This window comes from Melospiza melodia, chromosome 22 (assembly GCF_035770615.1).
Source record: "Melospiza melodia melodia isolate bMelMel2 chromosome 22, bMelMel2.pri, whole genome shotgun sequence".
Classification (NCBI taxonomy): domain Eukaryota; kingdom Metazoa; phylum Chordata; class Aves; order Passeriformes; family Passerellidae; genus Melospiza; species Melospiza melodia.
The window spans coordinates 9,790,628-9,925,149 of record NC_086215.1 but is presented as its reverse complement, the minus strand read 5'-3'; the positions used below and the strand labels follow the sequence as shown (position 1 = coordinate 9,925,149).

General features: G+C 49.1%; 13 protein-coding genes and 4 non-coding genes across 24 annotated transcripts; 8 read left to right on the top strand and 9 right to left on the bottom strand.

The window, feature by feature from the left end:
* Positions 1 to 6,421: 6,421 nt before the first annotated feature.
* MYMK (myomaker, myoblast fusion factor) lies at positions 6,422 to 13,633 on the top strand. Its single transcript, XM_063174819.1, has 5 exons — positions 6,422 to 6,556; positions 8,877 to 8,991; positions 11,457 to 11,605; positions 12,388 to 12,504; positions 13,487 to 13,633. Exons 1-5 carry the CDS (start codon positions 6,422 to 6,424, stop codon positions 13,631 to 13,633), a joined length of 663 nt encoding a protein of 220 aa, XP_063030889.1.
* Positions 13,634 to 34,347: 20,714 nt separating this feature from the next.
* Positions 34,348 to 39,484, top strand: SLC2A6 (solute carrier family 2 member 6). Its single transcript, XM_063174505.1, has 10 exons — positions 34,348 to 34,625; positions 35,125 to 35,287; positions 35,607 to 35,813; positions 36,608 to 36,707; positions 37,228 to 37,439; positions 37,576 to 37,728; positions 38,009 to 38,117; positions 38,347 to 38,520; positions 38,759 to 38,904; positions 38,987 to 39,484. Exons 1-10 carry the CDS (start codon positions 34,525 to 34,527, stop codon positions 39,140 to 39,142), a joined length of 1,521 nt encoding a protein of 506 aa, XP_063030575.1. The 5' UTR covers positions 34,348 to 34,524; the 3' UTR covers positions 39,143 to 39,484.
* Positions 39,485 to 39,621: 137 nt separating this feature from the next.
* CACFD1 (calcium channel flower domain containing 1) lies at positions 39,622 to 50,358 on the bottom strand. Its single transcript, XM_063174423.1, has 5 exons — positions 50,003 to 50,358; positions 45,484 to 45,556; positions 44,730 to 44,855; positions 44,516 to 44,623; positions 39,622 to 44,063 (listed from the first exon to the last, which is right to left on the bottom strand). The coding sequence occupies exons 1-5, from the start codon at positions 50,136 to 50,138 to the stop codon at positions 43,970 to 43,972; spliced, it is 537 nt and encodes a 178-aa protein (XP_063030493.1). The 5' UTR covers positions 50,139 to 50,358; the 3' UTR covers positions 39,622 to 43,969.
* Positions 50,359 to 51,418: 1,060 nt separating this feature from the next.
* ADAMTS13 (ADAM metallopeptidase with thrombospondin type 1 motif 13) lies at positions 51,419 to 70,094 on the bottom strand. Of its 5 annotated transcripts, none has more exons than XM_063175054.1 (29): positions 69,765 to 70,094; positions 69,412 to 69,478; positions 68,343 to 68,626; positions 68,062 to 68,203; positions 67,584 to 67,723; positions 66,947 to 67,030; positions 66,745 to 66,869; positions 66,336 to 66,482; positions 65,861 to 65,995; positions 65,209 to 65,359; positions 64,495 to 64,599; positions 63,921 to 64,072; positions 63,754 to 63,817; positions 63,116 to 63,242; positions 62,653 to 62,801; positions 61,212 to 61,332; positions 60,566 to 60,646; positions 60,123 to 60,304; positions 59,607 to 59,742; positions 57,909 to 58,038; positions 57,034 to 57,223; positions 56,677 to 56,821; positions 56,243 to 56,372; positions 55,203 to 55,407; positions 54,443 to 54,740; positions 53,838 to 53,984; positions 53,196 to 53,372; positions 52,693 to 52,877; positions 51,419 to 52,434 (listed from the first exon to the last, which is right to left on the bottom strand). In XM_063175054.1, exons 1-29 carry the CDS (start codon positions 69,828 to 69,830, stop codon positions 52,276 to 52,278), a joined length of 4,224 nt encoding a protein of 1,407 aa, XP_063031124.1. In that variant the 5' UTR covers positions 69,831 to 70,094; the 3' UTR covers positions 51,419 to 52,275. The 5 variants fall into 5 exon arrangements, with proteins under 5 accessions (XP_063031124.1, XP_063031125.1, XP_063031127.1 ...); XM_063175055.1 differs by having other exon boundaries at positions 67,584 to 67,720; XM_063175057.1 differs by having other exon boundaries at positions 56,677 to 56,791; positions 69,765 to 70,093.
* A 169-nt stretch (positions 70,095 to 70,263) lies between these two features.
* REXO4 (REX4 homolog, 3'-5' exonuclease) lies at positions 70,264 to 75,350 on the top strand. Its single transcript, XM_063175059.1, has 8 exons — positions 70,264 to 70,543; positions 70,955 to 71,307; positions 71,589 to 71,741; positions 72,431 to 72,624; positions 73,074 to 73,162; positions 73,564 to 73,638; positions 73,897 to 73,971; positions 74,551 to 75,350. The coding sequence occupies exons 1-8, from the start codon at positions 70,349 to 70,351 to the stop codon at positions 74,650 to 74,652; spliced, it is 1,236 nt and encodes a 411-aa protein (XP_063031129.1). The 5' UTR covers positions 70,264 to 70,348; the 3' UTR covers positions 74,653 to 75,350.
* On the bottom strand, positions 75,196 to 87,373 carry STKLD1 (serine/threonine kinase like domain containing 1). Its single transcript, XM_063175006.1, has 19 exons — positions 87,359 to 87,373; positions 86,403 to 86,498; positions 85,933 to 85,977; positions 84,564 to 84,638; positions 83,845 to 83,949; positions 83,588 to 83,658; positions 82,907 to 83,022; positions 82,445 to 82,557; positions 82,198 to 82,358; positions 81,630 to 81,760; positions 80,932 to 81,015; positions 80,136 to 80,252; positions 79,456 to 79,590; positions 78,461 to 78,589; positions 77,514 to 77,642; positions 76,814 to 76,942; positions 76,441 to 76,578; positions 76,084 to 76,163; positions 75,196 to 75,258 (listed from the first exon to the last, which is right to left on the bottom strand). The coding sequence occupies exons 1-19, from the start codon at positions 87,371 to 87,373 to the stop codon at positions 75,196 to 75,198; spliced, it is 1,932 nt and encodes a 643-aa protein (XP_063031076.1).
* Positions 87,374 to 87,585: 212 nt separating this feature from the next.
* Positions 87,586 to 101,008, top strand: SURF4 (surfeit 4). 3 transcript variants are annotated; one of them, XM_063174835.1, is made up of 7 exons: positions 87,634 to 87,692; positions 88,711 to 88,787; positions 94,488 to 94,674; positions 95,598 to 95,674; positions 96,264 to 96,307; positions 97,229 to 97,415; positions 98,095 to 101,008. In XM_063174835.1, the coding sequence occupies exons 2-7, from the start codon at positions 88,761 to 88,763 to the stop codon at positions 98,359 to 98,361; spliced, it is 789 nt and encodes a 262-aa protein (XP_063030905.1). In that variant the 5' UTR covers positions 87,634 to 87,692; positions 88,711 to 88,760; the 3' UTR covers positions 98,362 to 101,008. The 3 variants fall into 3 exon arrangements, with proteins under 3 accessions (XP_063030904.1, XP_063030905.1, XP_063030906.1); XM_063174834.1 differs by lacking the exon at positions 88,711 to 88,787 and having other exon boundaries at positions 87,586 to 87,692; XM_063174836.1 differs by lacking the exons at positions 87,634 to 87,692; positions 88,711 to 88,787; positions 94,488 to 94,674 and adding an exon at positions 94,697 to 94,752.
* A 302-nt stretch (positions 101,009 to 101,310) lies between these two features.
* SURF2 (surfeit 2) lies at positions 101,311 to 104,310 on the bottom strand. The gene is made up of 6 exons (XM_063174837.1): positions 104,196 to 104,310; positions 103,641 to 103,795; positions 103,322 to 103,425; positions 102,736 to 102,927; positions 102,045 to 102,196; positions 101,311 to 101,415 (listed from the first exon to the last, which is right to left on the bottom strand). The coding sequence occupies exons 1-6, from the start codon at positions 104,301 to 104,303 to the stop codon at positions 101,332 to 101,334; spliced, it is 795 nt and encodes a 264-aa protein (XP_063030907.1). The 5' UTR covers positions 104,304 to 104,310; the 3' UTR covers positions 101,311 to 101,331.
* Positions 104,311 to 104,393: 83 nt separating this feature from the next.
* On the top strand, positions 104,394 to 109,864 carry LOC134428026 (surfeit locus protein 1). Its single transcript, XM_063174298.1, has 9 exons — positions 104,394 to 104,480; positions 105,271 to 105,352; positions 105,472 to 105,599; positions 105,941 to 106,023; positions 106,756 to 106,947; positions 107,848 to 107,920; positions 108,294 to 108,456; positions 108,980 to 109,061; positions 109,394 to 109,864. The coding sequence occupies exons 1-9, from the start codon at positions 104,394 to 104,396 to the stop codon at positions 109,458 to 109,460; spliced, it is 957 nt and encodes a 318-aa protein (XP_063030368.1). The 3' UTR covers positions 109,461 to 109,864.
* A 547-nt stretch (positions 109,865 to 110,411) lies between these two features.
* RPL7A (ribosomal protein L7a) lies at positions 110,412 to 114,052 on the bottom strand. Its single transcript, XM_063174299.1, has 8 exons — positions 114,004 to 114,052; positions 113,368 to 113,488; positions 112,957 to 113,106; positions 112,104 to 112,244; positions 111,692 to 111,771; positions 111,229 to 111,359; positions 110,798 to 110,867; positions 110,412 to 110,570 (listed from the first exon to the last, which is right to left on the bottom strand). Exons 1-8 carry the CDS (start codon positions 114,004 to 114,006, stop codon positions 110,466 to 110,468), a joined length of 801 nt encoding a protein of 266 aa, XP_063030369.1. The 5' UTR covers positions 114,007 to 114,052; the 3' UTR covers positions 110,412 to 110,465.
* On the bottom strand, positions 111,434 to 111,507 carry LOC134428379 (small nucleolar RNA SNORD36). The gene has a single exon (XR_010030381.1). It is a non-coding gene; the product is annotated as a small nucleolar RNA SNORD36 (small nucleolar RNA).
* On the bottom strand, positions 111,929 to 112,006 carry LOC134428380 (small nucleolar RNA SNORD36). Its single transcript, XR_010030382.1, has one exon. It is a non-coding gene; the product is annotated as a small nucleolar RNA SNORD36 (small nucleolar RNA).
* LOC134428382 (small nucleolar RNA SNORD24) lies at positions 112,316 to 112,381 on the bottom strand. Its single transcript, XR_010030384.1, has one exon. It is a non-coding gene; the product is annotated as a small nucleolar RNA SNORD24 (small nucleolar RNA).
* Positions 113,175 to 113,247, bottom strand: LOC134428381 (small nucleolar RNA SNORD24). The gene has a single exon (XR_010030383.1). It is a non-coding gene; the product is annotated as a small nucleolar RNA SNORD24 (small nucleolar RNA).
* A 50-nt stretch (positions 114,053 to 114,102) lies between the features above and the next one.
* MED22 (mediator complex subunit 22) lies at positions 114,103 to 120,025 on the top strand. Of its 2 annotated transcripts, none has more exons than XM_063174349.1 (4): positions 114,103 to 114,254; positions 114,715 to 114,795; positions 115,051 to 115,259; positions 118,638 to 120,025. In XM_063174349.1, exons 1-4 carry the CDS (start codon positions 114,132 to 114,134, stop codon positions 118,828 to 118,830), a joined length of 606 nt encoding a protein of 201 aa, XP_063030419.1. In that variant the 5' UTR covers positions 114,103 to 114,131; the 3' UTR covers positions 118,831 to 120,025. The 2 variants fall into 2 exon arrangements, with proteins under 2 accessions (XP_063030419.1, XP_063030418.1); XM_063174348.1 differs by having other exon boundaries at positions 118,632 to 120,025.
* Positions 120,026 to 120,500: 475 nt separating this feature from the next.
* On the top strand, positions 120,501 to 123,173 carry SURF6 (surfeit 6). The gene is made up of 4 exons (XM_063174717.1): positions 120,501 to 120,645; positions 121,030 to 121,242; positions 121,817 to 121,908; positions 122,375 to 123,173. The coding sequence occupies exons 1-4, from the start codon at positions 120,552 to 120,554 to the stop codon at positions 123,044 to 123,046; spliced, it is 1,071 nt and encodes a 356-aa protein (XP_063030787.1). The 5' UTR covers positions 120,501 to 120,551; the 3' UTR covers positions 123,047 to 123,173.
* Positions 123,174 to 131,257: 8,084 nt separating this feature from the next.
* Positions 131,258 to 132,703, top strand: GBGT1 (globoside alpha-1,3-N-acetylgalactosaminyltransferase 1 (FORS blood group)). The gene is made up of 3 exons (XM_063175005.1): positions 131,258 to 131,262; positions 131,689 to 131,850; positions 132,325 to 132,703. The coding sequence occupies exons 1-3, from the start codon at positions 131,258 to 131,260 to the stop codon at positions 132,701 to 132,703; spliced, it is 546 nt and encodes a 181-aa protein (XP_063031075.1).
* Positions 132,704 to 134,522: the final 1,819 nt, after the last annotated feature.

Genomic DNA, 134,522 nt, shown 5'->3' with positions numbered 1-134,522 from the left:
TTCCCACCCGGGACGGTCACTGAGGGCTCACAGTGTTGGACTTTCCCAGGGAAATTTGGGGTTTGGATGAGAGTCCCTTATCCAGCTCTGCTCTCTGCATCCGGCACTTGGGAGAGGCAGAGCAGCAATCCTGGGCATTCACTGCTGGGCATTCACTCCTGCCACTGCCCCAGGACACGGTGGGTGACAGCCACCCTGGGGGACACAGAGCAGGGACCTTGAGGGACACAGAGCAGGGACCCTGAGTGACACAGAGCAGCCACCTTGAGGGACACAGAGCAGCCACCCCAAGGGACACAGAGCAGGTACCCCAAGGGACACAGAGCAGGTACCCTGAGTGACACAGAGCAGGGACCCCAAGGGACACAGAGCAGCCACCTTGAGGGACACAGAGCAGCCACCCCTGGGGGACACAGAGCAGCCACCCCAAGGGACACAGAGCAGCCACCTTGAGGGACACAGAGCAGGTACCCCAAGGGACACAGAGCAGGTACCCTGAGTGAAACAGAGCAGGGACCTTGAGGGACACAGAGCAGGGACCTTGAGGGACACAGAGCAGCCACCCCAAGGGACACAGAGCAGCCACCTTGAGGGACACAGAGCAGGTACCCCAAGGGACACAGAGCAGGTACCCTGAGTGACACAGAGCAGGTACCCTGGGGGACACAGAGCAGGTACTCTAGGGGACACAGAGCAGCCACTCCAAGAGACACAGAGCAGCCACCCCAAGGGACACAGGACAGCCCTGTCCCAGGAGGCTGCCAGGCTTTTCCACCCCAGAATTCAGAGTGCAAAAAACCCGAAGCAGCAGCAGACGCTCCAATGGCTGCTGGTTTGACCAGAGAAGAGGCTGTGGAGGAAAGGAGATTCCCTGGCTGAAAGGAGTTCAGCAGATCCCTGGGCTGGGCACTGGGGCTGCTGGAGGAGCCAGGGATGCTCAGCTGAGAGGACAAACTCGGGGTTCTGCAGGATCAGGAGAGAGGGAGGGCTGGGGGATCCCTTTGCAGGGGCAGAGGGACCTCACTCAGCCTGGAGCAGAGAGTGACAGCCCGCTCTGATCCAGGCAGGACACACTGACCTCTTCCCTGTGCTTCCCATGGCAGGACACTTTTCCATCCTGACCCAAGCACCAGCCTTGGACCTGCTGGAGCTGACCCCCAGCACCCCTGAGCCCCAAGCACATCCTTGGAATGAGAACTCCATGAACTCTGTATCACAGGATCTCCTCTTGGTGAGCCAGAGCCATGGATATGGAGCTTCAGCACCACTTTCCCAGCCAGATCAGCCCTTTCCTGGCACAGCAGATGTGATGGCTCTGCTGTAGCAGGCTCCCCAAAATTCCTGCCCAGGTCCAGGAGTGTGAGCATGGTCAGGAATCTGTTTGCCCAAGGCCCCCCTGCAGCTCCATCTTCCCTCAGGTATGAGACAACTGGTTGATTTTCCTCCTTTTTCATCCTGACTGCAGAACCGATGCATTTGTTTGACACTTCTGCAGTTGTTTCCAGCCCAGACTGGTGTGGCATGGGCAGATGAAAGCTGTACCCTGAGCGTGTGAGGTCCCTGCACGACCAGAACTTCACCAAGGGGATCAAAGCCCCCCAAAAAGCCCCCGGCAGCCAAGGGCTGCAGCTGTGGCCCACCACTGGGTGAGTAAAACACGCAAGAGGAGACCAAAAGAAGCGTTCTTTAGAGGCAGAAGTGTTCTTTGGTCCCTTGCAGAGTGACCTGCGGCGCAGTGTTGGGCAAGGCAGCTCATCCCTGCGTGTCCCCACACACTGGGCATGGGGCTGATTTATGGCATCTTGGCGTGAGGCTTTGCAAAATGTTGAGTCAAACTGAACCAGCCAAAGCCACCGAGCTGCTCCCACCATCAGATTCCTGTGAAAAATGTCTCTGGGCAGTTTGAAAGCCACAAGTGACCGCAGTGACCCCAGGTATGGTTGCTGTGGAGTTTCAATGGTTTCAAGAGCCTCTTTTTTTCTGTGCAGACTTCAAGCTTACCTGTCCCCAAAGGTTGCACACTCCTGCAAGAACCTGGAGGAGTTTCCAGGCAAGTCAAGCTCGGTTCAAAATTTTAGCTATTCAAAGATTGGAGAAAAAAAAAAGTACAAAGGCTTTTCTTTGAATGGAATGAGTCTGCCATGGAAGTTGAGCAGTATTGTGCTGAGGGCCATCAGCTATGCAGCCCTGCCAACCACAGGCATTCAAAATCTGTGAGTCAGACTCCCCAAAACCCCTAAGACTGGTTTCATTCCCTTTTTGGATGTTGAGCCTTGAAGCATCACAGCTTCAAGCGTTTCTCTGCAGAAAATGACATTTTTGTGACCAACAGGGTGAGAGCTGAGACCCTCAACGTCGTTACTAGGCTCCAGGAGTTATGACTGTAAAAAAAACCCATTAAACACCATGAAATGAGCAATAAACCCCTGCACTGCCTCCATGAATTTGTCAGTGGGGGGCCACCCCAGGACATCCCAAAGGTAGGAGCAATGGAAAAGTGGTGACAAGAAATCAGATATCCTCATCATTAATGGTGACATGCTTGTCATGGGCCATGACAGGGCTGAGAGGAAAGGGAAGAGTGAAAAAACCCTAAGGAAAACAGCAGCAGGAATACCTGAGAGCAATATGCATAATAGGTTTATTGAACAAGGAGACAGGAAGGGGGATTTTTTTTTTTTTAAGGGTAAGTATTCAGCTAAAGCTGCCTCAAATGAGGCCAGGCCTTAGGGAGAATGGATATTTTAAGTGGCAATTTATTCCACTAATAAAACGAGGAGGATGCAGGTGCTTTGGCAGGGCTGGGGCTGGGTGATCAGAGCTGGGGCTGCAGCAGTGGCTGAGCAGGGCTCCAGCCCAGCTGGTGGCTCTGCCTTTGTGGGACTCCTTTCCCTGGTGCCAGGGCTGTGTCTGGGCTCCACCTGGCCAGAAATTGTTCCCCACATCAGGATCTCACCTCCAGCCCCAAGCAGTGGATGGGGAGAGGTGTTTTATCCAGGTGCTGCTGCCATCCCTTCTCCAGCTAGCCAGGAAAGGGCTCGTGCCCGTGGGCTGCTCCACTCCTGCACCAGGTGCTTCCACACCAGGAGGATTCTCGATCAAAAAAAGGCAGGAAATCATCACAAACTGGATGGTGCCATGGTTGTCACATTGTTCAGGACTCTGTCACATGAGGGAGGCCACCATCCAGCCTCTCACCATCAGCTGGGTTGTGGGGATAAAAAATTAAACTCTGAAGCAATGAAGTGGTAAAAAACACTTTGCAGCACCAAAGTGCCACCCCAGGTAGAACTGCAGCTTCACTCTTTGTTTTTGAGTCATTATCACCAGTATCTCCAGCCTGGCACTGACTGGTGACACTCTGCTGAGCAGGTTTCAATTCTGACCCAGTCTGCAGCACAGGCAGATGAAAGATCATCCCATACTCACCCCAAGGAGAAAATACTCTCAATCCTCTCAGCTGGCACAGCCCCCTCAGCCCCTGTTCCAACACACACTGCTTTCGAACCATCACCCTCGTATTAAAAATAAAACAAAACTCTCTGTGTCTCTTTCCTCCACTGCAACGTCTGAGTTGAAAGGGTAGAAGGGCTTGCAGCAAGCCATGGTTAATGTTACCCTGGAAGGATCCAGGACAGCATACCAGAACCTGGGTTTGGCATCTGGGAGCCACTTTTCAGCCATATATATCACCGTTCCTGCGTGCACGCCGATCCACACGAAATTAGCCCTGTGGAATGCAGGTTTTAAAATTCCCTTTCCAGCAGCACTTAAACTCCAGGAGCTAAAATTTGCTCTTTCTCCATTTCCTACCTGTTTAGGAAAGAAGGAACAAAGTCCTGGCCCTTTGTTTTTTGGGTTCCTTCCCGGGAAGGTTTGCCCAACCCACGTCTGCACCGCGGTGTTCGCAGTGAACAAAGACCTTTTAAAGCAGCAGCAGCAGCTCCTGCCAGGAGCTCACCACCTGCCTGCCCCTCTCCTCCCCATTTATTTTGGGGGCTCTTTTTCAATAATAGCTGAAACATGTGTGCAACCTGATGGGAGTTTGTTTTCCCCCCCATGCCTACAGCGCTGGCAGCAACCCAACCAGCAGCCCAGGGTGTGCAGCTGGGAGAGTAAAAAAATTAAAAAAAAAATAGAATAAAAACCCCAACAACCTGTGGAATGTTTTCTTGCTCCTGAGAGCTCCAACACTTCCCTGCTTGGGGAGTGCCTGCCATGGCTGGCACTTGCTGCATCCAGCAGCCAACGGGGTTTCCTTTCCAGTGGGAGCCAGCTGGATTTTGGGCAAAGGGTTGGGGTGAGGAGATGTATTTAACAACTGCCTGATGGCATTTTTCACCTGATGTGTTTGCCTTGTGCACAGCCACCACCCTGGTAGCACAGCTGCCGTGTTCTGTGGGGGCTGCTTTGCACCCAGACATGGAGGTTTGCCCTCAGCAGCAGGTTTGGAGCTGTGCTTTCACCTCTCTCACATCCATCTCATGGCCACAAAAGCAGGGCAGATGATGTTTTCATAGCCAGGGATGCAAAATATTTTGTGCAACCCCCTCTTAACCCCAAATCTGCTCAAAACCCCCATGAGGACAAGCCCTGCTGTGCCCCATGGCACCGTCCTTGGTCCAAGCAGATCCTGGACACAGAATAATGGATTCATCTGAGGATATGGCCCAAAAAAGGAGCTGGGCACTCTGGGCTGTGCTGGAGCTCTGCTTTCAGCTCAGGGCTGGACACCTGGGGAGCACCAGGGTATTTAATGTGCTGGCTTGGAGGGATTCATTTTCACAGTAAACAGGGACACCGGGGTTTTTCAATATTTATTGGTCAAGATTCAGTTCTGCAGAGTTTTGTGGTAAGTTTATAGCCTGCCCAGGCAGGAGGGCGGCTGGAGATGTGGTGTGGGCAGCATCCCGCCGAGGGACGATGCCTGCAGCCAGCCAGGGAATGTGGATGGGGAATGTGGATGGGGAATGTGGATGGGGAATGTGGATGGTTCCTGCAGTATCAGCTAAAAACGGGAGCCCTACCCAGCTCATCTGAGCCCCAGGGAAGGCTCTGGGCACAGAGTCAATGCTTTAATGCTCTGTGTCAATGCTCTGTGCCATTCTCTGCACACACACACACACACACACCCCTCACTCCCCCTCCAACGTCCTGCAGTGGTTTTAAAGAATATTTTTAAAGAATATTTTTTTTTTTATCCGTGCGTGCCTGTTTTTGCTCCAGACCCCCTCCCGGGGGAGAGGCCAGCCCGTCCTATCAGCCCCGGAGCTGGTGGCTGCTATCAGAGCTCCCAGCCTCCTCCCCAAAGCCGCAGCCACAAAGGCGCTTGCTCAAGCGGAGCATTCCTGCCGCCCGTGTCCCGGGAACAGCTGTGCCGAAAGGATGCCGAGAATCCCTGCGAGGCTCCAAGGAAAAGATATTAACGCAGGGGGGGAGCAGCAGCGATATAATAAAAAGTCATAATAAAAGAGAGAACCACTGAGTGGATTAGCAGCCCCGAACGCCGCTTGGATTTTGGTTTCCTTTCCTCCAGCTTTTCCTGCTCCGCACGACAATCCGCTCGAATTCCTCCAGCCCGGAGACGCTCGGCTCCTGAATTTCAGACAGAGCTCCTGGAGGTGGCCAGGCTGCAGAGGCTGAGGGCATGGCTGGGAAATGTGGCTGCACTGAGCCCCACGGAGGGCACGTAGGCACTGGCAGCAGGCCTTGGGTGCTGTGTCGCACCAGCTACCCCGTGTCTGTCCCCAGGTGGGGAAATAAAAGGCAGGTTTGGAGCTTGGTGTGCGTTTCTCAAGTGTATAAAGGTTGTAGGATACATCCCACTGTTTAAAAAAACCCTAGGGCCTGCCACATACCAGTTCTTCCTATGTGGAAATGTAGAGCAGAGAATAATGAAATAATGCAAGGGATCTACAGGGATCACGAAGTTCAGCTCCTGACCCCGCACAGGACAGTGCCAGGTCCTATCCCTGGCCACCAGAGGGGACAGATCAGTGCCTGCCCCTCCACTTTGTGAGGAAAGAAGATGGATTTCCCTGCAGGACTGCTCCAGCAGCACTGACGAGGCTCAGCACAGGGACAGCAGGGTGTAGGGTTGGGATGTCCCCATGAGGAGCGAGCAAACCCAGAGCCCGAGCTCACCCACCATGCGCCCAAATCCAACACCCAGCACAAGGCGTGCAAGGACAACACTCCCTTTTCCTCCTTTAGAAACACCCAGGCCAGTTTTGGGGGCACAGAGCATCTGCTGCCCGGAGCCACCGGCTGTGTCAGGAATTTGGGATGAGGCAGCAGCGAGGGCTGTGGCGGTGGCAGCTGTTCCCTGCCATGAGGGCATTTAAACTTTAAAGCACACTCCCCACTGCTCCCTCCACCATTCCTGCCCTGCTCCCAGGAGCTGCTGGCCCACGAGGCACCCATGGGCTCGCTGGTGGCCAAGCTCCTTCTGCCCACCCTCAGCTCCTTGGTCTTCCTCCCCACCATCAGCATCGCGGCCAAGCGGCGTTTCCACATGGAAGCCATGGTTTACTTCTTCACCATGTTCTTCGTGGCGGTAAGTGCTCAATTTCCCCTCTACCTGCATGTTTTATCCTCCCAGATGCCCCCTGTAGCACTGAGAAGCTGATTCACCCAAGAGCAGCCAGCACAACCCCTAAAATATCCTTTTCCAGTTATTTCCCACCATGTGTGGTGCTGAGCAGCTGATGCTCCAGTTTAGGACGTCCTACAGTGTGGTCTTACAGAGATTTAGTGGTGTTTTATGGCTGAGATTAGGGAGAAGGTCTGGGTGCAAAGAGCCTTGACTGATTTGCAATGCTTTGGAGCTGGCTTTTCTCTTTGTTTTACAGCTGCTAAGTGGCCATGCTGAATTTAGGCTTTAAATTGCCTCCAGAATCTCTTGCTCTGCCTCTGTCATTTTAGCCAAAAGCACATAGTAGTCAAATTATTGATTTTGCAATTGTCAGCTGGGGATGGGAGCAATGCTGGAGTCAGGGGAGTTTCTGCACTGGGAAAGGAGAGACTAAAACAGACTGAAATACAATAATTATTAACCCTTTGTGGGTTGAAATGGGTCTTTTACCAGGCTGTTTCCCTGGCCTTCCTTTGTGTGGAAATAACAAGTGAAGAAATGTCTGTACATATATAAAATATTCCTGTTCCTGCTCCCAGCCATGTGCTGCCCTGGGCTTTGTATCCCTGCTAAGTTACTCCATACAGACACCAGCTGAGCACCCAAAGCAGCATTCCCACTGGAAAAAAATCTCCTGTTTGACTACATTTCAATGATCTGCTGAAGAATATGAAGGAAACAGCTCAGCAACCCAGCTGATGTTGCATTTCCCAATAATCCCCATCCATCTCAAGGCATCTCATTAGGGCTGGCATGTTCCTTGTACAGAGAAACTGAGGCAGGGAGTAGAGAAAGGATCTTCCCAGTGAGAAAAGCTCTCCCACATGGCTCAAAATCAGCTTGGTCTCCTATTAAGGATCCACAGAACATCCTTGACCATTTGAGCTGATTAAACCGCAATGCAGGGGGAGAAATTCTGCCAGTTCTATAAAAACTACAGGAGCAGTTAATATGAAAATATCCCTGAGCCCCCCACCCCAGCTCCCCAGGGAAGCCAGACATCTACAATTTCATTTTGCACTGGGTCTGTGTCTGCTCCACCTCCTCAAGAAGCCAGTAGGAAAATTGGCACAGGTTTCGATGGGAGGTGGAACAGGTCCTCTCCGAAGAGATTGAAGAAGAAAAATCTCCCTGAGAGGGGAAGGGAAAGAAGGGAAAGGAGGAGAGGCAGCTGCCAGCATGGTGGGGAGGGGGTTGGAAGGGCAGCAGCTGCTGCTGTTGCTTTTGTAGCATCCCACTCCTCCTCCAGCAGGAGAGCTGAACAGAGCAGTGAAAGCACATGGCCGTGGCAGACGAGTGCCAGGAACACGCTCTGCCTTCCACCCTTTCTTCCCCCCGGGCTCCAGACTCCCCGAGCCCAATCTCAAGCAGGGAGAAGAGTTACAGCCGTGGTGCAATCTTTTCTAGAAGCTGCAGGCAGCCAGAGGGCTCGCAGCAATTCCCATTATAAATTATATCAGCATCCCCACCAGGCCGTGACAGCGAGCAGCGTTCCAAGGGCGCCCAGCCAAGCGGAGCAGGGACTTCTTCAGGAACAGCAGAGCTGCCTGGTGCTGCCACTGCAAAACCTGCAGGGCTGAGGGCTGGCAGGAAAGGGAGAGAGCCAGGCAAACACCGGGAGCATTCCTCTGATTGCACTGGAAAAGGTTTCTTGGAGTGGTCTTCGTTTACGTTGCATGACCATGGGGTTTTTTGCAAATAACTTAATCAATGAGTTAATGGGCAGGAACTGGCGATTTTTAAGGGAATGCACTAATGAGTGAATTCCCCAGCATTCAGAGTCTGGCCATATAAACCCTTTTAGCCTGGACAGTGACCTGGCATCCATGCACATTTCATCAGGATGCTCATTCTGAATTGTTTTACAAGAATCTTTCGCAATTAAAACCACAACCCCAGAGTCCTCCTTCTGCTGGAGAGGCCGTCCCCCAGCGCCCAGCTCAAAGCAGCTTGGTCATCAGATTGCAAATTCTGGCCAAGAGGCAAATTAAAGCCTGTCTTAGTTTGTACTAAAAGAGAAGAATGCTGATTCTTGGGCAATTTGCAACTGGGAACGATGACATTATCACTCAAATATATTCATTACTGCATATCAGTGATCCTGCTGTAGCTGACACTGTTCTGGCCTGGCTGGCCATCCTCTCAGCAGCTACACTATTTCAAACCAGTTGATAGAGCCTTTACCTTACTGGTAAGTGGGTAAGAAACTGGTTTTCTGATAATTTTTTTTCTTTTTGAATAGTTTTACCACCTTTGTGACGGCCCTGGTTTATCAGTGCTGTGCTTTATGCGCTACGACATCCTGGAGTACTTCAGCATCTACGGAACAGCCCTGTCCATCTGGGTGTCCCTGATGGGTAAGAACTGGTCTGTTGTGGCTCCTGAGAGCTGCACCAGTGGCAGGAAGGGCTGGATTTGTCAGGATGGCTGATGGGACAGTCAGTGGGGACAGTCCCCAGAAATGCCGCTCGTTCTGAGCGCCACCTGAGCTGCCACTGAAATTGTCCTTTGTGGAAGTCAGCCTGTGCCCAGGATTAATCCAGTTTTGTATCACTAACACCTTGGAAAGTCTTTGTAATTGGTGGGGTCCAGACCAATTGAGTGGTGGCTGGGGACATTTTATTCCTGGAGATAAAGAGGCACCTGCTGGTGCTGTTGGTCAGGTGTTCCTCTGCCTGCACCAGCTCTCACACATGTCCTCTGCTTCAAATGACAATAAAACACTGGCAACCTTGTGCTGTAGTTCAAGGCAGGACAAGACTATGAGATGACTGAATCTGAAACCTCATATACCAGGGAATTTCCCATTTCTGCTCATTTTCCCCATATCAGGCCCATCAGCCTGTCTTGCCTCACTCAGGGGCATTAAGAAATGCAGAATCTCCCACTTCCCTTGGTAGCATGAGAATCAAAGTGGTTTAGTCAAAACAAATATAACTTCCTGGTTTATCAAAAGCCTGGGCTGGGCTGATGGGAATATTAGATCTGCTTAGAAAAAGCAGAAATTTATTTCACTTCCTTTTTACTATAAATCCCACCCCTTGCCCTGTTATTCAGTTTTCCTTTTCCCCACATTCGCTTCACTCTCTTTTTCCTCATTTTGTTCCTTATTTACCACCAAAACAAAATATAATGGAAACAAAAAAAAAATGAGGAAGACAAAAAGTTCAAACCTATCATTTTCCCATTTTGTCACCATGAGTTTTGAAAAGATGCAATTATTGATGGCAGGAGAAGAGAGCTGGGTCAGGGGAGAGAGATGTTCCAACAAACAAAGGTCTTGCCCAAAAATTTGGACCATTTCTAACCAGTGCCCATTCCAGACAGAGTTTCCATTTCTCCCCATGAAAAGCTGAAGTCAGCCCCAAAATGGCCACAGGATTTTCCCTTCTGCCCCACCATGGCAGATGGTGCAGGACCTCCAGCAGGGATGGGGTTCCTGCAGCCTCAGAACCCAGCACAAGCAGGGGTAAGACCCCTCAGCTGGGCAAATTCATCCTGTGAGGATGCAGGAGCACCCCCCTTCCAGGGCATGCAATAGGATCAATTTACCATTCAGGGAAAAATATGTGGAGGAAATATTACCCTTAGGAATGGCTCTGTCCCATCAAAATGTGAGTCCCAAGGGGGGCTCCCCCACTGCCCAGGGCACCTCAGCGCTCTCTCTGCTCAGCTAGAAAAGGCAACGAGGCAAATCATTTCCAAAGGGCATTTTCAGTGGATAACAGCAGTGTCAGGGTAGGTCAGAGCTGATCCAGACACTTTGGCTCCTTGCAGCAAAATTCAACTTGATTGCTTCATTACTGCGTTCAGAAACCTCACAAAAAAATACAAATCCTGGACTAGGAGGTTTAAAATATTGACCCTCTGGGAAACAACAGAGATTAACATGCGGACATTATCCCTTAGCCAAACTCCCTATAAAAGCACGATCCAAGGACATGGAAGGTGTGGTGACTGAAGCCCAGGGAAGCCTCTCACTGTGGCTTGTAAAGCCCCAGTGCACATGTGCGGACGCAGACCCTCGGGCAAACTTCCCGGAATGCAAATCCAGGACAGCCATAACACAGCTGTGCAAGCTGGAAAAGCATGGAGCCCACTGGGATCCATAACTTTTATCAGTTATTACCCCATTCTGTGCTAAACAAAAGCCTCTAATAATTTACTCACACTGGCGACTTCCAGCTTGCAAAGCCCAGGCAGGTGCTGGTGTGGCTGGGCAGCTGGGACCCCATGGCATCAGTGGGGGAGCCCCACTGCTCTGGGGTGTTGGAGCCCGTGCCAGAGTGAGCTAGAAAGTTTGGGAAGGCTGGAGATGGAGGATGAACCCAAGAGCTGATTGTGGGCTCACAGGGCATGAGGGTTTTTGCAATCGCTTCTGAATTCTGGGGCAAGGAAAGGGGAAATCATAGAGTGGTTTAAAGTGGGAAGGGAATTTAAAGATCACCTTGTTCCAGCCCCTGCCATGGACAGTGACCCCTTCCACTATCCCAGGTTGCTCCAAGCCCCATCCAACCTGACCTGGAACACTTCCAGGGATGGGGCAGCCGCAGCTCCTCTGGGCAGGGAATCTCCTTTAACCTCTCCCATACAACACTGAAATAAAAACCCAACAATCATCTCCTGGACCCACCACTCAAATGCCTCAGGATGGTTTGCTTTGCCCCACGTGCCTCAGTTTCCCCAGCAGTGTGACATGAGAAGAGTAAACCACACATTAATACAACCCCAGGGCAGGGGGGGAGAGACCCCAGGAAGGCTTTAGGGAAGCAGCTGTAAAAGGGGGCCTGTGAGCTGGTTCTTCCTCTTCTCCGTCCCTCAGCCCTGGCAGAGTTTGACGAGCCCAAGAGATCGACCTTCATCATGTTTGGCGTCCTCACCATCGCCGTGAGGATCTACCACGACCGCTGGGGCTACGGCGTCTACTCGGGCCCCATCGGGACGGCCGTGCTGGTGATCACGGTCAGATGGGTACGTGGGGCAGGACGGGCCCTGTGGGGTGCTCCTGCTGGGGAAAGGGCTGAACCCGTGCCAGGGATTTCCTCCTCACGGTGCAGCTCTCAGTCTCACAGTGATTCCTCCTTCAACCTGAGCAGAAGGCAGACAGCAGCCTCGGTGATAAATGCCAGATTCGATCGGTCTGAGCAATCTACCACATCTGCTGTCCCTGCATTTCTAATCAGCAGGAACGTATTTATGGAGTTTTTACAGCTACTCAGAGGCAGAGGGATCTGGTAAACTGCCCCAGATCTGGGGAAGATGTGGATAAAACCACAGTGATAAAGTGGGGAGGAATCTGTCTGCAGTCTGCCTGAATCCAGCTGGGACAGTCGGGCACAGTGCTGCAGTCTGTGTCCCACTGTGCTGTGGACCCAGCTGGGAGTGAGGTGGGGAAGCCACTGCAGGAGTGATGGGATAAAAATTGCAGAAAGATGATGCCAAACATCGTGGAAATACAGTGGTGCAAGTCTCAGTTATGAACTGTCACTAAGCCAGCAGCTAAAAGCAAGTGGCCACCACAGGGAGAGGATGGGCAAGGAGGAGACCAAGGCATGGGAACACCCTGCATCCTCCAGCCTGCAGATGCTGTGCTGGGATCTGCTCTCCTACAGCTGGGTTTGTGAGGGCACACTCTACCTGAGCTGGCTTTGGGGCTGAATATTTAAAAAAAATGTGTTATTACAAGGAATGAGGGTGGAGCAGCCAGCTAAATCCAGGTGAATCCACTTGGTGTGCTCTCTCCTTCCTCCCAGCTGCAGAAGATGAAGGAGAAGAAAGGGCTCTATCCTGACAAGAGTGTCTACACCCAACAGATTGGTCCTGGCTTCTGTTTCGGGGCACTGGCGCTGATGCTGAGGTTCTTCTTTGAGGTACCTGTGTGACACTCACCCTCCCTGACTCTGCAAGGTGTTAGGGACATCACCAAGAGAGGGACAGCCCCTCTCACAGCACTGGGCTGCATCCTGCCCTGCACAAAACCCAGCTCAGGTGTGGGGCTCCAGGGGTGGCATGCTGGGGACAAGGGTCCCTCCATGCTTGTCCCCATCCCCTGATCCATTCAGAGCAGGTGTGACAGCAAGTAGCACACAGGGTGATGCTCTCTTTTCCCCATTCAGTGAGTGACAAGGACAGGGGATGTGCTTTCCTCAGGCACACGTGGTCCTCAGAATGGCTTTGTCAAGCGCGAGCAGGGTTATTTGGAAACTGGGCACGGGTGACTTAAGGACACCTCACAGCGACGCGGCAGGGACTGGATCCAACCCAGGCATGGCCGGATCCAGAGCTGGCTCACGCCAAAGAAAAGACTCTCAGTGACTCCCAGGGGCACTCGATGCTGTGTTTACATCCTTCTCCTCCTGCTGCTGGCCAGTCCCCCCATCCTGCTGGGAAGGGTCCCGCCGGGCAGGCGATAACCCCCCGACACAGCTGCCGGCCGTGCCTGCGCTCAGCCCCGCCGTTACGGCTGCTCTGTGCTTTGGGAGCTGCGAGATACAACCTCACAGGCATCCCCAAGGATTATTTTTCAAAGCATTTAGTAATTGCAAATTCTAGCAGAACATAAAAATGTCACTTAGCAGAAGCCGCCTCCCCGCGCGCCCCAGCCTCGCCGCCGCGTCCTTCGCGGGGTAATGAAACACTTCATTCAAGAATCGGGAAATGTGCAAATTAGAACGTGTTAAATCCCCTTTGCTTTAGGGTTCTTTTTTCACTGGAAATCCTTTCTTCTCTGACAGCAAAGGGAGGCAGAAGGTTCAGGAATCTTTTTTATCCCCTTCCTTTCGGCTACTTGTAGAAATTTAATGTCCCCGGCCCTGCTGCTCCCGCTTCTCACGGCGCTCTCCCTGCCCGCAGGAGTGGGATTACACCTACGTGCACAGCTTCTACCACTGTGCCCTGGCCATGGCCCTCGTGCTGCTGCTGCCCAAGGAGAACAAGAAGGCTGGGAGTGCCGGGACCCCCGCCAGGCTGGACTGCTCCACGCTCTGCTGCTGCGTCTGAGCCCGTGGGCACGCGTGTTCCTGCCCCTGGTGATGGAGGATGCAGCCAAAAGGAAAATGCCTGCCTGTGCTGGGTTTTCCTCTGGTATCTTTTCCCACCAGCTCCGTGCCTGCTCTGGGATTTTCTCCCCTGGGAAGCTCCCTGGGTAACCTGGCCTAGTGGAAGGTGTCCCTGCCCATGGGCATTGAAACAAGATGGGCTTTAACGTCCCTCCCAAACCATCCTGCGATTCACCTTTCCACCACCAGCCCTAGCAAAGCTTGCACTTCCAGTTTGGTACATATCCCTATTCTCCCCGGAGGAGCACTCAGCTGGGCTGTGACCTGTCCCCTGCCCCAGGAGACCCCTGCCCTCCCAGCCACGTCACCTTCTCCTGGGCTGGCAGGACCCAAGTTGTGCCCTCCGTGCAGGTTTGCTGTGCACACAAAGCTTGGTTTGCGACACCCAATTAACAGAACCTGTATTTTTTTGTGAGATATTAACTATTTTATTTATGCATTCTCTTGATGTAAATAATATATACTAACAAAGACCTTGCCAGTGTGCAATGCCAGCATTTCTTCAGCGGGGTGGGAAACTATCCAGCTCCACTCAGCTCAGTCAGGGGCAGATGCCAATTCCACAGCAGAGCTCTGGGCACGGCCACCACAGCCCCTCAAACCTGGAGGGACCTGCAACACTGGGCACTTTGTCCTTGCAGACCTGCAGGCCCAGGCAGCAGGTGCCTCATTGGTATGGAAAGTACATGGAAAATGAGAGGCAGAGAAAAGAAGCTCCTGGAGGGAGGGGGGAGGGCTGTAAGCCTATAACATCTCCTCTAACAGACTATTTACTATAGCAGAAGTGTATGATTTATTTAGACTGTCTGGGAAAAAGGCCAAGACTATATGTCATGGACAATTAGAGCAGTATTGATATACAGAGATGTCCACAGAAAGCCCACATTAAGCCTGGGTTCCTCTGGAAGAGAAATCCACCCCAGTCATTCATCAGAGCAACTTCCTGCGACGGGGCAACAACCAAAACCGAATGAGCTTCCAACAAAAATAGAAATGAATTATGAACCCCCAAGCATCCAAGAGTCACTGGCAAGCGGTGGCACAGCTGATGCAGCTGCATGCAGAGGCTGAGCTGGCAGAGAGCTTGCAAAGGGTTCCCCAGCACCTAAACCACACAGCTCCATTCCCTCCCAGCATCCAGCCCCCAGAATGTTTACAAGATGCTCTCAGGGTTTACATGCAAGGCTTTCCTCATTGCTTGCACGCTACTGGAGCTCTCTGCCATGTGACGGCTGCTCACGGTGGCCCCAAAAATCAGGTTCAAGTGCTCTGATTTGGAGTGAAAGAAGTAGCTCAGCACTGCCTGCAAGAGATGCCTCTGAGGGTGCACAGAAGCCTCCTGAGGGGTCACCCCCATGGGCATGCCACAGCCACGCTGGCTCTTCCTGGGTATTTGTCATCAAAATGCAAATACTCAACACTGACCCTCCCCAGGATCCTGCCCAGCAGTGCCAGCAGCCTCCCTTGCTTGCTGCAGCCACTGGACAGAGCCTCCTTCACCCCAGCAGCTCATTTTGGGACTGCTTGGTCCCCCCTGGGATGCAGCGACAGGCACAGCCCTGCCAGCCTTGGGGACATGGGCACTGAGGGCATGGTGAGAGCCTTGTGAAGGTCCAGTGATGGGAGGAGGGCACAGGGTGACCAAGACGCCCAGCTGGGGCTGAGCATGAGGGACCAAACCACATGCAAACATGGAGGGCACGTTACCTGAGGAGCAGCTGAGTGGACAAAACCTCCTGCTCCCACCTGCCACAAATTCAGCTGCAAAAACCCGAATTTTCTTGCACACAGCAGGAGGTTTGCTTTGTCCCCTCCTCTCCCTGATGATGCCCCAGGGTGATGCTCCAGCTCTGCCAACCATCCATCCCTTCACACCTCAGTGCAGGACCAGCACCCGCCTGGTACTGACACACACCTGGGCACACCCACAGGGTCCCTGCCCTGGCACCAGCCCTGAGCTGATGGCAGCACCTGGCACCCCAACACCAGAGGAAGGTGCAGGGCTGGATCCACTACCCTGGGCAGGATATCCCCTGCAGCACCAATGCAGGGAAATATTATAAACATCTACAGCAACGTAGACAAAACAGTCTCTTGTAACCTTTTAGCGCTGCCGAGAGCTTTGCCTGTAAGGGCTCTTGAGCCCCTGCCAAAAATTCTGGCTGTTTTCATAAGAGTAGGTGTTTTCGTCTAAGGTGCAGTCTGAGTGCTGTGACCTTTGTCATGTCTGCTACTGAAATTTCCTGCTTCTCTGTTATTCTCTTCTTTGGTAAGACGATATGAAACCCAAAACTTTTATTGCCCCTTTTAAAGTGTCTTTATAGCTCCCCGTCTACTTCATATACTGTCTTACTCTTCAATGCTGGGATATTACTTATGGGATCCGGGCTTGATGCTGCAAAAGGCATTTGGGTTTCACAAAGCCCAAACCGCCAGGGCTTTTTTAAGATCAGCCAGAGGGGGGGAACTAGAAAAAAGGCAGAAAAAAGGAAAAAAAGGAATGAGAGGGGAGGGACTGGGCTTTCCGCTCCGGAGGCATCGGCATCTGCTACCAGCGCTGTCTCCTCTGCCTGTGCCAGGCCTCCCCGGGCACAGAACCCAAAATTTGCTTTGTGTCTGGGTCAGCATGGGGTGCCCAGGGATCCTGTGGGGATGGCATTGCACAGCATCTCTTCCCCTGCCAGCTGTGCCCCCGAGCTGGCAGCTCAGATGTGGCTGGGCAGCACAGCTGGTGCCAAACCCGGTGTGCAGCAGCAGCTGGGGCACATCTGCCCTGGAGCTGGCACTGGGGAAGCCCAGCCCTGCTGGAGGGGCTCCCATGCACCCCATTTCCCAGCCCAGTTCTGGTATCAGAGCAGGCACATGAAGGATGTTTCCCCAGGGAATGGTCATGGATGCCAAGGCTCCGTGCTCCCTCAGGCTGTGGATTGTCACCTCCCTGTCATCCTGGTGACAGAAATCCCTTGGGATCTCATCTGCACGCTCCCCAGCATCCCCAGTGCAGTGGGAGCAGGGATCTGGTGCCAGAGAAGAGAGGGCTGGTGGAATTGTTCCCTCCAGGGGACATTCCCACACTTGCCTAGGGCAGGGCTGGCACAGAGGGAATCAGAACCTACTCCTGCTGGAGGGGAGGCTTCCAGAGATGTCTAGTCAGGCTCAGTGCCAGCTAATCTTCCAGGCAAACTTTATCCAGATCCCTTTGGCTGCAGAAAGTGAAAAACCAGCCAGACCCAAACATAAAAGCCTGGTTTCTGCTGCCAGCTGCATGGGGCACTCCAGAAAAGGCCTTATCACCATGTGATTTTGAGAGACAGATTTGGGTTTTCTTCTTCACGCTGCTCCTCCCTCCTCACCCTCCCATTATCATTCCCCCATGCATGTTCAAGTATTGAAACCAGCCAGGTTAATGCAGATGGTGGGGCCAAGGTTTTCCTTGTGCCCACAGTGACACCACCCCACTTCAGAGTGGTGCTGCTCCATCCTGAGGAGCTCATTGGGAGCAGGCTTCTCCCTGGAATTGCCAAAGGAACCAAAGGAAATCCAAGAGTGGTGGTAGGGGCAGGAGCTCTGTGGGGAGTCCCAGGGATAACTCTTGCCCTGGGGTCCTGCATCACCCTCCAGCTCTGATGTGCCTGTGCCCTGTGAGAGGAAGAAATCAGGTCTGCAGGGGCAAAAGGAAGTCACCAGCCATGTCCTACACAGCCTCAGGACATGGTGCAGATGCCCTGTGAGAACCCAGCCTTGTCCATCAACCTGGAATAAAAGGGAGACAGAGGAACTGAAGCACCTATTTGGGACCACTTGGTATCTCTCAGCTTTGCTCCAGCTATCCCAGCCTCAATGAACATCCTTTTTGGGTGTAAAAAGAAGGTGTCCTGCTCTGCTAGGCAGTCAGAAGGCACACAGGAACAGCAGCATGGAGTTAGGGCAGAGGCAACCACAAGAGTTAATGAAGTGGTACCTCCTGTGAGGGTGCAAACCTGTCTAACCCAGCATTAATGGGAGAAAAAACACATGAATGCATCAGAATTCTGCCTAAAATGCCACACAATGGTCCAGCACATTTCTCTTCCCTCGACTTTCCTCTCAGCAAGATTCCCAACAAAACCTCCCATCCCAGTTGGTGCAGACAGGGCAGCCCCTCCTGGCAGCACTGGGATATTTTTGGGGCACTGCAGACAGACTGAGCCCCTCAGCTCTGGGATGCTTTGGGGCACAGAGGAGCTGAGCTGCATCACCACAGCCAGCCTGGAGTGCTGCAGGGAGCCCCTCACACCATCCCAGGTGCCTTTTTCCCTGGCAGCACCAAACATGGATGTGGCTGTGGGCTCAACCCAAGGCACCAAACCCTGGGGCAGGGCAGATGTGGCACAGCCAGACCCTCTGGGCTCTTCCCCAGCTGCAAAACCCCTCTCCAAGCCCAGCTTTGGTGTCTCCAGCCTCCCCACTCCTTCAGCAGAGCAGTGCCAGCTCCAAGGTTTTCGGTTTAGGCCAATCTCCCAGAAATTCTGTCATCATGCAGTGCATCACGCACACTGCCGGATCCGCATTACACAGAGCGTGGCTCTGCTCCAGCCCCTCTTAAAGGAGTGGAAAAACCCTCCCTCCTACAATGGGAGCTGGCTCGGGCCCTGATCTGACAGATAGGAGTTGTTCTAAGCTGGGAATATCTCGTGGCCCCTAAGTTTCTCCTGGAAAGGGACAGGGCAGGGGGTCTGCAGAGCAAGTGCTCCCGACCCTGCAGCCGCCTTCCTATGAGCGTTTAATGAGGCATCGTTATCTGATCCACGTGCTCCAAATGCAAGGAAAACTCTCAGGTTTCCAACTGCACACATCACCTGATGCTCATAAAACTGAGCTGATGTGTCTGGGAAGCCCCAGACCCAAAGAAACATTATTTAAATGGAGGGGAAAAAAAGTCAATTATGCTTTAAAAACACCCGTGTGGGCAGACAGGGATGGTGGCTGCTCTCCCCTGCTTTGCTCGGGTTTTCCAGCGAAGCAAATGTTCACTGATAAAACTCACAATCTCCTTATAAAGGCAGGATCGTTTTGCCTGTAAAAGGGAAGGTTTGGGGGAAGTTTTACACACGTCTCTACTCTCTTTATGTCTTTATTTGCATTTTCATTTCCACAGTAGTGGAGCTAATCTGAATGGAGCAGGAGCGAGGGTCCAGGTTATAACCAAAGTATCAGGTAGCACCTTCACATCTGGAAGGGATTTTGACACAACTTCTCCCAGACTGTTACAGACAGTTTAAAAGCAAAATCTGATAAATAGCAAATGTTTAACAAGTCAATAGGAAGCTGCATTTGCAAGAACATGTGGCTGTAGCCGGCCTAGCACCGCCACACTGCCAAGGCCCTTCAAACGCATCCCTGCAGCACACAGTGAGGGGCTGCCGGGCTCTGCCCCGGCCAGGCTCAGTTACAGGGGGAAGGATTAAACACAGATGTGTCTTTGTATGGCCAGACATCTCCAGCTTCAAAGCCTGAGAGGGTCCCGAGCCTCCCAGCTCTGGTGGCAGGGACTGGGTTCTCCCTCCTGGCCTAAAGCGAGCCCTGCTCATTTCTGTGAGCCCCAGCCTGGTGTTTATGGTGGGAAGGGGACAAAGGGAGCTGAAGAGGCCAGGAAAGCAGCACAGAACCTGTTGTCACAAACCTCCTGTGTGCTGGGCACTGCTGCCCCTGTCACAGGAGGTTTAGGCCCCACTTAGGTCACTGCAGTGATGGTCACAAGCACACAAGGTCTCACCCCCGTTTTGCACAACTTGGCATCTATGAGGCCCCCAATCCACAAGGCAGAGGTGGATTGCACCCATTTATATCAATTTACACCTTTAAAACTCCTTTTCTAACCCTCGGGAACCGTCATCATCACTCCACAACCACCCCCAAACAAACACAGAATTAACCCCAGAACTAACCCCCCCCAAAAAAACCCAAACAAAAATACAAACCATGATCATAAATCATCAACCAATCACCCACCAAATTTTTAGTTCTTGTAGCTTATAAAAAGCATGACGTTGAAGATGCCAAGATGGCTGCCACGCACACCCAAGGACAAAAGACTTAGTCCTGACCTTACTGTTAGTTTTTGCTAGGTATATACAGGACAGAGGTCACTGACCACACAGGCAATGCTCTCCTGACAAAAAGTACCACAGGACGCAAAATATTTTTAGTGTTGCAAGCCTGCTTGGTTTGGGGAGAAATCATTCCCAAAATGTGGGAAGAGGCATTAAAAGGGAGAGAATTATGCAAGGAGGGGGGAGACAGAGGAATAAGAAGTGACCAGGAAAACCACCAGAAACCCTCCAGGATGCCTGCCTGTATTTAAAGATAATGTGTCCAGCCCTTTTGCCAAGTCCCCTCATTTGGAGCCGAGCTCATGTTTTGGATTAATTTTAAGGCAGTTCCTAAAGCATCTCGCTCGCACAAGGAAGAATTTTTGCCTCCTTGGCCAAGGTGACCTTTTAAAAAATCTCACTCGCTATTTTTCAACCTCTCACTCATTTAAAATTGTCATTGCCCGGGTGCTGTGGGGCACTCAGTGCAGACAGCGCTGAGGTTTTTTTGTGGATTTTTTTGTGGGTGTTTTTGTGGGGTTTTTGTGGTTTTTTTTGTGTTCTGGCATCCTCCAGCCCCACAGAGCATCCTGGGTGTGAGGATGGGGAGCCAGGGAAGGATTTCTCTGCAAATCAGAGCCCTTCCCTCATCTGTGAGCATCACTCAACCAAGCACTGAGTGCAGAAATAGCCTCTCCTGCACACCCACATCTCCCCAGGCTGCTTGAAAGTTTGCCCTTTAAACTCATCCATACATTGGGATTTTTGAACTAAAATATTGTGTGGACATGTGAATGTGCTTTTTATTTGAGGAATTAAATTGCAGATGTTGTCCCCAAATGGTGACTGTCCTGTTGCACAGGGGTTTTCTGCTCTGAGCCTCCCCAGAGGGGCCACCTCAAGCTGTGCCCTCAGTCTCTGCTGGGAGGATTCACCCCAGAGGTGCCATTCCCATCTCCCAGCCACAACACAGAGACAGTTTTGGAGCAGAAACATGAGAAGAGCCACTCCCCAAACCTCCATCCAGCCCACCTTCTCACCCTGGCATCTGCAGCATCCTAATCATCCCGGAATCCAAAGCAGGGGTTTCAGATGCTTCCCCTTCAGCTCCAACATTTGCAAAATGCTCAGCCACTGACTCACGGAGGGCCAGGACAGCCACAGCCCTCACGGCACCATGGCAGGACTCAGTGCACCACCCCAGAGGGGTTTTTGACCAAAGAAAAAGGGATTTTGGGGAACCAAGCATCCCTAGGTACCACACAGCTTTCCCAGCACACCCAGGGTGTGAGCTATGGAAGTTGCTCATTTTTGCTGGTGATCCCAGATGCCACACTGGGGTTTTGAGGGAGTGATTGGAGCAGTGAAGGGGAAAAGCATCACCTGTGAGGGATTGGGAAAGGGGAGCTGCATGGAGAGCTCAGTGTGGGGTGAAGAAGGTGCAGGAAGGGAATCCAGAGGCTGCAGGATGTCACCCAGCTGCTGCTTGGGCTTTTGGGAGCAAAACAGGTAAGGGCAGACACTTTACCTCACACCTCGAGCCCTAAAGATGAAGTGACGACAGCCGTGATCAGAAATTGCCCCTTTGGCTGGAAAAAAACCATAAATCACAAGATCTCACTGTTCCCTGAGTCCAAAGGCACCAAAAGCAGCATGAGGACATCCTTCCCACAGCAGCTCTGCTGCATGAGCATCCCTTAGGCCCTGGGGGAGCCCAGACACACAGAGGCAGCCACAAAAATGAGACAGATATTTGGGGTTTCAGCTGAGCACGACCAGCGAGAAAAGCTGAGCTTGGGTTTAACTGGATTTGGGAGATGAAGTTTTAGGGCAGCTTCATGGTTTTATTTAAAACAGTTCAAGCATAACCTCATTCCACGAGGGAAATGCAGAAATTCAAGGTGCTTCTTGTGCAATAGATGCTGCTCCCTGCTCAGGCAGGTCTGGGATAGTGCTCAGAGTTTTGCTACATCCCTGTCCAGGCTAAAGGAGAGACCACACACAAAACGTTTTCAGGATGCCAGCAGCTGTGCACAAAGCATTTGGTTTACATTAATTATGTCTGGACAAAAAAAATAAAAGGGGGAGAGAAGGAGAGCGAGCGAGTGGAGGACAGGAGGGATGCAGGGAGCCTTCTGCATGGTGCTGATAAGATCTGCTCTGATCCCACCTGCAGGTCACAGCACATGCTGGGTGTCTCAACACCTCCTGCCCCCCAGAGCAGCCCTGTGAACACCTCAGGGAATGCCAAGCACAAACAGAGCCCTTGATACTCTCAGAGACTTCACGGAACACTGTCCCCTGAGCTTTGCTCCCCTTCTGCTTCTTTCTTCTTCCCTGAGCAGAAATGTTCCCAAGAAAGCCCAAGGAAGGCAAAGCAAATTCTGCTGCTGGCAGCTACCAGGGTGGGAAGCAGCACATGAGAGGGGAAGAGGTGGATGGGAAGAGGAGTCGTTAAAACTAGGAAAATCCCCTTTGTTCCACAGCTGTGCAGGAACCCCAGCAGAGGCTGAACAGAGCCCTACCCCATCTTTCTCCAGGCAGCAGTGGGGACTCTGCAGGGTCAGGAACTGCCACCCCCCTGTACCAGACCAGACCTGTGGCCCCCAAGGGCAAAGGAGCCTGGTGAGGGGCAGGCTGAGCCTGCCTTGCCCTGGGCAAAAAGACTGGATTGATCAGATGCCCACAAAGTAAAAGATGCCCACCATGAAAGGTCCATGGTGCTGCTCACTGGGGGAAAGTGCTGTTCTCACCCCAAGCTGCACCAGCATCACCCCACTGGCTCAGCAGCACACAGAGGGACATCCAGACCCAACTCCCAGCAGGGACTGGGCTGAGGGGCCACAAGAAGCTGCCTGTGACCTCCAGCAGCTGCACCCCTGCCCCACATCCCCATCCCACACAGCCTCCCTGGGCTCTGTGTGCCCAGAGCAGTCCCTGAGCTGGCAGCTTGCTGTGGCAGGAGCTGCACAAACCCTAAATCCATCCCCATCCCCCAGCAGCCACCCAGCCAGCTCCTGCTCCAAAACAAGTGATGTCAGGTGGCAGCACTGCCAGGCACAGGCAGCTGGAAGAGCTGTGCTGCCACGCCAGAGGGCTGCAGTGGTCAAACCCCCTCCCAAAACCCGCTGCTCTCGCTGCTTGATGAATTTTGGCCTTGCAGCAGCAGCAGCAGCGTCTCAGGGGGCCCAGGCTGCGCACGCCAGAGCTGGACTGACCCATGTCAGAGGTGATTAATTTATCAGGCTTTTGGCACCCACCGCTCCCCGCCAGACAAACAATATCCCGAATTCCAGGCCCTCCCGCCCAGCAGATGTGTCTGCGGCCAGGGCCAGCCCCGCTCGCGGAGCCGCTGCGGGGATGCAGCACCCAGGGCTCCCGTGGTGCTTCCTCTGAGAAACAGCCGCTCCCGTCGGAAATGTAAAGAGGTTTGTTAAACCTGAACAAAAATACAACAAAGGGCTATGGAAGGAAGAAGCTGCAGCGCTGGGAGCTGCCCCTCGTGCACACCGTGAGGCTGGTTTGTGTTCAAGATGGATGCTCAGTGTTTTATACCCCTGGGGGTTGCATCAGCCAGCCCTGGCCCCTCCCAAAGTCTGTCAGTCAGCTCTTCTTTGCCATTTATCGGTGGAAATTGCTTTTTTGTTACTGGATTGGAGGTCAGGTGTTGCCATGCTGCCCCCCTAAGCACCCCCAAGCTTTTCCATTCCCAACTGCCCCATGCAAGGGACACCTGTGCAGCTGCTTTGTACCTGTCCCAGACAACCCAGGCTGTCTGATGGCAACCATACAGGGGGGAAAGGGGAACTATGGGGAGAACAGAGGACATTAAACTACAACAACATAACTACACATCGCTAAAGCTTCTCTTAATACTCACACAATAGTTGTCTTTTAATTGCGAGAGCCAATCATCTCATTATCCACCTATAACACTTCCCATCCCTGCAGAGGGCAGAGCTTCCTCCAGGAGAAAAACCCAGGGCTTTGTGGTGGGCTGTCACCCCTGGGTACAGACTTTCCCCCTGAGGAGGAGGAGGATGATGGGGTGTTACCTCACTGAGCTCTCCAGCCCAGGATGAGCAGCAGCATCATTTCACAGCACTCAGCAGCCCTCGGAGCATGTCTGGGTTTGGAGCAAGCGAGCATTGGTTCAGGGCTAATTAAATTAGCATTAATCTGTTATCATCAGGAAAACATACCAGGCCTTGAAGGGACAGATTAACAAAACTGTTGTTGTTAGTGGAGAGGGTCAGAGGACGGGAATGGGGCACAGCATCACTGGGGGTGCTGCTTTCAGGATGTTCAGGATGGAACCCTGAACTCCCCATCCCTGCCTCTGCCAGGGTTTAAAGCAGGAAATAAAGAGGGCAGTGACATCACTCAGATGCGGCAGAGCACTTGGATGTCGGGCAATCAAGAAATGGGAGATTTTTCATCCTCGCCCCCCACTCTGCTGCCTCCCCCTGGGATTCCAAGGAGGGATGGGAGCCCCTTTGGAGCACAGGAGCAGTCAGTCCCTCCACCTCCCAGCACTGGCCATGGGGAGACCAGACCTGCTCCTGGCCCAGCTCTGAGCTCTCCCTGACGTCAGGGCGAGGGGTAGAGAGCGAGGACACGAGGAAACAACCCATCATTTATCCCCAAAAGGTCACTGAGCACCTTGGAAGGGGCTGGAGCTGGATCCCCACGGCCCAGAGGGGGCCAGCGTCTCCTCGAAGGAGAGGTTTCACAATTCATCTCATTTGCTCGCTGTGGCATTTTCATCACGGTAGTCCGACTTATGCAATTACATAAAAAACATCTAATGAAATCTCGGTGACACAAAACATGAACGTTTATATTGGCCTCCCCGTGCCGCGGAGTTGATTTTGGCCGGGCCGTCCAGACAGACATTCTGCATTCTTCAGAGATTAAGCACTGAAACGCTCCGGAGAAACCCAGCTGCCCGCTCCCCCTGCAGCCGCGCCGCTAATTCCAACCACATGCTCGGGAAAAGGGAATGAATCCCTTCCAAACACGCGGGCACCAACGGGACCCGGCACACCGGGCACCCCCGAGGGCATCCCGGCCGTGAGCACCCGAGGATGCTCCTAAAAAACACAGCACAGAGAGGCTGAGAGCTTGGAGGGAGCGGGATAAAGAAGGTTCTGCAATGGGGTTGTTGTGGAAATAAGAGGAGGAATGGGTAATGCTCATGCTACACCTCGCTGGGTTATCAACCACTCTCGGGTTTTGGTTGTTCGTCGCTGCCCCGAGATGTGCAGGATGTCTCTGTTTCTGAAGAACGAGTCTGGACTCTTCACTTTTCGGTCTTGAGGTTGTTTATTAATTCTTATCTATAAAATTTTCTTTCTGCCCAGCGGAGGTCTGCTCAGCAGAGCAGCCACAGGCACTCTGTGTTGTCCTTTTATACTACAAACTACCTATATCATATTTACACTTAATTCCCAATACCTATCACCTGTGTTAGACAGTGCACTTCTACTCTAAATCAATCCCAAAGTGCCACCATCACTGCAGAAAATGGAGAAGAAGAAGAAGAACAAGAACAAAAACAAGAATAAGAACAAGAACAAGAACAACAAGAACAACAAGAACAACAAGAACAAGAAAGGCTGGACACACCCAAGTTCCTCCATCTTATCCCCATAACCCCCACACCAAAAATCCTAAAAGCTACATTTTCACCCTGTGATCATTTTGTTATTACACTATTCAAACCTGTGTGACTTTCAGGGCCTGATACAAAGTTGGCGACTTTGCATCCTGAGGAATGCTGCTCATCCATGGATGGGCTGTCCTGAGAGGCACCTGTCACACCAGGTGACACCAGCAGAGCAAAAGCCACTGCAGCAGAGTGTGCAGAGCTCCAAACCCTGCACAAGCCCTCACAAATCCCAGGACAAAGCAGGGCAGATCCCAGCTCTCCCCACCAGCAATTCCTCCAAGTATTGGTCAGCTCAAGGACAGGGACCAGCACTGCCTCACTCAGATGTGGCCACCAGGCTCCTGCCCCACTCCCCTGACCACATCTGGAGCTCTTGGAAAGCCCCAAACTGCCCCTTTTGTGACAAAGCACAAAACCCACCAGCCCCAGTCCCTCCAACAGTGAGTGCCTTTATCTTAAGGGCAGAAAATTTTGACACGGGCAAAACAAGATGTGAGGAATAAAACTGCTGCTGGCACTGACCCTGCAACAACAGGGGGGCTCAGTGAGCAGCAGCCCCCTCCCCTGGGCTGTAGCCCCCTCCCCTGTGGCCCCACGGGGCCTGCCCACATGGGATATCTGCAAAGGCTCTGGCTTTATCACCCTGCACGGGAAGAGGAGGAGGAAGGGCTGGAGAGGGGGAAGAGGGAGAGGAAAAATAGCCCCTTATTCCACTTTCATCAAGGAAGCATCCAGCCATCCAAAAAATTTAATGTCATATTTTAGCAAGAAAAACAGCTGTTGTGGTACTTTAAGGCCCAGCATATTTTGGCCAGAGCTGCATGTTGTGGATATTGGCTGAGTCAAGGTTAGCTGTTAAAAGGCAGAAATTCTAGACCCATACGAAGAAACATCGCGTTCCTCTATATTCAGATAATATTTACTTCCAAGCCTGTTTTGTTTTGTTTTCTTCTCCCTCCTGGAGTGAGGCCTGGCCCTGGGGCTGTGGCTGCCCTTGGCATTGCTGCTCCCTGGGCAGGACAGAGCAGTTTGGGGACAATGAGAGCAATGGGAAAAGCAAGGGAAGCTCAGCCTGGCACCTCAAACTTGAGCTTCACCCTCTGATTTTCATCCCTGCCAGGCTTTGTTTGAGCCATGCCCAGTGCAGAGGGACAGACAGAGGGACAGGAGCTGGGATGGAGGTGGTGGGTCCATCCCCACAGCACAGACACTGACAGGGGGTCAGTCACATCCCCACGGTGCCACAGCAAGGATGGGGACACAGGAGATGCCACTGGTCCTACAGCACAGCAGCCACAGGCCTTTCACCACTCCATTTAGTCAAATTTCATTCCTCCCAAAAGAGAAAGATGCCAACAAATCCATGGCAGGAAAAGAGGGAGCAAGGTCCCAGGCCATCAATCCCTCACTCCCCAGGAGGGGCAGCTCTACCCTGGGTAAGGTGCCAATATTAACCCTACAAAACTTGAGTGTAATTTTAACACAGTGTTTTGCAGTTTAGCTTTTTATAATTTTATTCTGTCAGAGCAAATCTATTTCCAAGTTGTCATGCATTTAAACACCAGTATCCAGTGCTATGCCCAGGCTGTCAGGGGACAGGCAGGGTACAAAAGTCTTTGTGAGGCAGCTCCTTCCAGCTCCCACCTGTGCTAGGTGTGAGAGCGAACAGAGCTGAATTTCTACTGGAATTTCTACTGGAAATGAAACCCCCAAACCCCAAAAAGAGGCCATGGAGTCCCCAGGTCCCCAGCCCCGTGCGAGCACTGTGCCACCCAGGCTGGAAGTGACTCATCTTCTCGTAAAGCTGGTTTGCTAAGGAAGAAAGAAAAGCTTTTGCCACGGAACAATTCCTCAGTGCCTGCCAAGCTCAGCAGGAGCCATCCACGCTGTCTCTGCTTCCCTGGAGCACCCCACTGTGGTGCCACCTTCAGAGCTGGACCCTCATCTCCCTGCAGCTCCAGGGTTTTCCCCTCTAATTCCCACCCCATCACCACAGAGCCACTGAACACAGCCCCACATGGATCACCAAACCCAGACCCAGGGAGAGGAAAGGCTGTGGGTGAAAAAAAAAAAGAAGGAAAAAAAGAAAAAAAAAAAAAGGATTAAAAAAAAAAAAAAGTCCAAGGTGGAACCGCAATGTTTATAAAATGGGTCACTGAATTATACATAAAAATATTTTCCTTGTGGATGCAATTACTTCCTGGACTTGTTATTCCACAGATGCTTAAGTTCGCCTCAAGCAGCTCCAATAAATGCTTTACAGTCTGCAAGATCAACAGTAGCAGCGCTGGAGCGGATTGAGCAGCGCTGGTTCAAATTTGTCAGAAAACCACACAGTGTTTTCATGCGCACGTTTCAGAAACCCAAACAAAACCATTCCCAACCGTCGTGCTCCCTTTCCTTACGCTCCTTAATGGCTTTCACATGAGCTCCTCCAGACGTGGGCACTGCCCCAGGGGCTGCAAACACCCAAAAGCTCCAGGAGCTCCCAGGAGGGGACAGGGACACAGGAGGGGTGACACCTGCCATCCCTGCTCATGGATTTTCCCATCCCATCCTCCTGCAAGGTCTGGCTCACCCCTTAGGGACCCGGGGGGCAGTGGGATGTGCAAGGGGCTTAGGAGGCTTTCCCAAGGGAAATGAGTTTTGGGGTCAGCCCTACCTGCTGGGTGACTGAGAGTTCAGGGGCTGCAGGGGACAGGAGGCTTGTGGGGTTTAAAAGTGCAGGGACAGCATCCCAAAGGAGCTGCAGCCAAGCAGGTGGGAAGGGAAAGGAGCTCCGTGGCATGGGCACATGGCTCTGAGTTCACACCCATGGCAAGGAGACGTTTTTGGGGTTTTTTCTCCTCTATTCAGTCACAAAGTTGAGAGAAACTCAAAGTCGTGAAGGCACCTGAGGATTTTTATATTGTTTATAGGGCTTGCCCTAAAGGCCCCTGAATAAAATCCTGGTGCACCATGAGCTTCCAAAACCTTCAATCCACTTTGGTTTAGTTGAAAATATTTAGTGTCACTTTCAGTGATACCAAATGGGAAAGCAATTGAGGTCTGGGCTGTTGGGGACAAGCCAGGATCACAGGACAGGACACTGTTATGCCATTAAAATAATGTAATATCTGCCCAGAAATCCTCAAGGGTCACTGCAGGACTAACAGGTGGCTGTAACAAGATTATCCTATTTACAGATCTGCAGCAGGGCAGAAATGTGCTTTCAAGTCTCTGCTTTCACTCCAAATTCCATCCATGAGATTTTCTGACAGCAGGATAAACAGGTTAAAAGGTGCCTATAAAAATGGGCTTATCAGAATCTCCTGATTCCTCTGCTTTGAGGATGCAGCTGCCTCAAACTGAGCATTGTACGGGAATCCCAGCTCATCTTGGCCTTTTTGTAGGATGCTACAGCAGAAGGAGCGAGTATCAGGTCTGCCCAAAATCCCAAATTAGCCACAAAATGAATAAAAATAAATTAACATTCCTTCCCTGGATCCCAGCCAGGGGATGGAGCAATACAGGAGATGGGGGTGCAGTCACCAGCAAAGGGGTGCAGGGTCTGTGTGTCCCAGTGCAAAACTCCATGGAAAAGGCTGTGGCCAAAGGTGGGAAAAACAGGGACCCTGCCCCTGGCTCCTGGGGATGGCCCTGACAGGCTTCTAAATGCCAAGAGCATTTTTGTTCCCAAGGAAAAGCAAAGCAGCTGGGGAACACCACACAAAATGTGCCCCACAGGGGCTGGGACCCACCCAGCTCCAGCTCCCTCAGCCAGCAGTGCCCAGGCTGGAGGGGTCACACCTGCCCCAAGGTGTGACTGAGGGCCATGGGCAGGACAGGGCAGGGACAGGAGAACCCTGAGGACAGCCCAGACAGCATCCCTGGGGACAGCACAGGGAGCATCCTTGGGGACAGCACACAGAGCATCCCTGGGACAGAACACAGAGCAACCCTGGGACAGCACAGAGAAAATCCCTGGGGAGAGCACAGAGAGCATCCTTGGTACCCTGGGCCAGCCCCTCAGCACCTCAGGTGTCCCCAGCTGTCACTGTCCCCTGGTCTCACACCCCACACAGCCCCTGTGGGCTGTCCCTGGCTGCTGGCACCCTCCAGTCCCTCTGTCCCACACCCTGGCACCCTCCAGCCTCCCAAGCCCTCCTGAATTTGCCATTTGGAGCGGCGGGCAGGCTCCAATGTGTTCCTCATTAGGAGGGGCAGACAGCCCAGCCAGTCTGAGCCCTAATCTCCTTTCCAGTTGGTGTCCCTCAGCAGATGTACAACAAGTGCTGGGATATTTTAGTGGGCATGTGTGCGACTGAGCCACTGGGTTTTTTTTTTTTTCCAGCCAGTGGGGATGGATAAAATGCTGTGGCTCCAGGATGTGATGGACAGCAGGTCCAGGGAAGGCAGCTCTGCTGTGGTTTATTTTACCAAGGGCTTTGCTGGAAGAAGTGGTGATGAAGTTAACAGCCTGCAAGCCATAATTGGCTCACATTAAAGTAAGGAAATGATATGTTTTGTTTTCCTCTTTTTTTTTTTTTTTTTAATCATATTAAACAGGCAAAACCCACACAGAGCCAAAGAAGGAGCAGGCAGCAGCTCTCAGGAATTTAGGGGGGAGATTTTTTGTCCCAAGTGTAAAGAAATCCAGCCCTTTCCATTAAAGAAAAAATAATTTCAGCTTCAAAATACCCAGCTGAAGTGGGCAAGGGAAGGGGGATCAAAAAAATTCAGGTTGTAGCATCACAACAGGCACTGCTCCAAAGCCTGGCCCAGCAGCTCCAAAGGGACACAGTAAAAAAAAGGTGTGCTTAAAATTCTTCTTCAAATAATTTTATTTATCCTGCCACCTGCCAGCAAACACAGAGTGTCGTAAACCTTGCTGGTGCCTCTGGATGTGCAGGATATTTCCTGCATTTGTTCTTAAAATTCAATTTTTAGCCCCTGTGGCTGCATGCTGATGTGGGCTGAGTCTGGCAGTGGCAGAATCCTCATCCCAAGGTCACCATCAGCCTCTCAGGCCTGCCCTGGAGACATCCCTGCAGGGATCCCCATGGATGTGCAGCCTGTGCTCACCAAGTTCTCACCCAGCACCCAAACCCTGTCCTGGCTCAGCACCAGGGCACTGAGAGCCACCAGAGCCTATCCCAGCTGGAAGCAGCCACATCCCAGCACTGGATTTTGGGGGAAATCCAACAGCTCAGCATCCCTGGGGACAGCCAGCCCTACGTTTGTCACTGCACAGGTGACCCCAACCCCATCCAGGCAAGGCAGGAGATATCCAAGGGGTGCAAGGACATCCAGGGGGCCACCACAGCCCTGGGGACATTCAGGATCCACAAGAGTGTCCTGCCCTGACGCTGCTCACACCCAAAGCTGCCACAGAAGTCACAGTGAGTGACAAAGTCATCACAACAAAGTCACCACATGGCCCAGGAAGGGCTGGAAACCCAGAACCTTTCCGCACGTCCCCTTTTCATGCACTGTCCCAGTTTCACTTGTACCCACGGGCCAGTGGAATTTGTGGGTTGTGGGATTTCATGTGATGTCAAAAAAAGTCCCCCAAGCAGGTTAAAATATCCCACTTTTGGTGCCTTCCCCACCCACTGAAGGGCACGCACACATCTTCCAGCTCATCCCAGCTCCTCAGGTGGCCAGGTTGGAAGTGGGACACTAAAACCCCTCACTCCAAGCATGGGGACATGAACAACTCTTCCATTTGCATGGCAACAAGGAAATCCCTCAAATTCAACCATTTTCCAGCTTATAAACAACAAAAAACCCCAGATAACCTCAATGGGAAATTCTAACTTTGTTTGGAAATGTCATTTCCAAATGGCACATGAGAAATCACACTCGGACCCGGCCCTGCTGACAGGCAAATATTTATCCCCACAAAATTTCCACATAAACCCATCACTTTTGTCAGTAGGTCTGGACACTGGGAGCAGAGTGGGAAGGCAGGGAAAGGGAAGCCAGGAGGCACAGGGAGCACCAGCCCTGCCCAGCAGGTCTGAACCGCAGCGAGTCCCTCTCAGATCACTGCAAGCTCCTCCAGCCTCATTCCGAGGCAAGATGCAGCTTTTTCCAATGCATTCACAGCAAAGATTTAATGGGATTTCCAAGTTATTTGCACCTTTTTTCCAACACATGCAGCCCATGCCAGCCTCCCTTCCCAAAACCTGCAGCACTCCATCACTCAGCCCCGTGTTGGAGCGGGGAGGATCCTGTCCCACACACATTTCTCAGTCTATCAGGCAGAATTATTCCTCTGCTCTGTGCTTGGATACTCACAAAGCCATTACCATCCCTCTCATGCACATCCATCATCAGGCCTTCAAACTCCAGAAAGCCCCAAAAAAACTTATTTTCCACTCACCATGCAGCCTGCCAGGCTCTGCTCTTCTACTCTGCGTTCCTTCATCCATCGAAAGACGTTTCAGCAAGTTCAGAGTCCGACCAAATAAACAGATGGCAGCCTGAAAGGTGGTGATTTTCTGCTCTGAGGGGGGAGTGGGGTGAGGGATTCAGCCAGGGAAGAGCTGAGCTCTGTCTGCCTGGTTGGAAAGGCTACCCTGGGTTCCAGGTGCTGGTGCCCACGGGGAGCTGGGGGTGCAGGAATTATTTTCCAAGGCTGTGGGGTTTTGGAAAGCTGAGGGAGGAGCAGCTGGAGCTGGGAGTCCCCCATTTGCACCTCCCAGGGGTGTATCCAACACCAGGCCAGACCCCAGCGAGCACCCACCTTCACCCCATGTGTCCCCAGCAGCCACCAGCCACCTCCTGCATGGCTCTGCCAACCCAGCACACGCTGATGTGCAAGGAAATAATTCATCATTTCACCTCTGCACCACCCTGATGGCTCCTCAACAGGAACCACACTCCCCAAAATCACCCACAAAGCAGCACCACGCTGCAAAACCCCAGCTCTGCTCCAGCCTCAGGATGGGGGGATGCAGAGAGAACCATCCTTACCCCAGCCCTGGGGCTGCCCCAACCCAGCACAGACACCAGGCATTCCTCCATCCCGATCCAGCACTCACCAGCTCAGACTCACAGCAAGATTTATGAAAGGATGTGGCCAGATGAGCGATAGAGATGGATAGCCCTGAGGAGTGACTGATTTCTCCCTTACAAGAGGGATAGAAATTAATTTATGAATTGGGTTCGTTGAGTTGCCAAGTGGCTTTGATGCTGGTTATTTTTTTGCATATGTTCGTGATCTATCTCCCAGCTGTTGGGGGGGAGGAAGGTCCTGGGGAGCTGGAGCAATGCATCACTGAGCCGAGGCAGCCAGCAGCTCTCAACAAAACCAGATTGCCCTTTAATCAGCCAGGGGCTGCTCTGCTTTCCCAAAGTGGGCACCTCAGCCCTCCCCTGTCCACCCTGGAGCTGGTATTGGCTGCAGACAGCAGGAGCCACTGCCATGTGAGGATGGCCAAGCACAGCCCACCAGGGGCAGCCCTGCTGCTGAGTCTGCTGTCACCTCACCTACCCCTTGTCTGGCTTGGAGGGACGCACAGCAGGTCAGGGAGATCTGGGGCAAGGTGGTGGATCCTTTATTCCATACCAAAAATGCACTTTTATTTAAAAAGAAAACCACTGAGCAGAGGGAGGATGTGGTGCGAGTTGTTCCACCCCACCCGAGGGATCCCTTCCCTCAGGGGACACTCAGGGACAGAGCAGCCCAGGGGCTGAGCCCTGAGCCAAGAGCAGCACAGACAGCAGCTCCCCTTCCCAGAGTTACAGGTGCTTGGAGGGTTTTCAAGACACAAAGTAATTTCCTGCTTGAAGCAGTTGACAAATCTGCACAGAAACTGGAGAACCCTCTGCGTTTCAGGGATGGATGCTGCAAAATCATGTAGTGGAAGCCAGCCCAAATTCATGGAGCAAAGTGCAAAAAGGGAGGAAACTGCTGGTGCCTGCTGATGGAAGGGCACAGGGACCAGCTCCAGGGCTGTTGTGACCTCCCTGCTCAGACCAACACAGAGCTGAAAATTTTTTGCATGAGCTGTCCTGCCCACCCCTCTGTCCCCCCTGTCCATGACCTTTCTTCCTTTGGGGAAATCAGAGCCCCGAGTGCCTGAGTCAGCTGTAAATCCCCTGCAGGAGCAGACAGCAAAGGCAGCTCTGGGTGGCTGCAGAAGCAGAACCAGCTTGCACAGAACAGACACAGCAGTTCCTGAGGTGTCACTGCAGCCCCCACAAGGGCTTGGGGTGCAGGAACTATCCATGTGTTCCAAAAAGCACCAGGGGCCAAGGGGAATGATGGAAACAAGAGCAGCACTGTAGTAGTTTGGGGAAATAGAGCTTTTGATAATTAAATCCAAGTGGCTTTGTGTTCAGAGCTAGCAAGACACAGACAAAGCCCTTTCCTACAGCGTGAGTTTGGACATGCAGATGTCCCAGCACAGAGAGAGAAAGGCTTGGGGGGAGCAGGGTGAGAGGGCAAATCCACCCATGGGCAGCCTGGGGCTCACCCATTGTGGCAGAGGTGCTGCTCTCTCCCCTTTTCCATCCTCATCACTGCCCTTCATCCCCATCCCCTGCTCCTGTGCCCATCCCTTGTTCACCTCCCTCTGCTTTCCTCTCCTGCCTCTTCCCCACCTCTGTTCCACACTGGAAACCCTTTCCTAGGGTGGCTCTGGGGGCTCCCCCAGATGGAATTTTCCCCTGTAAACAGAGGCAGCACCGGGCTGGTCTGACTGGTACCAGTTCCTCAATGGGAGGGACGTGGCCTTAGCAAGGGGAGATGTTTCTGCTGGTGAACCCAGCTCTGTGAGGACCATCCCTGCAGTGGGAGGGGTTGGTGTCTGTGGGGCTGGGCAGGGTGAAGACTGCAGGACACCTCTGTCACCATCACTGCCACCATCACTGTCACCATTGCTGTCACCCCCTGGCTCTCCTCCTGCTGGTTTTCCGGCCCCCCCAGTTTCCTGCTGTGGGGCAGCTGGGTGTAAGCCCACGAGGCAGAGATTTCTGTGATTAGGCAACGCCAGGCAACCTCTCCCCTTTCGTTTTCAGTGCCTCTTCTTCCTCTTCCCCTGGGCAGCCCCAGCATCCGCCCCAAGAGCAGCAGCAGCAGCAGCAGAGCCCTGCGTGGCCATGGAGAGCAGGGACCGAGAGCCCCTGGTGAGGAAAACGAGCTCCTCGTACCACACCTTCCCCCAGGGCACTGCCAGGAGGCTCGACAAGGAGTACCTGAGGTGAGGAGCAAGGTGGGCAGAGGTTGGGCTGTGCCCCCCATCCCCAGGGCTGTGGGCTGGGGGCAGCTGGGGGAGGAGCTGTTCCAAACTCCTGCAATTGCTGAGCTGCTTTGGGATGGAATCTCGCCTGCCCACGGTGGCTGCAGGAGCCCACTTGGCAGCCTGATGGGTTTGTGTGACTCTTATGGGGGCAAGAGGTCCTGCTGGGGGCACGGGGGCTTTGCAAGAACTTTTTCCTTGCTCTGCTGGGATGAACCAGCTGCAACTGGGTCCGTGGTGCCACCCAGCTCCAGCCTCTGCTTTTCTCGCTTTGCTGAACCCCCTGAAAACTGCCTGGCACAGAGAGAAGCACTAGCACAGAGAAACCCCAACAGCCTGGGGCTGTGCAGAGCCATTCCCCAGGAAAATCCCTCCATGGCTGTCACCAGAGGCTGGAGGGAGCAGGGTTTGAGTTTCTGCTGGCACCCAACACGTCCCTGTCCCTCTGTGCCTCCCCCAGGAGCCTCCACAACAAGCGGCTCTACCTGGCCGTGTTTGCCGCTGTCCTGGGCAACTTCAGCTTCGGCTTCGCCCTGGTTTATCCCTCCCCCGTCATCCCTGCCCTGGAGGCTCATCCCAGCCCTGCGCTGAGGCTGGACCAGCACACAGCGCCCTGGTTCGGGGTGAGGAGCGGGGTTATCCCGGCCAGGGTGCGGGCAGAGCCGGGGGGTGCCCGGGGGGGATGCCAGGCTCACATAGAGCCCTGGTTCGGGGTAAGGAGCTGGGGAGTGGGACGGGGCAAAGCCGGGGGTGCCAGGCTTATAAAGTGCCCTGGTTATAAGGAGCTGGGGAGCAGGATGGGGCAGAGCCGTGGGGTGCCCCGAGGGATGCCAGGCTCGCACAGAAGGGGTCATAAGGAGCTGGGGATCAGGATGGGGCAGTGCCAGGGATGCCGGGGGGGATGCCAGGCTCACCCAGCCCCTCTCTCCGCATGCCCCACAGTCGGTGTTCACGCTGGGAGCGGCGGCGGGCGGGCTCAGCACGATGCTGCTCAACGACTGCCTGGGCCGCAAGCTGAGCATCATGTTCTCGGCTCTGCCCTCGGCGCTGGGGTACGCGCTGTTGGCAGGAGCCCAGGGCCTCTGGATGCTGCTGCTGGGCCGGGTGCTGACGGGCTACGCCGGCGGAGTGACCTCTGCCTCCATCCCGGTAATGTGCCAGGGGAATGCGGGGCAGAAGGGGCTGTAGATGGGTAGGGGAATGCAGGGCAGGAGGGTTGGATGGGCAGGGGGATGCAGGGCAGGAGGTGCTGTGGATGGGCAGGGGGATGCAGGGCAGGAGGGTTGGATGGGCAGGGGGATGCAGGGCAGGAGGGTTGGATGGGCAGGGGGATGCAGGGCAGGAGGTGCTGTGGATGGGCAGGAGGTGCTGTGGGTGGCAGGGGGATGCAGCAGGTGCTGTGGTGCCCTGGATGACCCGGGGATGATGCCGGGGCACCCCGCTGCTTTTCGGAGGCATCATGGCTGTGTCTGGGCGAGCGGGGATGGGGAGGATGCAGCACCAGGGCTGGGGAGGGTGTACCCGCTGTTGGTGCTGGATTTCCTCGCCCGCAGGAAAGACAAGGCAGGTCCTCAGCCCCTGCTCCTCCCAGCAGTTATTTCCTCCCGAACAGCAGGCTCGTGTTTCACACATAGGGGAAGGCAGGGGTTGAGTAACACCAGGGCACCTCTTTCCAGTAATGGAGCCACTGGAGCACTTCTCCCACACCGGGGGGAGGAGGGAAGCGGTGCTGCCGGCCAGGCTGTCCCTTCCTCTGGCCAGAAGCAGCAGAACCCGTCAGGTCCCCACCCCAAGAGGGCAATTCCCCAGCAATGTGGGTTTCCTCTCGTCACAGGGTGTGACTGCGAGGTGACAGAGGGCAGGAGCAGTGGGTGACAAGGGGATGTTGCAGCTCTGTGAAGGGGATGTTGCAGCTCTGTGAAGTGTGTGCTGTCCCTGTGCAGGTTTACATCTCGGAGATCTCCCACCCGGGGGTCAGGGGGATGCTGGGTGCCTGTCCCCAGATCATGGCAGTGCTGGGCTCCCTCGTCCTGTACGCTCTGGGTAAGTATCTCTGTGGTGTCCCAGTGGCCAGGGCAACACTGTGGGGAGGGGGAGCTTAAAATAAACAACCTTCTGAGCAGGTGAGGGCTTGTTCCCCTCAGCAGTGCTGAGAGGGCTGGACAGGTCATTCATGCCCCTTACCCTGGTGTGTGTGCCCTGAGGAATGAATCCATAGCCCACATGGACCTGTGGCCATCACTGTGCCCACAGATCCAGGTCCTGATGAGGTTTTGCCCAGGCTCGAGGGCAGCACACAATGATATCCCTGTGCATCACCTGCCAGCACATGCCCTGGTTGCAGCGGGATCTTGCTGGATACTCTCAGATTTGCTGGAATTTCCCCATTATATACTGCTGGAAATGCTGCTGTAATAGGAGAGAATACATTCAAAATATATTTTTTGTTATTACTGTTTTTCCTGCTGTGTTTATTAAATGAAATCATTGGGGTGCTCAGGTGGAGGCAAGGCCAGGACACCCATTCCTGAGTGGTTTTCCCCTAACTGTGCTGCTCTGGCAGGGCTGGTCCTGGACTGGCGCTGGCTGGCCGTGGCCGGGGAGGTGCCGGTGCTTGCCATGGTCCTGCTGCTCTGCTTCATGCCCAACTCGCCCCGGTTCCTGCTCTCCCAGGGCAAGGAGGAGGAGGCCCTGGGCTCCCTGTGCTGGCTGAGGGGTCAGGACACAGATTATGCCCGGGAGTACGAGCAGATCAAGGACAGCGTGAGGAAGCAGGTGAGGAAGATCAACACAGGGAAATGTAACATGAAAACTGCAAAATCCATCCCCTGGGCAGCTCCTGAGCCACCCTCTGAATGCCAGATGGCTCCCAGAGGTTCTCACTGTGTGTTTCTGCCTTTGTGCCCCCCAGAGCCGTCGGGTTTCCTGTGCTGAGCTCAAGGACCCCTTCCTTTACAAGCCCATCCTGATTTCGGGGCTGATGAGGTTCCTGCAGCAGCTCTCGGGGGTCACCTGCATCCTCGTGTACCTGCAGCCAATATTCAAGAAAACATCTGTCATCCTGGTGAGCCCTGGGCTTCAGCTCCTGCTCGGGCTGCCTGGGCCTTCAGTGAGGGTTGTCCAATGCTCCCACTTCCCTACAGACATAAAACCCTTTTTTAAAGGATCTGCCCTTCAAAAGGCTGAGGGAGGATGGGGAGCAGGACTGGCCCCACTGTGCTCCTCCTCTGAGTTCAGGCTCATCATCTCCAGTCTCCTACTGGGGGAACAGCCTTGGCCAAGCCCTCAGCAGCTGTAGGCATCTGTCCCTTCCCCTAGCTCAGCTTCCCCCTGGTTTTTTGCAGAAAGCAGAGTACGATGCAGCTCTGGTGGGCCTGGTGCGTCTGTCCGCGGTGGTCATCGCTGCTGTGTCCATGGACAAAGCTGGCAGGAAGATTCTCCTGTTTGTGTCAGGTGTGGCTCTCTCCACTTCTCCCACTGTGTTCTCAAGGGAAGCTCCTATTGAAGGATTTTCAGGAGCTCTGCAAGTGTGCAGGAGTGGAAATTTCAGCCCTACAGGGCTCAGGAAGAGAGGCAGCGAGGTCTCTTTCCCTTGGTGGTGCTTCAGCTCCTCAGCAGAGGCATTCCCAGGAGAGGAATCACTCACCCCTCATTCTCACTGTGCTGCTGCCTCTCTCCACAGCTGGTGTCATGTTGGTCTCCAACCTGACCATGGGGCTCTACATCCACTTTGAGCCAGCTTCTCACAACGGCACCGTGGCCAACACCACCCTGGCGAGCTCTGCCAACCTCCCTGCTGAGCCAACAAACTACATCACCCTCATCCCCCTCCTGGCAACCATGTTCTTCATCATGGGTAGGTGCAGAGAGCCACAGGACTGGCCACCAGCCAGGGGAGGGTGTTTCTCATCCAAGGCAGGGTGATGTGGAGCAAGGAGATTGGGGTTGGAGGGGGAAGGAAGGCAGATGTCCCTGGAAGAGCAAAACAGGTGGCATGAGGAATGACATGAATGGGAGGCATAATGATTGCTCAGGGTTCTTCTGCACTCCTCAGTGATCTTCAAGGCCTGACCCCCTCCTCTTCTCCCCTGCAGGTTATGCCATGGGCTGGGGCCCCATCACTTGGCTGCTGATGTCAGAGATCCTCCCTCTCAAAGCCCGTGGGGTCGCCTCAGGCCTCTGTGTGCTCGTGAGCTGGCTGACAGCCTTCACCCTGACCCAGTTCTTCCTCCCAGTCGTGGTGGGTACTGCCTGGGGGTGTCCAGCAGTCCCTCCCAGCCCCTCTCTGTACCAGCTCACAGCTGCTTTCTGCTCCTTTCCAGAACTCCTTCGGCCTCGAGGTGCCCTTCCTGTTCTTCGCTGTCATCAGTGCTGGGAACATCTTATTCACTGGCTGCTGTGTCCCTGAAACCAAAGGCAGGTCTCTGGAGCAGATTGAGGCCTTTTTCAGGACTGGCAGGAGGTCCTTCCTGAGGTAGGAGCTGCCCTTGGCCAGGCTGAGGGCGAAGCAAACTTGTGCTGCTGGAAGTGGAGGCTGGAGGTCCCTGTGGGACAGGAAGGGGCAGCAGTGATCACCTTGCTCTGGCTGTAGAAGCTGCCAGCTGGAACTTTACCTTCTCCTCCTGTCAACCCTTGGGATGGGAGCAGGTCACCAGCAGGGCCAGGCTGGAGTTGAAGGTGTCCTGGAAGAATAACAGTGTGGGCAGGAGACTGTGGTTGCCCTTTGCTCAGCAGCCTGAGGGTCTGAGGGCTTGGCTGGAGCTGAGTTTACAGCAAAAGCTCATTGTGTAGCTGCAAGAATAAAACAGTTTTGCCTCCAACTGCATTGCCTTGATTTGCAGAGAAGGGAGGGATGGGAGAGGCAGAGCAGGACTGAGGCAAGGGGAACCACAGCAGCCTGCAGCTCCCCAGAGCAGAGTCAGGCACTCAAGGACTGTGAAAGAGGCAGAGCCAGATCTTTTGTATAAAAAGCTGCCACATTTTATTGCTCTAAAAACACACATTACACTAGAAGCCTAATGAACAAGACCAAATACAGTTCACAAAGAAAACCCAGGACAAAAGAGTGGGAACAGACAAACATCCAGCTGTAGTGCAAGTGATTCCCTGTGGGAAAGACACAGTGAGTACTGACAACACTTTGTGCTGGGGTGGGTCCTTCCCACCACACAAAGAGGGAGGTGGACGTGCCTCCACCTCCATCACTTTGAGATTTCAACTGCATAGTTAGTAGCAAATCAGTCTTACCCCTTTCCTGTGTGTCCTGCAAGATTAAGAACCTTTTATAATTATTTTCAGAGCTAACCCGAGGTAAAACACAGCTGCAGGAGGTGGTTATGGCTGTGAGGAACAAATGGCCTTGCTCAGTCCAGCCTGGCTCCTCCCAAAAGGGCAGAGGCACAAGGCTGAGCTGGGTCAGGATGTGCCCAAGCACTTGTCCAAGCTCCTGAGATGCACTTGGCACCCTGAGGGCTATTCCTGGGACATTCAGCCTGCTGTCCTGAGGAAGCAGGGGGTAAAACAGCATGTCTGAGTCAGCCCTCCAGATGTGCCAGCTGCCATTCTGATCTCCTGCAGCAGGAGATGAGAAATCACCTAGGAGAAGATGTGCTTTATCACAGCATTAATTTAAAACAGCCTAGGACAGAGGGAGAGTAGTGGGCCAAAATTAAAAACACAGAAAACATTCAGTATTAAACCTACCCTTTGCTGCTGAGACCCTTTTCCAGAAAGATGTTCAGCCCTGGCTGGAACACAACTTTTTCTAAGCATGGCCTGACTACAAGAGGTCTCAAGAGCCTCTGGTTTCCACTGACTTTCTGAAGATCAGGATTTCTGGCAGCCCTGTGCTCGAGCATTCTCTTTCTCACATGGCTAGGGACCAGCTCTTGATACCTTCACTTCAGTGAAACCCTTCCCTGAAGACAGTGGATGTTTTTTTCCTGAGGAAAAAAATGACAGAGATGAATTGAGCTTCCCAGGGCTCAGCCTAAGGAGGAAATGCCCCACTAGGAAACGAGGTTGGACTCCAGCTCCTGAGAGCATTTTCTGAGTGACCTCCTTCCTCCAGCACAGCGAGTCCCAGGGCTTTTGCTACAACATTTGGAGTGTGAGAAATCACAGTGGCTCTTTGCAGAGGTAGAATGGTGTTTTTATTCACTGCACACACAGAGAATCGATGGGTGTTACAGAGCAGCGAGCTCTGCCCTGCTCTTCACGCCCCATGGGCAGCCCCAGGGGACACAGAGCTGCCACACATGAGTGGCAGAGGCATGGAACAGTGGCACAGTGTACAAACCTGCCCTGGTGACTGGTGTGTGACAGGCCACTGCTCCCCAGGGGTCCTTCCAGCTCAGTCCTCAGTGTGTCACCCCCTGACCCTCACGTCATCTCCTTTCCAAGCCTGGAGAGCAGACCCTGCCCCACAGAGCCCCTCTGGATCAGCCATCCCACCTGCAAGCCCTCAGCAGGGGTTGGATTGAGCCTGTGAAACTTCCAGAGCAGGGTTTAAACCTCATTTGTCCTCACACAGCTCCAAGTACCCCGAGGGTGCCTCTAAACACAACTAACAAGCACCATGCACTGGCATTAACTACTGGGATGCTACTCTACTCTAAAGCTCTTCCTATCTCCACCAAACAGGCCCACATGGAGGTGAGACCATCCACTGATGTCACTACAGCTCTTACAAACCAGGGTGCTGTCACCAAGCCTGTCTGGCAGCGTCTGGCTTGGTTCCTGCTGCAGCAGACAGCCAAAATTCCCAAGGGCTCCCACTCCAGACAGGCCCCTGTAGGAGTCACCACCCTTGGAGCACGGATCTGAGACACCTCCATGGTGGCAGCACTTCAAGCACTGTGGCCAAAGGCTCCAGCTCAGGTCTGCCAGGGGAGTCCCTGAGACCATTTTCAGCTGAGCTTTGCCACCCGCTCATGGTGGCAGATTGATGCACATTTCTCCCTTGCCTCAGCCCCAGGGTCACACCCTGCTGCCACCAAACACTGTGACAGCACTGCTGGGTCTCCTGCCTCGGTGCCCAGGAGCAGAGTGGGCCCTGCAGGTGCCCTGGAGCAGCACCCACCTCCCCCAGCCACAGGGACCATGCAGGAGGAGAGGCAGATGAGGGTCCCACCAGCTCTGTGCTCCCTCAGAGCACCCTGGAAATCTCAGCCCTTGAGCTCTGCTTTGCCTTTGGCCTCCTGACACTAAAGCTACTGCAGAACTACTCACAGAGCAAAGCTGCCACTACCAGAGACACTGACATGCATCAGTCTGCAACATTCCTCTACTAAACTACAGAACTCCCCACACCCCCCTGAAATCAAAGCCTGTGCCCATTCCTGAGGCAGGGCTCTGCCCTTGCAGCACCGGAGGGTTTTCCCTCTGGAGTATTCCTCCTGCATGGCCCCTGCATTGCATCCAGCACCAGGGATCAGCCAAGGGCTGGGGGCTCCAAACCAGCACAGCTTTGAGGGAAAAAAAACCTTCCTTTATGGAAAAAACCCAGGCTGGTGGTTCCTGCTGTGCACCCCAGACAAGGGGTGTTGGAGCAATCCCAGTTCAAAGGTGGGGGAAAGGGGCTTTGCACAAAAAGGGTGCCCACATCCAGGAAATCCTGGAATCCTCACAGCTCCTGAGCTCCAGGGAAGAAGCAGCAGCTCACAGGAGCCAGCAGCTTGAGGAAGGGCAGGGTTGAGGAGAGTTTTCAGCACGGACAGACCCCTCTGACAGACAGACAGACAGCACTGAGCCTCCAGCAGCATTTCTCAGAGCACAGCACAAGCCCTCTGTACCCAAGGATTCAAACTGGGACACACAGTGCTGGTGGCTGTCCCAGTCCAGCAGTTACAGCCCAGTCTTCCTCCCTTCTCTCTCCCAGAAGAAGGGGAAAACACAGTTTGTCAAGTTTGTGGCCCAGAAAAAGACAAATGGGTCAAAGGACAACACACTTTTTTTGAAGAATCTGAGAAACGCTCTGAAGGCTGAAATTGGATTTTGCAGCAGCCAGGGCTGTCCCTGGGTTCAGAGACTCCTGGCGAAATGAGGCAGCCTGTGAAGGACAGGAAACAGAGCACTCCTTTCTCCTATATCCAGAGAAAATGAGTCCCATTAAAGAACTTAAATAACTAGAAATAAATTATTCCCCTTTTTCCTAATGAAAACAAAAAGCAACCATATAAAAATCCAATAAATTAAAATCCCCAGGACAAACTGGGATGAGAAGAGGGGGATCTGGACTTAGTGAGCAGTTTTGTACTGCATGGTACAAAGCAAACAGAAAATGCAGTGTGAAAACCACAGAAAGAGCCTGGAATAGCAAATTAAAACATCCCAGCTGTCCACACTGAAATGGTGCAGCCTCCTCTCTGTTTGCACAGGGAAGTTGTGCCACCTTCCCATACAAAACCAGCTCAGGATTGATGCAAAAACCACAATCCCAAAGACAAAGGCTGTACCAGAGCAGAGTAGGTCCCTTCACAGAGGGATGCAGAGTCCCAGGCTCACAAGGCAGGAATGCTCCTGCTCATCAGTGACCCTCACACCAGCAAAAAATCCCACTTGGCTCAAGAAACAACATCCTTTTCAGCTGAGGTACAGTAAATATTGTTTCCCTTCTGCCCCAATAAAAGAGTGAAGCTTACGAAAAGTGCCCTTATTAAGACAAAGTAATTAATTCTTACAATTTAAGTAAATGGCAGTCACTGCCTGTAGCTGTGTCCAGAGCAAGCAGGGACTGTGCTTTGGAGGCCCCAGGATCTGCCCAGCAGCTCTGGCAGCTCCCTTGAAGAGATGGATTTTATCTTTAGATGGGTTTTTCTGGAAATCCTTTCCTGTGCTTGGTCCCATAATTAAAACAGTGGAAGAAGACCAAGGTTAAGCACCAGGGGGTTTTAGGTGTTGTACCTGGGAAGGGCCATCCCAGGGAGTGTTGCTAAGACGTGGAACCTGCACTGGCAGGTCCTCTGTCCCTCCTCACCCATCCACAGGGCAGTCCAGAAAAAAAATAAAAGGTTGTGAAAGCAGCACTCAGAGAGCCAGCACCTCTGCAGCAAAAAGAAAAGAAAATATTAAAAAAATAGGGGCACTGTTTGGGTTGAGAGCTGAGGAGAGAAGGACAGACGTGCTGAGGTCTGGCTGCTGGTGTGAGGAGAGGACACAGCCTGCCCCAGCCCCTGAGATTCCCACTTGCCGCAGTGTCCAGGGACATCGTGGTGTAGCAGGGAGTGGAGAGGACAGAGGGAAGGGCAGAGCAGACTTCCACATCTTCACCATGTCCAGGAGATGCCACCCAGAGCTCGTGTCCTTCAGAGAGCCTGTCCCTCCAGGCTTCCCGTCAGCTTCTCTTCATCCATCTGCTTCTGCTGCTGGTGGATGCGGGCGTAGGAGATGGCATCTCCCCTGTGGGGACAAGGGACAGCGTGGGCATGGCAGGGACTGTCCCAGCTGGGGCTGCCTCTCTGTGCCAAGGGATTCCAGGGGTCAAACCACACTTGCTGGCCCTCCCCAACCCCCAAAGCTGGGCCCATCCACCCAACAGCTGCAGATAGAAGAGTGGGACCCCCAGAACCCCCAAAACTCAGAGCTTCAGCAGCCCCCAGAACCTCCCCACACAGGGCACAAGGGTGGGACCCCCAGAACCCCCAAAACTCAGAGCTTCAGCAGCCCCCAGGACCTCCCCTCACAGGGCCCTGTGGTGAGGGAGGTTTTCTCTGCGATGAGGGAGAACGTGGAATGATCCACGCTCACACCTCAGCACGGTTTGTGCACGAGCTGAGGGAGGCAGATGGGGCAGCTCTGGAGCTCCATCTCCCCCTTTCCCTGCCCTCCCCGAGCACCTGAACCTCTCTTACTTCTTTCCCAGGGCCGACATTCCGTAGAGCACGCCGGTGGCGAAGGCGATGGCATTGCCCAGGAGCGTGGTCAGCGTCAGGCTGAGTATGACGGGGAACACGGCCATGCTGCAAGACAGGGGCAGCCCTCAGAGCAGGGCCCTGCTCCCCAGGGGTTGCAGGGGTGTTTTTATCCTGGGGTGTGCCCACCATGAGCCCTCAGGAGCATCCTCACCCGCAGTAGAAAGCTGCTTTCTGCCAGGCCCGCAGCCGGTCGGCCCTGGCGGCCACGGCGTTGGCGAACTCGATGAACTGGCAGCAGAAAGGGGCCTCACACAGGAACAACACGAAGGCGTTGAACCTCCAGAGAGAGCAAACCAGAGTTAATCCTGCCATTAGGCACCAATTTGGGGGTCAGCAATGCCCCCCCAGACCCACAGAGAGCAGATATTCCATGCTCTGCGCAGGTGGAGTGAATGGTGAGGCCGGGCCCCGCTCTGCTCCCCCCCTCAGTTCTTGATGATTTCCACATTTCCAAGCCCTGTTGCCCCAGATTTATTTTGGAGTCTCGGTATTTGCTCTCCAGAGAGAGCAAACCAGAGTTAATCCTGCTTTTAGGCACCAGAGTGGGGGTCAGCAATGCCCTCCATGCCCACAGAGAGCAGATATTCCATGCTCCGTGCAGGTGGAGGGAATGGTGAAGCTGAGCCCCGCTCTGCTCCCCGCTCAGTTCTTGATAATTTCCAAATTTCCAAGCTCTGCTACCTCAAATTTATATTGGACAAGGGTATCTAGGTATTTGCCTAAAAATGCATTATGAAATAATATAAACAAAATAAACCTAACATCTCAACCTGCCTGGCAATTCCCAGAGCCTGATGGATGTTTCACTCCCATCCACTGCCCAAGCAGGGCAGCTTTGCCCCCTCAGTGGGATCTGGTTAACAACGCCTCCCTCCCAGCAGGAAAATGAAAATAAAACTGCTCACATCATCCACACGCCGGCTGCAATGTTCAGGGGGTTGATGGTGACACAGTTCCAGAGACCAGAAATGGCACAGGCTGGAAAGAAAGAGGTTTTCAGTGAGCACCATGACCAACCCTGGTCCTTGGCCCTTGGTCAGCACCTATGGGCACTGCAGGGCAGCACAGGATGGTGGGTGGAAAGGTCTGGTGGCCCAAAAGGAGACTGGAATGCAGGGAAGAGCCCTCCCCTGGTATCTTTTTGCTCTGAGTGCTGTCCCAACAATTATTTCCCTTGTGTAGAACAATATTTGCTTCCACGTGGAGTTCAGGATGTGCACCTGGATTTTATGTGTCAAGGTGGACAAGAAGTGCCAGCAGGTTCCACCTCTGAGCAGCACAGGGCAAGTTCAGCAGAAACATGGCTTGCACAGAGGAAAATAATAAATACAGCAGAGGTGAACACAGCTCTGCCACTCACTGCTGGTTCTGTGCAGCTTCACCAGAGGTGGGCAGAAAAAAGCCAAGTTGGGGTCTCTGGTAATACAAAAGGAAGTGAATAAAGCCCAAAATCACCCCAGTGCTCCTGGCTCTGTAACTCAGGGAGAGGAACCAGGCAGCAATGACTGAGCTGAGCTGCACCCACCTCCCTGCTGCCTCATTAAACTTGCAGAGTGTTCCTGGCACCTGATATGGGCCCTTCCCTCTGCCAGGGCCAGAGCTGGCACCAGGAACTCGAGCTCAGCTGGGAGAGCAGGAGACACACCTCAGCAAACATCATCACACTGTAAAACTCCACCTAAAATGGATTCTATAGCCTTTAAAGGCTGTCTTGGGGATGATGGAGAGCAGCAGAGCCTCTCTCTGAGGATGAGACCAGCCCTGGATTGAGGATTTTGGGTGTCTGCTGAGAGGATCCCTGAGCAGAGCTGCTGTGAGCAGCCTTGACCTTCAAAAGCCTGGCACATGCTTGCAAGGTTTCTTTTAAGCAGTTGATGCTGAATCCTCAAAGTTCCTTTAAAAATAGTTATCCTTGTTTACCAAGCTGGGAAGCAGAATTGCAGGCAGTGACAGGACACATTGAAGGTCATCCCATGAGCAAATGACCTCCTGGTCTTAGGAAATACCAAAAAACATTATTTTTTAACACTTCCTAGAACTAAGCCCACAGGACCCAAAATCTTTAGGAGAGTCCTGCAAGAACAAGATCAGCTAGCAGAGGGGATATTCCAGAGGTTGTGCTAATGTCTGTGCTCCAAGGACACTTCTCACCCTCCCATGCCACAGGTTTCACTGTCACTGTCCCCAGGGGAAACTGAGGCACAGGAGTGAGGTGATCTGTTCATGGTCACAGGTGCAAACAGCTGGAGAGGAGCAATGGCAAAGAAGGATTCCAGCAGAGCACAGAGGTTCAGGCAGTTCCCAGCAGGTCTCCACCACACAACAAACCAAGAGAAGCAGAATGTTCTTTTCCAAGCAAGTCTCCAGGGGTTGTTTTGCCAGGTTTCTGGTTTGGTTTTGTCCCCAAACACTCCAAAACAACCCTGCAGCACCGTGTCCCTGCAGCACTCCTGGCTCAGCAACCAGCCTGGCTGGCAGAGGACTAATGACCCAGGAAGCAGAGCTGAGCAAGCCCCACGTCAGCAGGAGCAGCAGGAAAGGAGTCAAAGGTTTGGGATCACAGGAGCACTGCCCCCAGAGCTGCTGCCAACAGCCACAGGACAACTCGGTGACCTTGGGTCTCCTTTGCTTGTCCCACACAGCCTGGTACATCCTTGTCCCACCAGGGCAGGAGCTGATTTCAACCCTGCCAAGCCAAAAATTTGTTTTTAAAATGTTTTCTTTTCAAACAGAGGCCTCACAACAGGGTTAAAACACAGATAATGCTCCGTGGCACGTAAGCTATGGGAGACAGACAGTTCTGCCATTTGTTTAACTGCTGTCCCATCTCGAATCCCTGAGGAAGCACAAATAACTGGGAGTTAAATGAGGGGGGAAGGACACCCTTCCCTACAAAGGCTCTATTCATTTCCAGCAGCTGGTCACTGTCCTCAACACAAGCCTATTTTTGCTCCTAGAGTGTTTTACAAAAGCCACAGACTCTCCTCGTCCCATTACAAACAGGAACACAAGGAGAGAAGGGACTTGGCCAAGGTCACCAAGCCAGCATGTGCAGGAGCCAGAAAGGGATCCTGAACCTTGTCTGTCTGGTTCTTGCTCCAGCCCTTGGATTTTTCTGGCTGCAGCAAGCTGTGGCTGCAGGTGTTTGCATGTGGCAGATGTTGTCTGCTGGTCTCACCTCCGCTAACGAAGTTTCTCTTCCTTTCTGAGGGAATTTTTCCTTCTGTAAGAAATAATCCAGCCCTGTAGCAGCATTACAATCCAGTTGCTCACAAAACTTATAAACTAGTTCTGTTCTTTCACAGTGAGCTCTGAGAACAACAGCAAACTCCAGCCTTGCTGGTTTACTCATCATCTCTTCTCCAAACCATCCATCTTCAAGAAGGTGGTGCTAAACAAGCAGAATTTTGAAGAGGAGTGTTGGTAGCAAAGGGCACTGCTTGTTTTTTCCACAATCACCCCTTTCCCTGTTCATAAGGAGAGTTTGTGCCTCATTCTCTGCCTGATAAAGAGACAGGGCTCCAGAGCCAGCTGTCACTCCCCAAATCTTTGGCAAACCCTGTTAAGAACCTGGCTCTTCTTCCAAAAGCTTCTCCCAGACTCACCCAAAGACATAAAACTCTCATCTTTCCTGTAAAAACAAGCCACGAGGTCGCAGAGCTGTGAACAAAAGGTTGGGAAAATAATCCAAGTATAATTCAGCTGCTTTGAAACACAAAGACAGAGAAGGAAAAAGAAGAAATTTGCACTTTCAAGCCACTCACGAGCTGCTGTAGCACGAGGCTGGCAGTGCCACCAGCGTGACCCACCAGCTCTTCACCCTCCATCCACATCACCCCGAGCTCTGCATGGGATAAAACTGCAGGAACAGTGCTGAGGCTCCTGCTACAGCCACAGCCCGTGGGAAAGAAGCTGCTCCTCTGAACCCCCACCTGGGACCTGCTCCACAGACACTTCCCAGCTGGTTCTCCTGGCTGCTGGCCGGGCCAGGAGTGCGGGGGCCTCCGGCAGGGCACGGGGTGTGCAGAGCAGTCCCACCAAATCCTGTCACACCTCCAGCATTTCAGCACCTAGCACATGGAACGGGGAGAGCAGCACATGTTTTACCAGCCTGGCCAAAAAGGGCTTAGAGGAGACTGCCCAGTGATACCACAGGGTGCAAATGTCAGCCCCAAAAACATGGTGGGGTTGTGCAGCCCAGCCCCAAGGCAAAAGGCAGGCAGGGGGAGAAGGTGATCAGACACAAAGCTCCAGCTGATGGGATAAATCAGGGCTGATTGCACTGGCTGAGAAACCTTCTTGTTTAACTTGAAGTCGTGGACCTGAAGCAGGAGAAATTCTCCATCCTGTGCTCTGCAGGAGATCAGACTAAGCGGTCATAACAGTCCCTCCTGCTTTTAAGAGCTATTAATCTCTCCACAGAATGTAGCAAAACAGCACTCCAGGACAGGCTGATTTCTGGCAAACTTGCTGAGACTCTTTCCCTGGGAAAATTTTTTTCAGCAGCAGGTAATTCTGAGCTCAGCCAACTCACTCTGCGTCTGCAGCTCCGTTCTCTGTGTCCTACCAAAGCCCTTAAAAGCAAACAGCCAAACCCAAACCATTCTTCACCTTCAGCAAAACTCAGGGTAGTTGGGCAGGCCTTCTGCAATCAGCAACAGGAGCAATGGGAAACATGCTCTGACAGTCAGGATGGAGGGAAAAAAAAAACAAGTTGTAGGAACATATAAACACCCAAAATCAAACAGGATAAACCAAACCCTGTGGCCATTCTTCCAGCCCTGACCTGACCCCATGAGCCTGGTGCTCATTGTAAAACCATCTAAATTGCCTGCCAGGCACCAGGGCTCAGCTGCTGCTCCCATCACTGCCAGGGAGTGCCACATCCAAAAAGAACCTCAGGGATTTGCAGATTGCCCTGTGACGTCCTGCTGTGGGTGCCAAAGTTCAGCAGGGTCAGTGAGCACAGAGCACATCCCTGGTGGGCTCAGTGGGCACAGGGCACATCCCTGGTGGGCTCAGTGAGTACAGGGCACATCCCTGGTGGGCTCAGTGGGCACAGGGCACATCCCTGGTGGGCTCAGTGGGCACAGGGCACATCCCTCATGGGCTCAGTGGGCACAGAGCCCATCCCTGGTGGGCTCAGTGGGCACCCAGCACATCCCTGGTGGGCTCAGTGGGCACAGGGCACATCCCTCATGGGCAGCTGAGCCCACCCTGCTGCAGGCACAGCCACCACTCTCCCTTCTGCTCCAAACACAGCAAACCAGCACCCAGAGCTGGCACAACCCCTCACCCCAATACCCCTTCATGGCACAGCCAACATGACCCCCAAAATGGGGGCAGGACCCCAAAACGGGGTCAGGACCCCAACAGGAGCTCTGTCATGCAGGAGGGGGCACACAGAGGGGAGGGGATACTCACACATGCCCCCGATGACCCCGGCAATCCTGCAGAGCCACCTGTACCACCAGGTCATGCCCTCATCGGCCGCTGCTGCCTCGGGGGCTTCTGCTGCTGCTGCTGCTGCTGCTGGGAGCTGCTCATCCTGCGAGCTCATCTCCCCCCGCTGCCGGGGGCTCCTGCTGCCCACCTGAGCCCCCAGGTGTCACCCCCTGGTGCAGCCAGCCCCGGGGACAGCCCCTACAGGCAGGCCTGGGCCTGTGCCCGTGTCCCCATGCAGGGCTGGCCCCCCAGGGCTGACAATGGAGGCTGGCTGGCTGCAGAGCGGTGATGCCAGCGGGCCTGGAGCTGCTCCACGGCCGGCTCGAGCTGCATTGTGGGTCCCCCCCGGCAGCAGGCAGGGCTTTGCCTTTGATGTCACTGCATTAAAAGGCTGTGGGCAGAGCTCTGCTGCTCATATTCATCAGCACAGGCACGGCCAGCACCTCACTCCAGCTCTGGGTGCCCCCGGGAAAAACTGGGTGTTGTTATCCAGGCAAGCCAGTGTTTGCTGCTCCAGAAAGGGAAACAGGAATGCTCTGTTTTCCAGAAAGGGAAACGGGAATCCTTCCCACTGACGGGAACTGAACGCTGTTGCAAAATCCTGCTCTCCAGATAAGAGGGTTGCACTCCCCCTTATCTGACTGGAATTAGGTTTTCTCCCTAAAAATGGGAGCACAAATAGCACTTTGCAAGCAGATGCCCCAGTTGGCAAGCTGGTGTTGTCCAAATGGGACAGGGGAACACCCTGAACTCTCCTAAGTGATGAAGGCAACAGCTGCATTTTGTGCAGATGAACGTGGAACACAAGCAGAGCCCAGCTCTGCTCAGTCGATCTGGAACAGTAAATAGCAGTGAGACTTGGGATCCAGAGCAGAGTGGGAAGACAGATCCCATCTGCTAAAAGGTTACAAAAAAGGGATTAAGGAAAGGATGTCTTTTCATTACCATCTCCTGTCAGACAGGAAATGAAGGCCCAGGGCCTGCATCACCCACGCACTGCAGAGGGATAGCTGATGTATCCAGCTCCTCGAGGATCTCACTTCAGGAATCTATTTTCTGGCTCCTCCAGGAATGGAACGTAAATCTGGAGGCTGGCAAGCAAAAAACTCCAGGTTTAACCAGCAAAAAAACAGCTATTAATTAAGGAGAGTATTTGTGGTTGTAGAAGGATGTCAGAGAATCCAACTGAGAGAAAGCAGAAGCAGGGTTAAAACTGCCCAGGCAGAACCATTTATTGCATCCAGCATGAAGAGCAAGCGCAGATGTGTCCAGCCAGGCTCCAGGTGCAGAAAAGACACTTCAGGCAGTATATTGTGATTTTGAGGAGGATGACAGATTTGGACCAAAGCACAGCCCAATGTTCAATATTCTAAAAAAAAGAAATAACCTAAAAAATTCATTTAAATGAAACTTGTGTATTTACCACTGCTCTAAAATCCCTCTTCCTGCCGCAGCTTGTCCATGCAGCCTTAACCACAGTTCTTGTCAAATGAACATACAGATTGATAGCACAGATACTCTTCTTATCTGAATAAGTCAGACTTGGCATCAAACCTGGCATTAATTCTTTTATTTTCTCACAGAAAAGAAGAGGTGGTATCACTGTCAGATATCCAACAGCAGAACCACAGAAAGGGTGGCTGGGGAGGGACTCAGGATGTCACTTAGTCCTCCCACATAAAGCCAGCTGGCACCAGGGCTTGCCCAGCAGTGCCTCAGTTCAGAAAACATTCAAGCTTTGAGTGACCTGTCCTAGGGTGGCACTGCCCACCCCACACATCTCCTTGTGCTGGCAGTTTATCCTCATACACATCTCTGCCTTCTCTATTCCATTCCAGAACTTCACTGTGCCTCAGTTTTGAGAGGCATTTACACTGCAAGGGAGTGAATTTATTGGCTAAAACCTTGTGCTGTACAGAGGTTTATACTGGAACACCAAGAAATCAAATGACTCTCCTAAAAGGTCCCACCACGTTACAGAGGCAGGACCCTGCCACACTCCAGTGCTCAAGTCACCTCCTGCAGACATGTGAAGTGCATTAATGCCAACCAAATCAGACAGAAAATCCATATGAGGAAGATTTGCTAAATATTTGGGGGTTACATGTGTTTTGTATGATCTTCATCAAGACTGAGATCCCAAAGGAGTCAGCAGACATTGCTCTTACTCAACAGATGAGGAAGCAAGAAGATTAAATGTGTGCTGTGAGCAGGCAGCAGTGACCAACTGGGCTTTTCTCAAGGCAGTCCTTTTATTTAGGCTCAATAGCATGATATTCAGCCCAGAAATGGGTTCTGTGATCCTTAACATTCTTATGGAATTCAATTTCAGCTTGGCTTCCTGTTGACTGCCAGAGGAACTGCTGCTTCCCATGGAACACCACTGTCCTCATGGTGCTGACATCTCGGACCTGCAGCAAGAAAAACCAAACCATTTTATCTCAGCAGACTACACAAAAATACTGGAGACTTGCAGATTGGCCACTCAGGGAAAAGCTGTGCTACAAAGGTTAGAAGAAATACAGTAGAGATGAGAAATTTTCATTGCCATCAGAGATGGGAACACAACAGAGATCTGAGGCTCTGATTTGTGCATCTGGGTGGAAATCTGTGATGGAGATGGGTTTGTTCCCACCCTAATCATCACCCTGGGGTTCCTGCCTCCTCACCAGGATGTAGTTGAAGTGAGTGTGGTTGCCCTCAGTGCCCAGGTCAGCGTTGAGGGCGCGGATGGAGATGCGCTGCCGCGGCGCCACCGTGATGAACGTCCGGCACACCACGCCCTGCCCCTCAGCAGGAACCTGCACAGGATTCACTATTTCACCCTGGGGGCCAAACAGCTGCTGGTCACAGTCTGGCAGGGCAAAGGGACAAGAGAAAATGGCTTAGAGAAGTATCTGGCATCTCCAAGGAAGAAATCTTAAATTAAACACAGGCAGTTTCTTTAGGGATTTTCAGCTGAGGACCTTCAAGCATCAGCAAATACCTGTGGGGGGTTTGCTTTAAAACAAAGGGGGAGTCCACAATTAAAACTGAATCCAACGCTCCTCAAGAAGAGCATTGTTAGCTGCTAAAATGAAGCAAGATTTCCACAGATTTCCATAAGCAACCACCATTCATGGAACTCTGTGGGCCTTAATCTAAAGCAAGAGCAAAGCTTTCAGTACAGTACCTTGGTAATATTTTTTGGTTGCAGTTCTGCTGTTGTACTGCAGAATGACCCCGTTTCCTGGCAGCACAACTCGCTGTTTCACAATCAGTGTGTTGGTTCTGGAATTTATCAGTGACAGAGGGAGCTTCCTGCAGCCTGTCCGCCACATCATTCGCCCAGAAAACAGCAGGATCTCACCTGGAACGGATGAGCACAGGGCCTAGAAACACTTTTCTTTCAAGTAAAAGCCAAAGTCTCTCTTAGACAGGTCTGGAATCAAGTAATTTCTGCATCTTGTTTCTATCTTATCAAAATCTGTCATGAGAACAGGCCAGTTAACTAATCTAACTGCTGATTCCAGCTAGAGGGTACATTAGTTTTATAACAGGCCAAAACAAGCAGATCTTTTAACCCCATAAGCTCCTTCCATCTCATGTTTACCAACAAAGCAGGTAAGAAACCACTGTTTGAGGGGAGGACAAGCAGCATCTTCACTTTGTTCCATCTGGCACCAACTTGGTGGAACAGAAAAACTCAGTAAAATGGTTTCAGCGATTACAGAGGCTCTGAGGCAGCCAGAGCTTCTCAAGGCAGCAGAAAAGTGCAGCTTGAGATGCAGCCTTGGCAAAGGGCCAGGCTGGAGCCCAGAGCTGCAGGCAGTACCTGCAGTGCAGTTGAGGGAGCTCTCCAGGATGGTCACTGAGATCTCCTCCCTCAGGGGACGCCCGATGGTCACCGTGCAGTCCCTGCTCTCCACGCCTGTCATGTTGATGATGCCAGTGGCATTGAGAAACAGGTTTCCACAGACACCTGGACAGCAGAGAAAGGTGAGAAACACATCCAGAAGGAACTGCAGGAAAATATCTCCCTTTGTGGCACAATGAACAGGTAAGTTCACATATTCTGGGTAAAGCACAGGAAGAGTCACAGAGTCACAGAATTGGAAGGGACCCACGAAAGGATCATCAAAATCCAACTCCTGGCCATGCACAGAACAGCCCCAGGAATCACACCATGTGCCTGAGAATGCTGTTTAAACACTCCCTGAAGCCTTGAGCTGCTGTCCCACAGGCTCCCAAGCCAGAAGAGTTTTGGGAAGCACAGGGAAGCAAGTCACTGTTCCTAGCTCAGGTAACATGGACGTGCTGGAACAGCAGGGTTTCCCTCCCAGCCAGATGCATTCCCTCCCCTGCTCCTGTCCCTGTCTGGCAGCAAGATCCCCACAGCCCAGCTGCACACACGGCTCCTTTTGGCCGTGTCCTCCTCACCTCCACTGGGCTTTGTCTGCTCCCGGGGCCCAGCAGACAGAGGCACACCCAGGTCCGTGTGTCTGTGCTCTGGGGCAGCTGCAGCTGTTGGCAGGTGTGTGGCTGGTGTCACTGAATGCAGCTGTGCCCCAGGGGACTGGGTCCCCCCCTGCTCAGGACAGGGTCCTGCAGAGCAGCCACGCGCCACGATGGCCTTGGGGAAGTGCCGGCAGAAAAGGGGGTTCACCGGCTTGTGGGTCAGAGAGCTGAGGCAGAAATCCTGCCTGGTCTGAATGCCATTCCCACAGGATGTTGAGCACTGCAGAAGAACAAACCCAGATTTTTATCTCTGCATTCCAGGTGGTCTTTGGAAATAAATGCATTGATAAGCTCATACATGATCTGGGGGGGTTCACTGATGCTCTTTTACCAGTGCTCTTGTTCCATCAGCTATTAAGATGCCCCCCCTTCCAGGGGACCTTCCAAACTATATATTTAAATTGCAGAACCACTTCCTAAAAAATCCCAAAATATCTGCATTCCAGGAGAAAACATGCCAAAACCATTTCTAGGCTGCAGCCAAAACTTGAGCTGAGGAAGGTGGGAAGCAAACCTACGGCTGCTAAACACAGGGCAGTGGAAAGGATGGAAAACACCCCTGGAAACAGTTTAGCATTTCTGTGGGAAGCCAACAGACAAGGCAAAAGTTGTTATTTCTCCCCTGCAGCCTCCAGGGAAGGGAAGAGGTGGAAAATTTCTGCATCTGAAGGGGAGCAGGTACCTCTGACCACTCGCTGAAGCTCCACTCGTAAGAGCACATGCGGATGACACAGGGGACACTGGTCAGGGGCTTCTCTGCCACAGGGCACAAATGTTCCTCCTGCAACACCTCCTGGCCATGCAGGGTCTGCACACAGGTGACCAGCTGCACTGCCAAGCCCAGCCCACAGCTGGAGGAGCAGGGCCCAGCTGGGGTTACCTTCCACCTGACAGGGCAGGGAGGACAAAAAGTGAGTTAGGGAAGAATCCCCACCCTGTCTCTCACTGCAGAAAAGGCACTGCAGCTCCCTCACCCTTCCTCCTTCTTCATCCTCTGCCTCACATGGTCTGTGGTGCTTGGAATGCAGCCTGGAGCAGGTTTGGAGTTGGATACAGAGGGCATTCCCATTTTGCCAGGAGCCCACAGATTTCAAATGCACACTGAATCTTACTCTGCATCCATCACTGCCCTCCCCAGAGTGACACACACAGGCTTAACTGCAGAAACAATCTTATCTCCCACCAAAACACACACACCACTGAACTCTCAGATCAGGATCAGACCCAGAGGCCCTGGGAGTGGCATCCTGTAACAAAAGTTCCAGTAGCTTTCCAATCCCACAGCAAATAGGGCAGGGCAAGCTCACCACAAATCCTAAGGAAAGCGCAATGCATTTACTTCAGTTTTCAGAGCAGCTGTTCCAGATTCTGAGAGAATTTAATTCTTGCTACTTTCCTTGATGTTCTGTGGAAAGTGCACAGCTGGCAAATGTGTCACCACCTTTTGCAGCTGTAGATTTGTTCCTGCTTCCCCAGAGTAATAAGGGATTGAGAGGTTTTCAGTTTTCCTCTGAGAGCTGCACTGATTTCTGTCTGAGATGTACCAGGCCCAGGAAAGACTCTGAGTTTGCTGACTATGGATCAGTGCTACAGCTTTTGCAGCTGGCTGTGCTTCCAAAGAAGGGAAGAGCAGCCTGAACCCTTCCTTTACCATGTCCCTGCAGACAGAGAGAGAAAGGAAGGGCCCCTCACTGTCTCATTGTCACCTGGTAACTGCTTTACCTTGGTGGGCAGGGGTTGAGCTCACAGACTTCCACCCTGCTCTCTGGCTTTGGCACTGGCTGACAGTTTTCCTCCTGGGTTTCTTCTTTGGTGTCAAAAGCCACACAAACATAATGCAGCTGAGTCTTACCTAGGAAGGGAAGCAATCTGACTGTGTGGTTTGGATGCAAGGGTTGAAAATAGGTCAGAAGTGTCACATCTGTGTGTACAAAACAAGCAAACTCTGCCCAAGGCATGGCACTCTCACTGCACTCATCCCCCAGCTCTGAAACACAGCCAGACCACCCTCCAATTATTCTGTTCCAAAAAATCTGTGATCACAGCTACTCTTGGAACTGTAGAGGGGGAAAGACCAGCAGGGCCCCGAGGTTCCCAGGCACAGAACTCACACCTACAGCCAAGCAACATTTCCCTGCAGCACAGAAAGGCCTCACCTCTACCACAGGAGACAGAACACTCCCCAGCTACAGGGCTCCAGACATACACAGTCTGATTTTCCAGCTGGACATGTCCAAGTGGCTCCAGAGGCTGAAGTAAGTGTGCATCTTCCTCCTCAGAACAGAGCAAAAAACAGCTGCCCTAAACAAACCACCATGATGAACTGAGGGATCCAGCAGCACAATTAAAGAGGGATGGAGCTGTCTAAAGTGACAGGATGAGCTTTTAACTGGGCACAGCAGTGGTGTAAACCACCCTCCAGGCTCCAGGAGTAAGCTGGTGGTTCTTAACTGGTGGATTAAAAGTGCAAAGCTCCCAGTGAGGTTCCTGCAAAGCCAAACCAGCAAACTCACTTTGTCCCAGCCCAAAGGGCAGACATTGACCACACATGGCACAAGGGAGAGGGGTTTGTCCTCTGCTGGGCACAGGCTGTCATCCACCACAGTCTCCAGGCCATCATGGAACTGCACACAGGTCAGGTTCTGCTGGGCAACTCCAGTCCCACACACAGCAGAGCATTCATCTCTCTGAGACATCTTCCACCTAAATGGAGGCAGCTGCATCACCCCATCTCCCATCTGCATCAGGGGGGTTTATTACTCAGGCCACTGCTTACAGAAATGGGGCAGGCAGAGTATTCAGCTTCTCTGTTTCCAAAGCCTTGTCTGGATGTGACTGAGAGGACAGTTTAAGTCCTTTCAAGGACTAAAAGCACCTAAGCTATAGACTAGAGTTCACAGTGCAATCACTTTTTATTGAACACCAAAAGGTCTCTGAGGGCAATGTCTGGGCAGGCTTGGCCCTTGCTCCTCCTTCCCAAATAATCAGCACAAGGATCAACCCTCTCTGTTGGCACTATCTTGGAAAGGATGTGAGAGGCATTTCTTCTGGATATACCCTTAAATCCCTTAAATATCTTCATTTAGCAGATTACTGTAAAATATTGAAGAACTATTTCCCATTCCTTCAGCTGACATCTCAATTATGTCACAGGACCAGGAAAGACAGAACATGGTTTGGGATCTGCTAACCCATTATAATTAGGAAAAAACAACTTCCTTCTTATCTTTTTTTTTTTTTTTTTGTTTTGTTGTTTTGTTTTGTTGTGGTTTGTTGTTGTTGTTTTGGTTTGGTTTGGGTTTTTTTGGCCTTGACAACACAAATACAGAGCCTGGGTTAAGTGGCAGAGCAAAGCAAGAATTGAGGAATTCCTCCCAGGATCACCAACCTGTAGAGGCACGGCTCCATGGCACAGGGCTTGTGCTCTGGGAGGGGCTGTGGCAGCTCCTGACACTTCTGATCCTCTGTCACTTCATTCTTGGTCTGATCAAAGCACACATGAGCCACTGGCTGCACCCCTGGGACACAAAAGAAAAAGGAATTAAAGTTATGAGTGAGCAGCTCCCCTCTGTTATGGAAGGAAGATGCAGTGATTTTGCTTTACTTGATCACCTGGGTAAGAAAATGGGCTGTGTGGCAATTCAGACTTCCTTTAAACACACAAACTCCTTCTTTGTGATATAACCTCCCTCAAGAGTTTTAAAGTGATTTGCCAGGGTGAGCACCCCAGCAGGGAGAAGTCTGATTGATAACCTACTGCCAAAATGCAAAGGTTGCTCTAAACTGGCTGCTTGAAAGAACAAAGATATCAATCATAATTTGGCATAATTTATTTCTAATGATCTGACTGATGAGGGACAGCAAAATAAGCTCTAGGAGGGAGCTGGTTTGAAATGCCATTGTGTAGAAGTGACCAGCTAATACCATCACACAGCCCTTGTGCTCAAACAGCACCAACCTCCCCAAATGCATCAGCAGCAGCCAAACCAGAGGCACTGGGACAGAAACTGCAGATTTCCAGTGCCTGCAGCAGGCAAGGAATGAAATATTCATAAGCTACAGCTCTAGAGAAGATTTTTAACAATAATGAACACAAAAAGCAAAGCAGATGAAAAGTCAAACTCAAAGAAATTACAAGCAAAGCTAAAAGGAGTCTCCTTTCAGTGAATGGGCTACAAGGAGAGCCAGGCATTCCTGAATCTCAAGCACCATGACCCTGAGCACTAAATGCCCAGAATCCATCAGCAGCCTTATCTTTGCTCTACCCTCCTTGTTTTCAAATAATGACCATTGCTGAGGAGGGCCTGGGCATCACTTTCAGCTCTCAAGGTGCAATTTCAGCCCAGATTCCCAACTTCCTGTTATTTTAAGTCCCAAGTTTCTCATTCTTTTTTCTGTGGCTGCATTAGCTGGAGGCTCTGGAGCATTTCGAGCTCTTTACTTCAGGGTTTCAGCAATCACTTCACCTGGGGGATTTGCTGGAGAAAAGCTCTCCAGGCATAACTAGTTGTGTAGATTGACTTCCATAAATATTCATTAATGCATTTGCTAAATCCTTGTCACAGAAGTCTTGAGAGGCCTGACAGTGTCATCTGAATTATCTGGTAAACAGGATGTCAGGCCATCTATCAGAGTGAGCTGTTACAATCTGCATTATGATTCCTTCAGGGAGACAGAAAGGATTAGCCATGGCACAGGAATAGAATTCAAAGAAGGAAGTTTCATAATTAGCTCTGAGGCTTTAGTGAGACATCAGATACCCCTTTGGTCTCAGACTTCTGATGTTTAGCCAACTTCAAATTACAGTCTTCAGTAACTTTGAAAAATCTGAGAAAATTATTTAGTCTTAAAACCAAGGGTTCAGTTCAGACCTATTTAAAAATCCTCTTTGTGATCAAACATTTTCAGTATCATTTTGATGATTCAGCTCATTTGCTGATTAGTTAATTTAATTCAAAAGCTCCAGCACTTTTTTCTTTGGTTCAGTTAAACACTAGAAATCATTTCCAGCAATCTGCTTTGAAATTCAGTTCAGACCAAAGAAGAAGTCTCCATAAAAAGTCAGGACTGAGTCCTGCTGCCTCACCTTCCCCACAGGTCACTGAACATGGGCCCTGCTGAGGAACCCACAGATAGCTCAGGCTCTCCTTGGGGACAAAGTAGCTGAAGGTGATGTCAGGGTTGGTGGCATTGCCATATTCTTTTGTGTACCTCCTGTAGACCTGGGGAAGGAAAAGCTGGTCAGTGCAGAAGAAAACTTGGATTTATTTCTTAGGATGGAGGAAGGAGAAGCCAGTCTCCCTTCTTTCCACCCAGTCCTGAGCCTCACTGCAGTGCCTCAGTCCCACCCTGTGAATTCTGGGCACTGAAAGTGAATAAGCCAAGCAGAAGGTTTAACTCAGTGTGGTTTTCCCCACACAATCATCCCCAGTGCCAACCCCCAGCCATTCCCAAGAGCAGCAATCCCATCACTCCTCAGTGAACACCATCTCCCCTGGCCTTGGACACTGAATCTGCCACACCTGGATTCTGTGGGCAGCAAAGCCACCCACACCAGGCCACTTCTGACTGGGCCCCTTCCAACTCTGCTGCTTTAATTCACCTGTATTTCAATTTCTTCCTGTGTTGGCCCATCCACATGGATTTCCTCCAGGCTTGGCAGGTTGTCCTGGGTGAGAAACACTCGGTATTTGATCTGCTTGTCCTCCAGAACTGATGGGTAGGTGACATTCAGTGAGATTTTTCCTTTTCCAGCCACCACGTACTCTCCTTTAACCTTCACAGCTGCAGAAGCCAGAGGAGCAGTGAGGTTAAGAGTGAGGTTATGAGACATGATGTGGTCACCAGGGTCCCCTGGTGCTGGCTGCCCACTTGGTAGGAACCAGTTTGATCCAAGTTTGGCATCCCATGGAGCGTGGCTCCTACAGCTTCCCACTGGAGAGCATCCCACAAGCAAAATGCAGCACAAAAAATTCCATTTCTTTGTTTGCACCAGCTCCTTTCAGCCCTGCCTGTATCCCCTCCTCTCCTTTTCATTCCACTCACCCAGGTGTGTGAAGAGAGGCTTCCTGTTGGTGACATGGACTGAGGTGGTGTTGTAGGGCAGGGACAGAAATGTCACATACTCTGGAAGGGTGGAAAGGAGAAAGATGTGGTCACCTTCCATCACTGAAGCTCTGTGGGAAAGGATGGGGCTTGCAGCTCTGCTAAATTCACCCTGGCCCTGCTCCTTGCCCTGAACACAGTGATGGTGACACAGCAAACACAGCTGAGCTGCATTCTGTGTCCTCTTCTCACATTTCTTTGGTTCTTTTTAGGTTCTCTGCTAAGATCTCTACATGAGACTGCAAGAGCCAGACCAGCTCCCAAATTTAACAAATCAGGAAGCATGGACAACACTCTCAGGACATGGTGGGATTGGTGAACAGGGCCAGGAGCTGGACCCAATGATCCTTGTGGATCCCTTGGGATATTTATGATTCTGTGACCTGATACCACCCCAGCTCCCAACAATTTATGGGACTTCCCAAACAGTTACATTTCTGACCCACATCCAGAGAATTATGACAAAAAAAGGCATTCTGCCCACCTCCCAAAATCCATCTCCATACCCTCCATAAAATAAAACCAAGAAGAAGCAGAAGGGAGAAGATCTGGGACACTGACTGCACTGAGGGGGAGGACTACACACCTTTAGCTTTCCCTTCTGTGTAGGCTCCACTCACTTGGGTGCAGGTGGAGTTGTCACCCCCACAGACCTTGCAGGGATCCATGGCCTTCCTGGAGCCCATCCGGCCATCACACCCAAATGCCTGAGCAGAGGGGAGAGTCTGTCAGCCTGGCCTGTTCTGAGAAGACAAGTGAGCAAAAGCAACACTCCTGAGCTCCTGAAACTGCCCTTTCCATCTGGAATCTGCATTTAGGAACACAATAAATGAAAAGATGTGTTTGAACCTAGAGATGCCACTGAGCAGCATGTGCAAAGCCAGGGACTGGGAGGTCTTAGCTGAGAGCACAACTCTCAGAAACTGTGACATTTTCTTTCCCATAAGAAGCAGCCCAAAAAATCTCTCCTGTGACCTAAACCCAAAACTCTGTGCTCTCTTCTATGAACTCTTTCTGGAGGAGAGAGGAAGGGAGGGAAAAACAAAAGCCCAAGAGGACAGTAAACATGAATGGCAGGGTCTAAAGGAATCTTTAGCTCCCCAGACTCCACAGCCAAACCTAGCTCACATCACTTCAGTAGAAGAGAGATTCTATCCCCATTCCCACGAACAAGACTAATTTACACAAAGCTACAGGAGGATCTCAGCAGGCTTAACAGCAAAACATGTGCAACTGCTGAATTTATGCTGCAGCCACTGATCCCAGGCTTTGGAAGCTGCCATAACATGCATATTTATCACTGCTGCCAATGAAAGAGCCAAAATCAGAACAGGTTGTGCCTACACCCTCTGCTGTTCATGGGGGGAAACACTTCACAAAACATGGTGATAATGAGAAAACCATAAAATTTACAAGGAGTATTCTGGGAATGTAAAGAAACAACAGAAAACATCCAGCCGGGTCAGCAGTGAGCAGTTCCTAAAATGCAGACAGCGCGGGGGAGTTGGATCCAAGGTCATCAGGAAAGAATGCCTTCCTCAGGTCCAACCCAGGGAAAAACTCCAGAAATCAGACTGCAGTTCTGATCAGCAATACTCCAAAAATCAATCTGTTGATCTGTGATGCCCAGGCTTTGCTTCTTATCTTGCCACTGACTCAGTGATTCAAATAATGGAACTTCCCTCCAATACAGTCAGCGTTTTATGGGGCTAATTACAGCAGGCAAGCTGAGCAGCTAATGATGTCTCCTCCACCAACACATAAACCAATTGCTTCTTGGATTAGGGATGAATAGCCCTGTGTGTTTACTGCATAATTAGCTGAATGTCTTATCTAGAGGGCATTGGATGCATAGACAGAACAGGAGATTTTTTGGACTCCATCCAACACAACAAGAACAAAATCCTCCTCTGAGAAGAGCTCACTCTGTTGTTTGGGACACTGTGGTTTTTCCTAGCATGATTTCCCCTGGTTCCTGTGGTGCAGATCACCTGCAAGGGGCTCACCTGGACTCCCCAGTCACTTACTCTGCATCTCCCCATGACACACAGATGGAGATCCCCGTGGTGCTCTGTGTCATCCTGCTCACACCTGGTTCCATCCAGGAAATTGTCCCCGCGGCTCACCATGAACTCCTTGCCCACAGCCCTGCACATGTGCTTGCAGAGCAGGTCTCCTGGAGCAGGCAGGCACAAGGAAGGAGTTACTCTTTCAGCAAGGCACAGGGCTGCTCATCAAGCAATGGGAAAAAACCCAGAGAGGTTGTGGACTCCCATCCCTGGAAGTGTCCAAGCCCAGGTTGGATGGGGTTTGGAGCAACCTGGGAGAGTGGAAGGTTCTAAGGTCCCTCCCAGCCCACACCATTCTGGGATTCTATGATCTCTCAGAAAGCACCCAAGTTTCATGTGAAAACTAAAACTCTCAGTGAAACTTTTCATTGCAAAGTTCAGAAGTCCATGAGCACAAACTGAGGTTCTGGACATTCCTTACCCTTGGCAAAGCCAACAGCAGAGGTCCAGGTATAAAAGGATGGTGTTTCTACATCAAGGTACAGTGGCTTTAAATTTGTTGCTGCACATTGTTCAGCCATGAAGTCCTGCTGGGTGATCAGACAGGCCTGGATCCCAGAGAGATAATTGTGTAAGGAAAGGAAGTGACTGAGCACTGACATTTAACCCTCTAGCTGAAGGCAAAATGCAGTGCCTGGTGATTGAAACACCCAAACAACTGCAAAGAAAGAAAATCACTTTAAAGGAAGGCTGCAGGATATGCAGAGAATTGTGCTTGGAAGCTGATATCTTTGCAATTTATAAAAATAAATAGATAAGGAAAACAGGAACAATACAAGAAAGCCCATCTGAAGAAAACCATCATTGTGAGTCACCATTTTCTCAGCATCTGTCCTGCTATGGGGCATAGAGAAAATGTTTCATTACATGTGAACAATGCTATTAAATAATCCTGCTGCCTTCCATGGCACAAATACCTCTCCTGCTGTCAGCCAGATGGAGCCTGTACACCAGATCTTTACCAGAGAAGTCAGCTGTGGGAAGGACAGTCACAAAACACCCATCCCTCAAAGGGTTCCACAGTCAGACAGAAGTTCAGATGCTGCTGAGCTCCATTACCTGTGTATTGCACATCTCTGCTTGCACGCTGGCACCGTGGCACTGCTGCCCCCCAAAAGCAGGCCTGGAAATGACAGAATTCCTCAACAGAGGCAGCAAGGAAGAGGAAAGCAAAGAGGAAGACTCATCCCCGAGGCCCTGAGCACAGGCAGGTGCCCACATCTCACCTGGGGTTGTTACAGAAGCGCTGCCTCAGCACCACCCCCCCGCCGCAGCTGCGGGAGCAGGGGGACACGGGGCTCCAGGCAGACCAGTGCCCATGGACCACAGCCATGGGGTTCAGTTCCTCCAGAGAGCTGCACTGACCCTTGGAGCACCACTAGGAGCAAGAACACAACACAACTGGCAGCAGTGAACACGGCAGGGCTGGGATCTCAAAGGTTGGCACAACTCCCTGTCTTTGGCAGGCCAGTAACAGAGTCCCAAGGTTAATGAGGCACCTTCTGACAAGAGGCTGAAGAGTCCCCTTCCTAATTAGGGTCTAACATCAGGCTGGGGTCAAAGCAAAGAGCACACCAGTAGAAGGACTGCTCAGATATCAGTCTATAGAACTGCAAAGGAACTCCAGAGATAAAGACAAGGTGGAAAGACCAAAATCAGGACATAATGGTACCAGTTTAGGACTGGTGTCAGCTCCCCGGCCAAGGGGCAGTGAGTGGCAGGTACCTTCCAGACACTGACAGGGCTTTGCTGTCTGAGCCCCACAGCCTCCACACCCAGTCCTGGTGGGAGCCTCCTTACCTTGTTGATCCCACACTCAGTCCCATCCAGGAGGGGCACCAGAAGCCGAGTACAGCTGGATTTGTCTGCTGGATGTACATGGCATGAGAGAACTTTACAGATGTCCTGGTGTGACAAGAAAATCAGGGAGTTCAGAGAGCCAGGCTCAACAACACAGTCCTAAAAGTCTAGAGAGGGCATGTCCCAGGTTTTCTCCCAGACACTCAACAATGCAAGTTCCTTCATTTTTCCTGCTGTGGGCAAGTCAAAAGATCCTCACTGTAGTGATCACCAGCTGTAATGATGGAAGATGATCAACAGAAGCAATTAAAGTTTCACCCACCTTAGTGTTTCCTCATTAACAAAACATGTCCAGATGGCAGCTATTAAACACGCTGTGCTTCCCAGACAAAGGGATTTGGGCCGTGGCAGGGAAGCTGGAGGAATCCAATGAACAGAAATTCCCCAAGGCAGGACCCTGAGTGGGTGCACCCAGCACTGCCAGCTGTGCACAACAGCACCAAACAGCAAACTTTACAGGAGATGTATGTGGAGGAAGGAGGTGATGAAGAAAAGGGAAACATTTTGAAAGCTTTGCCAAGAAATCTGTGAAAAGGTGCAGAAAAGCACCTTCGATCCCTTCAGAATAAAAATGCTGCCAGCCAGCTCTCCCAAATTTTGGCTCCTGAACATTTCCCAGCTGCCCTTAGCAAGACAAACAAACTTTCTACCTACAACATTGGTGTCAGCAAAGGTGCAAGCTGTGGCCACACTCCCAAAGGCGATTTTACACTGCTCATCTGCTCCGTAGTACAAGCCAGGCTTCCACCCCGGGATGCTGCCGTCCATGGCCGGCAGGTCATTCAAGCAGCTTGTTTGGCCTGTACTGATAGAAACATGAGGAATAACACTTTCCCAGCTGTGGGTAGTGAGGACAAGGACATGTTTGCAGACTTGTGCTGAGTTTCACTCTGGGAGTTGGCTGCTGCTTTCCCAGACAACACATGCTCGCTATGGGCTGGGATGGATTTAGTTGCAGCAGCTGCCTGGAGATGCTCACAGTTCCCTGCTGCTGGAGTTTTATCCCATTCCTGTCCTGCACCCAGCCAGCACAGCCTGCAGTGCCTGGATGCTCTGATGTTGTAAATAAAATGTGCAGGCTGAGCCAGTGTCTGAGAAATCCAACCCAGCCCAGGCACGTCAGGCACCAAGCAAAGCCACTTCCAGCGACATGAAGCAAAAACTGGGTTTAACCTCAGCAACAAGTGCTAAGAAATAAACAAACCCCAAGCTTTTCACTGCTCCTCATTTTTCAATAAACTTTTTTATTCTTTGAGTTTTTCTCTCCTAAGCTCCCAGCATAGGGAGAACTCAACCATTCCCTTACCTGACAAGGGCCAGGAACTGCTCCCGGCTGCAGGGAGACCAGGTGAGATCGATGCTGTTGTGGTTTCCTGCTGAGCCCATGATGTAACCACTGCTGCTGCACAGATTCCCCTCTCCATCGTGGGCAATGCCAAGGCTGCAACAGAAGCAGCACAGAGCCCTGAGAAGAGGAAACCCAGAGGCTGGAGCCTCCCTTCTCTAAGCAAGCACTGAGCTCCCTCTGCAGCCCTTCCTTCTCCTGTTGTCACAAAGGGTTTCTCTGCTCTTTGCAGCTTCTAATTGTCACAGGACATGCAGGAATGCAAGAAATGCAAGGTACTCTCTCCAAAATAATCCATGATGATGATCCAAAGGGTTAGAATAATCCATGGGGAATTCCCTTTTATGTCAAGAAGTGATTTGTCTTCTTTCCTAAACTGGAGGATGTTTTTACCTGAATAAAACCTGCTGGGCTGCTCTGGCAGTTTCCCACTGACCTGTGCCCAATCTCATGGGCTATGGTGACTCCAAGGTCAAAGCCAGTGTCCTGGGTAATGACACAGCTCCAGAAGGAGGAGCAGACTCCCCCTAACTGAGTCACCCCACGAAGTTCCTTGTTCCCATCAGGCAACTCCAGGTCAAACCTAAAGTAAGGGAGACATAAAGAGGAAAGAGCAAAGAACCCCCACAGCTAAAAAAGCCAGGTCTAGACATTCAGTTGAATTTACCTGAGCTTTCCTGGTCTAGCTTTGCCAGCCATCTAACATTTCTTTTGACACCAGTGCCCACTGCTCAAATTTTAAGATGATTCCACATTAAAAAATCCAAACAATCCTCAGAAAGCAGAACTGAATAAAACGACCTAACCCAATTTCCCAGTCCCTCCCAGGGCAGGGAGCTCAGCACCTGGTGATGTAGAGGACAATGTCAGCGTGCTGGGGGTCAGAGTCGTTCTGGGGGTTCACCTTCTTGCTCCACTCACAGACGCTGATGAGGGAGGAGGTGATGTTGGTGGTGATGTTCACCTCTGCCTGGAGGGAAGGCACATGTTGGCACATTCCAAACAGCCTGGAGCTTGGGCAAGCCTCAAACACAGCCCTCCCCTTACCTCTGGCTCCCTCAAAACCAGCATTTGCATGAGGTGAACTCTGAAATGAGCCCCCAGTGAGGCATCTCTGAGCAGCTCTGCTCCCTGAGAAGAGACAGAAAGGATTCAATAAACAGGGGGCCTTGGGGACTCCCTGCTCCCAAAAACTGGGCTGCACTCACTACAACACTAACATATGCATTACAAATGTGAATAAATCTGTCAGGAGATAAGAAGTGGTTGGATTTGTCAGACACTCTGAAGCAGAGAGAAGAATCTGCATGAAAAGTCTCATAGGGTAGAGTGAATGCTAAAGCCTTTTCTGCAGTACACACTGAGAAAAATTCTTAATAGTAGCAAAAAGAGACATGAAAATTCTGCAACAGAAATAAAAGTGAAGTGTAAAATATAAAATGGATTCAGTGGATTTAGCTCAATCCCAGGGTGAGAAAACTCTTTACCTGTGTTGCAACATTAGTAATGAAATTAAGAGCTACATTTTCTATGTGGGTTTTAAATCCTCTAAGGTTTCCTTTTACTCCTTGTACAAGGGAATTTGGGGGATTCATGCCCAGGGAAGCACAGGGGAATGCCCTGCACATGAGCTCTGTACCAGGCACAGGTGACCCCAACCACCCTGGGGGACAGAGGCACTCACAATGTTCAGGTTGGCCAGGATGTAACGTTCTGTGTCCTCTTTGTGGTACAAGTAAACATCTGGCCCTGCCACCACCATCAGCTCCAGATGTTTGACAGCTGCCTCAGCCCTCTTGTGCAGGCGAGGAGGAGCCCACCCTGCTGGACAGCACAGAGGGACACCAGGAGGTTCAAATGCATCATAAAGCTCCTACAGACCCACTCCCTCTCCCCCAAGGCTGCAATAACTCAGCTGCAAGTCCACTTTTCTAGGGGTTTGCTCAGTTTTCCCACTTCTGGTGGTGTCTTTCAGCTGCCAGCAGCTTTAGCATCACACCTGTGCCATCAAAATAACAACCAGCCACCTCAGACACACCGGGCACACCTCGGTGAGGTGAGGAACCTTGTCAGGTCTACTCCTGTATTTGTAAACACCAGTTTTCCCTCTGAGCTCATGGAAGCAATGCTCCAGGAGACAGCTTTTCCAGCAGGGCTGTTACCTCTGGTTGGTTTTGCCTCTCTTGCAGCACTTTTGAAGAGGATGTGGGGGCTGGAGAAGCCGAGGTCCTTCAGCAGAGCCACATCTTTGCTCCTGACTGGCCTGATGTGAATCCTCTCCTCTCCCACGGTGACCACTCCTTGCTGAAGCAGATAAAATTCCACCTCTGAGTTACTCCTAAGATATTTGCTATCCATGAGGATGGCAGAGATTTATTCAGTGGGTGGTTCACACACTTTTGGTGTGAAGGAAGCTGTCACCCCTGTTCCTGCTCATACTCACCAGCTGCCCTTCACAGAAAGTGACTCTGCTGCTGGCCCCAGGAGGCTGCAGGGCTTTCCCACCTGCAAAGCAGCTCCCTGGGAATCTCCTCAGTAAAACAAAGGAAGAGTTCACCACCTGGCTGCTCACAAAGGAGGAGGAAAGGAGGGCATGGTCCTCTAGGAATTCAAAGGCATAGAGCTGGCCCCAGGCCTGGATGGAGCAGTGCTGGACCCGACAGGGCCTCACCCCAAAATGTTCTTCTTGACAAGGGCAAGCTGGCTCAGCCACAACAAATTCAGGTACTGAAAGAAATGAAACAAGAGCAGAACAAGGGGAGCAGTTATGAGGAAGGCTGATACACAAAATCCCAATGTAAGGTCTATTTCCCCAGGAAAAATACCCTAAAAATGACAGCTGTGACCTCTTGGGTTCATGGTGCCAACAGCCAGAGAATTTCTGTGCTTTTGTGTATTCCAAAGTGAGGATAATCTGACTGGGAACACACAACAAAAACTGGCACCGAATTTATTGGAGCTTATGCTCTCTCAATAAGGAGAACAGTTCATCTAAAAAAGGCTGAGACAGTTTTGCTCCTGCAGATTTTAACTGTTACTGAGTGGGAATTATTATAATGCAAAGACACTGGGATGAACACTAGGTGAACTCACAAGGAGACAACACCCTTCCTTCAGGGATTTGAGACTTCAAAACATCTTTATTCTGAACTACCATCAATCCAGAACCAAAATTCAAATTTGTTTGTGCATTTATTAAAGAGAATCATAACAATTAACAAGTATTTAAGATTACCCTTAGTCTAAAGCTTTTTTCAGAAGAAAAACACCGATACAGAGAATGGGGACTGAGCAGAAATGTGCAAAGAGGTTGAGCAGATCTGAAGCTCTGACACATCTCTCCATCCACTCACACTGAAACCCAGATTATTTCACTTGCACTGAGACTCAGAAACACCAAAAGCTGCTCATTTCAGGGGTTGTTAATCAGTGTTTTCTGCACTGCCAGCCACACAGGGTAAAACCCAATGGCCAGATGTGCTCTAAACCGAGGGACACTGAGCCCGGCATACCATCAGCCACTGAGCTGCTTCCAAAGTAAGACACAACATCTCCCGCATCCAGAGCGCCCAAGAATTTCTGCAAGAGGAAGAAGAAGAGCAAAAACAAATGGACAAATGGACACGAAGCTCTCCCTTCGCTGGAAGGAACGCCAGCAAACAGCTCAGCAGCCCCGGTGCCAAACCCTCATGGCTGAGCAGGGGCTGCACAAAGGAGGGAACAGCTTTATCTTCGTGATTAGCGAGCTCGGACAGAGTTTGGCTTAGAACCGCGTCGTGTCCTCTTCTTTTTCTTTATTTTTTTTTTAGCTTTTCTTAGAAGGCGGGCAGCGTTCCTGGAAGGGCCGTTGCGAGGTCAGACTCACCTCAGGGAGCCAGCACAGCCCCAGCGGGAGCACGGCGAGCGCCCGCAGCGCCAAGCTGACGGCCATGCCGGACAGACCGAGCTCTCCCAGCCGAGCACCGAGAGCTTTCGGCCCGGGGCCTCACGTGGAGCGGAAGGGAAGAGCAGAAAGAGCAGAAGCAGCGTTTGTTTGAGCAAACAGCCCCTGAGCAAACACGCTTAGAGCTGGCCCGAGGGGAACGCGGCCGCGCCGGCCGCCCTTGCGCAATGACCGCGGACTGTCCGGCTTGTGCGCCAGCCCCAGCGGGCCGAGGGGCGGCTCGGGGGCCGTGTGGCCCTGGGGGAACACCCGTGTGGGGTGGGGGTCACCCCGCTGTTATGAGTAGAGTTCATTCCTCACCCCGCCACCCCCAGCCCCGGAACCACGGAACCGCCCCCCCATCCAGCCCGGAACCCAAGCGCGGGCCGGCGTTCCCCGGCGGGGCGGTGCGGCGCTGTGCCGGTCCCCCTGCGGTAGCGCCGGCCCGGGTGGGACTCGCTGTCCCCTGATCGCGATCCCGTTCCCGGTCCCGGTCCCGGTCCCGGTCCCACCCCGCTGACCCCCCCATGGCCAAGCAGAGCCCTGCGGAGCCGCAGGCGGCGGGCCCGAGCGGCGTGGCCCGCGGGAAGAGCAAGAAGAGGAGGAAAAAGAGGAAGGCCCTCGGGGAAGCGGCGGCCGCGTCCAAAGGCCCCGGCATGGCGGCTGTGGGTCCCCCCCGCAACCCGCAGGAGTTCTCCTCCAACTGGAAGGCGCTGCAGGAGGTGAGAGGGACCGGGGGATGCGGTGGGGACAAGGAAGCAGCGGGGCCATGCTGGCAGTGCCTGAATGCAGCTGCGCGGGGCAGGGACACCTACCACTGTCCCAGCAAACCCCAATGTCCAGGCCGGCCTTGGGCACTGCCAGGGATCCAGGGGCAGCCTCAGCTGCTCTGGGCACCCTGTGCCAGGGCCTGCCCACTCTCACAGGGAAGAATTTGTTCCCAAAATCCATCTAACACTACTTGAAGTCATTCCCTTTATCCTGTCACTCCAGACTCATGTGAATAGTCCCTCTCCCCCTTTCCTGAAGGCTCCTTTTAGTTACTCTAGGTCACTCTAAAGCCTTCTCTTTTCCAGGCTCTTTTCCCTTTATCTTTCTGTCTTTTTTTTTTTTTTTTTTTAATATCATTTCAGCTGCTGAAACAAAAGGCAAATAACTCCAAGAAGCCCATCCCCACGGGTCAAACAGACACCAAAAAGAAGCAGCCACTCAAAGCAGCCAAAAGCCCAGAAGTCCCAGCAGTCAATGGGAATGGGAATGTGGTAAAGGTAAAATCCACAAATAAAATGGACAATGGTGCTGCTAAAGCTCCTTTGGCCAAGCCAGAATCCAAGGGGGTTACAGCAAATAAGAACTTAAATGGCACCAAAAGCAATGGGAAAAGCAGCAAAGAAAAAAGGAAAAATGGCATTGTTGTGAAGGAGAATGATGAGCTGAAACATAAGAGGAGGAAAGCTGAGGAACCCCTGGAGCACCAGCCCAAAGAGTGAGTATTTCAGGCAGCAACCTGGATGTGAATATTTATTGTGGGAGGAGCTCAGAGAGGTACATTCCAAACTGCTGCACTTTTCCAGACTCAATTCTGAAAGAAATAAGGAACATTTTGCCCCTACTTCTCAGACACAGCAAGAAACCTGCAGAGGTGCCAGCCATAGACTTAATTTTCACAGGGTTTATCTCTTGGTTTTAAAAGTAAACATACTTTTTGTACAACAGACACCAGATTGCTTTGAGAGTGTTAAATGTCATTAAATCTGTTCTTCCCAGGGCTGACATCTGGTTTGATGATGTTGATCCCAAAGATATTGAAGCAGCACTAGGACCTGAAGCAGCGAAAATTGCCAGAAGGAACCTGGGGCTTGAAACAGAGCAATGCCAGTCTGTGGAGAAGGTGCTGGTTAAGGAAAAGGCTTTTGATGGGTGAGTGACATTGCAGGGGGAAGGATGGCATCAGAGTGTGAGAAATGGGAAGATAGAAACTTCCAGAAACACTGAAAGGTTTGATCTGCAGCCTTGGAAGAGGCTTAGATTGATGTAAAAAAAAATACACAGAGAAGCAGAAAAATCATAAACTCATGTTTCTATAGTTGTAAGTAAGAGTATACCTCAAGTAAAAAACTGTATTAATAAGATAGTGAAGGGTTTATAATGTCAGGGTGTAATTGTACAGAGTAAGCTAAGAGCTTAGAAGTTATAATAGAAACATCTGTGTGTACATGTACATAATAGCCCTTTAGATAAAAGTATACACAGTGCAGTAGAAATAAGTAAAAGTGATAGGTTAGAAAAGCAAAATAAACATTGTAGCAAGTGTCTGTTAGATTAGAAAGTTATATATTGTCTTGTGACAAAGAACTTATAACTACTCTTGAGCTATAACCAACTACTTACCCTCATAAATCTCACAGCCCCTAGTCTGAACAATAAATTGTTTTTAACCTGACTGTAGTCCCATCCCTTCAATTAAACAATAATAACAATAATATCAGGGCTATCAGATTGGCTTCTGATAACTGACCTGCACACTGAGCTGCCATCTCCCTGTCCCTGCTGCCAGGCTTTGCCCTGCTCACATCAAGGTGTCCCCAAGGTGTCCCTTTGCCTTCCAGGCTGACCAGGGCTGTGGCCATGGACTGTGAGATGGTGGGGGTTGGCCCCAAGGGTGAGGACAGCATCTTGGCTCGGGTGTCCATCGTCAACCAGTTTGGCAAGTGTGTGTATGACAAGTTTGTCAAGCCCACGGAGAAGGTGACAGACTACAGGACAGCTGTCAGTGGCGTCCGGCCTCAGAACATAAACTCAGGTAACCAGGGGTCCCCCAAAGTGGGAGGATTCAGTGGGTTGTCACAGGAGCCTCATTGGCTGAGCTTGCAAGGGTTTGAGACCTAATTTGGGAAAGCAAAATGCTGAGATTTGACTTAAACTTAATGCTAAGAAAAATTGTGGGAAGAAGTGTTTTTATACAGTGATCATCAACACCTTTGAGGGAATTAATTCGTGGAATATAGTATAAAAAATAATTTCCTTTTCATGCTGTACTCTTTGTAGAATTCTCTACACCCTTGAAGGAATTAACTGGTGGAACATAGAGAATTCCATGAAGAGAAAAGAAAATGATTTTTTTTTATACTATGTTCTAGCAAGCAGAGATTCAGTGTACTGTACAAAAACTGCAGTCCCAAGGATCAGTTACTTCCCAGAAAAGATGCACTGGTTGCTCATGGAAAGTGTTTCCTTGTGTGGCATTTTTAGGTGAAGACTTCAAAACAGTTCAGAAGGAGGTGGCTGAGATCCTGCAAGGAAGGATTTTAGTTGGGCACGCCCTACGGAATGACCTAAAGGTACAGTGAAAATGGAGCTTCTGATCCATCATTCTGGATCAAGGGACACTGAAAATGGAGTTTCTGATAAATCATTCTGGATCAGGGGACACTGAAAATGGAGTTTCTGATCCATCATTCTGGATCAAGGGACACTGAAAATGGAGCTTCTGATCCATCATTCTGGATCAAGGGACACTGAAAATGGAGTTTCTGATCCATCATTCTGGATCAAGGGAACACACCTGAGCTCCTGGAAACCTCCTAAATCCAGCCCTGTCTGTATTAGCTGGGTCTTGTCCTTTCATGGCTTTAAAGTGTCTCTTTCAGTGGATGGGAGGAAATAATAGGCAGCTGCACACTCAACTGTGTAAAGTTTCATGCAATGACACATTTTAGACTGAAAATGTGATTTCTTCTAGGTCCTACTTCTTGATCACCCTCACAAGATGATCAGGGACACACAGAGATACAAACCTTTCAAAGAGAGAGTGAAGGTAAGAGACTGCAGGGAAGGTGCTCAATTAACAGACTCCAGAGCTGCTGACTCACTCCTGAGCTTGCTTTTACCTCACCCTGTTCCTTCTTTCCTACCTCTGCACACTCAAATCTCCTAATTAATTAATTATTCCTGGTATTTCACCAGCAGAGGCTAAGATGTGCTGTACTTTGAGGAACATATTTTTATATAACACCCATCTCTGTTATTTTGAGTCCTGTGAGACAGCATGGTTTATGGTCTGTTCTGTCCCCAGAGTTCCAGGCCATCCCTGAAGCTGCTGTGTGAGAAGCTGCTCAATGTCCAGGTGCAGACAGCAGAGCACTGCTCGGTAGGTACCTGCCCAGAACATCCAGCTCTGGCTCTGCTTCAGTCCCCAGGGCTGTGCCTTCATCCCAGTGGAACTCAGCAAGCTCTGCTTGGACAGCAGCAGTGAGATTGTCATCTCAGCTTGCTCACTGTTCACTCACTTCATAAACAACTTCTGCACAACTCTTAACTCTGAATTCTTGTTAAAATTCCCAGGGGGAAAAGCAATGATCAAGATGTGTTTACTCTAAAAGCAGCATTCTGCACTGTGGCAGGATGGATAAACAGTGGGAGACACCTGAACCTCAGCAGATCCTTTATTTCAGTGGGCAGGAGGATGGAAAAGAGGAATGAACTGGGGAAGCAAAACTGGGAGGGGAGCTCATAGATACTTTATCAATGACAAAATTCTCTTGGGACTTTCCAATGTAGAGCCTTGTGGTGGGCCCTGCACTCTAAATACACCATTTATCCCTTTCCCTAGGCACAGAGCCTACATGTAAAAAGAGATCTTGAAATGTTAATTGGAAGGATGTATTAAAATGATGAAAGATTTAACTGCTTTTTATCTCACATCCTTGTCTGGTCTGTTCTGTTTCAGATCCAGGATGCACAAGCAGCTATGAGACTTTACACCCTGGAGAAAAAGAAATGGGAAGCTGCTGTTAAGAACAAAGCTAACAAGAAAAATTGTAAAACTTAAAAAACACAGGGTAGAATCTTTCATCTGCAGCATTTGCTGGATTGATGTCACATTCCAAATTTAGAGAGAAGTCAGAACTGACAGCAGCTACTTCATAAAATCAATCCAAAGACAATGCTACAATAACCTGGAAGTACAGGAATGCTGCTGGTACCCTGTGCCTGATGCCTGCTACTGTGCTCAAACAACCTTTGTAACAAATGCCTGCAGCTGGGAAGAACTTCATCAGTTAAATTCCTTCAACAGAAATAGACACTGAATAAGTTAAAAAAATTAAATTATGATAGATGAAGGAAGAAACTGTCATTGCTTTGTCAAAACTCCAAGGATTAAGGTCTTTATTTCAAGTATGTTGAGGCCCACAAAGTGAGGTCTACTGCAAGGTGAATTCTTAATTATTGCTGTTACACAGTTGTGGTACCCAAACCACCAATAAATACCTGTTTGTATATTATTAATAGCCCAATATTCTTTTTTCTGGTGAGAAGAATCCTCTAATGGAGGCTCCAGGCTTTTGTATCCAGCAGTGGCCAAGTGTTGTTCTCAGACAAAGCATTTTTCCTTCCTCAGTTTCGAAAGTGTTGCATCCACCAGGGTCAGAATCTCCTGGAGAGAAAGGTGAGAATTGTCAGACAGAAGATTACCTTGTTGCTCCACTTATTTTTGTATTCATTTATTAATAAAAACAATGTGTCTAACACAGGTCTTTGAAGTGGCTGCTGTTACAACAGGAGAGGGAGCTTTCTCCCCTTCTGGGATTATTTTTTCTGTGCTACCTTGGGGCTGCAGTGTTCACTGAAGGGGTGCAGGCAGTGCCTGCAGGAGAACAGTTTGTGACTGTCTTTGAGAACAATTCTGTAAATACTTAAGTGAAATCAGCAAAATTAAGATTAACCAGTTGTACTGGCTTGATGAACAAACCTAATTATTGGTTTCTTGCCAGCAAGCCATTGCAGAAGAAATATTAGTGTAACACATTAAATAGCTCTGATAACTTTGCTGGTTTTCCCTTTTTTTTCAGTGTGACTACTTGGTGAAATTTAATGCAAGTTAAATCTTCCCACAAACTGTCAGAGAGTTTTTGTTGGGTTTTTGTTTATTTGTTAACGATGCCACTTCCAAACCAAAAATAAATTGGATGTAATATACTTATGGCTTTATTCCTGTAAACTTCAGCCTGGTTTAGCATGAGGACTGTAATAAATTAATGTAATGTTGCAAGAGACCAGAATATAATTTTTTAAAATTTCAGCATTAACAACAACAAGAAAAACAACTTTCAATCATTTGTTCTCAGTAATTAGAACTATCCTTAGAAACTCACTCTTCACTCCACATGCAGCTAATTCTCTAAATTTCTGCACTATGATCAAATCCCTCACCAGAAATAATATATTAATATACTTTATTATCACAGAGACTTCTCCATACCGTGCTAAATGGAAACTGGAATTTTATTTCAGACAACAGCTTTTCCATTTTCTGGGACCTCATATTCAGCATAACCTCATCTGCAGTGCCAATGAACAAGAAAATTTATGGTTATAGCACAACTGCCAGTGGAGCAGGAGCTAAAGAAGCACAGGGAGAGCAGGCAAGAGAAGATGAAGTTAAGATGTTTTACCATCAGAGTGGTATTTGTTTGAACAAGTGGAGTGAATTCTCAGGAGGATGAATGCAATTTTCTCAGACATGAAGTCTTTCCTGAGAGCTGCTGTTGTGGTTTTACTGATTTTAGGGCTGGGAGAGAGGGGGACACTCAACAAGTGGCAGCAGCAGCCATCTCACCATACTGAACCATCTCGTTCATGAGCAGGCACAGAGCCTCTGCCACCCCTGGCTCGTGGGAATGAAGGTGATATTCCTGTTTGATCAGCTCTGTTCCACTGCCCTTTGAGTCCAGCAGAATTGCCAAAGCTGCAGTTTCTGCAAGGAAGACAAACACTGCTGGAGCTGCAGACTGCAGGATCTGCTTCCCATCCCCTCAGAGCTGGCTCAGGGCACATTTTCAGGAAGTTGTGCCCATTATTTTCAGTCTTCCTAACAACTATTCTGAAGCATATTTGGGTACAAGTAGAAGACCAGATATGCAGAAGTGATTTTAATTTCATGTTGATGGAGCTGATTGGTAATTAATAAAAGCAGAAGTGCTGAATGTTACCTGAGAGCCTCACAAGGGTGGCTAAAGCCAGGCAGCCATTCTCCACCAGCCTTTTTCTTTCTGGGTTCATCCTGAGTGCATCCAGCACAAGTGCTGCTGTGGGCTCATAGTCACTGTCAGCTAAGCAACCTTTAAAGAAAGAAACAAAACACACAGAAAAGCCCAAAATTTCAGTATCCTCCAGGCCAGAAGAATCAAGAGTCCTGAATACTCAACTTATTCTACTGATGGGGAATAGAAATGAGATTGCTGAGAGTGTTTTGCTCATCTTTTCTCAGTGAAACAACGGCACAAGGGCAGGCAGTAGGTAAATGTGACAATATTGTTGCATGAGGAAGAAATAAGACAGAGTAGGACTGCAAGGATGAGTTCCTTAGTGCAAATGATAATGAAAGATTTTTTCTTTTTTTAACATGAAACACTGTTCCAAATCAACCAAGCAAATAAGCTGCCCACCAGTGGAGTCCCCATTAGCAGTATCTGGTGATTTAATTGCTGCAGCTCATCAAAAATGGCTCCATTAGGGAGCCACAGAGCGAGTGCAGGAAGAGCAACCAGGAGAGGATGCAAGCTCCTCACTCTGCTGCCCTCTGCAGAGCATCTCCAGCCCAGCAGCCCGGATTGCAGTGTCACCACTGGCACACAGACATCCCAGCCTTTCCCATGCCCAAGGGACAACGGGGACACTGGGGTCACCCACCTTGGAGTGCCAGTGCCCACAGAGCTGAGCAGGCAGACTCTGCAATGACTCCATTCTGGAGGTGTTCCTGCAGCACTGCTGAGGTGACAGGGACAGCACTTGCCAGCTCTGCTTGGTCTGTGTTATCCTCTGAATTCCCTTAGCAGAAAGGAAATGCAGCAGGCAGAGTTATTTAATGAAGTAATGATATCACTGTGTGTCAAATTATATCAGTAAAACCTTAATGGCTGATGGCATTGGAATAATGCAACATTGTTTTAGTCTGGGGGCAGCAGAGGGAAGGAATCAAAAATGGACAGAACCAAACCAAGTGCTACAGAACTAATAAATAATTCTGTTTATTGGAGAAAGCTGAACTTCTGCAGGAACTAGTGTTCTTTGTCATTTAAATTATGCATAGGGATCACAGCAAGAAGCCTCCAGAAATAACCACAGTTTTGACAGTATCCAGGCTGCAGAATGGAAATTCAGCTGTCCCATAAATCCAACGGGTAATTTGCTGCACAGAGGGAATAAAACACACCAGGTGAAACTGTGCACAAGCTGTGCTTCCAGCCTTGCAGGATGATCAGAACACACCTCCACAAGAACACATCACAAACAAATCAGTAAATATGAAATCAGGTCACATCTTGGCCTGAACGGCTCAAATGTGACACCTTATCACATAAAGGGTTGCTAAAAAACTCTGCATTGATTTTTGTTTTTATCTAACTCTGGATCACAAAGTGATGGTAGCAGTGCTGTGGAAACAACTCTCCAGAATCACAAAATCAGATTGGTTTGGGCTGGAAGGAATCTTAAAAATTATCTCATTCCATCTCCCTGGAACAAGAATGGGAGAAAATCCAATCCCAGCGACAGGGATGTCTGAACTCAATTAGGCTCAATCCCTGCTGCCCTTCAGCCACAGGAGTGCAGGCACAATATTCCTGTGTTCTACTCACCACTCACAGCCAAGCTCCAGAGAACGGCACAGCAAGAGAAGCAGATATTGTCGTTGTGAAGAAAACGTCTCAAAATTGACAGAAGGTCTGGGATGATTCCAACTTTCCTTAGGTTCTCCGCAGCTACTTCTGCAAAGCACAGAAATTCTATAGAATCTGGGGTTTTGTCCCACTCACTGGCCTGGAAACAGGCAGCACTAAGGTGTTTAAACTGAGATAACAGAGCGGGAACATGAGCCCATCAGCTGCACAAAAGGAAGCAAGACAACAGACCGAATTCTTTAACAAGATGCATTTAACACATCTGATCCATTCAAATGCATGCCTGGCTATCCTGCTTCCTCACAGACTGGGAATTCACAGAGCAGGAAAGGAACTGAGAGGATTTAAATTACAATTTTTCACCTGTTTCCATTTTAACGATTCAAACTAAGCTTCAGAATTAGGAAACGCTGGTTAAAAATAGTTTAGTCTTAGACATGACTCTTTGTAATAATTTTTTGAAGATTTCCCCCTTGCTGCTACATCCTACTGTAACCATTTCTAAAAAGAGTCTGATGACTGTTGAACTGACACTGAAAACAACTAAAAATATTATAAATATTTAGCAATTACAAGTTCAGAAGAAAAGAGAACAAAGTAGAGAAGTTAGGGAGAATGGTTTCAATTCATCGTGGCAGAGTCCAAAATAGAATTCAGGTTCTGTGCCCTCATTTTCTCAAGCACTACTATTTGCAGAGCTTGTACTTGTTTCCAAACCAAGAGGAAATACAGAATTGTATCTTTTAGAGTAAATCCCTGAAGCCTCAGCATTGTATCTTAAACTTTCAGGGGTGTTATCACTATCTGGTCAATCTTACCAATATTAGCACTATTAAATTAATAATTACCCACAGACATCCACACCTCTCAGTGAAATCACTGCATTATCTTGGATTTGTTTCAAAAAATAAAAACAAATTAAGATTCCCCAAAGAATGAGCAAGGTGACCCACCACTGGCTGAAACCATCATCAGAACTGTGCAGAGCATTGAGAGGAACTCTTCATTCTCAGAATGTTCCCTCACTGTGTGTAACAGGCAGCTGGCCACACTCTCATCCAAGGCCATGGTCACCCCCTGTTTCAGAGCTGTCACCACAAACATTGGAATGGAACAAAGATTTCAGTGGTTTTGAATGAAATCTGAACCCCCTGCTCTGCAATCAGCATAGCAAAACATTCAATTAGCAGCATTTCTTCGTATAAAATAAGCAAAAGTTACTTTAAACTTTCATTTTCTGAAAATCAATTCTTAGTATTTTTAAGCTCATATCATCAGGTGGTTTTGGGGTAAATTGCCATGAAAGTGACAGCAGGGACCACACAAGAGACCCAAAACCACTTTTATGGTTTAAAATTAAAATACCAAAACAACAAGAGTCTTATTTATGCCCTCTAGCAACACTCTACATAACATGAAAACCAACTTGGTTGGACACGATCAGCACCTGTATTTAAAATTAACTCAACACAGAATTGCTGTGTGCCAGTCCTGAAGGAAGGCCATGAGAATTCAAAAAGCTGCTTAACTTCCTTTAGTTCTTTAAATTCATCCCCTAAAACTGTTAATTGAGCAGATAATGGATTCAATAATCTTTACAAGACCCAGCAGAAGGAGGAAATCTTAATTGTACCTTGACTAAGAATTTCAAGCAATAAAGTGCAGCCATCCACTTGTAAATCCAGAGAATCTGTGTGAACCTTCATGGCAAGAGTGATCACTTCTGTGCATGTCAGCAGATAGGGCAATGCTGTGGGGGAAAAGAAATTCTTTGAGAAAGGCTCTTGAATCAAAGAGAACAAAACAGAGTGAATTGTTTTAATCTGTGTGGAAAATGTCTCCTATCAATTAAAGCTAAGAAAAACCCTGAGTTTTAACATCACAAGCCAATGCCAGCATTTAAGTGCTGTCAGAGGACAGAGCATTTTATAACTGATTTAACACAGTGCTTTGAATTATGAACCTTGATCTGAAAATCTTTCAAAAGAAAGATTTTCTTTTGAAAAATGTGCAGCTTCTGGGAGAAAACACACAGCTCTCACCCTCAGAGCTTTACAGACACAGGAATTTGCCATGTGGAGCTTCCTTTTGCTCTGCCAGCCTTGCAGCCCCAGGAATTACCCCCAGGTCATCACCCCCAGGGCTTGTGGAAATTACCTGCCTCAAATGTCAGTTTGCTGCCAATTCAAATATCACAGGGTTTTCTTCCCCTAGTGCCCGTTTTTATTATCCAGTAAAACCCCTCTGCTGGTTAACAAAAGCATGTACAGAACAAGAACCATCACAATCCCATCACTACAGAGATAGGAAGAGAACAATTTCATTCTCATTTGTGGGCATTAGAAAAATGTTTTCCTCTTCCTATTACCTCAAAATGTAAGGAAGGAGCAGAATAAATGAATAAATAAATAGATCAAGTAGTGCCTTACCAGTTTTATCCTCTACAAAGCTGGCAAGGTATTGAATGCCTTCAGCCTGGACTTCTTCAACATCCCAGGAAGCCTGCATGAATGCTGAGAAACCAAGGAAATTCTTCCAGCCATTCCACACAAACACTTACACAAAGCACTCAAATTGTCTCTGTTTTGTGCAAGCTGTGAATTCATATGAATGAAAATAATGCAATTTGGGATTGTTGAAAAGAGAAAAACTTTCACCCCCCAACTCATTAAACATCAAGTGTTATGATTCACAGTGTATTTTGTATTATATATATATATTTTTGGGGATCTGTTGGAATATTAAATCAGCAGGGATAGGAGCTTTAAATGCATTATTCCAAGAAACTTTTCAGATTAAAATAACATCTTCCTTACTTAGAAGGAAAATAATGGAGCAGATCCCTTGTGGCATGAATCAGCAAACATGTTACAATGCAAACAAAATAAGTGAAGCTCCCAAATTTTCTGAGGAATGACCTCTGAGCCTGTTTAACTTTTACAGTAGGAATGGCTGAGAACCTTAGAAATTTAGAGGAAAAATAACAGTGATCTTTGCTCCAAAGGTTATCCCATTTTATTGCAGGTAAAATGAGTGGGCAAGAATTTATTTCCAGTTAGAATACATCCTGACTGGAAGGGTTTATTTCCTGTGAAAATCACCTTTACATTAATCTTATTCTCATTACCTAGAACATTTTCAACTCCTCCCTGCAAGAGCTCATCTGTTATTGAGGGAAGCAGAGACTTCTTCAGTTTTATTGAGGTCTCACCAGCAAAAATCAGGCATTTCTCAACAAATGGATCAGTGATCAGATCCCTGGAATTTTGAGAGACAAAAGCAGCCCCAGTGAGTTAGGGCTGATAAATTAGAAAAGAAAAAAATCTACAGGTGTTGTTTCATTTTGATATAAAAAATCTAATATTATTTCTTTCTAGAGTAGATTATTTTGGACAGAACTTAAACAATTTACTTCCAGACAGCTCAAGAAAGAGCTCACATGGCACAAGCCATGTTAGGTGTCAAGTTCAGACTCATAAAATTGTGTATAACATGAATTATATTATAACTGCAAAAAGGGACACCTGTGCATCTCAGTGTCCACTCTGCAGGAATATCAAATGTTTAATAACTCAGTTTGTTGGGGCAGGAGGATAAGCAATGTTAACCCTTTGCAACAGCAGTGAACATTCCCAGTTTGTGGAGGTAGGAGGGGTTTAGGACAAAATAAATCAAGGGAAGGAGCCAGAACTCACCTTGCTGTGGGTCTCATGCTGGGCTCAATCTGTAGCATCATCAATAATAGTGGGAAGAAAGGCAAATAATTTCTTTCTCCATCCTGTATCAGGGTCAGGACTCCTTCAAGGCAGCTGCTGTCCCCTCTGATACCCTGCAGTAAGGATTTTATCTCTTCTGCCTGGGAAGAGCACAGTGTCAGAGAGCCCTCACATATCCTGATGAGCCCAGGACCCTTCAAATCCCAAATAAATCATTCTTACACACATTCAGAACAAAGCAGCTCATCATGTCAAGGAGGACACAGCCCAGGGACCAGATGTCAGATTTCTCAGTGAAGGAAAACCCAAATGTTTCTGGAGCCATCCAAGACTTGCTTTCTGTAGGAACAGGAATCACATGGTGACATTGTGCTTCCAAAAACTACAAAACACATTGTAACTAATGAACATTTCTCTAAGATGTTCCTGAGGACAAAGCTAAGAAGGATTCCAAGTGTATTGATTGCAGAAACTCACACACATATCTACATTTTTCACTTGTGAACACAATTAATGCTGCAGACAGCTGTCTGTGAAAATCCTATCTAGAAGACAAATAGCAGAGAAAGGAAAGGAAAGACAACTTTTTCCTCTTTCCTCATTTCTCTCTGAGGAATAAAAATATCCACCACAACTGAAACCTTTTAAAATACAGTAGGAAAGAAAAAATAGCAAAACAAATGTCTACCTTCTTCCACTCTGATTTTCCATTTCAGCTCATCACTCATCAGTGTTTCAGTGCTGAAGTCACTCAGCATGAAGGATGGCTCACCAGTCACCAGGATGTTTGATGGCTTCAGATTTCTGCAACACAAATATTTTCTGTCAGCCTGTGAAATTAGAGTCTAATCACATATAATTACAAATTCCATGCATCTTTAGCCCTCAGAAGGTTTGGTTTGGGGTTTTTGTGGGGTTGGGGAATTGGTTTGGACATTTTTTGTTTGTGTTTTGTTGTGGTTTTTTTAATATACAAGTGATAATCAACCAAAATACAATTATTTTCCTCTCTAAATGCTTTAAAATTTGTGCTTGGGACACAGATTGATCTGAGCATGGATTGCAAGGGTTGTCTCTTATTCAGATATACAAATTTTGTCCATCACAGCCACCAAAATGTGAGCATTTCAAGAGATGGACAATTTTTTAAATAGCCAAAAAACCCCAAAACCCCCAGGAGATAATACTTTAATAAAATGAGTATTCCAGACAAAACTCAGGAAATAGGTAACTTCAGAAGTAAAAAAACTAATCTAAAATCTGGAATTTCTACCCCCTACTTCTCCTTTTGGAAGAGTAAAATTCCCTGGCTCTGAGCACTGCAAAGAACAGGAGCCTGTCAGACAAAGAAAATGACATTTCTGCTCACCTGTGCCAAATATTTTGTTTGTGTATGTAAAACAAAGCATCCACCATCTGTCCCAGGAGCTTCTGAACCACCTGTGGAGGGAAACAGACATGAAAGTGTAACAAAAACAGAGGAACTTTCAAATATCTTTCAGAAGTGAGCTTCCAAAACCACCCTCCTGTGCTTTGAAGCTTTTAGGGTGGATTTTCAGAAAGAAGGAATACCAGAAAAGCAACAAGTCTCTCAGTTCAAACAGGTGCCTCCTCTGTACTTTTTACCATGGTTGATATCTTTTCTGAGTTCTCCCTCTTTTCCCTGATTAGAGCTGAGAGATCTCCTTGGCCTGAGTGCTGCATTACCAGGCAGAGGAACAGAGATGAGACCTGCAATAAAACATTGCACCAAAATTGCTGAATTGTTTGCAGGCAACAGAGACAAAACCAAGCTGGTGGGTGTGATCTTCACAGTACAAAAAAAAAGGGTTCTGAGATGATTATTCTCTCACAGAAGAGACAATATTTAGTTTCTCTCATTAAAAATCCAGCATGCTCATTGTTTTAGCAAATAAAACAAACCACCACTATCAAGCATCTTATCTGAAGCTGTGTAGGATGATTCAAATCAATTATACATCCAAAAAATCAGCAAAGGTTCTGTCCAAGCACTGAAGAAAATCTGCCAATAAATAAGTCAGGGCTTTCAGCTTCTTGTGGTCCCCTATAGAAGGGCTTTTATGCAGGCATGAAAATCAGAATTGCACACTAATTCCCAGCAGAATCTGGAGTCTGCCATGTCACTTCAATCCATACATATTCACAGCTTTTTAATGTGTGTATTCAGGAGGCAAAAAAAAAAAAAATCAGGATTGTTTCAAATCAAAAAACCTTCCTTTTTAGCATCTCAGCCCAGTGATCCCAAATTTAAATCTGTGAACAGGCTCGTGTGCCTAGAACATAAACCACACATTCCAGTTTAACTAATCTTGTTCCATTCTCACCTCATTGTTCCAAGTCAGGAACAATTCTTTGTAAGTGCAGATGTTAACATGGCAGAGTTTTAGCAAATCCTTTGCCTGCACAGAAAAACAAAAAATAGAGACAGATTTCTACAGCTACACAGCCCTTCCCTTTAACAGGACCTCAAATAACACCCAAAGCCAGTTCCTCACTTGTTCATGCCACATTTCTGATCCAACTCTTCCAAAGTGCCAGCTCTGTTAAATATTTGCATACACAAATGTGGAAAGAAGGAAAATATTTCACCCAGTGCTGCAACAGCCTTGTGAGATTCAGAGATATAAACTGATCCACAGGGAGATGATGTGTGAACCACCCCCTTCTTCAGCTCCTGACATCCTAACCTGAAAACATTTCTCAGAATCTAAGTCAGGCTGATTTTTCAAGTGCAGCCATTATTTCCTGTAAGCTCCATGCAAGCTTGAACCTCAGCAAATACAATGGCAGGAGAGATTTTTATCTCCTTGAAGGTGGTTTCTGTGCAGGGCTCTAACAAATTCTCACCACTTCAGCAAATTTCTGATTATGTGGAAGATAAAAAGAATTCAGGTTACTCTCCTGTAGTTGTGTTTCTGGCTGTGCAGGCACAAAATAAAAAGCTAAAAAGAGCCAGGCTCCCAAATGGGACAACTGCATTTATTTTAATAGATGTATTTCAATATTTATTTCAATAGAAAAATTGGAATAAGTTTTACTGGTAATATTTGGTACAGAAAGAGATCAGAAAGGTCTGACCAGGATAAAATATCTGCAGAGACATTTATTTTTCTTCTTTTCCAACTCCAGATGCTGTGCATACTGGGCACTGGGAGATTCATCCATCATGTGCTATTCCACTATTTTATTGAAACCATTTTTGGTCTTTTTAGAGTATTTCTGATGCTTCTTACTCAAGGCATTATGACAAAGTTTGCATCAAAAAAAGAGGGTACAACAAAGGGAGAAAATCATTCACAATAAAAATGTTCAGCTCTGAGAAATGAGTATATAATGAAATATGTTATCTAGACATCAAGTTATTAATAATAAACTATAAACAGACCAAGGTTCTCCTTCAGTTTAAAGGCCAAAATGATGAGTTTTGTCCTTTGGCTTCACAAAACAAATAAAAAGCCTGAGAAGGAACTATCCTCTGAGAAGAGCTGTCCATTTGAATTTACATATCCATAAATAACAACAATTAATACAAAACCCTGGCCTGAGCCCAAGCAGAGGGCAGAGAGCACACCCCACAAATAGTCCTACCTGATTTACTTATTTACTCAGCTAATCCTTGCAGATAAAAGACTTGGTTCTACCAAGACTTTGGTCTTTGTAAGTGAAGTAGTAAAGAAAAGACTGCACCAATACCTCCTTCAAGGCCACATTTGCTTGGTGTTGGTCAATGCATTCAACCTGCACCAAACAAAAGACAGGGCTGAGACTGTAATAGAAACAGCAAGGAACAATCCAGAACACTCTTAGCAAGGTGCAAATGACATAAATTTTCAATGATAGGTCAAATCTCTCGTGTTTGGGGCAGTTTTGGTGTCAGGAGATGGGTAAAACAAAGCTGTGTGACAGACAGTGTTTCTGCACTGAGCTGAGGCAAGAGCACTGATGGGACCTCACCAGGCTGATGCCCTTTCCCCACTTTGAGCCTCAACATTCCCCTAAACTGATCTGAATCTCCCATTTTCCCAAAAAGCAGCACTATAACAGGCAAGCCTGCTCTTATCCAGCAGCTCAGCTGCCCAGCATGGGTCTCTTGCTGCTATCCTGGTGCCCCTGGAGACAACAAACATTCCACACTCTTGTTTTCATAGCAACCACCTGCTCACCTGCTTTATTGCGTATTTCTTCTGGGCAGCCTGCTCTGTTCTCAGCTGAGCCACCAGCACCGTGCCCAGTGCCCCGGGCTGGAGCTGCTCCAGCACCTGCACAGGGCACACCCAGAGCACCTGCTCAGCTAGGGCAGAACAACCGAGGCAAAAAAACCCCATTCCATAGAAACCTTCCACACAGAAAACACCTGCAGCTCCCCAGGGTAGGACTGGGGACACATCCACCTTCACCCCAGCTCCTGAGAGGGACACAGGCCTTGGGACAACCCCACCTTCATCCAGTCCCTGAGAGAACTCTGGCCTTGGGACACTCTCACCATTTTCACTCAGCTCCTGGGAGGAACACTGACCTTCCCTTCCCTCCCCTTCAGGGCATTCCCTGTGCTGAAAACACCCCCAAACCCCCTCCAGGACCATGGAACCCCCCTGAGCTGCTCTATCTCTACGTCCTTTGGTTGTGTGCTGCTCTCAGGGGTCCCCACAGCATCCCCAGGGCCATGGACCCCTCAAAACCCCTCTAGTGTAACTTGACCTACTCAGAGCCACCCTCACCACGTCCCCAAGGGCACCCACAGTGCCTGCCCTGGTCACAGACCCCTCATAAACCCTCCAAGTGCAACTTTACCCACTCAGAACCACCCACACCATGTCCCCAAGGGCACCCTGGTCACAGACCCCTCATAAACCCCTCTAGTGCCACTTTACCCACTCGGGGCCACTCATACCACGTCCCCAAGGTCACTCATAGCACCTGCCCTGGTCACAGACCCCTCATAAACCCCTCCAGAGCCACTTTAACCAGTCAGAGCTACCCTCACCATGTCCCCCAAAGGCACCCACAGCCCCTGTCCTGGTCACAGCCCCCCCTGAGGGCCTTGTACCCCACACAGACCCCTCCAGCACCACCGACACCCAACAATGCTGCTTATTGCCGGGTAGACTAAGGGCAGCACCTCATATTTTTCCATGGCAGGGGCACAGCCCGGCGTCCCACCCAGGACCGCGGGGCAGCGGCCCTGGGGACATGAGACCCCCACAGGAGTGTGGTGGGGGCGCGGCCCCTTTAAGAGCGCTGAGGGGCGTGTCTCGGGGGCGTGTCTCAGCGGGGAGGCCCCGCCCCCCGCGCGCCGGCGCGGCGGCGCCTTCAAGGCCCGGCCCGTCCGACGTGGCAGCGCCTGCACCGAGCGCGGCCCGGCCCCGCCACCGCCCCGCCCGCCCCGAGCCAGCCCGGGCCCCGCCATGGGCCACAACGACATTATGAACACCGCCGAGGACTTCGCCGACCAGGTGCGTGCCTGCTCGCCTCCCCCACCTCCGCGCCCGCCCGGCGGCCTTTGTGCGGCGGGGCCACGCTGAGGGGCCCGGCCGAGGCAGGCCGGGATGGCGGCGGGGTCGCTGCCGCCTCGGGGCCGCGCTGCGGCGGGGCGGTGGGGGTATGGAATTATGGAGCCGTGCAGTGGTTTGGGCTGGAAGGGGTTCTAAAGATCGTCTCGTTCAGCCCCTGCCATGGGCAGGGACACCTTCCACTGGCTCAGGCTGCTCCAAGCACGGTCCAGCCTGGCCTTGGGCACTGCCAGGGATCCAGGGGCAGCCACGGCTTCTCTGTGCCACGGCCTCACAGAGGAGAATTCCTTCCCAATACCCTGCCTAAGTTTCCTGTCTTTCAATTTGTAGCCTGTCTACTTTGCCTTCTCACTGCCCGTTTCTGTTTCCATCTTTCCTGTAAGTTTCCTGTGAGTTGTTTCCGAGGGCACCCCGGGCCCGGCTCCCACCGCCGCGGGCCCGGCGGCCGCCCCTGCCCTCGGACACCGCGTTCTCCTTGGGGACAGCGCTTCTCTGGGAAGGGATGAAATGGAAGGAGAGCAGGAACCCTCCCGGCCGGTGGAGAGGGCACAGAGGGGCGCGGGGGACCCGTGTGAGCTGGCAGGGATGGGACAGTGCCCGGGTTATCCAACCTGACAGGGGTTGTTAGGGACAAATTCCTCCCTGTGAGGGTGGGCACAGGCTGCCAGAGAAGCTGTGGCTGCCCCTGGATCCCTGCAAGAGTTCAAGGCCAGGCTGGACAGGGCTTGGAGCAACCTGGGTTAGTGGAAGGTGTCCCTGCCCACGTCCGAGGTTTGGAACAAAATTTACTTTAGGGTCTTTCCAACCCAAACCATTCTGTGATTTCGTGGAACCCTGATGTATTTCTGGAAGCCCACACTGGAAAAGGTTGGTCAGCACCGTGGTGCTGTGCTCAGGATTGGGGCAAAAGGAAAGCGAACAAGCTGACGTTGTCTTGTAAACCTTCTTACGTTTATTTCAGTGGAGGCCCGAGTGATTTCTCTGTTAAATAGAAGTTTGTGATCTCTTACAATGTCTGACAACAGGATTATTTTGAGTGTAAGTAGTTGCTCTGCTGGGGATGGTGTTGCAAAGATCTTCACAGTCATGGTGATTCATCTAATTGACAATGAGAAGCAGCAAGTAATCATATTCAGCAAATTGGCTGGAAAATCTGATTCTGCCTGGTTCTACAACCACTGTGATTTAGTGTGAGTTGTGTGGTGCACGATAACACGTCACAGCTCTGAGGGGGCTGTGCTGCCTCTGTCTTTCACTGATTTCACTGGGAAAACCTGTTCTGCACTTCCTCCCCACCCCCAGATGGAAGAAGGAAAACTCGATTTAGAGTTTTAGATTAAAGCTTTTTGTCGTGTGTGGAATATTCAGTTTAAGGGATATCTGGATTATCTTAGTCATTCTCTGTTTACCTTGTCCTCTTGCTCCTTTAGAGAAGAAATAAACCATCACTGCAGTGTTCACATTTCTTGCCAAAATTTGCAATGCTTGTCCTGACCTTTTTATAACACCTCTCTATTTATTCCTGTGGGGTTATTTCTAGATGTCCTTAACACCCCTTTTTTCACTCTGCTGAAAGCTCTTTTGTCCAGCTTAAATGTAGTTTTCCTCCTCCTGAAGTGAGTTTTAAATGGCACAAACTCACTTGTGCTTGGCCACATCCTGTTTAAAGATGAGGCTCGCCTTAAGCTGCAGAATTTAGAGTTTTGCTCCTCTTACCAGCAGATTGCAAAAGAATTTTTATGGTGTTCTGAGTAATAACTGCTGTGATAATTCTGCCTGGTAGCTCAGTCAGAACTTTCAGTGCTGTCTGTGCTGCTAAAGCTCAGTGTCACACCAATGTAGGAGTGACTTGCTAAACACTAACCTTTGGTATATATTGTGGAGTTAACACTTGGCATTGCAGGAGCTGTTAGTTCATCTTGGATTAAAAAAAGTACTTGGAATGTTTGGACTGAAACTGTGTTGAAAGTCCCCTGGTGGAGGCTGGACAATGGCTGTGCTGGGAGCTGAATGCATTCTCAGTGAAATTCTTGCTTTTTCCACTGTCTGTACTAGTGCTCAACACATAATGAGCCTTAATTTCTGTAGCATAAAACCCCTGTGGGAGAATGTTAGAGTTAATTCCATGGCTTACCAGCAAATCCTCAATGTCTCTTACAAAAGCAAGAATAATCTGTTCCTTAAATTCAAACAGCAGAGTTTAGCTTTTCTCAGATACTGTAATTTCCCTTTGAATTAACAAATTATGCCCTGGATGCCAGGATGCTCAGCAGTAGTGAGTGGCTTTAATCTAGAGGTGAGCTGTGCTAAGTTGTCAGTGGAAGGGCTTGTCCTACTTCTCCCTACATTCCCCTTTCTTTTCTCTCTCACCAGCACTTCTGTCATTGAACTGGGGAGCTGAACTGGCAGGAGAAAAATTTGAGGATTTTTTTTTCCCACTTGGTTCAGTTATCTCCATGTTCAGGACAAGTGAGGCAATACTGGGGGTGAGATTGTGTTAATAGGCTGCTCTGAGCTGGAAGGAATTGCAGTGAGGGGACACTAACACCAGCCCAGTGTTACTGACTCAATAATTTACATCCCCAGAAACTAAGCTGATTTTTAGTGATTTTGTTAAAATATTACTTGGCAACCCCTTCAGTGGAGCCACCAAGTACTGAAAATAGCTGTATCTGGAGCCTGCAGAGAATGTTTGGGATTGTCTCTCCTTTGTAATCCCTTCCTAAGACGGAGCAGATCTCAGGCAACTTTCCTAGTGTCTGTAATAATCTGTAGGAATCAATCCTTAGGAATGTGGGTGCTTGGCATTTCTGCTATTAAAAAAAAAAAAAAAAGATTCCTGAGCAAAAAAGCAAGGAGACTATTGAGTCATTGCACAGCAGTGAGAGGGCTGCAGGGACAGCCAGACTGGGGGAGTTTATTTCATTTTCTAAGACAAATGCTGATGTATCTTGTCCAGATAATTCTGATATAAAATCACAGAACCATTTAGGCTTGAAGGGACCTTAAAGCCCATCTTGTTCTGCTCCTTGCCATGGATTTACCACTCTCCCAGGTTGCTCCAAGCCCTGTCCAGCCTGGCCTTGGGCACTGCCAGGGATGGGGCAGCCCCAGCTTCTGTGGGCACCCTGTGCCAGGGCCTCCCCACCCTCACAAGGAGGAATTTCTCCCTAGTTTCCAGCTTACATTTTAGTTTGAACCCATTATTTCTTGTCCTCAGTATCCTATTTTGCAGAAAATGGAAGGGAGGAAAAAAAAAATCATTGTTAGTCTGAACTTTGTCAGTTAGATTAAAAAAACTGAATTTGGAAATATTCTCTAGAACTTTGCCATGGCAATGCACTGATTGTTTATCATTATAAGCCAAGTAGCCTGTTCTGGTGAGGCTGAGGAAAAATTTTCCCATGAAGAATGATAGTAAAATGCAATAAATTACTAAAAGTACCATTTTAAAGGTTTCATTAATAAATAGCCTTTTGGAAAAGGGATTTGGTATAAAGCACACTACAGAAGGGAAGAGCACTGAGAAATCTTCCTGCAATTAAAAACCTAATTAATATTGCTGACAATGCTCTAGTGGGTCAGAGCCCTGTTCCTGCCTTTGGAAATAAATGGGAAAGCTATTGCCAGTTTTTTACAGTATTTGTAGGCACTGGGCTAATGAATGTGATGGGTTTTGCTGTCCCTATGATTTTGGGGTGGGATCTCTTTGAGTGAATGTATCCAAGCTGGTGAAAGAAAGTGAATTATTTTTTTTTTCTCTGTGGATTGAGCATCCTTTTCCAGGAATGATCAGTGGTGTCCCAGAACAAAGCAATCCCTTAAAAGTGTTCAAGTTATCTGGGATATGCCTTATCAGAAGCTCCAGACTAATAATGCTGTGCAGCTCAGGAGGGTTTCTGTACAGATGAGCAGAGTGCTGTTCCTCCCCATAATCAGAATTTCCCTGATACATGAATACACAGGAAAAAGCTTTGTGCCTGGACAGAACATACCTGCAAAAATTCCCAACTCATGTCCATTTATTGGACTTGAAATACCTGTGATTGTACCATGCTTTATGCACTTTTATCAAAACAGAGTGGACTTTCAGCAAATTTGAAACTGTTGGAGGTTGGATCCAAATGAATCACTTTATTGCCTCTCTTTTGGTCAGGCCTTTATGGCTTTGAAAATTTCAGTCCCCCTTTAGAAAAATGGGGGCTTGAGCAGAGCTTTGGTTGAGGGATCCCTGGATCTTCTTGTTCATCTTTGGTCGTTAAACTTAAAGGAGCATTTAAATCTATATTTGCCTTTCTAATCCCATTAGAGGGGGAAGTGGCAACACAAAGCCCCTCTGGCATATGTCAGTGACTTGGCTGCCAGCACACAACCAGCTGTTCTTCTTTAAAATAGTTTTATTTAGCATTTTCTTGTCTTCTCTCATGATGTTTCACTTCTTCCAAGGAGACAGCACATGTGGAGAGCAGTTGAGCCCAGGGCAGGAAATGCTGTGTAGTTTTTAATGCTGTGAGTTTAATGCTGCCACCTCCATCAGTGGATTTGGATTTGGGTGTGTTTCAGGTCCCATTTCTTAGCTGCACAAATCAAACTGCAATTTTCCCATGTGTGCCACTTTATCTGTGTGAATCTTAAAGGAAGTGGGCTCAGGGTGCAGCTTTTGAGGCACTCAGTGCTGGTGCTGTTCACTGAGTCCCACTGCTGGAGCTCTCCTGTTTCTTGTCATTTGTTCCATCTTTAGTTAAATTACTCGAGTGATTTACACCCAGATCCTCTAATTGTGAGATCACTTGATGCCTGTTACATTCTCTTCCTGTAGTTATGGTGTAGTTGTTCTCTTCCTTTCTCTCTGGATCTCCTGGTTCCTTTGGCTTGGCTTTTTGTTCCCACAGGCTGTTTCTGAAGCTTATTTGAGTTTGCTGTGTGCAGAGGGTTCAATTTGAGTGCAGCTCCAGGAGCTGTGTGTATGCTCTGAGGTTGCTTAGCACTGGAGCAGCCATGGGCTGCAGCTTCTCTGACTTGTCTGGAGCCCATTGGATGTGTGCACTCGTGTTCAATAGCCAGTGTTAAATTCCCTCTGTGTGTGCCAAGAGAACAGGTAAATGTTAAATGTCTTCTTGGATCCTTCACCTGTGCTCTTCATGGTTCAAGGGAAGGGGAAAATGAGGACAACTCCCACTTCAAAACAGCAAAGATGAGGCCTGGAGGAAGATGTTGTCTATTTGCTGCTTTTTTCAGCCTTTCAGCCCTGTTTTTATCCTTTCCTTACAGATCCCCAGATTTTATCTTCTTTCATTTCTTTCTAGACCAAAGTTGCTTGTTCTGTATCTTACAAACGACTTCTGGTTTGTAAGAACTTTATTCTTAGTATTCCTCAGCAAGTTTCCTCGACCTCACAGTGAAACCCAGGAGGGAGGAAAGCTGTAAACCAAGATGTGTGTCTCATTCAGTGAGTGACAAAGATCAGAAATTCTCTTCTGACTCATTCATCCAACTGTTGACATGGCTTAAAAAAGCCTGAAGTGGCAGCCTTCAGGAGGCAGAGTACAGCTGCACTTAAAATGCTCTTGATTAAGGTGAATTTTGACCCTTAGACTCTGGATACAGGTAGTACAACAGTGCAGTTTGTTCCAATATTAACTATTTAATTGACCATTAAGGATGTTTGCTGATTTTTTTTTGCTTGTGATAATCTGTAATTGCACAGTGAGCTAGGCTTGTCATTTGCATAGCTTTTAGTATTGACTGATTGATTGCTGCTGGCAGGAATAAACTGTCAGAAGTGGCTTTTGTCTCCTTCCTGCTGGAAGTCTCAATTAAGTAATAACCAGTGCTGCCTAGAAAATGGGTTGACAGTTAGACACTTGTCCTTACCCAGAGGCAGTAAGCTTTCCTGTGCACCCCACAGCCCTATAGAACACAACTCTCTAGACTCTGGCAATTTTGTATTTGTTCCTTTAATTGTTGTAATTACAGAAAACTGATCCAGGAGCCTGCAAGATGAAGGGGGCCCAGATACATCTTCCATTCCCAAAAACTGAAGCTCAGCATCTGTTGCCTGATGATATAATTTCCTTTTAACCACTGCACTGAACTGTGGCTGTAAACCTCTGTTTCCTTTCTGCAGAGGATGCTCCTTTGAATGGAAATAAAAACCTGCCCAGAGGACAGAGGGTGCAGTTCCATGCAGTGGTTATGTGGGGCTGAGATTGCTGCTCAAATATATGTGCTTTGTTTGCACTGAGCTGTTGGAGGCAGTTTGGCAAATAATTTAGTTCTTTTTTTTTTTTTAATTTGTACAGAATTTGTCTTCTCTCAGCCTGGCTCCCTGAATCTGGGTTGTTCAGGGTGCTGAGTGCCTGAGCACAGGGATGGGAGCAGGATTGCCCTTTCAGCTCCAGGCTATCTGATAGCTGAGCTGTAACATGAAACCCTGAGATAGAGACCCTAAAACCAAGGTCAGCCTTCATTAGTGAGAGCTCCATCAAAGCACAGTTCCTGTTACACAGAAATGTGCTGCTGGATTCTGCTTTTTTCCAACTCCTAGTCCAGTGGAGAATGCCAACAGGTTTCCCCTGCTGTGTGTGAAGAAGCATTTCATTAAATCCAAGTCCCAGTTTCTCTCTGGATGTCAGTGACCCTGAGTGCATGAGAACTGCTGATCTCAGTGTGCAGAGAGCAGGGCTGTGTTATCCCTGCAGTGTCCCTTCCCTGCTAATGCCCTGTGTGTCCCTGCAGTTCCTGAGGGTGACCAAGCAGTACCTGCCCCACGTGGCCCGGCTGTGCCTGATCAGCACCTTCCTGGAGGATGGCATCCGCATGTGGTTCCAGTGGAGTGAGCAGAGGGACTACATCGATGGCACGTGGAACTGTGGCTACTTCCTGGCCTCCATCTTTGTCATCCTAAACCTCTTTGGGCAGCTGAGTAAGTGGCTCTGGGGCTGGAACTGTGGCTACATCCTGGCCTCCATCTTTGTCATCCTAAACCTCTTTGGGCAGCTGAGTAAGTGTCTCTGGGGCAGTTCAGCCCTGTTAATCATGGCAGCGTGGGATTCCTCGCTGATTTCCTGATAGCTCCTGACAGCTTAGAAATGATAGTACTACATGGGCTGAATGAATTGGAAAGAGCTCTGAATTGACTTGCTTCAGCCTTTCCTGGAAGCAGTCATAGAGGGTTGCTTGTGACATGCTGCCTCTGAGTCACAGATGCCAAGAATCCATCAGGTCAATCTGGTTTCAGTTCTGTACATGCACCCATGTATGCCACACCCAGAGTGCTCCAAATTAAATACTCCTGTTCTTTTAAACAGGGCAATGTTGAGGCTTTCTCAGCCTCCTGTTTTTATGGGCGTTCATCTCCAAGGCAAAATCTTATCCTGGAGAGGGTGCATTTAAGCCTGAGTGAGGTGCTTGTCTCAGAAATTTTTCCAAAACCCAAGAATCAAAATAATCCCAGAAGGAGTGCACTGCTGGGTGGGTTCAGGCTATCAGAACAGCCTTTCCTTCAGGAGAGAGGAGAAATCCTGTTCTGTTTATGTTATGTCCCTGATTTACTGTTCCTGATTGCCAATTTCTTATCTTGTGTCTTGATTTAGATTTTTTACCCTCACTATTTTTGTAGAGTCACTTTAATTTAATGCAGTTGCCAGTCCTTATGTTAAAGTGACAGAGGCTGTTGGTGCTTTCTGATGGAAGTTTTGAGAAAGGTTTTGGGTTTTATCCTTTTAAGGTAAAGGAATACAGCATGATGGGCCTAACAGTTATTTCACAAAAGACAAGGGAAAATCCAAGTTAGCATTCCTGCAGGAGCTTTTCCAAGTGTAACTGTGTTCAATTTCCCCACCTCAGGTGGCTGTATCCTGGTGCTGAGTAGGAACTTTGTGCAATATGCCTGCTTTGGACTGTTTGGAATTATAGCATTACAGGTAGGAGGCTTAAATTTCATCCCTTCTAAACTGTACCTTTCAAATCTCTCTTAGCCCCAATACTCCCAACATGTTTAAATATAACTTGCAACCCTGGAATTTTTCTCCACCCTGGCTTAGTGCCAGTCCTTGATGGCATTGAACTATTTTGCTGCTTCTGTTCTCCTGATGTGCCCAATAATGTAATTGCAATTAGTCAGCTTGGAGACATTTACTCAATACTTGACCTTGACCAATTTAGCAGAAGTAACTGGCAATTTACCTGGATGTCACTTAATGAGCCAGATGTGGAATTTGCAGTTGCTTTGGCCTTCAGCTGTGTTCCCATCACAAAGGATCCTGACTAGTAGCATCCTTCCCCTAAAAACCAGGGAATTTTGGGGGTCCTAAAGCACAAATCAAATTCTGCCTTCTCTTCCCTGTGTTACATGGACTCATTACCACACTGATGTAATTACCATGTTTCCCTCACTATATTGTATTTATGAGAAAATTCTGCTGGGGCTGATACAGACTTGAGATTGTAACAGAAATTCAGAACTTCAGTGTCATTTATTTGCTGTTTTAACCTGTTTTATTCTTTACCTAGACTATTGCATACAGCATTCTATGGGACCTGAAGTTCTTGATGAGGTATGCCTGCTTCTGGAAGTTTTTATGGAAACAGAATGAAAACTGACACTTGGGGGAAGAGGAAATGACATTTGTACATAGTATTTACTAGAAAGATTTTACAAGTGATGCATTTACATTAAAGAAGAAATGACAGCTTTTGAAAAATCAAGGGAGTCTGTGTTAAACTGTAGGCAGCAGGCTCAGGAAGAGAGAGACTAATCCTAACCCTCTAGGATCCAAGTGCTTCTGCTGCTAACCTGGCTGAGATCTCAACCAAATGTTTACACTTGATCAGAGTTGCTTTTATTTCCTAAATGGCTAAAATAGCAACTCTGCTTCTGCATGACTGAAGCCATTTTCTCAGAAAACTACAGCATGTGGTCACTGGAGTGGTTTCTGGGATTTTAAACCTCTTGACACCTTCCCTAAGGAGAAGACAAGATTCTAAACATGAGCTTTCCTGTCAGGCCCTGAGTGATGGCTGGCTGTTGCCTTTGCACCCCTGTGAGGGGAGGCCAGCCCAGGAGCTGCACTCTGGGCTTACTACAGCCCTGTCAATGTGTAACTTCCCAGCAGTGCTGCTGCTCTGTTTTCTCAAAGCAACCTCTGAACTACTTTGGCATATATGGCTAAACCTGAGGTACAGAATAACTCAAACACAACGAAATTTGTGTTGTAACAACCCCTGAAGCAACTGTGGCTGGGTGGTGGGTGCTGGACTTTCCTGGCAGGCTGTGTTCCCACAAATGCTGGCTGTGCTCAGTGCTCCTGGGGCTGGGAAATCTAACACAGACCAACACATCCCACAGTGCACAGCAAGTCACTCCTCACTCTCACATTATCTCACTGAAATTGTCAGATAAGACTTTGCAGATATAGATCAGTGCAAGCTGTACTAAACTGCTTTTTTTTTTTCTTCCTTTTTCCCCATTTGTGTAGGAATCTTGCCCTTGGGGGAGGCTTGCTGCTGCTTCTGGCTGAGTCCCGCTCGGAGGGGAAGAGCATGTTTGCTGGTGTCCCCACCATGAGGGAGAGCTCCCCAAAACAGTACATGCAGCTGGGGGGACGTGTGCTGCTCGTCCTCATGTTCATGACACTGCTACACTTTGACATGAACTTCTTTTCTGTAAGTATTTCAGTATTAAAGTATGAATTGAGCAACTAGAATGTAGCACCAGTGCCCAGGTGGGCTGCAGGATCTGCTCAATTGAAATCTCTAAGTAAAATTTGTGGTGGTGTTTGCAGGGGTTCCAGGATGAAGGAACATATGAAAATCTTGACTCCATGTTTCAGAAGGCTGATTTATTATTTTATGAGATATATTATATTAAAAGAAAATGATATATTAAAACTGTACTAAAAGAATAGAAAAAAGGATTTCATCAGAAGGCTTGAAAGGAATAGAAAGGAATTATGATAAAATCTTGTGACTGATCAGAGTCTGAGCCAGCTGACTGTGATTGGCCATTAATTAAAAACAACCACATGAGACCAATCACAGATGCACCTGTTGCATTCCACAGCAGCAGATAATTATTGTTCACATTTCGTTTCTGAGGCCTCTCAGCTTCTCAGGAGAAAGGATCCTAGCAAAAGGATTTTTCCTAAAAGATGTCTGTGACAAAAATTAATACTTCAGAAAATATTAGGTTACCTGTGCCATGACAACTGAACTTATGCAAGCTCTGCATCTATTTAAAAACTCTGCTCTGGTGTATCTGTTTTTATTTTATTTTGATGTTGGTGTAACTATTTAAGAACTGTATAAGTAAATGGCTTTTTTTTCATGGCTTTTTTCCTTGCAGATTCTGCAGAACATTGTGGGCACAGCCCTGATTATCTTGGTGGCAATTGGCTTCAAGACTAAGCTGGCTGCCTTGACTCTGGTCATCTGGCTCTTTGGCATCAACATCTACTTCAATGCCTTCTGGACCGTCCCAGCCTACAAGCCCATGCACGACTTCCTCAAATACGATTTCTTCCAGACCATGTCTGTCATTGGAGGGCTCCTCCTCGTGGTTGCACTGGGTCCTGGTGGAGTCTCCATGGATGAGAAGAAAAAAGAGTGGTAACAGGAATAGCAACACTTCTTGGGACATACTGTACTAAGTCCAGAACTGATTCTCTATGGATTCAACAAAAACTGCCAGCATTTTACACGTACATGCCCCCTTCCTATAAAAGGCACAGATGTTTTGAATTTGATTTACTGTGGCACCAGTAATACAATAGATAAAATCCTATTTCTTCAAGGAATGTTGCCTAGGCTTATTCTAACTTCCTAGATTTGGAACTAACCCAAGGAAACCTGCATTTTGCTGATGCTTCAGTGAATTGCAGTAGAACAGTTGCTGTCTGGAATGTCAGCAATGTCTTAAAATTTGCAGAAAGGTGAGCAGATACAGCTGGATCATTCAGTGTGGTGTTGGGTTGTAGCTATAACTAAAAAAGTGGATCCCCTTTCTTGCCCTTATCAAAACTGTCTTGTGCATAAGGAGTTCCATGGCTGGTTATAACATTGCTTATCAAGGTGGAAAGCAGCATCAAAGAAAATCCAGAAAATAGAAAATCACTGTTATTTTGCTGCTCAGAGGCCTGTAATTCCCTTTTGTTCAGCAGGGAAGGGTCTTTCCTGCTCCTGAACAGAAGGCAAAAAAGAAAACCCTGGAAGTAGTTGTACTCCTTTCTGGGTAAGAAAAGGGAGAGGGTTTTCTAACATGTCCCAGTTCTGCCCTTGAGGGGAGCAAGGGGAAATCCTGTATTGTTAATCATGAATCCTGTATTGCTAATCAGATTTAAAGGAAGTGGGGGAGGTAATCCTGAAGAGACAGAACATTAGGTTCTGTGAAAATTCTGTGCCAAAAGAATTCTTTATTCTACATTCTTTCCCCAAAAGTTGCCCCTCCTGAATTCCCAAGAAGGGAGCCAAGTTGTGCTGCAGGTTCCCTAATAAAAGCTCCTTTCTGCTATTAACCAGCTTCCATCCATATATACCCCAAATTCATATTTGAATTGCAGGTTAATGGTGAAAATGTCTTGAGAATTACAGAAACTCCCCTTTTCTGTGCACTCAGTACTTGCCAGATGAGAGCAGTCAGTCTCCTAATCTGTAGTCTTTGCTTCTTAGATTCACTTCTGTCAGGCTGCAAGAGTCCCAGCTGACTGAAGAGCTGGGCTGCTGAGCTCTCCAGGACAGAGAGCTCAGAAATCCTCCTCTGCCACCTCCGAGCACCCTGAGCTGTGCAAGAAGTGTGCAAATGACCCCTGTTCCCAACTCTGCAAACGGTTCCAGCTGAGGAATGGGGGTGCAAAGCCTGGGCAGTGGAGAAGCAGCCAGGGGTGAACCTTCCCTGGGAGGAGCTCAGGAGGGTGAGGAGAGGAAGGCCCTGTTTGGCTTCTCAGTGCCACGACCTCTGTGCCATGACCATGCTTAGTGCTGCTCAGGGGAGGCTTTGTGTCCTCTCTTAGTCAACTAGGTGTGAACCTGTTTCACTAGATTGTGGAGGAATTCTAGACAGCATGAGCCCTACCAACTTCCTGCCATTACACTGATTCCTTGCTCTGTTGCCTCCCCTCTTTGTTCAAGGAGGAATTCAGCTGAACATCTCCAGTGGGAGCTGTTCCCCAGGGTCTCCTGATAAGGACACTCACCTGGACAGTTCAGTTAAACAGTTGCTTTTTAGGAGAGAAAACTGGGCTGAAAGAACTAATGAAAAATAGAAGAGCACTGTTGAAAGTTAAACCAGTGATTTCATCATCTTAAGGGGATAATAGCCTCTGTAAGGGCAAGATGTGCTGCTGCTGGAGGAAGCCAGTTGCTATCCCAGAATAATTAATAATTAGGGTTGGAAGGGACCTCTGGAGATCACCTAGTCCAACCCCCATGTCCAGATTGATGGGAGGGGAATCCAGCATTAAGGTCAGGTCACTGATGGCTTTCTTTTCAAGGAAGTTTTGCAAGAGAAATCTTCACCTCAGAGTGTTCTGTGTTCCTGACTCTTCCTGGCTGAACACACTGGTCCTTGCAGTGCCAGATCTGCAGCACAGGAGCTTTCACTGTTCCACTGCAGGTCTTACAACGGTTCTGGACTGATCAAGGCAGCCGCTCTCACACACCTGAACTGCTGTTGATGTTCATAGTATTTATAAATGACACAAACTACTCCTGCAAGTAGCCCCTTGTCTTTCTCAACTTCCTTGTGTCCTGTCTAACTAAGGAGCTGGATGACACACTAGTCTGAAATATTGACCAGTTTCCTCTGCAAAAATCAAGTCCCCTTTCCAACAAAAGACCCTAGAAAAGGAACTGTTGCTGTCCCCTGCAGCAGGAATATTTCAGTATTCCAGGGGCACAGTTAGGTGGAGGGCATTATCAGATACTTCTAGGCAGCACAACGTGCAGATTTATTAACTGTGAGTCCTGATGCAGAAGATTCTGGTTTCCTACATACACTGCTGTATTTGTGCATCTCCCAGAAATTCAGTGACCTCTCCCCGTGGCTGAGAAGCTCTCACAAGCAGGATGTCAGCTACCAATTGGCTCTGCAAAGTGTTCTGGAATTCATTCTGAATATATTTTTGCTTTCTATGTGGAAAAAAAAAAAAAAAGAAATAAGTATAAATTCTCATTTTATGCTGTATTTTGTACCTTAGTTGTGTTTGAAAATGTTTTGATTTTTGAAAACAATCAAAATAAAACAATGGCATCTTTGTATCCACTGGGCGTGTGTGGCTGGTGATGCTCCTGTGCTTTCCTGCCCAAGAAAAACCAGCTTTCTGTAAAAAACTCAGCTGAGCTGCTCTGCTTTCCTGCCTAAGAAAAAACAGCTTTCTGTAAAAAACTGAGCTGTCTGGACTTGACTGCAGCAGTCATCCTTCCCTCAGTGTGGGGCTGGATTGAAGCTCTTGGAATGCAACTTAATTCCAGCCCATTATTCTCCTCCACACCTTTAACAGTTAACTGGAATGGGCAGACACTTCATCCTGTGCTCCCACTGGAATTGTTACACAACAGACTTCAGTCCAGGTATTTATCATAAAATTTATTTCCCGTTGGTTGCTTTCTTGAAGTTTTTGGGTTTTCGATGATGGCTCTTGAATTTCTTCTTTAAAGGGCCTGTCTGTTTCTGTAGGGAAAAATAAAAGTTAATCAGCTTATTTCCAACATGCAGATCAAGCCTTGCCTGAGACAGCTTAAACAGAAACTGAGTGTGATCTCCTTCAACAGCCAGAATGAGCCCAAGTCTGCCCATGGAGCCAGGATCCTGCAGCTCAGCAGCCCTTTCTGATGGTTTCATTAGGTACAAACTGACAGGCTCCCTGCAGCAATGAATCCTAACTTTATCCAGCCCTAACTTTCTACTTTGACACATTTATAAAGTAAGGCAGTGGCAGAAAAATGGTCTAGAGGGACTCTGTGACTGCAAAACAGTAATTTTTTTTGTGTGTTTGAAGAACAATTACAGGACACACATCAGCTTTCCTTCTATGATGGTGTGGGGCAGGATCCCAGCCTAGATGAGCTCTTTGTACAGGCAGGAACATCCCTCCCTACCCCAGGCAGGATAAATATTGCCATAAATATGGCAGGAATTCACACCTCGGGATGCAAGTCACTGTCTGGCACACAGGGAAAAATCTATTCTGAGCAGCTTTGCACCTTCTGCTGGTTCCCAGACAGGAATAGCTGGCACACCTACAGGCTGGCATCCCAGCTCCACACCCCCTGCTGCTGCAGGCAGAGGGTGACTCCCACCTTTCCTCTCTTGCCAGCTGCTCTGCTGCTGTCCCTCCTTGCCCCGTGCTCTCCGTTCTGCTTGGTGCCATCGTCCTCGCTGTCTGTCACAAAGTCATCGCTGCCCTTTGTGCTCTCTGCAGCTGCTGGGGTTTTTTCTGTGAAGAGTGCAGCTAAAAAAGATTCAGCTCAAAATCAGTTCCCTGTGCACACAGGCTCTGCCTCCCCCCACTTTGCTTTAAAGCTGCTTCCAGTCACCACGTGTCACTACTGAAATACTTGGGAAATAAACATGCTGGTGTTTTATTGGAAATGTGCCTGGGTGCTCTTTCTGTTCCCATTCTGGGAATGTCAGCACAGGTGGTGCCATGTGTTACAAGATGGATTTGCACCTCCAGATCCAAGTCAGGAGAACACCCTAACCACCTTCTGTCAAAGATTTGCTGAGAAACATGGAACGTGGAGATTCTTAAAACAGCAAATCCCAGCAGATTTTGTATCCCTTCCCTCACACCTTGCACGATCCAACTCATTATTAGCATCAATTATTTCTTATTTGGTGGAGGTAAGCTTTTCCAAAACCCAGGACTCCCAACTGGATGAAGTCAGGTGCCTCTGGCACACCAGCATCAGCAGCAGTGTAAAGAAATCGGGAAACAATTAACCAAGCAACTCCCCTGAGGACATGGATGTCACCAAGGTTCTCACTCACGTGGGTACAGGTCACTCATGCTGTCGTCTGTGTCCTCTCCATCCTCTTCACTGGATTTTGGCTCCCAGAACTCCTCTTTCCTGTGAGGCTGCTTGCTCCCATTTGTTTGGTCATCAGGGTGCTGTGCCCGCTGCTTCTTCTGTCTCAGGCAGGCAGGGACATACTCCACTCCTTCCCTCTGGCATTCCTCATCTGAGAGAGAGGGTCAGGCAGCACTGAGCAGCTGCCCAGCCCCTCAATCCTCCCATTCCCAGCTCAAGCTTGTAAGAAATGCAACTCCAAAGTCCAGCATGCTCCAAATACACATCTACAGTGACACTATGGACCAGAGAAGATGTTAATACAGATCACACACTCCCTGGGGGAGTTTCAGAGCTGATACTCTTACAGAAGGATGTTCCAAGGTATTTGCTAGAAGCCAATTGCTCCCTATATCAGGGACCTTCCTTCCTAGCTGAGGAGGACACATAGTAACACACTGCTGTCAATTTAAACAAAGCTGTCCCACCCACTTCAGAGAGAGGCTGGAATCTTAACAGCTCAGGAAAGAAATGCTGCCTGGCACAGCTTCAGAAAAGCCACTTACACGTTTTCAGGGCCTTCTGGTAGCGCTTCCCTTGGACGTGACGCAGGACATGCTCTGGAAGCTTGTTGATGTGTCTGAGGGTGAGCTTGCAGAACAGCTGGTGTCTGACACAGAAAGGACCAGCAATAGAGTTAAAGTGTGCATGACTTCAGAACTTTTCACTCACAAGCACTGCAAGTTGCTCAGAGTTGATAAATACTTTATGAAGCTTTTCCCAGTCTCCCCAAATCCATAAAGACCTAAGAGCTTCGTAAAGCCCAACCACTTTATGTCTGAGATTAAACAAAGTGTAAAGCACAACAGGAGGGAGAATACGTACAAATTCTTCGTGCTGGGCACTATGTGGGGCTCAAATGTGCCATAGTCGAACTCCCTGGCTGCCTTTATGAGCCGCTGGTACTTCTTGCCACTGGTGTAAGCCTGCAGCTCCGACAGGCGACAGGGCAGCTCGTGTCCTGTCAGCCTGCACCTCACCTGAAAAACACATTGATGGTCAGGAAACCCAGGGGTTTATCCCACTGAATGTCAGAATCCATTGGGTTGGAAAGAACTTCTGAGATCATAGAGTCCAACCTGTGACCGATCCCCACCTTGTCAACCACACCATGGCACTCAGTGCCACGTCCAGTGCTTCTCCAGGCATGGGGACTCCACCACCTCCCTGGGCGGCCCCTTCCAATGTCTGATCACCCTTCCCGTATCCATCCCAGGGCTGGGGAGCGCAGGACAGACCACGGCCGGACAAACCCCTCGAGGCAGGAGCTGGCTGGGGCCGAGCCCATCGGGTACCACGCGGTGCCGTCCCCATCACGGCCCCATCCCCTCAGGACCCTCTCGGTGCCCCCCAGCCCTCACAGCCCTCCCACGGCCGCACCTTGCCCGGCCCCGCGGGGCTGAGCAGCGGGTGCTGCCTCAGGAACAGCCGCTCCGCCTCGGGCACCTCCGGCACGGCCGCGCTACTGCCCGGGCCCGGCGCCGCCATCGCGAGGGGCCGGGCCCGGCCGCGTTTCCCGTTCCGGGCCGCGGGCAGGGCGGGGGTAGCGGGGCCGGGCCAGGCCGGGCCGGGGCCGCCATGGCCGCTCTGGTGCTGCGAGCGGCGCCCAGGCTGCTGAGGGAGCGGCGGGGCCCGGGGAGCCTCGGGGCAGCGGGGCCGGGACGGGTAAGACGCTGATCCTGTCCTTCATTCCGTCCCCTCATCTCGTCTCCTGATCGTGTCCCATTATTCTGTCCTCTGATCATGTCCCATTATCCTGTCCCCTGATCGTGTCCCCTTATCCTGTCCCCCGATCATGTCCCATTATCCTGTCCCCTCATCCTGTCCCTTTCTCTCTTTTCCTGATCCTATCCCCTGTTTCAGTTCCCTGATCCTGTCCCCTGATCATGTCCAGTCGTCCTGTCCCCTGATCCAGTCTCCTGATCCAGTTCCCTCATTCTGTCCCCTCATCCTGATCCAGTCCCTTGCTCCTATCTCTTCACCCTATTCGCTCATCCTGTCCCCTGATCATGTCCCATTATCCTGTCCCCTGATCCAGTCTCCTTCTCTCGTTTCCCGATCCAGTCCCCTCATCGTGTCCCCTGATCCTGTCCCATTTTCCTGTCCCCTGATCCAGTCCGCTCATCGTGTCCCCTCCTCCTGTCCCCTGTTTCAGCCCCCTGATCCCATCCCCTGTAGGCCCTTGTTTTTGTCAAGAATAGATTAAGCTGTTGTGTGTTTGCTGATAGCATAGATGGAAGTTCCTTGCTCTGCTATAGGCAGCTCTGTAACGGAAATTTTATCTTATTCAATTTAAATTATAGCCTAACCCATAGTGTTTCACAGGGAGTTGCGCATTTGAGACTTAAATCAATGGATAAAAAAATATTTCATGCAATCATCAATCACTGATATTACCTAAATACAAGCTTTATAAAGCAGCAACATTACAAAGGATCTTTCTTATTCCGTGTAGGCATCACAGTGCTTAATCAGAAGAACATTTTTTGGATGTCCTCTAACTAAGGGAGGTTCTGGTCTGATTCAAAAGACTAAAGGTAAGAAAATATTTATCTGGGCTTCTTCCCTGTTTCACCCTAATACCAAGATGTAATATTTCCTGCAGGAATTTGGCATGTCTTCTCTGAATCCTGTTCGTCATTCTGGTTTTCTGTAGATGTTTGTTTGAGGTTCTGCAGACCACAAAGTTCTACAGCAGCTGCTGGCAAATCTGGAGAGGATGCCTTGCTGAAATGGGGCCTTCTCCTCGTCCCTCTGACCACGTTTGGTCTCGGCACATGGCAGGTACGAATAAATATTTCATTTTTTCAAAAAATGAGCACTTGAGGACTGTCAAGTTTTTCCATCTGTTTGATTTAGTTCAGACAACAGGCAGGTTAAAGATTTGCTGTTATTTTACATTTCTGTTTTCCAAGTGTCCGCTTGTCAGTCTTTAAAGGAAGCCTTGTTTTTTTACACTTTTGTTTTAGTATAAATATTTCCTCAAATTCAATTCATGTCTCCAATTACCCTGATTTAGGCAAGGTCTGATGATAAAATTACGACCAAGGTTTTAAGGCTTGCTGGGGTTGTCACATTGCTCTGTTCTACCCTAAGGAGTTTCTTTTGTGTTTGTTTATTTCCAGGTTCAGCGGCGCAAGTGGAAATTAGATTTGATTGCACAGCTGGCATCAAGAACCAGAGCAGATCCCATCCCTCTGACATTAGAGTATGAAAGCAGGGATGGTTTGTTGTCTACAGAGCACTGATTGGGAATATTAGATATGGACTGTGCACTAATGAGCTTGTGCTGAACTGACCTGCATGAAAACGAAGGGATGCAATGGAAATTGGGATGTGCCAGCAAATTAGAAAGACATCCTGATAATTTATTTATTTTTAGTAAAAGGATATGTCAGTTCTTTCCTGTGGGATACTCTAAATGCTTGGGGAAGGATGAATCTCTGTTCAGGAGAATGTGGGATGTAATTCATGGCATTTTTAATCCCACTGGGGAAAGAGGACTTGGGTGCCTGTGGTGTCCCAAAGGAATTGTTACTGCACCAGGGAGTCTTGGAGCAACAGCAGGACATGTGGAGCAGTTGTGCCAGATGTGAGAGGGATTTTTAAGGCCACTTTATCACCTGGCACAAGTCTCTGGGATGGGAAAGAAACACTTCCCATGGCTGGATGCATGGGCAGTGAGTCCACCTGCTCTGTGATACCTGGGTTGCAGATATTGTGGAAAACTTCTCCCTGGATGCTCTTGATCATCTCTATTTGATTCTCTGGGACAGCTGAAATACATTAAGCCATATTCCATGAGTTTGTGTTCTGCCTCTGTTTGCCAACAGGCTCCATCAGGGTGAACCATTAGGGAAAAGGAGAATCCCGCAATAAAATCCCCCGATTGAACTCACCTAGCATAGCCATGATTTTGTTTTCCTCTCATTCCTTGCAGCCCCATGGAGCTGAAGGAGTTGGAGTACAGACCCGTGCGGGTGCGGGGGCGCTTTGACCACTCCAAGGAGCTGTACCTGCTGCCCCGCTCCCTGCTGGACCCCCAGCGCGAGGCGCGCCAGGCCGGCAGGATCTCGTCCCACCCGGAGAACGGAGCCAACGTCATCACCCCCTTCTACTGCACAGAGCTGGGGTGAGTCCAGGAGGGCCCTGCTCCATGGGGGCACGCACTTCTCCTTGGAAAATCTGAATCCTGGTGGTTGGGTTTGTATCTATCACTCACAGAATTCACAGAATCACTAAAGATCATCACGTTCAACCCAGCCCCAACACCTCAACTAAACCGTGGCACCCTGTGACAGTGGTCACAGGGGTCTTCAGGTGAGGGAAGAGACAAGAATGTTGACTCCATGTTCAGAAGGCTTGATTTATTATTTTACAATATATATATTACATTATAACTGTACTGAAAAGAAATAGAAGGAAAGGTTTCCTCTCAGATGGCTAGCTAAGAATAGAATAGGAAGGAAAAGAATGGTAACAAAAGCTAGCTGTCTCGGGCTCTGAGATAGCTCAGCCTTGATTGGCCATTAATTATAAACATCCACGATGGGCCAATCACAGATGGACCTGTTGCATTCCACAGCAGCAGATAACCATTGTTTACATTTTGTTGCTGAAACTCCTCAACTTCTCAGCAAGAAAAATCCTAATGAAAGGATCTTAATGAAAAGATGTCTGCAATAGCACCCAATTCCACATCCAGTCTTTTCTTAAACACATCCAGGGATGGTAACTCCACCACCTCCCCAGGCACAGACCATTCCAGAACTTTATCACCCTTTCTGCAAAAAACTTCTTCCTAATATCCAACCCATATTTCCCTGCCTTAAAAGGTGATGTCACTCTCAGACTGTGACATCACTGAGGCTCCAATTGAAATTGTATTTAAATTCCTTTATAATGTGCATTCAGGTGACAGCAGAAGTGGCAACTAACACGTGGGCTGCTTCTTTCTTTGGTCTTTAGTTCTAGCAGCAGCAGGAATAAATTCCCTTCCACTCCTGAGCAGTGCTTCTTTATGTAACTCTAGGGTCACTATCTTAGTCAACCGAGGATTCGTGCCCAAGAATAAATTGAAACCAGAGACCAGGCTGAAGGGACAGGTAAGGGGGATCCAGGGAATGGGGGGTGTTACTTTGTGCCCCTTGGTTACCCAGAGGTACCACTCACCAATCCAGAAAGGCAGGAGCTATGTTCAGCATCATGGGAGGTGATTTAATTAGTCATTGCAATTTTCAAAGACAACAAACCTTTAATTCCCACCTTTTTGTTAAGTAAATAACGTGTTTTACAAAACAAGGAGCTGTTGTTCTGCTTTTTTCCCTGCTGTGTTACAGCACTGCCCCACTGCAGGGAACAACCACTTCATTTATGCTTAGACCCTTCAAGTGCCTCATTTTCTTGACAGGACTTGATGTGTCAGAATATGAAATCAATCTTGAAACATTCCTTTTTTCTTTCTGCACTGCTCCTCAGATTGAAGATGAGATTAATCTCACAGGGGTGGTGAGGTTAACAGAAAAAAGGAAACCCTTTGTGCCTGAAAACAACATCGAACAAAACCGCTGGCACTACCGGGACCTGGAGGCCATGGCCAAGGTGACCGGTGCTGAGCCCATCTTCATCGATGCAGATTTCAGTAAGTCACAGAGGGGCCCAGCCCCACATCCAATTTACATCACTCTCCCTCCCTTTGCCCTCAGTTCTCTCCCTGTGCTCTGCCAGCCCACTCTGTTGAAGGTGACAGTTTTGTCAGGAGCATCAAAGATAGGGCAAAGGGTGTGACTTCAAACTGCCGGAGGGCAGGGTTGGATGGGATATTGGGAAAGAATTCTTTCCTGGGAGAGTGGGCAGGCCCTGCACAGGGTGCCCAGAGCAGCTCTGGCTGCCCCTGGATCCCTGGAAGTGTCCCAGGCCAGGCTGGACAGGGCTTGGAGTAACCTGGGATAGAGGAAGGTGTCCCTGCCCATGGCAGGGGGTAGAATGAGATAAGCTTTATGTCCTTTCCAACCCAAACCATTCTGGGATTGTGAACTTGGGACCACCACTGCCTGAGGGAGAGCAGGGTATCCACCAGATGGATCACCTTCTTCCCTTCTTAAACAAAGTGCAGCTCCACACTGTGCAGGTAAGGATTTACCTTGGCTGTGTTGTCCCCACAGAAAGCACAGTCCCAGGGGGACCCATCGGGGGCCAGACCAGGGTGAGCCTGAGGAACGAGCACATGCAGTACATTGTCACCTGGTAAGGAACCAACCCCAGCACATGCAGTACATTGTCACCTGGTAAGTGACCAGCCTTAGCACATGAGTACATTGTCACCTGGTAAGGAACCAGCCTGAGCACATGAGTACATTGTCACCTGGTAAGGGAGCAGCACATCAGTACATTGTCACCTGGTAAGGGGCCAGCCCACCTGGGGGACAGGCCCAGGCTCCTCTGGAGGAGCCCCTGAGGTACAAAAGGCCAGTTTTAACCTAAACAGCTTGTGCCAGGTGGTTTGATTTGGTTATTGCAGCTGTCTTAGGGAGGCCCGGTCCACCCTGGAAAGTTGCCAATGTGTGATTCTCTCACAGGTACGGCTTGTGTGCTGCAACTTCCTTCTTGTGGTACAAGAAATTTATACAGAAGGTACCTCTGTGAGGGGAAGGAAGAAACATCTTCGTGCTACAGTCAAGAGCAGACTTTTATGGATGACAGGAGCCTGATCACTAAATACTTGAAGCACCTGGAATTCCAGAGCAGTTTGAGCAAACAGGTTATCAAGCTGCAAACAGACTTGAAGCAATCCCTGCAAACTGAGCTCCCACCAGTGTGATTTGGCTGCAGCTTGGGAGAACTGAACTTCAATAGTAATCACAAAAATACATTTTTCTATTGGGGTTGGTTGCAAACTACATTTTAACATCTCCATTTTTTTTTTTAAGACAAATCCAGAGGATTTTGTCAATCGGCCTATTTGCAGCAAGTAGTCCTTCCTGAAGTCAGGAATGGCTCACAGCAGCTGCAGCAGAATAAATAAAGGCCTTCAGGTCTTTGCTTTGTGACTTGCATCATGCATCTTACATGGAACAGCAGCAAAGCTGAATTAGAGGGTAGTGTGGAGACTCAGGTATAGCTGGGGAAGGCAGCCTGTGGCTTTGCAAGATGAGGGCTGGCAAAAACAAGCAACTACCACAGCTGGAGCCTTGGTAGCCTCCATCCACAGTGCCACAGACCAAGTGTGCACTCAGGAAACTCCTGATTCTTCCCCCCTCAGCCTGCCCTTACTGCAAGGGGCACTGCAGGTGTGGAAGGCTGTACCACTGTGTGTAACCCATACTGTAACCCAGTCCTAAGTAAGGACAAATCAAGAGCTATTTCCAATTTAGATTTGCAAAACCAAGCCAGGCCTAAAGCCAGAAGTAGACCAGCCCAGTCAACTTCAAAATCCCATGTGCAGCTGAGCTGCTGGGCTGTGTGTTCAAGAGTAAAGTTACTCCAAGGTAAGAAATAACCAGCTCTGTGCAGATGTTCCTGCCCAGCACTATTCTGTCACCAGATGGAAAGCAAGAAATACTCCCTGCCTAGAACACTCCCATGAACAGAGACCACTGAAACAGCTGGGGTTTATTATGTACAGAGAACAAGGTGCAATGCAGTACATCTTCAGCCCAGCTTTGTAGCCAGCTCTTTAGCCTTTGCCTTTTCCAGCTTGGCAATGCGAGCCACCGATTTTGGACCCAGGACATTCCCGCCCCAGTGACGACGGATCTGCAAGGAAGGGACAACAGGTTAGAGACCTCATCCATCTCTCACTGTGGCACTCAATTCTGCACAAGGGGAAAAGCTCCTTCAACTAAAAAATCCTGCACATTTCAAGCACTGCACTACATTTTGGGGCAGCAAAGAGAAAAGTTTTAAGTCTTTCCCAATGAGGGAGGTTGGATTCAGCTATCCCGTAACTCCTTGATTTGGGATATGGAATTCAGGTATCTTACCTCATCATATCTGTCATTGTAGTTGGTCTTCACAGCCTCCACCAGCTTTGCAAGGGCTCCCTTATCCTCCCTGTTGATGACAGTTTTAGTTCCTTTAGAGCCTTAATTTAACATTTTCAATAAATATTTTGCCATAGAATTTGAGAGCCTCAACGGACAACCCAATTTTCCAGGTTAAGCAAAAGCATCACTTACAAAGGGTTAACACTCAATCTGCACTGCTGGGATTTTAGAGTAACCACCCTTTTGGTAAACCAAAATAACCTGCACCTTCAGGATTTGATAGAGACATTTTTATCAGACACTACAGAGGTGGCATTTGTATTTTACCATTTCAGAGAGACCCAAGTTTGCTACCCACCTGCCTAGCGCCTGTTTAGGGCAGTTTGCTTTCTCCACAAGACAAATCAAGTGAGCTCCAAAACACTTACGGGTTAACCTGGGTGAAGGCCACAGAGGTGCAGGTCTTCCTGTGGACCAGCCTGCCCAGCCTGGCTTTGCCCTTGATGATGCAGTAGGGGACCCCCATCTTGCGGCACAGGGCCGGCAGGAAAACCACCAGCTGGAAGGGAAGGGAGAGCTCAGCAACTGAGGGAGAGCAGCCCTTTGTGCTGCCTGTCAGTCTGGGCTGTGCCAACTGCTCAGTGTTAAAAAGCTCGTTTTGCTCTTCACTGCTGCTTCAGGTGAAGAAATTCAAAACATCATTGCAAGGGCCCAGCCTGACTGTCCAAGCAGGACAACTACAAACATGCACAAGCATCCAGTTCAGGCAAATGTGCACTTGTGCATTTCTTTTTTTGGTGCATTCTCTTTCATGCAATTTGTCCTAAAACCCATTTTTACCTTAAAAGCATTTCTAACCCTAGTTACACAGGCAGCCTGTAACATGCTCACCTCAATGGGGTCTACATCGTGGGCAATAACGACAAGCTGAGCTTTCTTGTTCTCCACCAGAGTTGTGACAGTATTGATACCTGAAAAACAAGTTCTAGATAAGTTTGATTCCCCTCAGTCCACTTTCAGAGCTTTCTTGCAAACCAACTCTGATTCCATAGCACAGCATCACTATGGAAGTTACAAAAACTTTACAAAACCATCAGTAGCACAAAAACATTTCACGGACAATTTGCTACAGCTCAGGGTTAAAAAGCTCGTATATTTTGCTCTTCACTTTGAGCTCAGGTGAAGAAATTCATAACATCATTGCCATAGCTTGTCCAAGGCTGGCTGAAGAACCAACTGTTCAAAAGTTCTCTCTCCCAAAGTGCCACACTGCCATGTTCCCCCAGCTCAGGTACAAAGTTACCTGCTCGGAGGACAGGCGGCCGCTTGGTTGGAGCATCTCCCTTTCCTGCAGCTTTCTGCTCAGCCCGAGCCAGCAGCCTCTGCTTCTTCTCTTGCTTATTTTCAGGCCTGTATTTGTGTGCCAGCTTCAGAAGCTGTGTGGCTGGAAGATAACACCTACTAATTAGTTGCATGACCTGAAAATCTAAGCGTTCTTTTTAAAAAACACTGCAGTGCATCAGCGATCTTGGTGGTTGTCATCACATTTTTTTCCACAGCAAAAAGTGATCATCATCTGCACAGCCCAAGAGAAGAGCACCCTGAGAGCCCCTGTTTGCATGCAGCTCTGATGGCACTGAGAGCTCCCCGAGTGTCTGGATGAGGAAATGCCACAGCAATTATGGTTAGAGGTGGTGCATGGCTCTTTTAATGCAAGGAGCATCTATGAGGAAGAATTATGCTACACAGGTCCAAAGTTTTTTGCATTCACAGAAGACCCCTAAATCCCTTCTTCCTTCAGTGCCAGTTTTCCCCCAAAACCTGCATTCCAACAGATGTCTCAAGCAATCTGTTTATACCACCCTGGGTAGCTCTCCATCAAGCTGGAAGAATGGAATCACAGTTAAGATTTAATGCAGGGTGTGGGTCAGTAAATAGAGCTTTAGTATTTTATAAATCCCTTTTCAGGGTACTCAGCAGCAATCCAAGAGTTAAACCAGCAAACTGATTTTGACACCACTCTGATCACTGTTAAAGCCTCCCTAAAACACTTCCACAGACACAGCCCAGTTTACCTTTGTTAAGGCTCACTTTGGTTTCTTTGCACATCCCATTTACAACCCAAGGCAAGAGAGCCTTGTGGGGCACATCCTCACCTGTCTGGCGGTCCAAGGCCTGGGTGAACTGGTTGATGGCAGGAGGAACCTTGAGGCGTTTGTAGAGGATGGACCTCTGGCGCTGCAGCCGAATGTAGCGTGGCCATTTCACAAACCGGGTGAGGTCACGCTTGGGCTGGATATCCTGTCCTAAAAAAACACAGCCTTTAGCTCAGGGCTGCCCCAAACCCAGAGCAGCAGCACGGCAAGGGCACAGGAGCATCAGTGATCTTGGTGGTAATGTGTCAGCACGACCACTCAGATAGCAAATATTCTTTCACATCATCTGCGCCTTGCACAAGAACAGCACTGCAAAAAGTCTGCAGTGGTTTCTAATGTTTATAACTTCATCTGTTCAATGAACAAGAAAAAAGCCAGGGAAGGAACTATCCCAAATATCCACTTACTCACCGATGCCAAAGTTCTTGGGCCTCTTCTCAAAGAGGGGGTTGACAACCTTCTTGGCCTCCTGCTTCTTGACTACAGCAGGGGCCGGTGCCACCTTCTTGCCCTTGGCCTTCTTTCCTTTCGGCTGCAAGAAAGAATCACACTCTTTTTTCTTTTGCCTCCAAAACTTGTGTGCTTGGAAATTAGCAACCCACCCTAGAAATGCATTTGTTTTCCCAAGCATTTCACCAGGCTGGCGGTCTCCCATGCTCTCCCAGAAAGAGGAATTCCTGTGCTTTGCACTTACAAGGTTTATAAACCACGCTGAGAGGGACAGGATTAAAGCGAGCGTGATCACTTCCCCGAGAGCAGCCGAGATATCCCCACACGTTAGTGATCACAGGAACCCGACCTACCCCGGGAAGGCCCCGCGGCCCGGCCGGGCTGCCCGAGCCGGCAGCAGCCGCAGGTTCCGGGCCCGGGCTGCCAGGCCCATCCGCGGCCTTCCCCCATCACCGCAAACCGGGCACAAAACGCCGCTCCACCGCCTCCCCCGCCAGCCGAGCACCCTCGCGACGCTACTACGACCCATCACCGGCGGCGGATGACCCCCGATGGCGACGGATGGCCCCGGCCCCCCGCGCCGCCGCCATCACTCACCATCTTGGGCGGAGGGAGAGAAAGGCGGAGCGAGGCATGCCGGGAGATATCTACGGCGCGCGAGATCTCGCGAGAGCGCGGGAGGGCGGGGCCGGGCCGGGCCGGGGCCGTGAGGGGAGGGCGCGGCCATGGCGCAGCCCCGGGTGCTGCCGCAGAGCAAGGAGACCCTGCTGCAGTCCTACAACAAACGCCTCAAGGACGATGTCAAATCCATCATGGACAACTTCACCGAGATCATCAAGACGGCCAAGGTGGGCCTGAGCACCCCGGGTGCTAAGCGGAGAAGGGCGGGGGTACGCGAGGTAGAAGGGGCTGTGAGGGGAGAACCTTTCGTGGAATCCCCGAATGTTAAAGGCTTTAAAGGGACCTTAAAGATTATCTTGTTCCACTCCCTACAGTGGGCAGAGAAGCCTTCAGGCCTCTCGAGGTTGCTCCAAACCCTGTTCAACCTGACCTTGAACAGTGTGTGAATTGAACTGTAATTCACATACGGATGTAAATTTCATATACATAATGTGTGATCTCATTTCACGTCTATAGGAGATTCACATGCATTTCCACATCTATAGGAAATTCACACACATATTCACATCTATAGGAAATCCACACACCTATCCACGTATATATTCCCATACATTGTACCTTATAACATATAATTATCTATTTGAATTTTAAGTATGTAGAGGTAGATTTGTGTACTTTTCTCTTTAGATCGAGGATGAAACTCAAGTCTCTCGAGCAACCCAGGGTGAACAAGATAACTACGAGATGCACGTCAGAGCTGCAAATATCGTGAGTAGCACTGTACTGGTCAGATCTGTGGGCAGCACATCCTGCACGGGCTGTTGGGTTCATTTTTGGGTCTTTCTAACACTCCCAAGGACTGCTGCCAGGAGAGTAACTTCAAGCTGGGTCAGAATTCTGTCAGAATTCTCACGTTGTGGGAGTTTGGGCTGAAGGAGCAACTTGGGAGATCTTGGAACTGCAGCGAAGTTGTGTTGTGTGTTCTGATCTGCTCTGCTGTGTGATTTTTCTCACTGCTGCAAGGTCCGAGCTGGTGAGTCCCTGATGAAACTCGTGTCTGACCTGAAGCAGTTCCTGATCCTCAACGATTTCCCCTCTGTGAACGAGGCCATCAACCAGCGCAACCAGCAGCTCAGGAGCCTGCAGGAGGAGTGTGACAAGAAGCTGATTGCCCTGAGGGATGAGATCTCCATTGACCTGTACGAGCTAGAAGAAGAATATTACTCTTCCAGGTACAAATAGGGCAGTGGACTCTGCCTTACAACTCCAGGCCTTTTTGGGGTACTTAGTCCAGACCATCAAATAGCCCTGAGAGTATAGGTGTTGAGAATGTTCCCCAAAAATTTTTAGTCCTACTTTTAATTAGGTCAAACTCTTTTTCTTCAACTAAAGCAGCTGCCTTTTCCTTGTAGATAGCCTCCAGGGTTTAAATATCCTGGTGAAGGAGGTTTGATAGGTAATTTCCTTAGGCTTCTGTTGTAATCATTAGAAAAGAAGATTAATTTCCTTGGGGGAATCCCTCTGAAGGAGCCTCTGGCTCTCTCCCTGCTGAGCTGGGTCCTGATTTCAGCTGGTGTCACCTCACCTTGCTGGTGAGTCCTTTCACAAGTGACCTGGTCACACATTGTGCCTTTTCCTTCCCAGCCCACTGCCCCCAGCTGCCTCCAGTCCTGCTGGGGGCAACATTTGCAAGGAGAAAAAAAGACTTGCTCAGTTTCATTGAATTATGAAGTATTGTGATAGGATTTTCTAAGGAATGATTTATTACTGGTTTGTTTGTGGGATTTTTAATATTTTTAAAAGCTTCTTATTTAGCAAACAGATTTTAGAGAATTCAGACACTTTATTTTTTTTTGTCATGCACTCCAGCACTTCTAGTTAATGATGCAGTAAATGAAAGCAGAAGAAAACAAATGTAAACCTGGTTATTTTGGCTGCACTTTCCAAGCTGAGTGAAGTCAGTGCAATAATTCTAGGAATTTTAAACAAACACTTTAAAAAATCTTACTTAAAATTTTACTAACCAGGTTTTCTATGTTTGCCTTTTCCATTTTTCTAAGAATGCTGAATGCCTATAACCCCAGCAAAGTCAACTAAATTGCTCAATATCTTTGAAAGTTAGGCCATTGTTTATGAATAATATATGTATTTTAAGATTAAAAAGATAATAATAGGACACAGCTTAGAGGTAAAAACTTAGAGTTATTTTTCAAACTGTATTCAGTTTTTTGAGGAGGTTGTGATGATCACAAAGCACCTGTGTGGGTGCTGATAGGTCCATGACATAGGAATGAGCTTATCCAGAGGGGTGTGGTGTGGGATGAGAGTGCCCCACATGTGCCAGGTGTCCCCAAACTGCCACCACTGTGTGCTGCTCACTCTCACTTTTGCACTGAGGGGCTCTGGCCATGCTGGCATGGTCTGTTCACCTGCCTGGCCCCAGGTGCCACATAAACCAACCCTGCAGAGCTGACAGATGTTGGTGTACATCAGATGGATTTGCCTTCCTGCTCTTTCTTATGGGTCATGAGGTGAGGAAACCTGGCAGCTCTGCAGAGCTGTGATCTGACACTTTGTTATCATGTAGCACTTGGTCATTTGCTTCCTCCCTTCCTGTGCTCTTTCCTGTCTTTTTCTGCACCAAAGAAATCATGGCTGTGTGAATACAGAAACAGTGATTTATTCAAAGTCCTTTTGTAATTAGAATACTACAATATTTTTAATGGAATCTCGTCTAATGTGGGGGAAGGGTTTCTGTTATGTCACAGCCATGTTTCAGTGGCTGTCAGCACAACAGCCTGTTTGTCCCCAAGGGGAGTTCCTTGCTGTCCTAGGATGCCTGGTCAGTTGTAGGGTCAGGTGTTTGCCAGGCTTTTTGTGTGCACATGGGCCTTTTGAAACTAAACCCAAGAAGATTGTCCTGAAGGAATCTTTGTTTTCCTGCCCTGTGATCAAGTTCTGGAGTGTCCCTCTGCCCTCAGACTGGCTGGGAGCCTCATGGTAGTAGTGAAGTCCCTTCCATGGCCTGAGGAGCCCTCCCAGGACAGAGCAGCTGGGCTGTGCAGAGCTGCTCCCTGAGCCTGACTTCTGAGCAGTGTTAGCTGAGAGTGGAGCTTGGGCTCTGGACCTGTTCTAACTGGGGCAGCAGGAGAAGCAGTCACACTTCTGACACAGCTGGAACATGGTTAGCAGCTCCCTGCCATGAGGTGTGGGTGCTGTGCTCAGGTTCTCCTGGGAAATCGTGGCCTGAGGTCTGTGACAGATCAGGAATTGTAGTTCTGGTTCAGTCCTGGAGCCCAGCTCCAGTGTTGGGGACTGATCTTCCAAGGGATTTTACAGAAGCCCCAGAAATGAAACCTGCACCCACTGCCTTCTCACTGCTGCAAAGCCAGCTGGGTGAGGCTGCCAGGGAAGAGCTCAGCTTGCCCCTGGTGCTTTGTGTGCTTGTGCCCCAAAGTGGTGACTGCAAGTCCAGCTTGCCCTCTCTCATCCTAACCCCCAGAGCTGCATTTGTGTTCCATTGCTCCCTCCTCTGAGACCACAGGAGCTGTCCTCAGTGTGGGGTTAAATCTCACATGTTTCATGTTTGTGCAATATGAACTGTCTCATATTTCTATACTTAAAATATTTCCCTAAGCATCAGTCCATACATTACAAATGTAAATAAAGCTGCAACAACAAAATCACTTGACCCCCTGGGTTTGTTTTTCTCTGAATGCTTTCTGCTCCAGCACTCCCTTTTGTCTTGGGTGTCTCTTGTGTGTGCAGCTCTTCTCTTTGGGATTTGTGTTGGTTTTGTTCCAGTTCCTTCCATGTTTCTTTTTAGTTTTGGCCCTTCCACATTTTGTTTTCCTCAGAGTATGGGCAAGAATTAACCAGTTGTTTAAAAACCTTATTTTCCCACACTGCTGGTCCATCCAATGTTGGAGTCCAGCCAGCTGCTTTTAGAGGCACTGTTAGCTCAGGCTCTTTGGGAAAAGGCAGGAGCTGTCAGTATTTTATAATCAAACTGGGAAGCTTCAATGGAAGATCCAAACCTGTGGAGCACTTTCTTGAAAGGGCAGGGGTGCAAATAGGGTTCTTCTTCATTGTGACAGAGACAGGCCCCAAAACAATTGTGACAGGGTTTTTTTGCTGAAGTAAAATTTAAAGCAGGATTTATATTTTTTCCTCACATAGGTTGCAGTCTAATTCCAAGTAAAATAATTGTGGGTAAGGTCCATGTCTCACTCATCAGTAGCACAAATTGCACATTTGGGGGTGCCAGGACTTCAGCTCAGATCTTTTCAGAAACTAGGAGTGTCTGAGAATTGAATTAGAATTGAGCCTCTGTTTTATTTTGTAGCCACAGTTCTTCTCTAAAATTGCCCCAATCCTCACCAGGCCCAAGAGATTTTAGGACCAGCCCTTAGGGGGGGTGTCTTAGGGAAAGTCAATGACACACGACTTAGGATGATTTCATGAACACAGACCTTACATCCAGCATTTTTTTTGCCATTTTCTTAATGCTTTGCTTCTGTCTTGCTCCCTCCACCCTTTCCATCCCTCCCCTCCTCTATCACCACACCCGCTCTCTCCTCACTGGGGTTATTTGTTCTGGAAAGCTACAGTCTGTGTGACAGCAATGATCTCCCACTGTGCGAAGCCTACTGGAGACAAGACTTGGCCACGCTGTCCCCCGAGAGCCTCTCGATGCCTCTGGCAGCCGCCACAGCCGAGCAGAGCGTTGTCACCTCGCAGAGTTCCACCCCTTCGCACCCGCACGTCAACGGGCACGGGGCGGGCCCCGCCGAGCATTCCTGAGGAGGATCCGCTGCTGCCGGCCGCGGCTCACCGGGGATGGCCCCGCCGAGCATTCCCGAGGAGGATCCGCGGCTCACCCGGGGATGGCCCCGCGCTGCTGGAAGTCTTCCTCCTGCTGTGCCGTGCTGAGCAAGCCGCTCCTGCTGCCGGGAGGAGGCACTGGAGCTGTGCTGGCACTCCCTGCATGGCTGCAGTGCTTCCTCCACGCCAGGACCTTGCCAGGAGTGTTGCTGTCCATAAGAGATAGAGTTGTGTAGACACAAAGTGAATCTCATTAGAACAAATTAGAGTCGGGTTTGCTTTAATGTGATAGTTATGTGTAGAGTTCATTAGAAGTCTTAGAAGTTTGTTTCCATGTGAGTGTTGGGAGTTGAATTTCTTTGGGATAAACTTGAGCCAAATGTGGGGGCAGTGAGCGTGTTGGGGTTTTTACTCTGCTTCCCAAGGTTATTGACATTCTGGCTGCTTTAAAGCTCTCTCAGGATAGCATCTGACAACCTCTGGTCTACTGTAAAGAGTCTTATAATATTTTTACACAACAGTCTTCACTGTCAAAATGCTTTACAAACTTGAACTCTTGATTTGGAAGGAAGATCCCAGGAGACCCTTATGGGAGGACAATGTTCCCCCCTAGAAGAAGAAAGCAGGGATCAGACTGAGGGATCAATGACACCACTTGCTCAAAGCCACAAAGAGAAGCAGTGTCATGCTTTAGTCAGTCGATTCCTTCCCCAGTGTTTACACAGAAATTCCTGTTGATACAGTCTGAGCTAACATGGAGCCACTGTTTATGCTGGCTTTTGGTTTTGTCTAATGACAAAATCTTGAGAGCAGTGAGGAATACTCGGTTACTCTCAGTTTCCTTCCAAAGAAACACATTTGGTGCTTGGTCTGCAGCTGTTCCGCAGCTCAGCACATCTCCTGTCCTTTCCTGTGGGGGTGGCTCTGCCTTGGCTCGAGCTGTGCAGCTGAAAGGGAGATGCCACTGACCTGAACAGTGGCACCACAGCTCGGTGTCACGGCACCACAGAGCCACCAGGGCGTTCCAACAACTGAGCTGAGCTTCCCCGGCTTTCTGCTGTAACGTCTCATTTCTTAGGATGTGAATTTTTGCTATTATTTTTCGGTTTCTTTTTCTTCCATTCCATTTATTTTTGTAACTAGGTGATTTAATAAAACTGCCTGTTTTGTATAATTTTTAAGGCGTGTGTTTTCAGCCTCGAGGCTTTATGAAAATGTCGCAATATGAGCGTGCACATGCGAGAGGAGGGGACGAGCTCCCTGCAGGGGCTGCAGAAACCATCACGAAACTCGCCCGTGCTTTGGGACCTTGCCCCGGTGCAGGGTTTTGTATTCCAATAAAGGGAGGTTTGGCAAAGAAAGGTTTGGGAAGTGCGGAGGAGGCGAACCGGGGCTGCCTGCGGGGCTCTGGGGAGGTGTCTGGAAGGCACGGGGGTCGCTGTAAGATCCGTTTTAGTGCAATACAACAGGCGGCAGCCCCTCAGGAGAGCCCGGAGCATCCCTGGTGTGACAGACGGACGCCGTCGGTCCGTGCCGCGCCCCGGCGGGGGCGGCTCCGGCGCGGCCGCTCCGTGCGCCCGGCGCTGCCGTCACTTCCCGGCCGGCGCGCTCGCTCCATCACTTCCTGCCCGCCGGGGGCTCCACGAGGAGAGCGCCGTGTCCCCACGCTGTCCCGGGCAGCTCGGGGACCCGGGGCGGCAATGGCCAGCCTGGCCGCCCAGGACTCCTACCTGCAGGGCTTGGCCAGGAGGGCCGGCGTGCAGCACGCCCCGGAGTCGCGGAAGAGGAAATTTGGTACTGGAACTGCAACGCTTCGGTTCTGTCCTCTCCGGCCGGTTTGTGGGAGGCTGGGCGCGACAGCCGTGACCCCACGGGGGGCTTGGCCCGGGATTGTGCCGGTTTCTAACAAAAAAACCAATCTGCTCAAGCAGGGAACTCCCGAACACGTTGTCCACCGGGCGCCCTGGAAATCAGTAATCTCCATTCACTGCGGTGATGGATGTGGAGAGCTGGGGTTTTACAGGATGTTTGATCTAATTAAATAAATCCTAAAACATAATTCTTGAACATTTAGCTATGCCATTGCAATGCTGGAACATTAATGTTCAGTAATAACTGAATGTTATGAGTGGAAATGTGACATTGTCCTATTTTGTGTAATTTGTTTTTGCGTTCTAGTGTCTAAGCCAGGCCAGCCCGAGGATGGCAGACAGGTGAAAAAACAGAAGAAAAAGAAGCCCAGGAAGCAAACTGAGAAGAAGAATGCTCCTTCAGCCAAACAGGATGTTTCCAACACCAGTAAACCCACTCCAGGACAGAAAGCAGCCCCTCAAGCCAACAAATCATCACCACAAGGTGGCACACAGAACAGAAAGGAGAGTTTGGCTACAGGTAAGAATTTCAGCTTTGCCATGGCCTGGGCTGAGCCGGCTGCTTTTCTTCCTTCACACCAGTCTAGTTTGGAAAGCCTAAATTGGGAACATCTTTGCTTATTTCACGTGCCCCAGAAGCTTTTGCCTATGGACAGGAATTTGTGCCATCACCACTGGGTGGCTCTCTGGAAACGGTGTTTAACTGAACTGCAGAGGTTTTGTGCATGTGAGTAACTTTGGGAATTACACGTGGATGCAGTCCCTGTCCTGCCAGCTCAGCCTTCCTTTTTGACAATGAAAAGCCAGATCACAGAGAAAAGATGTCCTGAGCCTCTGTGTTCCACAAGCTTGGTACTTGTCTTTGGCTTGCCAGGCAGCCCCAGGGCATGCCAGGCCACTGCTGGCAGTGTTGAATGATGAAAGGGGAAATTCTAAAGAAACCAATGAAATAGAAACTCTGGGTTTGTTTGGATTTTCCGTTCCATTCACAGCATCTAAAGAGTTCCCAGAGTTTTTCCCAAAGCCAGAGAAAGTGCTACTGTTTAGCTGGTGCTGCTTTTTAAGTATTTTTATTTTCTCCCTCTCATTTTCAGGAAGTAAAAGTGAACTGAGTTCCCCTTCTGTTTCTGCACTCAGTCTGTTGCGTCAGAGACTCCATGAGAAGATTAAAAAGGCTTCTGGACAGGTATGGGGACTCAGAATGTGTATCCATGTGTGTGTTTGTGCACCTGAAATCCTCCCCAGCCTCCCAGGACGTGGGACAGGATCTCACAGGGTTTAGCTGATTCCAGCTCATGAAAAATTGCCTGTAGGGATTGCCAGGTGACCTGTGTGTGTTCTGTGGAAAAACCTGTGAGAAAAGATGGGGTCAGCTTCAAAGAGAACATGCTTTTGGTGATTTTTAGGAAAAAGCAAAGTAGTGAGAGCCTGCAAGGGAACAGTTACAGGTTGTTGGGGTTTGAAATGTTGTTACTGTGTTTGGGGTTTGAAATGCTGTTACTGTGTTTAGTTCTCTAATGGCTGAGTCACAGCTTCACATCACAGGTGATGCTTCTGAGGAGGAGTTTGAAATCAGGAACTGGGGCACAGCCCACTTTTACTTCTCCTTTAACCCTTTAAGGCTTCTCATTCATGTCCATCCTCCTCCTTAGGATAATGCCAAGGAGTTAACCCCTGCAGTGCTGGAGAAGAGGCAGCGAAGGAAGTATGAGAGAGAGAGAAAGAAACGCCGGCGAAAGGAGTTGAAGATGAAGGCAAAAATGGAGAAGAAAGAGACTGAGGAGGTACCAGCAGAGCCAGAGAGCAAAAAGGAGGAGAGCAAAGCTGACATTGTCTTCAACAGGGTTAAAGTTCATGAAGAGAACGAGTTAAACAAGGTCCAGAAGAAGAAAGAGAAGAGGAAAGCAGTGAAAGGCAATATCACTCCTCTGACAGGCAAGAACTACAAGCAGCTGCTGAGCAGGCTGGAGACCAGGAAGAATAAACTGGAGGAGCTCAAGGAGAAGGACGAGAAGAAAGCTCAGGAGCTGGAGACCAAGATAAAATGGACAAATGCCCTGTATAAGGCAGAAGGGGTGAAGATCCGTGACGATGAGGAGCGTCTGAAGGAGGCCCTGAAGCGCAAGGAGAAGCGGCGGGCGCAGCGCAAGAGGCAGTGGGAGGAACGGACTGTGAGGGTGGTGGAGAAGATGCAGCAGCGGCAAGACAAGCGCAAGAAGAACATCCAGAAGAAGAAGAAGGAGAGGATAGAGAAGAAAAAAGCCAGGGCCCGGAAGAAGGGCCGAGTTCTGCCAGAGGACTTGAAAAAAGCTGGGTTAAACTGAGGGCAAGGCAGCTCTCCTGGCACTGGGGTTCCAGGGTGTGTCACTGTCCCAGGCCACAGCTTCCCAGCCTCATTGTGCTAAAAAAACAGTTGTATGTTTGTTAATAAAGTTTTCTATCCTAAAGAAACAGCTTCTGGTTGATTTCTAATAACAATTATTATATTTCTAAAGGGGAAATATCAGTTGCTGTCACTTCCTCTAATGGGCAGCACAGTGTCCTTGCATCCCCTGGGAATGGGAAAGAGGAAACAAAAAGGCAAAAAGACCAAACATGGGATTCATCTCAACACAAATAGAGTAAAACCTTTGCTTATATGCAAATACCTTTGAAAAGAAGAGTGCATCTTGGATACATTTATCCTCCCCACCACAAGAAAACTGGAAATAATTTTCAATTTTAGGCAGTGCTGCTCATTTATAAGTTATGTTTTATCAGCATTAGGTCAATATAGACATAAACACACATGTACACGTGCATGGATTTATTATTGTGGAGCTAATGGATTTATTATTGTGTAGCTAATGGATTTATTATTGTGGAGCTAACTGATCTTTTTGGATCATCCACAGGACACACTGACTGATCCTGATGGTAGAAGGATTGGCTCCAAGTCTGCCTTTGGCAATAATAAAAAATTAGGTTAAAAAAAATTTTCTGGCAACCACAGGTGCCTGCAAGGGTTTCTTCCCTGTGCAGTTCACCAGTGCAAAATTGTATTTGGTCATTACCAATTTTGTCCTTTATTGTTTATACAGAAATACAAATGTGAACTTGGGCAGCTGCTTGCCCAGCTCAGGAGGGAAGGTACAGCTTGGCTGCTGGCAATTCAGCCTGGGGAAGATTGGTGGGATCAAGCCATCCAGAAAATAAAGCAACTCTGCCCCTGAGATCAGTCAAACCTTGCTGGTGCCCTCCTGATCTTGGTTGGTGTGAGCTGATGATTTGTACTGAGCCCAGGGATGTTATTAATTGAGTCCAATTGAATTCTCTCGATCTGGCTCTTTGGAAGAAGCTCTTTTTTGCCTCATGACTAAAGCTGATGGACGTGCTGTGAGAGAAATGCAGGCTGTGCTGTGCAGTGCTGCCCAGTTGGATCCCTGCCAGAGCCCAGGTAACTCCCTGGTGCAGCTGCAGTCTGAGACTCTGCAGTGGATCTGTGCTGAATTTGTGTTCAAGCCTCAGGTGTGACTGAACACATTTGTGTTCCTGCAGCCTGTGCAGCAAGGAAAGCTCTCCCCAGGCACAGATGGAGCTCTCCCCATGGAGATCTTCTCTTTCTTCGCTTTCTGAACAGCCCTGCACTCACAGTTTGCCACTTCACTTGGAGAAATCTGAAATCCGCGTTTGGAAATCTGAAATAGTTGCTCTGCAAAGAATATTTTCCATGGAACGCTCCACAAGTGAGGTATTTATCAGCTGTCCAGAGTGCCTTCCAAGCAGGGCTTGAAGATAAAGTAATGCTTTGTTCTGGGAGGTCAAGCAAGTTCATTTGGGAGTAACAGAGCTACTTTCAGCCATACCCCTTTTAAAAAACTCTCTGAACAAATTCGAGGAACCTGAGTAACTATTAAAAATGCTTTAGCTGTGATTTCTGTTAGGTTGGAGATTCTTTCATCAGCTGCAACCGCATCTATTTAATTTCTGTTTATATTCATAGTAAACTGTAAATCAGTTGAGGTAAACCTCAGTGAGATGGCTTTAGATGCAAAGGATGTTTCAATCTCAGCTGGCTCTAGTGCTCTGGCAGCTTTGTACCACAGAAACTGAAAATAAGAGGGGAATGCATCAGCTGTGCTCCTAATGATGTAATATTTCAAAATATGTGTATTTCTCCTCCTGAGGGATTAGATGTTTACTCTGTAAAAAGACACATGGAAGTGCTCTATGCCCATTACAACAGCTGAAACTAAAATAACCAAACATCCACAGTTTTTAATTTCTGTGTTAATTTTACTGCCCAATTTGAGGACAACTTTCAGTCCCCTTTCTTCTCTCCATTCTTGATCTCCTGTCCTTCCCCATCACGCAGATTCTGTATGCCGTGGAGATAGAGCATGGGTCAGGTCCAGAAAATGGGAATCCCAGGAGACTCTGCAAAGGGATTGTTTGTGTATTCCGTTATGCTTTGGGTGGAAATGCTGAGAGGATATTTATGCAATTGCAAAGTGGCATCAAGCTGGGAGGGGCTGCAAACCCCAAGGAAAACAGGATTCACTCAGGGCTTGATGTTTCAGAAAAACAAATAGCCTGGAAATTGACTTTGTTTCCATGAATCACAAGGTTTTATGTGCCTCAGACCTGGCTGGGAGAGGTTCCACAGAAAACACATGGATTGCATTTGGGCACATCCTGAATGTCACCCCAGTGCTGAGGTCCTGCAAAGCAGGCAGATGTCCTGTGGGACGTGTGAACTGTGACAGATTCTCAGATTTGGGGGACAATCCAGCTTTACTTCACTGCTGAGGGCCCAGCAGGGGAATTTGGGGTGCTTTGACACCAATTTCGTGAGAATGGGCTGATTAGAGAGAGCCCAGTCAGAACTGACAGAAAGAATCCCAGATCTTCTAGTTAGACAATTACAAAGAAAGATTGAAGGAGGTCACAGGAGAGAAGAGGGAAGGAAACATCAGAGCCCTGAGGAATGGAAAGGGAGATGCTCAGACCTGGACTGCAGCAAGAGAGATCCTGGCTGGAAATTTGGAAGCCTGCTGATGAGGAGGGCTTTCCTGCCTGCTCTGTGTGCAGCCATCTCTCAAAGAATGCCAGAAAAAAAACAGTTTGAACCCCTTCTGCACGTTTATCTGCTTTGCATGTGCTGGAAGCATCAAGCACAAGGTAAGAAACGTGGCACTGACAAATCCTGGTGTCAGCACAGCAGGTCTCATGACACAACTAGCACAGGAATGAGATAAAGCTGGTCAAAACACAGAACAACTGCCTGAGGGGGAAGGCTGTTCTTCTTTCTGTGCTTGTGGATCTGCAGCATTTTTAGGCGAGAATCCAGAGCTGCTCAGCATGAATCCATGAAGGCTTTAAGTGGTGGAAGGCCTTAAGATATATATTTATATAGATGCACACACATACACACATATATATGTGTATATATATATATATATATATATATATATATAGTTAGTCATTATTTTTAAGCAGGATTTTGTGATGCTTCCTGGTGAAAGAAAATTAGATTCTCTCAAAGGAAAGTGAGAGAGAAGCACCAGAGAGGATTTCTGTGTGACACAGTAAAGCAAATGAAAGAACTTTTAGCCACTTGTCTATTTCCAGCCAAACAAATTAAAGCAGGAACAGGCAGGAGTGATTTTAAGACTGCTGGGCTTGGGAAAGTTGATTTTCAAGGCTGTTGTAGATGAAAAATAATTTCCTTGGCTTAACCTTTACCCAAGGGGCATTAGGACTGTGAAATGCTCCTTTGCTGGTCTCACACCTCAGTTTACCTTTCCTTCAGGCACCTTGGCAGGGTGTGCCCCCTTTGCAGGTTCCTGGACTGTGAAAGGTGAGTTAATCAGCCCAGTGATAACTGTGTTGGCTCTCTGATAGCACAGGAGGGGGTGGTTTGATCCAATTGCAAAGGGTGCAGTGCTTGAGGGGATAAAATGGAATCTACAGAAGGTGGGATGAAATCAGAAAGGTTCCCCATGCACTAGAGCTGGGGTTAAAGCTCCCTGGAATGAAGAACTTGCTCAGATATTTCACAGATGCTGCCTCGGTGCCCTGGCTCTTACAGTCTGATGCCTTCTGTGCTTATCACTTCTGAAAGAGAAGCTACCAAGAAACTTCATCCTCCTCTAAGAAATTATCAATTTCTCTCAGAGTGAGGTACTCACAGTGAGGCTTTCCCTTTATGTTTGCTCTTTGCGGAGTGAAAGCTGCTGGAATTCAGAAGTTGCTCTTCTCCTCCAGAAGACAGTGATTTACAGGAAGGTGTTGCTGGCATCTCTTGTCTGCCTGGTTGCTGTTGCTGCAGCTATCTGGTAAGGATTTGCTGGCCAGCTCGGTCATATCTGAAACATCCTGTGTAGATCCTGTGCTAAAACCCCCAAAAATAAAGGCTGTAAAATACAAATGTTATGGGAAGCCTCTCTTTGAGCTGTAAGGAAGAAAAGCAATTTGTGTAATAGGTAAAGAAGCACTGGTAGAGGGAGAAGGCCCTAAAGGAAAGAAGAAAAAAGAGAATTTGGGTGCAAATCAGGCTGCTAACACCATAGTGACTCACAAACGAATGCTTGAGTATAGAATATTCCAGTTACATTTCAGCTCAGGCCTTACAGGGGTGATTCTCTGTCTCTCCACACAGTCCAAACTCACTCCAGTGTCACCAGCTCTGTAACTATCACACATCACAGCTTTCAAATACAGAATTTGTAACTGAATATCCTGACAGCTGAGTATGGCTTATGGAGCAAACTCAGACATGGAAGGGAATCTGAGACAAGGCATTTCTGTTAAGTATTAAAATATTAATTAGTAAATCATCAGGAATTATCGCATTTTTATGATGCTGCAATTTGCTGTACTTTCACCTTGTGGGCAGCTGCATTTTGCCTCAGCAGCAGGACACTGTGTTAAACTGTGAACACAGCAGATCCTACACTAATTAATAAAGCAGATATGGAGTTAGCCAGGGTCACCTCTCAAAATCTTTACCAGGTCCTTAGGTGATGTTGAAAAATCCTAGGAAGGTTTCCTTCAACCTTTCCGATCTTAAAACATTTCTTTGATTTCCTATCCTGAAGCATTTCTTTGCTCTCACAGGGCTCTGGATGGGAGTGGAAAAGTGCATTACCTGCCCTGAAACCTTGTGAGTATTTTGTTCTGTGCCTAATGAGTAACGCAGATCATTGTTCCAGCCCTGCTCTTCCCTGACAACACAAACAGTGGTTAACAAGGGGCTTGTGCTTTATTTATGAACCTGTAATTAGTCACTCTCTCAAAACAAAAAGCTACCCCAAAATGCTGTTGGGGCCTGTTGGGACAGCTCTGGGTCTCTCAGGTGAGGGAGGATTTGTTTGTTGTGGTCCCAGGACTGAAATGTTAATGCAGCTTCTTTATCAAGGTGTAATCCCACACCTGCGCATGCACAAATGTGCTCCAAGTGTCCTCTCACCGGACAGAGACACCTGAACCACAGAGGGGAGATGAGCAGGCACAGGAGGAGCTCTGGCACAGGCAGGAATAACCCCCAGTCGTTCTCATCAGGCTCCTGTTCCTCCCTCCGGGATCTGTGCTCTGTCCATGGGTGTGTTTGTGCTGTGGCAGCACCTGGGCAGGTGAAGGGGAGCTGCTGCTGGGAAATGCCCTCTGAGCTGGCACCTGAGCCATCCTGGGTGCCCAGCAGGGAATTTACACAGCGCAGGGGCCATAGCCCCAGTGACCTCCCCACTGCCACATTGGCTGGGACATGACAAGCTGTGGCTTTTCCCATGACCTGCTGTACTTGTAAAAACAAAACCAAGCCATGCAAATAGAAAAAAAAAACCGATGTTTCATGGAGGTATTTCTGATTATTCCAAACCATTGTGTCTGGCCAGGTGCTTATTTCTCTGAATACCGTTGGAAATGTGATTATCTCAGGTAGTTCAGCCCTCCAGGTGACCAGGAGCAGTTTTGCAGGGCACGGAGCACAAACATGATTATTGCTGACAGTCCCACGGGGATTTTGACCCCTATACCCCAACCTGATTTCCTCAGAGATTGGGATTGCTGCCAGCACTCTCTGTCCCTGTTGTGCTGTGTGTTCTATCCCAAAGCTGTCCCTTGGGGAGCCCTGGAGGTGTGTGCAGGTGATGCCTTCAGCAGGTCCTGAAGCCAAACTTGGCTGATATTTTAAGCAAAGCATAACAATCCCTTTCACTTCCCACCCCATCCTGCAGCTCCACAAAACTCCAATATACAGAAGAGAAGCCACTCCAGCTTTTCCCCCAGTAAGTGCAGGCTTTTTTATCTCCTGACCTCTAAACTGCTGCTCCTCTCTCCCAGGCATATTCATGTATAATTCAATGGATATTTCTCCCTTTTTACAGATTATTTTATCTGCAGCCAAGAGCGCTGGCGCCAAAGTGAGTTTCTTTGTTTGAACTTTGTTTTCTGCTGGGTTTGGTTGGGGCACTTTGCAGCACTCACAGTTCCAGAGTCCTGGGGCACCCTGAGCAGGACCTTGTTCCATGAGAGCCCAACCACAGGGGAGTGTCAGCAGCTGCTCCCAGGCTGGGTTTGGTGACTGTACACTCATTAACACACTTCCTGTTAATTCCCGATTATTACATTAGCACACACACACTCTGTCGAGGCCAGGAACTCTTTTTGAGGTGGCAGATCTGTGATATCTGTAAGTAAAAAATTACTTCTCTTATCTGTATGTAAGATATTACAGATCTGTAATATCTGTAAGTGGGAAATGCCTTCTGGAGCTGTGCTGAGGCTGGAGCCAGCTGTGGGAGAGCTTTGAACCCATTTCAGGGCAAAATAAAGCAGGTGCTCTGTGTGACCTGCAGCAAACACAGCCAAAGCAGGGAGTTTAAGGGAAGATTTGAGACAGCAGCACTAAGAAGTGGCTTGGACAAACTCTGTGTGCAGCTCAGGTTGTTACAGCCTCCTTTGGGCTGACTTTTATCTGGAGCAGTTCACCTTCAACAGCCACATTCCTTTGCAAGCTAATAAACACACCCTGTTGGTACACACACATATATATATATTTTATTATTTCCCCCACATATTCAGGATGTGCCCAGCCTGAATATTTCTTCCATATTGGAATAAATTTCTGTGCTAAATCAGCTGGTAAATACTGGGTTAAATGAGGGGAGAATTTTGAAGCTTTTCATGTTCTGTGTCTTCTGGCACTGAGAGGATGACCATGACTCACTGGGAAACCCAGGGCAGCCCTTTAAAATCAAATTTACCAAGCTTAGAGAAGAGAACATGCCTGCTTCCTTCCCTCTCTAATAAAGAGGATAATCAACCCAGAAACAGGACAGATCAGTCAGTACATTTCCCCACCCCAAATTCTTCTCCCTGTATAATTTAATCTTTCAATCACAGGCATTGCTGCAGGAAGGAGTGAAGTGTTATTCTCGTATCCTCCCAGACTGCAAGCATTGGATCTGGCTTGGAGGATCTGGCTGGATTTGCTGCTCCCCACAGCTCCCCCCGTTTGCTTCTGGTGCTGTTTTATCCGGGAGCTGTGTCAGGTGGGACCTGGCAGCCCCCAGGTGTGGCCACGTGCTGGATGCTCTCAGGTTTTGGTTGTTTGTCGCTGCCCCGAGATGTGCAGGATGTCTCTGCTTCTGAAGAACGAGTCTGGACTCTTCACTTTTCAGTCTTGAGGTTGTTTATTAATTCTTATCTATAAAATTGTCTTTCTGCCCAGCAGGGCAGCCACAGGCACTCTTTGTGTTGTCCTTTTATACTACAAACTCCATATAACATATTTACACTTAATTCCCAATACCCATCACCTGTGTTAGACAGTGCACTTCTACTCTAAACCAATCCCAAAGTGCCAACAGCACTGCAGGAAATGGAGAAGAAGAAGAAGAAGAAGAAGAAGAAGAAGAAGAAGAAGAAGAAGAAGAAGAAGAAGAAAGGCTGGACACATCCAGATTCTTCTATCTTGTCCCCATAACCCCCATACCAAAAATCCTAAAATCTACATTTTCACCCTGTGATCATTTTGTTATTACACCATTCAAACCTGCGTGCCTTTCACATCCTCGTACAGAGCTGGTAACTTGTTCCAGGGGTCAAAATCAAATCCCCAGGTGCTCTGGGCAGCATCCCAAGGTCTCTGAGCCCCTGGTGGGGTCCTCAGCAACTCTGGACACCCCGAGGGATGCACTGAGTTCTGACAGGTGCAACAAATTTCATTAGCAGAGGGCTCCAGCTCCTGGTCTGGAGGCAATGTGAGCAGGCTGGGGTGAATTCCACCATAAATGACATCTCCTTTTAGAATCAAAAAGCTATGATGAAACACTGAAAACAAAGCAGCAAATTGAAACAGCATTGCAGAGCTGTAATAGGGGCAGAATCAGACTCTGCTGCATTTATATTCAGTATTTCCACTTCCCTCACAGGAGATTAAGGATTTTTTTTTCTAACTTTGTTACACATTTGAATGCTGGCTCACATACAGCATTTTAAATTATATCTGAATGTGTTGGAGCTATATATAAATGCTGGAAAAATAAGCTGTCATGCTGCAAGCTGTGTTTTAATAACGGAGCAATGGGCTATATTTTATAGTAATTTTCATATTATTATTACTTGTGTTTTAATCTGCATCAGGCTGATAGCAAATAGGCACAGCTTCCCATTCTGAGAGTTCAGTGGTCATTAAACTCTCCCCAGCAGAAAAGTCCTTAAATGAGATTTTAGCAGATCCTCAGGTTTTTGCTGATGTGTTAAGTGCTTAATTTCAGCCCAGGAATTGAAATGTCCATGCTCTGTAACCTCAAATAAGAGTGCAGGGAGAAAATATCTGAGGCTAACACCCTCCATGGCGAGTTAATGCTGATTCACACACTGCTCCAGCTCCCGTTTTTTTGTGCTTCTTTTCCATTTACTGACCCCAAACCAACAGGGACAGTCACATTTCATGAACATTTCTGTTTTTTTCTCTCTCCAGGCGCCAGGATGTGCTGACAGTCACACCATGGCTGGTCCCCATCATCTGGGAAGGGACCTTTGATGCTGAGATCCTGGACAGTGCCTGCAGACCCCTGAACCTCACCATGGGGGTGGCAGCCTTTGCTGTGGGGAAGCAGGGGCAGCACCCAGTGGGCGCTCAGTCCTTGGGGGGATGCCCTGCCTCTGTGGGAAGATGATTGTCCAAAAATGGACAACCAGTCATGGGGTCTCTCACTTTGATCAGTTCTGCTCCATTTGCATATTGGCGTTCATTGTCCAGTTCCAGCTTTAGCTTGTGAAGTCCCATCCTCCTTGTTTTTCTCTCTTCAGCCCATGTTGTTTGTGCTCTTGGGGCCTGAGATTTGGATCATTTGTCCTTGGGCCCCTAGACCAAGCTAGGGCAACTCGACCAGCTAGAGAATTGAATAGAATTCAATTTTTTGAATTGAATAGAAATCAATTTTTTGAATTGAATAGAATTCAAATTTTTTGAATTGTTGTTTTTCCTGAAAGAACAGAATTCCTTCTTTTGTCTCCCTGCTCTGTGCACAGAGCTCACCATCCCCTGATATAAAGCCCAGACCCTAACACTAAAGCAGCACAGAACCTGAAAAATGTAAAACCCAAACCTGAGGCATCACCCCTTTGCTCTATCACCCCTGCCCTTGCAGAAGGGTGCAGCAAGGCCCTCCCTGTCCCTGCTGTGCCCCACGGGCTGTGTGTGCTCAGGTATTTTGGCTACGGAGGGGCCATGTTTGGAGAAAGTCTGTGAGTATCTGCAGAGGAATCCAGTAATTCCTGGATTACTGTGCAGATACTCACAGTGGAGAAAGTCTGTGAGTTCACCAAGATGTGCCACAATGCCCGTCCTGGCAGCCTGGCAGCAGGAGAGTCACCCCAACAGGCACTTTGTGTCCCACAAACCCTCCAAGCTGCTTTCTCCAGAGCAAATATGGGGTGACAGGAAGCCAAAGCCGCCCAAATCCATCTCGTATGTTTTTCCACGTGAATAAGAACTACAAAGAGGTCAGAAACTGATCGTGCCTGCAGAGGGATCCTCCACGCAGCCAAACCCACCAAAATTAGTTCTTCCAGAATCTGCCCCACCTTGGATTTTTGTTCCAGGAAGGAGCAAACTGGGAAGGGAATGTGTGGATAGTTCCTCTGGAGAGCAGGGTCTAAATGCATTTCAGAGGCAGCAGCAAAGTGCAGGTGAGACTGAAAAGGTTTGTGGACTCCCACTCTTTATGAGTTGATCCTGCTTGAGGCTGTAGCACACAAAAAAGCATCCACAAGAACAGTTATCCAATGCATGGCTGTAGTTGCCTTTTGTGAGTGTTTTCCTGAGGCCTGATGGAAATTTAACAAAATCAAAATGGTGTTTGATGTTCCTGTGGAGGAGAAGACTTTGGGTTTTGGTAAAGACCTTTTCACTTTAAAAAAAGAACGTTGCGGGGTTAGAAATTTTCCTGAATTGTGATTTAAACCAATGCCTTTTGTCAGAATCAGGAGGAAACCTGCACTCAGAGCTCGCTATCCCTGACTGGTGTGCAGCAGGATTTCTTGGACCTTCTCAGCAGAGAGCTGGTGCCAGGCATTGCCAGTAAGAGCCCCGGTCTGACAGGACAAACAGCATGAACTCATCCAGCAGTTATCTCCCAAATTCCAGCCTGTGCTTTGGAGACCCAAGTTTAGCCAGAACTGGCTCAGCTCAGAGCAGACTGAACTTCTCCAGGTTTATTTCAATCACAGATGTGCTCTGAACCTTCTCCCCGGGTCGCGTGTCTCTGCGGATCATGCAATCTTTTCCAACACAGAAAATCTGCTTTTGAGATGTTCGTGTTCCTCTCCATTGCTTCAGCCCTTTCCAATTTCTCCCGAGCTCTGTGAAATAAATTGGCGAGGAGCTGCTGGAGCTGACAGCACTAGCTGATGCCTTTCCAGCAAGCAGGATGATTTCATTGCACGCTGAAACGCTCTGGAGGGGCTGGGAGCTCAGCCTGGAGCTGGGGTTAACGTTTCCTCTCGCTGGATGTGCTGGGGAGCTGAAGGAGGCGTCCAGAGGGGTGGGCATGGCATGGCTGGCAGCTGAGGTCACAGCACGGGGGTGCCCGTGCCACCCCCCTTGTCACAGCAGGGCTGCCACCAGCACCATCTCCCTGTGCTGCAGCAGGGCTGGGCACCTCAGTCCCTGTTTTCTGTGAGGGAGCAGCAGAGAGGCCACGGGGAGAGGAGGAGCAGGGTGAAAGGCTGAGCTGGCTGTTTCTAAGGGAACAGTCTGAGGGGGGGAAAAAAGGAAAAAAAAAGAGGAAAAGAAATAAAAAGCTAATTTGGCAGAGTGAGGGAAGATAGGGAAGAGGTGCCTGACTGTTCCTGCTTCTCCTCACATGAGAAAATTGCTGTATGGCAGGGAATCAAGTATGCAAAGCTTTAGGGCCCCACCACTGATTGCAGATGACTTAACGAGCCATTTCAGCCCTGTGAGCAGGCTGGAAATGGCACTTGCCACTGTCATTGCAGGCATTTCATCTTCCAGAAGACTAATTAGAAAAGCTTTCACGGACCCATAATATAGATAAGGTACCTGAAATACCTCCAGCCCCAAAGCCCCAGCGGCAGCTGGGTTGGCTGATTTGTGCTTAATCCAGCACAGGGTCTTTATTATATTTTCTCCAGACTGTTCTTAGCGATGTGGTGCAGGAGGAAGTTGCTCCTTTACATAACTAAAACAGAATTTAAACCCCTGCCATGTATGTTGGGTAATCAGGCACCTCACCTAAGCTAAAATGGTGAGGAAAAACACTTATCCAAATATTTCCAGAAAGATACATT

Excerpts from the sequence above, each read along its gene's own strand:
- SURF2 (XM_063174837.1), bottom strand. The coding sequence starts at position 104,303 with ATGGCGGCGCCGGGCCCGGGCAGTAGCGCGGCCGTGCCGGAGGTGCCC. Across the intron at positions 102,928-103,321 it reads CCAGAAGGCCCTGAAAACGT|ATGAGGAATGCCAGAGGGAA; the intron begins GTAAGTGGCTTT and ends CCTCTCTCTCAG. Across the intron at positions 102,197-102,735 it reads CATGAGTGACCTGTACCCAC|CTGCACTCTTCACAGAAAAA; the intron begins GTGAGTGAGAAC and ends AATCTTTTTTAG.
- GBGT1 (XM_063175005.1), top strand. Across the intron at positions 131,851-132,324 it reads CAGCACCCAGTGGGCGCTCA|GCATCACCCCTTTGCTCTAT; the intron begins GTCCTTGGGGGG and ends CCCAAACCTGAG.
- MED22 (XM_063174348.1), top strand. The coding sequence starts at position 114,132 with ATGGCGCAGCCCCGGGTGCTGCCGCAGAGCAAGGAGACCCTGCTGCAG. Across the intron at positions 114,796-115,050 it reads ACGTCAGAGCTGCAAATATC|GTCCGAGCTGGTGAGTCCCT; the intron begins GTGAGTAGCACT and ends CACTGCTGCAAG. Across the intron at positions 115,260-118,631 it reads GAAGAATATTACTCTTCCAG|CTACAGTCTGTGTGACAGCA; the intron begins GTACAAATAGGG and ends TGTTCTGGAAAG.
- RPL7A (XM_063174299.1), bottom strand. Across the intron at positions 111,360-111,691 it reads ACGATGTAGACCCCATTGAG|CTGGTGGTTTTCCTGCCGGC; the intron begins GTGAGCATGTTA and ends CTTCCCTTCCAG. Across the intron at positions 110,868-111,228 it reads GCCTTCACCCAGGTTAACCC|GGAGGATAAGGGAGCCCTTG; the intron begins GTAAGTGTTTTG and ends TGTCATCAACAG.
- SLC2A6 (XM_063174505.1), top strand. The coding sequence starts at position 34,525 with ATGGAGAGCAGGGACCGAGAGCCCCTGGTGAGGAAAACGAGCTCCTCG. Across the intron at positions 37,729-38,008 it reads AGAAAACATCTGTCATCCTG|AAAGCAGAGTACGATGCAGC; the intron begins GTGAGCCCTGGG and ends GGTTTTTTGCAG. Across the intron at positions 38,521-38,758 it reads AACCATGTTCTTCATCATGG|GTTATGCCATGGGCTGGGGC; the intron begins GTAGGTGCAGAG and ends TCTCCCCTGCAG.
- REXO4 (XM_063175059.1), top strand. The coding sequence starts at position 70,349 with ATGGCCAAGCAGAGCCCTGCGGAGCCGCAGGCGGCGGGCCCGAGCGGC. Across the intron at positions 70,544-70,954 it reads ACTGGAAGGCGCTGCAGGAG|CTGCTGAAACAAAAGGCAAA; the intron begins GTGAGAGGGACC and ends ATATCATTTCAG. Across the intron at positions 71,308-71,588 it reads CTGGAGCACCAGCCCAAAGA|GGCTGACATCTGGTTTGATG; the intron begins GTGAGTATTTCA and ends TGTTCTTCCCAG.
- MYMK (XM_063174819.1), top strand. The coding sequence starts at position 6,422 with ATGGGCTCGCTGGTGGCCAAGCTCCTTCTGCCCACCCTCAGCTCCTTG. Across the intron at positions 6,557-8,876 it reads TCACCATGTTCTTCGTGGCG|TTTTACCACCTTTGTGACGG; the intron begins GTAAGTGCTCAA and ends CTTTTTGAATAG. Across the intron at positions 12,505-13,486 it reads TGCTGAGGTTCTTCTTTGAG|GAGTGGGATTACACCTACGT; the intron begins GTACCTGTGTGA and ends CCCTGCCCGCAG.
- ADAMTS13 (XM_063175054.1), bottom strand. The coding sequence starts at position 69,830 with ATGGCCGTCAGCTTGGCGCTGCGGGCGCTCGCCGTGCTCCCGCTGGGG. Across the intron at positions 66,483-66,744 it reads ATTGTCCTCTACATCACCAG|GTTTGACCTGGAGTTGCCTG; the intron begins GTGCTGAGCTCC and ends CCCTTACTTTAG. Across the intron at positions 57,224-57,908 it reads ATGGAGCCGTGCCTCTACAG|GTGGAAGATGTCTCAGAGAG; the intron begins GTTGGTGATCCT and ends GCCTCCATTTAG.
- LOC134428026 (XM_063174298.1), top strand. The coding sequence starts at position 104,394 with ATGGCCGCTCTGGTGCTGCGAGCGGCGCCCAGGCTGCTGAGGGAGCGG. Across the intron at positions 106,024-106,755 it reads CCCATCCCTCTGACATTAGA|CCCCATGGAGCTGAAGGAGT; the intron begins GTATGAAAGCAG and ends CATTCCTTGCAG. Across the intron at positions 109,062-109,393 it reads ATGCAGTACATTGTCACCTG|GTACGGCTTGTGTGCTGCAA; the intron begins GTAAGGAACCAA and ends ATTCTCTCACAG.
- CACFD1 (XM_063174423.1), bottom strand. The coding sequence starts at position 50,138 with ATGAGCTCGCAGGATGAGCAGCTCCCAGCAGCAGCAGCAGCAGCAGCA. Across the intron at positions 45,557-50,002 it reads CGGGGTCATCGGGGGCATGT|CCTGTGCCATTTCTGGTCTC; the intron begins GTGAGTATCCCC and ends CTTTCTTTCCAG. Across the intron at positions 44,856-45,483 it reads GCAGCCGGCGTGTGGATGAT|GTTCAACGCCTTCGTGTTGT; the intron begins GTGAGCAGTTTT and ends CTCTCTCTGGAG.
- SURF6 (XM_063174717.1), top strand. The coding sequence starts at position 120,552 with ATGGCCAGCCTGGCCGCCCAGGACTCCTACCTGCAGGGCTTGGCCAGG. Across the intron at positions 120,646-121,029 it reads GTCGCGGAAGAGGAAATTTG|TGTCTAAGCCAGGCCAGCCC; the intron begins GTACTGGAACTG and ends TTTGCGTTCTAG. Across the intron at positions 121,909-122,374 it reads TTAAAAAGGCTTCTGGACAG|GATAATGCCAAGGAGTTAAC; the intron begins GTATGGGGACTC and ends CCTCCTCCTTAG.
- STKLD1 (XM_063175006.1), bottom strand. Across the intron at positions 84,639-85,932 it reads CAAATGTGGCCTTGAAGGAG|GCAAAGGATTTGCTAAAACT; the intron begins GTATTGGTGCAG and ends TTTTCTGTGCAG. Across the intron at positions 80,253-80,931 it reads CTTTGTAGAGGATAAAACTG|CATTGCCCTATCTGCTGACA; the intron begins GTAAGGCACTAC and ends TTTCCCCCACAG.
- SURF4 (XM_063174834.1), top strand. The coding sequence starts at position 87,645 with ATGGGCCACAACGACATTATGAACACCGCCGAGGACTTCGCCGACCAG. Across the intron at positions 96,308-97,228 it reads GACCTGAAGTTCTTGATGAG|GAATCTTGCCCTTGGGGGAG; the intron begins GTATGCCTGCTT and ends CCATTTGTGTAG. Across the intron at positions 97,416-98,094 it reads TTGACATGAACTTCTTTTCT|ATTCTGCAGAACATTGTGGG; the intron begins GTAAGTATTTCA and ends TTTTCCTTGCAG.